Here is a 121,896-nt window from a genome sequence, read left to right on the forward strand (position 1 = left end):
ACACACAAACACACACATCAATCCCAGAAATAAAGTTATTCATCAAATTTCTGTCCTTTGTCCTCTTCTCTTCCAACTCTCTTTGGTCACTAATGTTTTAGAAACGCTCTCATGACAACTACCACATCTTTGCAGTTATCTCTTGATTTAGATCTGCAACCCTACGTCTCTCTGAGACGCTTGAATTTCCAACTGAACATTAGTCATTTCCACGTGGCCATCTCACTGAACCTACCATACTTACTATGTCTAAGATGGAATGCATCATATTCTCACCGATTCTTTCTCAGTTATGATGTTACCAATCTAATCACCCAGACTAGAAAACTCAGAGCTATCTCTCACTCTTCCTCTCACTGAAACTGCATATATAATCTGTAAACATGTCCTGTTGATCCTACCTTCTAAAAATCTCTTACGTTTTTTCTCCTTCTCATTTCATTGGATAAATAATTTCGTGTAGTGATTAAGAGTATGGACACTAGAGCCAAATCAACTTGGTTCAAATCCTGGTTCCCCTACCACTTACTAGTTATGAAACTTCAGGAAAATTATTCAACTTCTCACCTGTAAAAATGGGGATAATAACAACCTACCTTATATGACTTGTTGAGAATTAAATAAGTTAATGCACGTGTAGCAGTTATTAACTGTATGTTCAGCCAACCTATTTCCTCTTCCTAACACCCAGAACTGTATTTCCAGGGTCCCTTGCATGTAAGTAGAGAATGTGAACAGAAGTGTTATGCCACTTTCAACCAAAGGCAGTTAAAAAAAGACATACACTTCCTATGCTCTCTCTTCCCTTTCTGAGGCAACACTGGAAGCAACACACAACGATAGCAGAGCTGGATGATGGTAGGATTCTGATTTGCTGAGTCACTGCCTGGAGGAGAGCTGCCCGCTGAGCCACCCAGCCAGGAGCTTCTGCAGTGGATTTGGTGTGAGAGAGAAGTAAACTATTAAACCTTTTCTTATGTTAAATCATTGAGATTTTCATTTTTTTATTTATTTTTTTCCCCCAAAGCCCCAGTAGATAGTTGTATGTCATAGTTGCACCTCCTTCTAGTTTCTGTATGTGGGACGCGGTATCAGCATGGCTGGAGAAGCGGTGCATCAGTGCACACCCAGGATCCGAACCCGGGCCGCCAGTATTGGAGCGCACGCACTTAACCGCTAAGCCACGGGGCCGGCCCTCGATTTTTTTAAAAAAATAGCTACCGGTATTATTTATCGCAAACATCATATAAATACACTGGAAACAACAGTAAATACTCAATAAATGGGAGAGCTCATTCTCGCTACTGCTATTTTTCAGCTGGAGTCCAAATCATCTTTCACTTATGAGAGGACTACATAAATGTCAACTCTTTCTTGCTTGAGTAGTTCATTTATTTAGGACCTATTTTGCTATAAAAGTCTTTTGTTTTGCCTAGTTATAGGATGATTAGCATCTAGAGACAGCGAAAGAATATTATTTTGTGATTCCCGTAAAGAGGAAAATAGATTCTCCTTCTGCCTCAAAGAAAAGGATAAATGATGCCAGGATTTCTACACCTTCCACAAACTGCAACTTCTTTCCCATTACCTGCATGTTAGCCTCCTGAATGGAGATATCAAGTCGACTTACACTCAGATCCTGGCTCTTCAACACCCTCTCCTTCTTCCTGAGTCTCTCCATGTATGGGATATGCTTTTATGGCCAATTCTTTGGTGAAATAATATGTATTTCCCCTATTTCCATCAGGCCTTTAGTTTATATTTTTTAAGAAAGAATAATTAGCCTTTTTGAACACTTATTACTTATGGAACATATTTTAAGTGCTAATGAATGTGTTTTAGAAAGGTATTAGACAAAAAAAATGTTTGCTGGCAGGTGTCTGGGAACAAATCTAGATTTTTTTCACATTAATCATTGCAACATACAATTCCACTTCCTAAGTCTTTTTGTTACAAACTGTGTGTTAAACCCCCACACTTCATGCCTTCTCATCTATCTGTTTTCTTTCTCCTGATCATTTTGCCATCATATCTTAGCCCCCATTCTAACATTCACTAAATGCTATCTTCTTAATCAAGTTTTTCCTCTGAGAAACAACAGTATTAATAATAATAACCAACATAAATGAGAGTTGCCTGAGCTCTGGCACCTCTGTCAGTCCAGCACACACATTATCTCATTTGACCTTTACAATACCACTATGAGGTGGGCATAATTATCACCCTGTCTTACAGAAGAGAAAAAGGAGGCTTGGAACAGTTATGTACCTTGTCCAGGGTCACACAGCTACTCAGGGCAGAATAGGAGTGAATTATTCTCTGTGAAGAGCACAATCAGGCATGCACTGGCTTTAAATTTGAAGGTAGCACCAGGTCCCACAGCCCGAGAACTTAACCACCAGGCAATGCTGCAAGCACTGTGGTATGTCTCCCTACCTATGCCTAAGTGTTTGATTCTACCTCCATGAAAGCACTACTGTACTCTGCCTGGTACCATAATTACATGCACTCCCTTGTGTTTTGTGAACTCTTTGAAGGCAGTGATGGTCATGCCTAAATATTCATTTGAACTGATAGAAAAGATGCTAGTATCTATAAGATCAGTGACATTCTTCTTTTAAATTTATTGATGTCTCCATTTCAGTGTGTCTTCATTGCCAAGGGAACAAAATTCTGGATTCTCTATATAATCTTGAGAGAAAGATGATTTTTTTGCCCTGTTCTGTTGGTTTTATTCTTGGTGATACAATCCATTGTAGAAATCACTTTTATCCTGGCTACTATATCAAGGGTCATTCTTCCTGGCTTTATCTTATGAGTAGAGATTGTATCTTTTTTTTCTTTTGTAACCACTTATATAGGCTAATTGCATGCTCTCTCAATAAGCCCCGCTGACTGTGCAAGCTTAAGACAGTACGGAAAGCACTCTAATGGAGGGGTGATGAAATGCTCCGCCATCAGCAGGGAGAGCTGCCGCAAGGTTGAGCATATGCCCCATGGTCAACAGTACCAGCATTTATGTTCCTTAAGCCTGTGAGGAAATTAATTTCCAGTCCTTTCTCTTAGAACAACTGGTTACATTTGTCTAGACCTTTTACATTTTTTATCTCCCCTTTGTCTCTAGACCTTTGTGAGGTTGGCTTATTATAATATAACATATATATTGCTGTTATATATGTACATAAGACAACATATGTGTTGTTACATATATATGTGCATATACTTTTCTTCGTCTGCTAACTTGGGCTGCTATAACAAAATACCACAGACTGAGTGGCTTATAAACAACATAAATTTATTGCTCACAGTTCTGGAGGCTGGAGCTCTGAGATCAGGGTGCCAGCACGGTTGGGTGAGGGCCTTCTTCCACATCACAGACTTTTCATTGCGTCTGCACATGGAGGAAGGGAAGAGCTAGCTCTCAGGGTCTCTTTCATAAGGGCACTAATCCAAATCATGGGGGCTCTGCCATCATGCCCTAAGCACCTCCCAAAGGCCCCACCTCCTAATACCATCACCTGGGGGTTGGGATTTCAACATACGAATTTTGAGGGGACACAAACATTCAGACCATAGCAATACAACATATATAATATAAAACATTATATAGGGCCAGCCTGATGGCTTAGCGGTTAAGTGCGTCGCTCCGCTACTGGCGGCCCAGGTTCGGATCCCGGGCGCGCACCGACGCACTGCTTCTCCAGCCATGCTGAGGCCGCGTCCCACATACAGCAACTAGAAGGACGTGCAACTGTGACATACAATTATCTACTGGGGCTTTGGGGAAGAAAAAAAGGAGGAGGATTGGCAATAGATGTTAGCTCAGAGCCGGTCTTCCTCAGCAAAAAAAAGGAGGATTGGCACAGATGTTAGCTCAGGGCTGATCTCCCTCACAAAAAAAACAAACATTATATAAAGCTATTATACAGTGTATAATATAAGCTATCATGTTATGCTTATTGTACAGGTGAAGAAACTGAAGCCCATACAAACTATTACTTGGCAAAACTTACACAGATAATTCAAGGCAAAGCCAGGATTCCAACTCAAGCCAGATTTCGAGTCTAGTGAAGTCTTTCCATTTCATCTTGGCTCCCATTGCTAAGAGCTGTGACCTGAGTGTTTCTAAGCATGTTGAGGTGGCTTCATGACCCGAAGCGGGTTGTACCCTTTACAGAAATACAATTCAGTACTGTTCTATCCCCAACATGGGTCTTAAGAGTTTGTAACACTCAGATGTATGAGTCTGTATTTGTGAATCCCCTTCACACACTAAATAATTTCTCACTGTCAATGTACACTCAGAATTCTCCGGACACCAACATTTCCAATACTCAGCTTCATGAGAAGGGAAATTCATGTGATTTCAAATATTTAGTGACAAACAGAACACAACTGCTCTTTCTATAATCTTGATGCCTGAAATCCCACATTTAGGCATTTCTTTCTCTGTAGCCTGATAATGGCAAATGCCCTCTGACACCTTACAATGGATGAATTTGTAAGCAAGATTCCTGGAAGCAAACATGTAGACGGTGTAGAGAAAGTGTTAGGAAACAAAGCAGGAATACAAGAAGGTTAGCTGTGAGCCAAAAGGAGTTGACTGGGGGCTTTTATAATTTTGTCTCCTGTGGTGCAGTAAATTGTGTTCCCCAAAAAGATATGTTCAAGTCCTAACCCTGGGTACCTGTGAACATGACCTTATTTGGAAATAGGGTCTTGACAAATGTAATTGAGTTAAGATGAGGTCATACTGGATTGGGGTGGGCTCTAAACCAATGACTGGTGTCTTAATATGAGGAAGAAGAGGGAGATTTGGATACAGAGACACAGGAGAGACACAGGAAAGGCCACACCAGGACAGGCAAAAATTGCAGTAATGTGGCTAAAAGCCAAGGAATCCAAGCATTGCAAGGAGCCACCAGATGCTAGGAAGAGGCAAGGAGGGATTCTTGCCTAGAGCCTTCAGAGGGAGCAGGACCCTGCCAACAGCTTCTAGTTTCCAGAACTGTGAGAGAATACATTCCTGCTGTTTTAAGCCACCCAGTTTGTGTTGGGATGTTACAGCAGCCCTAGGAAACTAATACACCTGCTTAACACCCCACCCTCAATTCTAAGTTCATTCTATGGGATACTTTTGAATCTGAAATTTAACTTAATCCTCTTCTAATTAACACTAATTAACACTCGTTGATTTTTGTTCCCAAAATATGTCAGGCTAGCTCTACTCTTCTAAAGATCCCGACTATCCATTCTTTTGGCATGAAGCGTGTGAATGCTCACATCTACCCCATAAAGAAAAAAACCACTTCCCCCACACTTTGTTGTTTCATGGGAGTTTGCACTCTTTATACTCATGTCAGTGGCAAAAATGATTTTATGCAAACCATATATTAATCTACTAAAATATAATATTGGCACAATTTCTAACAATGTTCCATAAATAATAACACAGGGTTTCTAGAAAGTCATTATCTTCAGTCTGTATAAATTCCCTGCATTCCAGCTGTTCAGACAGCCTCTGGGAGCTAAAATGAAATTGCTTAAAGGTACAGTAGACCCCCCTTGAATGCGGGGGATATGTTCCAAGACCCCCAGGGAACGCCTGAAACCACAGATAGTACCGAACCCTATATATACCATGTTTTTTCCTATACATACATACATATGATAAAGTTTAATTTATAAATTAGGCACAGTAATAGATGAACAATAACTAATAATGATAGAACAATTATGAAAACATACTATAATAAGAGTTTTGTGAATGTGGCCTCTCCGTCTCTCAAAACATCTTCTTGTACTGTACTCACCCTTCTTGTGAGGATGTGAGATGATACAATCCTAGGTGATGAGATGAAGTGAGGTGAATGACGTAGGCATTGGGAGGTAGCATTAGGCTACTGCTGACCTTCTGACAAAGGTTAAGAGGAGGATCATGGAGCCATAACCAGTTGATGGGTGGATGCAGAGGATGTCTGTGTTTGACCTGGGGTAACTGACACTGCAGAAAGTGAAACTCTGAACAGGAGAGGACTACTGTAAGTTGCTGGTTGGTCCCGAGGTCCCTGCAGAGACTCATCCCAGACTCAAATAAATGCATCTCTACTCCTCTGCCCAACACTCCACCAAGAAGATTCTTATAACCTTGGGGAGGGAGAGGAGAGGCCAGGCAGTGGGCATGAAAGGACCATGCAGAACTTGCTAGTAGCAATCTAAAGCCACAGCAACACTGCCTAGTGATCCCGTGATTACGGATGTTTTCAAGTTAAATTTACACAGTTGTCACTGAACTCAGCACTGAGACAATGAGTTCTAAAGCACCGATTCCAACTCAAGATTTCTTATTGGGGAGGTAATCTACTCCAAGGGATCCCCAGCCCACGCCTAGCACAGCACCTGGCACGTAGAGAAGCTCAATGCTAGTGGACGGTGGTCACCGGAGACATCTGTCCGTGGGTTCCAGGAGCAGTCTCTCCATTAAAAAGAGAAAATCTCTCTTCTGCCAGATCAGGATTTCTTTATGAGCTGTGAACCAAAACCATTGCTACCACCATCACTATAACTCTATCCACAGTATTATCATAAGGCCTGACAATGCCCTGTAGATGAAAGTTCTGAATAACAGTCATAACCAGGAGATTTAAGATCTCACCAACAACCAGTAGATGTTCAGACCTCACTGGACAGAATTCAGTTACGATAGAGAAATTCCAGTTTAATCTGTGAAGAGATTTGAGCGTAACTGAGACAACTTACATGGACTATACAGATGGGATTTATTTTTATACACAGCATGCTTGGCCCCGTGCCGACCCATCATCCCCTCCAGATGCCTGGGCCCGTCCTTAGGGGCCCTGGACCGCCCGACCCTATCAGCCGCCCCGCCGCCTGCTGCCCGGGACAGCCGGCCCCGCAGGCCTACCAGGGGGCGTCCCGCCGCTCTAGCCCCGTGGCTCCTTCGGGAGCGCGGCGGGGAGCGGGCTCCGCCGGGACCCGGCGGCCGCGCCGCCCCACGCGCGCCCCTCGCCGCGCGCCCCACCAGTGCGGGCTTCCCCCACCCCCGCGGCGACCCCACCTCCCGCCCCCGCGGCGTGCGCGCTTGTCCGTCTGTCTGTCTGCTCTCTCGACGTCAGTGGGAATTTCCAGCCAGGAAGTGAGAGAGTGAGCGAGCGAGAACGAGAGAGAAGTGCACCGGCGGGCCGGGGCAGGAAGAGGAGGTTTCGCCACCCGCGCGGCCGGGCGGCGCGCTGACAGCTTCCCCTGCCCTTCCCGGCGCTCGGGCCTCTCGCCGCCGCCCTCGGCCGCGCCCGCCGCCCGCCCCGGCCCCGGCCCCGGCCCCGCGCAGCCCGGCCTCCCCGCCGCGGCCTCCCGCGCCCGCGCTCCCTCCGCCCGCGCCGCGGACATGGCGCGCCGCTGACTGGCCTGGCCGGCGAGACCGCGCCCCGGCCCGACCCGCCCGGCCCGCACCAGACCCGCTCCGCCCCGGCGGCCGCTGCCTCTGCCCTCCGCAGCGCTCAGGCCCGCGCCCCCGGAGGGAGCCCCCGGCGCAGGGAGGCCGCGCGGACCCGCCACCAGGGTAAGCCACCTCGGGCGAGGGGGGCCTCGCCGGGCCGGGTGCCCGAGGCCCGCCGCCCACCCGCTGCAGCCCCTGCAGCCCCTTTCGGACTTCCTCATTCCGGCGCCACCGCGGGGCCAGCCCGCGGGAGGAGGTTGACAGGAGTGGCGAGGCACATGGGACTGGCGACAGGGAGACAGGCACATCCGGGCCGCGCAGGAGCCGGTCGGCCGCAGGGCCGCGGCTGCCTGGCCGGCCTCTCTCTCCCGTCCCCGCGCCGGGCGGGCCCGGGAACCGGGGCGAACTCTTGCAAACTTGCTTTATCCCCACCCCACCCCTGCTAGGGGCGGCTTGAGGTGGAGGTGCGCTTCGGCGGCGCCGAGGAGCGAGGGGAAGGGGGTGCGTTTGCGTGCAGTGCTGAACCAGATTTCACCGCCGGGCGGTTCACGAAATGAAAGCAGAAGTGCATGGCCGTCCTTTAGGCTGGGAGAGCCCTCCTCGGCCCTCTAGACTGAGGAGGACAGCCTGATGCCCTCGTCCCTTACTCCAAAAAGAATCCCCCCTACACACACACACACACACACACACACACACACACACACACACGACATAATATACTCAACTCACCTACTCTAGGACCCTACATTAGTCTTCAAGAAAACAAGGAGGGTCTGGTGCTGATCCTACAGTGCCTGGCATTTGAGAAAGAAAAGAAATTACCTACTTAGAGCACTTTTTAGACACTCTGATTATGTGAAACACTTGAACAACGGCACCATGTATTGTGCCTGACCTCTAAAGCAAACATAATGATATAAACAAAGCCTGTCCTAAATACAAGCTTTCTGTGGTCTTTAAAAATAAGTACGGAATGGAGATGTTTGCCCTGATTTATTGGTCTAACCTGAAACTTAAATGGGACTTAATGATACGGTATTTGATTGTCAAGATTTAAGGCGTTTTCATGGACTTTGTTGAGTAGGGTTTTTCAGCATTCAGCTTATTAAAGAACTATATTTAGCTTAAAATTTTTGTTATAAAGCCCATAATCTGAGAAAATGCCTTGGTATTACTAAAACATGTAATAGCTCTGGCATACAAATGTTCTTCTACAAACTGTTGCTCTTTGGTAGACACTAAAGCTTGAAATCAAGATGTTCAGTGCTTGTTTTCCTAGCAGAATACTTCAATTGAGTATTCTTGAGTAGTTTAAATTGCATTAGTGTTTGTTAAAACTTTGAAAGGGAATCTTGAGTAAAATAAAGCCCTTAGCTGAACTATGTTGTTTTCCTGATTTTAATATTGTGCTTTCTAGAGATGAATCCTTTTACTGTTTGATGCACTAAAGAAATTATGTAAATAATTTAAAGCAAAGTATTTTTTTGAGCTTACAAACTTGGGAAGACAGGAAATAAAAGATTTGTTTCCTGTAACATTTTATGTTTATCACGTAATTGAATTGCTAAGGTGAGAAGAACATATATAATAGACGGAAAAATGAAATCTACTGAAATTATTCATCCATCTGGTTATACCTGCAACTCCTCAGTGCCCTCTGGGGCTTGTTTAGATAGAATGTTTTCCTGGACCACAGTCTCCTGGACAAACATGAGCCAAAGAAAGACTCATTATGTGGAGATTTCGTGCTGGCACTGAAGGGCTGCTTGCCGTCAGCAGTAAACCCCTTCTAACCTGTTTGAAAGGCTTTTAAAAGGAAATAGTATAATGCAGTTAGGGATCGGTGGTGATTTGAAACTCTATTATCTTTGTTCTGAAATTTCAATTTTGTCTTATGTTCTGCAGTTGGCGTTCACATGGGCTGAATAAATGCCCCTGTTTTTCAGACCCGGTTAGTAAATACTGGAATATACATACAAAAATCGTTGTTCCCCTTTGTAAGCACTGCTTTGATCTTTGCACTTCCTTCTTACTTCTACCTCTTAAACAAGATCGTCTGTGATGACTGAGTTGTAGTTGGTAAAAGCTCAATTAGTCTGAAATGGCAGAATTTTAGTTTTAGTGATCATATTCCTCATATTTCTCTTCTCATGTTCTTTGGAACAAATTGAAGCTAGTTTAAGAAACTAACATTTATGGAGGTTGTTTTTACTACTGCTTTCAGCCTTCCAGATAATTGATGAAGTAAGTTACCACCTTGACTATCAGAGGTTACTCCTTGTGGTAGATAGAAGGTCTGGATAAGGAATTGGCAGCTACAGGGATCTTGGACTATTATTCGATCAGCAGGACCTTGTTTTTTACCTAATTTATGAGAGGTATTCCCCTGTTCAGAAAAGGTGAAAGTTCTGGCTTCTGGGGGGAAGTGGTTACTTCATAACCTTCCATTAGTGTGAACTTGGGAGAAGTAAGAACAGTAGTTGACATTTTAAAACAATAAATTTTAAAAAATATCTGAATTTCCATATGGATTTTTGATAAAGTAGTCAAAATACCATCTTCTTCTTCTTCAGAAGTTATTAGTAGATGTCCTGTTCCGAGCATAGAGATGACTGCAGTGGAAAGTGTATCTGGAAATGCAGAGTAGTTTAATCAATAGAGTAAATATTCAGATTAAGCTCTCCTAGTCTACAGATTGAACAGGAATCACATTAGCAGGAATGGATGTATTAGAATCAATGGCTATGCAAAATTTCTCATTAATTTACCTTTTATTAGGAAGGTTATTTCGTTTGTTTGGTTGATTGGTTTTCTGTTTATAACATGAATCATATAAGAGGACGTGGTTGTTGTATGTTGTAGAAAGAGGAGGAGGATGAGAAGGAAGAGTAGAATTTTAGTGCTGAAGGACACTTGTAAATGTTCTGCTCCTACATCTACATTTATGTCTGATCAGAGTTAATTGACAACTGCTTCTTGGTGACCAGTAAACTTCACTGAAGCAATTTACCCTGTTCTCTGGGGATTAGTTCTCCTTTGCACTCTTGCACCTCCTGTAAATGCTGAACTCACCTATAGTGTTCTTAGAGGTAAGCGGGTAAACCATCGGAAGCATATATACCCTTTGAGTTGACCCTGTCACTCCTTGGGAGACGTTGGGGGTGTTAACAGTCTAGAGGCGTTCAGCCTCAGAGACAAACATTTGGACTTGTGGCATAGTCCTGCAAGTCAGTCTGGCTCCTTGACTGTGGTTTGATTTTTTTTTTTTAATTAAAAAAGATTAATATTTGAAACCAAATAATTTGTAGAATTAATAGAGTAACATTACCAAGGCGCTTATCTTTGTAATACTTCATTAGTGAGTATCCAGTGCCACACTAAGTGGTAGCATTCTTTTCATGATGGTGAAATTGCTTCATACCTTTGGTCTCTGCTGTATTAGAGACGGTGTTCCTGGGTGCAGATTAATCTGCTGTCTTTCATATTTTCAGGTGAGGTTGGTACACCTACCCTTGAAGATCAGCCAATAGTTTAGAAAACAAGCTGTGCAAGCAAATCTTACCGCTTCACTACAAGTAATTTAAAACCTAACAGTCTTACACAAAAGCAATATAAGGTGTGATTTGTTAAAGATTATAGAATCCTCAGGAGTATAGATTATGGATGAAAATATTTATTTAATTTAGAGTATTAATTATAAAAATATCATTGTATTTTAAATTTTAAAAAGAAGTCAATTATTATTCTATTCTTATATTTTCTGTAGTAACTAATATATTTAATTATCAGTAGTACAAATTTCATCTGCTTTAATTTGTTGCCTGTTTTTGAAATTAGAATAATGAAAGGAATGGTTTAATTCCCCATTACAAATTGGCTTATTACTTTTCATTTACATTTCACCATTAGGCCAAAAATGTTATAACCAGCTTTTATTCTGACACATACTTTCCACAGGTATTTTAATTTAAACCATCTGTAGACTCAATTTCTTTAAACTGTGAAAAAAATTCTGACCGATGGAGCTTTAAAGAAGAATGTAAAGACTGTATGTGGCTTATTCTTTAAGAGCCTAATTATAAAAAAAAAAAAAAAAAGAAAACAATATAAAGGAGAGGAAAAGAGCTGAGAGAGTCAAAATCCTATAGTTCCAGCTAAAAAGAAGTCATGTCTAATCCATACTGACAAAGAAATATCTGACACTTCACCATGTGCCTGTGGGTACAGAGTAAGCAATTAATAACTGCTTATTGAATGAAGGAATGATATGTTCTGTTTTGTTTGTTTAAAAAAAGGGCAGCCGTTTTCTGCAAGGAACAAAAATTACACTATTTTGCCTTGCCTTCTGGGAAGAAAGAAGACAAAAACTAGTTCTTGCTTCCTAGATATTATATTCTTTTCTAAAGAGCACTTAAGTTTACTAGAACGAGTAGTTTATTAAAAAGTGCCCAGTACCTTCCAAAGGGGAAGCATTTCATTTTGAAAGAGGAGTTTATGAACTGGAAAAAAGAAAGAAAGAAGGAGAAAGGCTTTTAGTTTCAAGTTTTAGAGGCACTTATCAAGCAAGGTAATAAAATAATTGAAATGATAAAAGGTAAAAAGTGAAGTGTAACTTCTTGGCTACCTAGAATTTCTCCGAGCTCCACTGGAACAGTAATTTCAATATTAGTGTCTCCAGAAAAGGAAACAGTGCCACAAGCACTGCTTTGTGATCCAAAGATTGTTAAAGCCTGTCTACGTTCATCCACAAGAAAGTCAGAACAAAATATGTTATGACATCCCGAATCGAATACTTTTCACCTATAAGAAATCGGGGGGGAAATGTTACTAGCTGGAAAACCTCAGGAGCAAGCAGGCAGTTGGCAAGGTTTACTGTACCTGCCACTTTCTTACTTGAATGATTTTGCAACACTATAAAACCTGGGGCCTTGTCATGGCAGGGTTTTGTTGATTATTTATTTCTCAGTTGTAGCATTTTTGGAAAATTGTCCTAGAAACTCTGAATCTAACCATTTATTCATTGTGGACACAATTTATGAAATGAAATATACCCTCCAGACTAGCAAAGAGCACGATGCCAAGGCTCAGTCCTGGGGTCGTGCCCCCAGGGAGAGTCAGAACCACTGTCCTGAAAACTGCTGGCTTCAGTCCACTCTGCTTTGCTGCCCGCTTAATTCTGGTTCTGACCCTGACCTCTCTTCGAATTGCTTACAGACGTACATTCAAGTTTGAAAAATTAATTTAAAAATTGTTTGCAAATACATATAGGCATAATCATTTTTGTTGTCACCAACAAACTGAGGAAGACACTAAGTGTTAGCTTCTGTAAGCAGTGCGTTGTGCAGCTGTGTTGTTGAAAAGCGCTCTGCAGGCAAAGAGCAGCCGCGTTTGTTAGTGAAATAATCCACGCTGTCTGCCTGCAGCTTCCCCGCGAGAAGACTCAGAGAGTGGTAAGTTTTGCTGTGTTCTGTTGCATAATCAGCTCAGGCTGCTGCTTCTGGGCATGCAGAGAAGCATAAACAGAAACACAAAGCTGTAATGTCATCCTGGTCTTTGCTCTCCTACTCAAAAATGGGTGGACAAGTCAGACATTTCCTTTTGGAAAATAAAGCTATTGGATTTTTCTTAGATTTAAGCCTTTTGATATATGAGGCTCGCTGGCATTTGTAGGCAAGATGTTCTTTTTGTTAACTTCAACTGAAGAAATACAAAACCTGCGTGAAGTTGACACTTCTACAGAAAGAGTTTAATTAACATTTAAAAAATAATTTGATTGCTATAATGAATTTTGTCAAAATAGCAGTTATTTAAAAAAATTGTTACTTTTATTATTCATTATTATTTATCATGTGATTTGAACTAAATATATTATACTACATTTCAATATAAGGGCATAATCAACCCACCTATTTATTGGTTCTGGGCCCAAGCCTGCAATTCATTTAAATAGTGAAAATAAATTACTTAATTGTCTTAGAAAGTATGCCTTCAAAGACAAGAATTTTAGGAATGGAGAGAATGACTGTTTTTTGAATGTCTTAACATGAATTCCTGACTCATGTTTTGTTGATATTTAAAGAACTTCTTTGCCTACCAGTTCTTAACTTAGGTATAGGTTTATTTTCTAGGATTTAACCATGTATTGGTGTTTGATCATTAAGACTTGATTTATAAACTTCAGCGTCTTTTTCTTTTAAATGGAAGCTAGATGTGGTGGTGAGGTCAAAGGAAAAGAATTCCTTATAGTTGACAGCATCTAGTGTCATTCTGTCCATGTGATACAAGCACCTTTATGACTCAGAAGGTTAAAATAAAGACTATAGGGAAGGATGGATGGAGTATGAATGGCTGTTCATATAGAGGAAATTTAAAGTAGAAAGAAAGAAACATGAAGGTACAGAATACATAAAAATTAAATTAAACTTAATGTTTTTTAATTCTATTGGATATTCAGGAAAGTACTTAAGTGAATACACAAAACCATTGTTTTACATAAAATTGAAACTGAATATAAAATCTAGGAAGTAGAAAAGATTATGTTTAAAAATGCACTCACAGGGCTGGCCCCGTGACTTAGCGGTTAAGTGCGCGCGCTCCGCTACTGGTGCCCCGGGTTCAGATCCCGGGCGCACACCAAGGCACCGCTTGTCTGGCCATGCTGAGGCGGCGTCCCACATACAGCAACTAGAAGGACGTGCAACTATGACATACAACTATCTATTGGGGCTTTGGAGAGAAAAAGGGGAAAAAAAGGAGGAGGATGGGCAATAGATGTTAGCTCAGGGCTGGTCTTCCTCAGCAAAAAGAGGAGGATTGGCATGGATGTTAGCTCAGGCCTGATCTTCCTCACAAAAAAAAAATGCACTCACACTGCTAATTTCGAGCCAACCAGGAAGCTCGGGAAAATACTTTTTGTAGGAGATGGATTCAAATGAGCCAAAAATATAGCTAGTCCCATACCATATTCAATTTATTCATTTGTTATGCTGCTAATATATAGTAAGGTGTGTGAGTTAAGTGTTGTGTGTGCGTGTTTTAAACCTGTGAGTCTTGAAACATTTGGTCAATAATCTAGAAAGTGAATCAAAATTCCAGATAAAAGAATAAATTCTATATATCATAGATGAAAAGGGGAGAGTCGTAATGAAAAGAGTGAGAGAGATTGCCTTTGAATAGAACTTTTTTATAGGCATTTCACTGTGGATTATCCTGTTTTTGATTAATTGAAAACAATGGTCATTTCCCCCACATTCTGAAAACACTTCAGAGGTCAGTTGTGATTAATCAAACCTCAGTACAGTTAAAATCAAAAGCATGGTATCTGAACGATTAAATGTACTTCCTTGCTCTTGTGCCATATCACAGGATTCATTTGATATAATGTCTTTATGGTTTCTATCCATTTGTTTACCCAATTTTCATTTTAGACATTTAACTAAATTTAACAAGCACACCTTAGAACATTGTAATATTTCCTGACTATTTTAAAACGTTGCTGTAGCAGTCATTTACCCTGAACTTCTTTTTTATGATGGGCAGGGAAAGTATCCTATTTCTCATAGAAAGTCCCCTGTAATAGCCAAGTAGGAATTAGTCCAGGTTGTTTAGAGAGAGAGTTCAATCCTGTGTTGAAATAGATCAGTGATTTGGGGAGCAGTTGTGCTATATTTACTGAATACCCATTAAACTGAAGGAGTCTAGTCATTCAAAGCAAGCCACAGAAAACAATAATTTTGTTGCTGAGGCACTAAAGTATCTTTGCATAGATGCCAATATCAAATTTATCATCATCCCCACCCACCAGATGGCTCCCCCTAGCACATTAGGGAGTGCAGCTGTTAGCTCACCCTGGTCCATTCAGTAGGCTTCCTACACCAGAAATCTAGGAACCCATTCTTCATGCACACTCACTTATCTCCCCCAGTCAGTCACCAGGTTCTGTCCGTTCAGCCTTCTCCTCATCTCCAGAATCCATGCCTTCCTCATTGAATTTCTAGCTTTCATTTTTGCATTGTCTCCTAATGCTTTATGTCCTGCTTCTGTTCCATCCTTCATCCCAGTATAAATTTAGGTCAGCTTTCTAAAGTGCAAGTCTGATCATGTCACAATCTTTATATTTCTGAAATGAGTCGCCGTTGTCTTCACAAGCTGATTCCTACACACCTCACCTCCCACCCTTGCTCCCCACCCATCCCCTATTTCTCAGATTGTACTCATCAATTTTCAGTTCCTTATCCACTATGTTTTCTTACCTTGAATGCCTCTGCATATGCGCTCCCTGTCTGAGGAGTGCCCTGTCCTTCCTAGCGGTTGTGCTAATTGCCCTGCCTCCGGGCATGTTCAGGCATCACAGTTTCTCTCTCTCTCCTCTATCCATTCTCCCTGACCGCCTCATAAAGACTTAGGTGCCCTCAGTCCATGTTCTCTTGACTTCTTATGCTTTCTAGACAGAAAATATCTTGAGGGCAGGGATTTTATCTTTCTTACTTATTATTTGCACAGCACCCAGTAAGAGTGCTGAAGGAATTACTAAATAGCTAGACCGAATATCAGTAAACTGTGTTATTGATTAAGCTCTGTTTCTGGGCAAATTAACTAACTTCTCTGGGTTTCATTTTCTTTCTATAAAAAAATGAGAGTGTTAGACTAAATGAGCATCTGTCTCTAAAATTATTTGTTTCTTTGATATAATAGTATTATTTGGAAGACTTCAGATTTTCTTACCATATTGAGAAGGTGCAAAGACAGTTCTTGGTTATTAGTGTGATACTGTGCGGAACTATCCAGCTGTGGATTATGAGCTATCATTTATGGTCCCAGACTAGTTTCTTTCTGACATCCAGGTGTTTCTGGAGTTGCATCTTTTCATTGTTACTTAGTCTCTACTATGAACTCACATTCATATTTCTCTGAAGAAATTGAAGGCAAACTTGATACAGAAATTGAATATAAAATTCAATATTTTAATTCTAAATTGGTTCAGGGAATCACTAATTATAACTACATTTGGAGGAGGAAGAAAGGGAGGTGGTAACTGTGAGCTGGATGTTCATCTGTCACAGCAAAAACACAATGTCTAAACTTAAATAAGAAAAAAGATATAAGCATAGTATTTGGAGATGTGAAAAGAACCCCTAGGAAAACAAAAAAGAGAAAGTTAAGAGTGTTACAAAGTCAGTAGCTCTGAAAAGCAGGATTGAAGGTGAGGAGAGGTAGATAGGGGACCTCGGCTTTCTTCTGTAAGCTCTTCTGCCTTTGTATCATAGGATTTCTCTTTTAATCATTAATTCATTTGAATATATGTTGAGTCCGTTCTATGTGCCATGTGCTAGGTACTAGGAATACAATAGTGAACAAGGAAATCCACAATTTCATGGAGCTTAGATCATGTAATGTTTTCAGTTTTAAAAATTTTCTTTTTACATTAGCCTTTTTTAAATTGAAGAAATCACGTAACTGAAAAAGTGCACACATCGTAAGAGTATATCTTTAATGATTTATCTCAAAGTGAACAAACTTAACCTAGGTGGTGGTGTAGATACAGAACATTACCAGCACCCCAAAAGCCCCCTTTCTGCCCCTTCTTAGTCAGGACCCCTACCCTTCACTCTCATTTATAAGGTTTCACTAATGACTTTTGGATTACATGCATGTTGATTCCATACCTCATGTTCATCCACATATGATCGCGAGTTGACTGAATGAATTCGTTACTCCAGGGCGCTAATAATGAGCTTTACACAAGTGAGACCTCTGCTGTGGTTGAAGCCCTAAGGTCAGTTCATTTCAGATTTTCCTCACCAAACGAAATATGTTAGTGAAAATATAAAACAAATTACATTTTCGCATTAATTTGTCTTTTATGAATTTGAGTACATATTTTGTTTATTGCCAAGCAGTCAAGTCCCTGACAAAGAGACATGGGAGAAAGAAGTATTTGCATCATACCTTATCAGACATAGAAGAGAGTATAGTTCACCTCTTTCTGCCTGCTCACTTTATACATTGACATCTGCATATATTGAAGAGTGTATCTATGTGAGTGGTCAGTATAGAAAGGCCTTCATAACTAAATTCGAGAACTGAAAGGTCCCCTGCATAAGGCCTGATTTGGATGCTTGCAAATCATTATTCTTGTGTGTGTACTTGGAAAGTCATTGTTGTGATTATGTCTTCGAGGAAACCCTGTCCTCCCTCCAGGCTGATTGTCACCATATCCATAAAACCAAGTATTGCTGGTTCACATGATGAATTCTTTTCTTTTAAAACATAAAGGGTATATTTTCATTGGTATTTGAGGATTAATAAAAATGAAAATCCAAACTAAAGTCATCATATTCAGATTTAAGAGAACTTGATCAGTTTCTCTATATTTGATCAAAAGAATCTCTAATTCATAATCTATGAGATCTGCTTCCTCCTCAATCTAAAAATACAAATACTCCAAAATGGTACTCAAGACAAAGACCAGACGTGAAATTAAAATTTGCTCATACTCTATTTTTTTAATTAAGATAGTTTTTTTAGAGCATTTTAAGGTTCACAGCAAAATTGAGGGGAAGGTACAGAGATTTCCCATATACTCCCTGCCCCGACACATGCATAGCCTCCTCCATTATCAACATCCCCCATTAGAGTCGTCTGTTTATTACAATAGGTGAACCAACGTGGACAATCATAATCACCCCAAGTTCATAGTTTACATTATGGTTCATTCTTGGTGGTGTGCATTCTATGGATGTGGACAAATGTAAGTGTATAATGATATGTATCTATCATTATGGTGTCATACATTAGTATTTTCATTGCCCTAAAAATCCTCTGTGCACCGCCTATTCATTCTGCCCATCATACTCTATTTTTAGGGAAGAAGAAATCTGTAAAATTAGAAATGTGGAAGTAAAAGTTTCAGAACAGAGTCCAGTAAGTCAAATCCTTTCTGATTCCACCTGAATGAAAGATCTCAAACTTGGAGTACATGTACTGAATTGGTTTTTATGTGGAAGTGGAAGGCAGCAGTATCCCATGAGTGATTTCAGTTAGAACATGTAAGGTTTTATGTAATTTACTATAATTTTTAGAGACTTTCTCTAGCTATACAAATTTATATTCACCAGATTTTGTCCTACTATGGTGTTAAAAAGAAACTTTACTTAGAACTGAATCTGCCATTTGATATATATGACACTTAATTATAATATGATTAAAAAATGTTCAAAACATCGTTTTGATCCTATCAATTTCAGTCATCTGTAATTAAGAAAACTATCGGCAAAGGTTTGTTTCTCGTGGGATGGATACATTGGAATACATTCTAATCACTTCTCTAAGAAAGTCCTTGTCCTCCATGGTTACAGTGGGCATGATATAGCAAGAATTTAGATGCTTCTTTCATACAGGGGAATGAGATTATATTTACTGTGTTTTATTGATTCTAAGAGGCACCTCCCCGCACCCCTCAATTTAACATCTTGCCTTAATTATATGTCCTGGAGGATTTTCTAGATATCTTTCTGTTAATGGTTTCTAATTTAATTTCATTGTGTTTAGATAACATATCCCTATGCTTTCACTTCTTTGAAATTTATTGAGACTTGTTTTATGGTCCAACATATAGTCTGTCCTGGTGAATGTTCCATGTGCATTTGAAAAGAATGTGTGTTCCACAGTCATCGGTGGAGTGTTGTATACATGCACTGAGGTTAATTTGATTGATGGTGTTGTTCCTAAATTTTCCATATTCTTACTGATATTCTGTTGATTTGCTTTTATCAATTACTGAGAGAGGAATGTTAAAAATCTTAACTATAATTATGCGTATTTCTTCCTTTATTTCTGCCACTTTTTACTTCATGTATTTTGAAGCTCTGTTAATATGTGCATACACATTAAGATCATTATTTCTCCATGATGAATTGATCCTTTTATTCTTATGAAATGTTCCTCTTTGTCTGGGGTAATATTTCTTCTCTTGAAGTTTACTGTGTCTGATATTTTAGTATAGCCTGCTTTTTTATATTGAGTATTTCCATGGTATAACTGGCATAACTTTTCATCCTTATACTTTTAAACTCTCTGAGTTTTTAATATTAAAGTGTAGTTCTTATGAAAAGCATATATTGGGTTTTTTTTTTGTGTCCAGTCTGACCATCTCTACTTTTTTATAGGTGATTTTAGTTCATTTCCATTTAATGTAATTATTGATATAGTTGGGTTTAAGCCTACCATCTTGGTAATTGTTATCTATTTGTGCCATCTGTTCTTTATTAATGTTTTCCTCTTTCCTGCCATCTTTTGAATAAATCAAGTGCATTTTTTTAATTCCATTTCATCTCCTTCATTGGCTGTTTTTTAAAGTGGTTACTTTAGGGATTACAATATGCATCCTTGAGTCTACCATGAATTAATGCTATAGCGTTTCTTATGTAAGGTAAGAACTTGACAATGATATACTTCCATTTGTCTTCTTCCTTTCCTCTGGGCTGTTATTGTTATACGTTTTACTTCTGCATATGTTATAAACTCCAAAATATATTGTATTGGGTTTTTTTTTTTAATAACAAACAAGAAAAAAATGTCTTATGCTTATCACATTTTCATCACTATTGGCATTCTTTCATGTAGGTCCAAGTTTCTAGCTCTTATCATTTCCCTTCAACATGAAGAACTGTCTTTATGTCTTTTAGCAGGCCTGCTGATGGCAAATTCTCTCAGCTCTTGTCTATTTGAAAAATGTCAATTTCATCTTTATTTGTAAGGGATACTTTGCTGATATTGTTTCTGATGAGAAGTCGGCCACCATATTTATCAGTGTTCCCCCTTGTCCCTGGATGCTTTATGATTTTTTTTTCCTTGACATTTGTTTTTAACAGTTTGACTATAATATGACTAAGCATGGTTTTATTTGTCTTTATCCAACATGAGATCTTTGAGATTTTTAGATCTATGGGTTGATTTTTTTCCATCAAATTTGGAAAATTATTGACCATTATTTCTTCAAATATTTTTTCTCTCTCTCCTCTATTTCTAGGACTCTAAATTATACATATGTAAGACCGCTTGATATTGTCTCATAGGTCACTGAAGGTGTCTTAATTTCCTTCTATCTTTTTTCTCTGTGCTTCAGTTTGAATAGTTTTTATTGACCATTCTTCGAGTTTATTGATCATTTCTTCTACAATGTTCAATATGCTAAGTCCACCTAGTGAAATTTCATTTCAGTCTAGAATTTTCCATTGGTTTTTTTCTTTTTTAATAGTTTCCATTTCTCAGCTGAGATTGTCTATCTGTTCATTCATTATGTCCATTTTTTCCTTTACATTCTTGAACATGTTGCTATTAGCAGTTATAAAGTCATTGGTTGCCAATTCCATCATTTGTGTCATTTTTTCCTTCTGAGTCGTATTTTTCTACTTCTTTGCATGTTTTGTCATTTTTTATTGTGCTTTGTGGATACTACATTGTGCAGAGTGTGGATTTTTGTCTTCCTTTGAAGTGTTGAGTTTTTTGTAACAGGCAATAAATTTACTGGTGGATCACCTGGTTTTATTAAGAAGGGTTTAGAGTAGCCCTTTTTCTAGGATATCTCCCTTACTCCCATTGTGTGGTCTTTCTGGGGTCACAACTGAATGCTCAGATTATTCAGTGATGTCTCTTCACTCTGGATGATTGGAACTTCAGTGTCTCTCAGAAGTTCCAGGAATTTCTGGAATCTCCATTCAGCTCTTAGATCCCCAGCAGCTCTTTTCTAGTAGGCTTTGCAGAGTCTTGTCCTGCACTAGCACAGCTTGATATTTGGCCAATGACCAGAGGTGACCCCTATGTAGATTTCTGAACCTCTTTCTCTGTGTAAAGCCCTCCTTTCTGATACCTTGCCTAGTGAGATTGCTGCTCTCTGTTTGGGCTCTACCTCTTTGTGTCATGATTTGGAACATGCTCTCAGTCAAAAAGTGAATTTGGAGCTTGCCTCAAGTGTTTCCATTGTCTTGTGGTGTACAGCCCTATTGTGTATCTTATTCAGTGTCTTTAAATTATTGTTTCAAGTATTTTGTATAGTTTTACAGTTGAGTATGGCAAGGGGGCAAGTTCAATAATTGTTACTTTGTCATGACTGAAACCAGAAGTCCACATTTTGACAAATCTGAAATTGCAGTGTTTCTTACCATTAATGCAATATTAATAAAAAAGTACTTAGTGTTTACTAATTTGGCAATACAAAAAAGCAAAGCTCTCATATCTACTTTTTAGGCATTTATATCCACTTAAGAAGATGGTAAATATACAGATCAAGTTAAATTGCAGTAGAACAGCATGTTGTCAAGCATAAAATTGCCAGTACACGTAGGTGTTATAGCCCTTATGTGGACTACATAGCTATAGGTTACAGGGGAAATATAGGGTTTCTTGGCAGAGGTCATATTTGAGTAGAGGCTTGAGGAGTGGGTAGTATTTAAGTAGGAAAGATGGCATTTCAGGATGCAGAGCATGCTGTGAACACATATGCAAGATGGAAACAAGGAAGGCATTTTTGAATGATCAGTCTGCCTATAGTAGAGGGTTTTGGTTAGGAAATTAATGGGTTATGCTTATAATATAATATGACTTAATATAATATAATATGCTGAGTGGTTGAAAACTTTCCACTTTATCTTATAAGTAATGTGGCAATAATGTGAAAGATGCTTAAGGAAGAAGAAACCCCACAGTAAGGGAGAACAGTAGGGAGGCTGTAATTGTCATTCAGAAGTGAGGCAATAAAAGGTTTAACTAGGGTGTAACAGTGGACGTGGAAAGGAGGGGCAGATACAAGAAATAATACAAAGAAAAATCAGCAGAAATCGGTTATTGACTGGATCTGTATGAGATAAGGAGAGGGAAAAAGTGACCGAACTTTTGACCCTGAGTACCTGAGAGAATAATATATTGGCAGAAATTGGGGAGTCGAGAATGGGGCCCATCACCAGAGGAATGATGAATTTGGTTTTAGATACTAGAGAGTTGAAGGGATTAGAAACATTCTTAACTTATGTTACAATGGTATCACTGCTTAAAACTAGTAGCAATTTATTAATATTTACATTTTGAAGGTTTTCACAGTACTAATTTTATTTTTGTTTATACCACAGTGTTTTTGGCTATTATGCTTGTTTCTTTTGTTCAGTTGGAAACTTAATAAGCCAGTAAAGTAAAAATGAGTATGGAGGGGATCTGTGTCGTTACTGAATTACCACGATAACTAACCCATGCCCCACATACCCTCCGTTCCCATGACATCTGTCATGTTGCATTGCTTCTGCCTACTTGTCCTCCTACTTACTAAACTGTTGTATTAATTAGCTTTTGCTGCATAAAAAAATCACCACAAAGCTAATTAAAACTCAGACATTTGTTATTTCTCCTAGTTTGGGGGGCTGTCTAGGTCATCTGGTCTGAGCTGGCACTGCTGATCTCTGAAGTCTTTTGGCTGCTCAGCTGGTGCTATTTGGTCTAGGGGAGCCTCGGCTAGGACTTCCCCTCTCTGCTCCAGTGGCCTCTCATCCTCTGGTGAGCTAGTCCAGGCTTATACACATGGCAACAGTGTTCCAAGAGAACAAGAAAGGTTGTTACAAGTTTTCTTAAAGCCTGCATTTAAAACTCACACTTCTGTCTCCTTCTGTTGGTCAAAGCAAGTTATAGGCCTGCCAAGATTCAAGGGATGAAGAAATAGATTTTTCCTTTTGTTGGATGGAGTTGCAAAGAAGTTTTGGCCATTGCATTCATTCTATCACAACTGTAAGCTCTGTGAGTACAGAGATGGCATCACTCTTGTGTACTTTAGTGTCTTTGGTAACTGACACATAGTAGGCTTAAATATTTTTTTAATGAAGGACTGAATTAATGAAGGGAGGAAAGTATTCAAGGAGCATTTCAATATACCTTAGTTTTAAATAAATACATACTTTTAGCATATCAGTAGTGAGTACGGTGTTTTCTATGGACATGTTTCGGAGAGAATCTCTTTATTCTCCTTCTATCCTTTGAAATGGACCAAAGGAGATATTTAAAACAAAACAAAACAAAACAAAAAGTAACTACCACTTGAGTTAACCTTGTTTGGTGCTTTTACCTTCACATTTGATTGTCTCAGGAAGAACTCACTTGAGTTTTGTGCAATGTCACAGTCCTAGTCTGCTTTTCAGGCTACGCTGTGGGTAGACTAGCTCCAACTTGAACAGTCAGGAGACCTGGAGTAAAGATGCTATATTAAAATAAATAAAGTTGTAAGTCAAGGAGGCAAATCACTTCTACCTCTTAGACAAGTGAGTGAACTGTAGTCAGTGGAGTCCTATTAGCCAGTATTACTCTGTTAACCTGAGCAAATAACTTACTCTCACTAAACCTCAGTTTTTTCATCTGGGACAGTATTTTTCAGGATTATTATGAGAATTAAGTGAAATATGTGAAGCACTATCTATAATTCCTGACTTATGGAAGGTGGTCAGTAAAGTTTTATTCTCTCTCCATGTGAACCAAAGCACTGTCATGATGTGATGCATTCATCAGGGTTCCTCATCCTTGGCATTATTGGCATTTGGGATCGGATATTTCTTTCTTGTGAGGGGCTGTCCTGTGCATTATAGGATGTTTAGCAGCATTTCTAACCTCTATACACTCGATGCAGTAGGGCCACCGTCCAGTTGTGACAGCTAAAAATGTCTCCAGACATTGCCAGATGTCCCTGGCAAAATGCAAACATTTTATTCAGCAGTGATAAGGAGAGGAATAGGGAGGGAATGTGGCAATGTACCCATAAATGTAGGATGGGAAAGAAATTAAAATAGTTGATTCTTCTCAGAATGCCTAAAACTTTTGCCGTCTCTATTACTTTTCCTATAATTCACCTTAAACATTTTGTTTATTATGCTAACAAAATGGCTAACATTTGCTATGTATCAGTCACTGTGCTAATAATAAGCTTTGCATGAATTAATAGTTGAGTGTTGGTTATGTATCTGCCATCCCTATTAGATGGGCATTCCGTTGTGAACAGGGACTTGATCCCATACCAGCTCTAGACACAATGTATTTGTACTTAGTAGGTAGCTATTCTACATGTTAATTGGTCACATTGTACCCAAATGAAACAATAAGAAGCTGAAAAGGGATGAAAGAGAAGAAAAACATGGAAAATGAGTTTATACATATCTAAATGTAGTAGGACACAAATATTGATTCTTTTTCAAAAACTTTCAAAAATCAGCTATTCTGAGAAAAGTAACTAAACCCGCCATTAATCTTTCTTTATCACCAAGCCAATAATATATCATCAGAAAAATGTAAATAAACAGCTCTTTAAAGTTAAATTTTTTCTATTTTATTTATTATGAAGAGGATTCCAGTAGTGCTTAGGAATTTTTTACTCATTCATACTTCATGTTTTATTCACCACATGTCATTAATTGTTAAGTCAGAGTTCAACTTTAAATTCAGGACAGGGTTTGATTTTCTTTTTTTTCCCTATTAAAAAAATATATTTCCAATTACATAATTGAACTATAAAATTAAAACATAGAGATGTACAACTTACGGAGTAAAAGTCTCCATGTTATAGATCTGAATTATTATTTTTAACAGTTGTATAATATATGACTGTATGAATGTAGCATAATTATAGCTAGCAATCTGCTATCAAAGGACATTTAAATTGTTTCCAGTTTTTTGCTGTGGCGAATATCTGTGTACTTATTTTTTTGCACACTTGCTCATATAATTCCTTAGTACAGATTCCTGCAAGTGGAATTGCAAGGTCAAAAGATGCTCTCACTGGCGTGTTTCACATTGTATGTAGTGCACATGTGCACACACCTTACAGCCAGCTTCTTCCAAAACATTCCTGTGTGGAAAGAGACTCCAGCATGTCCTTTCTCTTTATCAGTTTATCATCACCAGAGAAATGGTGAAAACTCACTCTTTTTCTTGTAATTTCATCCTCCCTGCTATCCAAGATAAGGCATTATAATTACACCTGAGTGGTTTCTGTTGTGGCTGAATATAATCTTGAAACTAGAGACACTTTATCTCTCTTATTCCCAACTGCACCCTCTGGATGGCACCTAAAATTCTGTTTTTCAAACTGCGTATTGTGACCCATTAGTGCATCACGAAAGCATTTTAATGGATTTGAAAAGTTTTTTTTTCTTAATGAAATCTAATGGAATAAAAAGAATATGTTTTCTTACAGTGCGCCGTGGTCAAAAAGTGTGACTATATCTGATCCTAGAAAGTTTACCCAGGTACAAGGAGGGGAGTGCCCCCAACTCCATCCCTAATGATCCAACCCTGTGGCCTTGGTCCTACTGCTTTCACTAAGAGCACCTTGTGCTGCCTTTGCTGTCAGTGGTGGTATTGTCACAGATGTGCAGAAAATAAACTATGAGGCATTTCACATAGAACTCGTCACATATCCAGAACTTAGCCAGTTATAATGTTGTGCCTCTTGTGAGAAATACAAACAATTTACTGGAGAAGATATTTTATTTACTGCTAGCTAGCTACATTTTCTATTTCTCTTTCCTCGTGTGAAAATTTCCCTGAACACCTCACCGTTGGAGGGGAGAGATGCAGAGCTAAGGCCCATCTTCTCACCAGTCAACCCAGTGTCTCCCTTTCTGTTTCATGGTCCTTCCTCAAAAGCACAGAACTGTGCGAAGGGAAAGTGAGGGGACAGCTGGGGGAGGAGGGGGGCAGAAGGGGTTTTCCCTGGTCTTTCCTCATCCTCCAGTTCCAGAGGCTTAGTGGGTATTTCAAAATTTTGAAATAAAACCTGCTTTTACAATTAATGCAAATATTACTCAGTGATTCATCCTTTCCAAATAATTCTTGGTTTCTTTTGACAGTTTATTTTTAAATTATGAATTAACATTGATATCACTCTAGGGTTACTGTGACCTCAGCTCTTCACCATGAACTGAACTGTCTCACAAAGGTTGTAGGTGTTCAGATTTTAACCATCACCCAGTGTCTCTTGGGCTGTTGGGCTGTTAAAACGGATCTTTTGTCACACATTCATGCCTAAGTCCCAGGGAGATGTTGGAGGAGGACTGTGTTTGATTGGGTGTTTATGCAGTGCCCACAATTCAGAGATCTGCATTCAGGTTTTAACTACAGTAGTGATCACGACAGTAACCCCGCATCAGTTCCAATGAAGTAGGTTTAGTTGAGTTTTTTAAATTAAGGTGAGGGCTGCTTTATATTAAATCCATCCATTCAAAGGTTAGGAAACTATTCACAGGTTTAAAATACATATATGCACGTATATATTTTTAAATATATAAATTTATGTAGTGTAATACAAGTACTGAACAGGCTCTGTCAGTTTAACAAGTCAACAGTCTCACCTAAAGCCAAAAAAATGGTCTTAATATTTTTCTTGGAAATTTGGGCTCCTGTGGTGTTCTAAGAATAACAGTTTTTTTTGTGTGTGTGTGAGGAAGATCAGCCCTGAGCTAACAGCCATTACAATCTTCCTCTTTTTGCTGAGGAAGACTGGCCCTGGGCTAACATCTGTGCCTATCTTTCTCCACTTTATATGGGACGCCACCACAGCATGGCTGGACAAGCGGTGCATCAGTGCGTGCCCGGGATCCGAACCCGGGCCGCCAGCAGCGGAGCACGTGCACCTAACCACCACACCACGGGGCCGGCCCCTCTAAGAATAAGAATTTTTGACGTGGAATGTTGTAACTGGTTTCAGCACTCTATTTCAATGTAACACAGTATTTTAGTAGTGTTCGTCATATAACTGAACATTATGCTAATGGTTCTTTAATATAGACATGTACCTAAGTATGTATAAAATCCAAGTTTACAAAAAATTATGATTTAGGTGATTTGTTCTTTGAATAAGCATTTATTAGCTAACATTCTGAGCTGCACAAAATTCTCCTCTTTTCAAAGGTCCATCCCATCAGAATCTCTCATTTTATAGATGAGGAAACCGAGGCCACAGTGAATGGGGTTGTGTATCCAAAGTCACACACCCAGCAGTGGCAGAACTCGTGAATGTCTAATGACAATTCCTCTTGACTGTATCAGGTCAATTTTCCCTTTTTTAACTGCTCGTCTTAATCGATTACAGCTGTTTGTAAATCTTCAATCAATAATTTCTTGTTTTAGACAAATGTTTCCTTGCAAATCTGCATGGACTTCTTGTTCTTATAGGACTCAGGGCTGCCCTCTTCCCTTGTGTGGAGGTTGGACACTACTGTGTGTCCCACTAGCATCCTCACCAGGCTTTCTCGCTCTCCCCAGTCCCCCAGGGCTCTGGCAGGAGAGGATTTCATTGGAAGTCAGAGTCCTCTTTGGAGTGTTAGGTGATATCTTCTTTAGGGTAAGAGCCAAGCTACTTTAGCAAAGGGACCCAATAACACACTGGGTTAGAACAAAGAAGTGTCTTTCTTTCTCATGTCACCACCATGTTAGCTGCCATTCATCATCATCTGTGTGGTAGAAGCTGGCTCTTCTGTGTGTCTAGGTTTTATCCAGTGGGAAAGAGAAAAAACAAAGACATGGAGGAAAAAGCATGTCAGCACCTTAAGCCCAGACCTGAAAGTGGCATGTTCCGCTGGCCAGCATTTCATCTAATGGCCATCCCTAACTCCAGGGAAGTGTGGGGTGCACTCCTGCTGAGTGGTCACTGTCCAGTGACAGCTCCATTACTATGGTGGAGGATGACAGCTAAGATTCTCAGTTCCAGGTGCCATCGAGTGAATTGTAGACTTCATGGGGGAAAAAAAAAAAAAGAAAAATTTGCCTCAGAGGCCAGCCCCATGGCATAGTGGTTAAGTTTGGTGTGCTCTGCTTTGGCGGCCCAGATTCACAGGTTCGGTTCCTGAGCACAGACCTACACCACTCATCAGCCGTGCTTTGGTGGCAATCCACATACAAAATAGAGGAAGATTGGCACAGATGTTAGCCCAGGGTGAATCTTCCTCAAGCGGAAAAAAAAAAAAATTGGCCTCAGGAACTAATATCTGATTTCAGCTTTGTTTGGTTTTTTTAATCTTCTAATTTTTCGTGTAATATATGTAAAATTTGATCTGTCAATTTAAACAAAATTAACCTATATTTAAAATAATGATAAGTGTATTTCTTAAGTAAGTAAATCCAAAATGATATGTGATTTTAGATGCTATTTTTATCTGACCATGTGGTTCTTCACTTTTCTCAGGGCCTCTGGGTAGTAGAAGATGGCAAGGGCCTGCAATGTGTTATTATCTGGCTGGGGTTGATTAAATTTGAGACTAGAGCCTGGATAATAAGGGCTCTTCTTTTTGTGTCTTTTGATTGCCCTCTTACTCTCCTAGCATTTCTACACCACGTTGGCAGTGGCAGGGAAGGCCTGCTGCAGTGGAGGCCTGAGCGGCACACTGCAGCGTCCTCCCCTCGTGCTGTGCAAAGACTGACAGCAGAATGACCCCTCTGAGTTTCTCAACTCAAGCAGTGTGTAGAGAGCTTGGAGACAGTTCTAGGAGCATCGCAGAATCATGAAGCGTTGAAAAATAATCTCCACAAAGAGCTAAGACTGTAAATCCTTGAGGTCTAGATGGTGACAAAAAGAAATGGCCTCTAAGAATCCAACTGTGCATAATTTTTGTGCGGAGGATGAAGATGAGTTGTACCAAACTCTAGGACACTGTTGTGAGCTTGACATAAAGGCTTTAGGTTATACCTAAGTGGTAATTCCTTGATTATGCAATCTTTCTGCTGTTAGATTTAGATTCCCAAGAGGAACTACACCATATGTAAGGGCTTTAAAAAAGGGTTATATTTGGTCTTACTGGAATACAACAATTTATTCCTGCACGATGGAATTTTTAAGGTTCATTCCCATCTTACAGTGGATTAACTTTTATTTTTTTGATACACAGCTCCAGAATGGCAGAAGACGATCCATATTTGGGAGGGCATGAACAAGTAAGTATTATAATATAATCTCACTGACAATTTTTCATAAATGTATTCATATTTTAAAATATACAGAGGTAACAAAATATTAAATGTCAGGAAAACTCTAAAATTGATAAAAATTTCTTTTAAATTGTTTTTGCAGTTTCCCTGTCCCTCCATGTAAGGCCAGAGAGGACAAGTCATGTAAAATGAGTAACTTAACCCTGCTGTCTTACACATTGTTGCATTAAAATCACATGTGCTCCAGATCCAGCGATAACTCCTGTGTGAGTTTCCTAGGCCTGCTGTAACAAATCATCACAAACCTGGTAGCTTAAAACAGCAGAAATATATTCCCTCACAGTCTGGAGGCTAGAAGTCGAAAACCAAGGTGATGACAAGGTTAGTTCCTTCTGGAAGTTCTGAGGGAGCTCTGTTCCATGCCTCTCCCCTAGCCTGGTGGCAGCGACAGTCCTTGGCATTCCACAGGGCTTGTGGCTGCGTCACCCCAGTCCGCGCGGCCTTTTTCCCTGTGTCTCTGTATCCGGATCGCCCTCTCTTTTCTCTTATGAAGGCGCTAGGCTGGATTTAGGGACGACTCTTCAGTAGGAGTTCATCTTAACTTGATTCTGTCTCCAAAGACCCTATTTCTGAGGCAAGTCACGTTTACAGGTACTGGGAGTTAGGACTTGAACATATCTTTTTTGGGGGAACACAAAATATTTATTTAAATGATCAGGAGGCAGGTTGGTGTAGTGAAAAGACCTTTGGACTTAGAATTTGAAGATCGTAATGTAAGAGCTGACTGCTACTGATGAGCTCTTAAAACTTGAGGAATCGCTTAGCCGTACCCCGCCATCCTCACTTTTCTCATGTGCAAAATAGGAATGCTAGCCCCACACTCACAGGGGTATTGAAAAGACTTAATGGGCACTGAATGTGCTTTGGGAGCATAAACTGTTCATTATTCTATCAGTGGTATGAAGAGATCCCAGTGTCCTTTTTAACTTTTCTCCTAGTTATTTACTTTGAAAAATTTCAACCCTATAAAAATGTTAACTAATCCAACAAATATTTGTTGATTATTAATATTTTGTTTTTCTCTTTCTCTCTCTCTATATATTTTATATTTGTATTTGTACATATTATATATATATATTAAATGAACCATTTGAAAGCAATTTTCAGACTGTAGGGTAATTCCAATGGCAATATTCAATTTTTAAGGTAACGATTTTTAAGAAGTAATTTAAAATACTGAGATTTATTTATCCATCAGCTATATATTGAGGCATTACTATGTACCAGAACATTGGCTAAGGAGGGTACAAAAATAAGTGATACAGAGAACCTAATTTTAGGAAGCTGCCATTCTAATAGGTGGGGCAGAGACATGAATAGTTTCCCTGTGGTGATAAATGCTGTAGTGGTGGTCTGCACAGAGTGGGACAGAAATGTTGAGAGGGCTCACTCTGTGTTGCCTTGAGGAAGAGCAGGGTTGTGGAGGACTTTCCAAAGGAAGTCTGTGCAAGCTGAGATTTGGAAGATGTACTTTGCCAGGCTAGACAAGGAGAGGGGACGCTAGGTACCAGGACACCCTGGTCCAAGATTTGTAATCATTTCACACTTAATCTTTAGGGCAAAAACCTAAAAAATGGATTTCCCAAATTTACCCATGCTAGAATCGGTCAGAAAGATAAAACCAAGAGTGAAATATTTTTAAGGGATCTAGTATTGCTTCTTTAAATAAAACAGACTTATATAGCATTCATTACTCTCGATAATGTTCTGATTGATTTGGAAAGAATGAGTATGTATTGCTGTTCATATTAAGATGCTTCTTTTGAATCTTATTGTAAAAATGGTGATATAGGATAGATCTAGGAACATTTTCTTTGATTACAGCGTGAAAGACGTTTGGCTACTCATACTATCAAAAACCTGTGTTACCTTTTGCTTTTAATATGCTATCTCTAACAATTAAAGGCAAACTCTAACCAGCATTAGGGTTGTTTCTGCCTGGTTTTAGACCATGCTTTCCTGTCTGTGTACAGGAAATCTTATCAACAAGAGATGGTCCTTTATGCCACACAAGAGTAGAACCTGCTGAAAACATTCATTTCGAAAGCTTTTCTTGCGTGGCATTTTTGTGATCATCAGCAGGGGTGGGGCATGTTCTGATGTTTCCATTTTTGAGGGGAGAGGTCCTTGAACTTTGGTGTTTTTTTCCTTGTCGCAAGCCGAATGGTATACGTTTTATGAAGTGTGCATGTCCTCAGTGAGATGTCCTCAGGGTTTTAGTGTGTTCTGGAATGTGCTTCCTACTCCTGACCTAGTACACAATGCAGGCTGCAGCAGCGCCCAGCTTCCCTCTTCTTTGTCTGTTAGGGTGTGTGTCTGTCTCCTAAAATCTGTGCTTTTCCCCCTAACCAGTCATTTCAGCCACCTTCAGGACCGGAGGAAAGGTTTTTGTCTGCTAGTTCATCTTTTTTGCTCTGAGACTCTCTGCTCTGAGAATACTTTCTGTAAGGTGGGGCCCCTTTTTACAATAACATGTTTTTTTCATTCCTATATTTCCCTTTCAGCAAACAGTGAATAATGTAGCTGAACTTTACTCCTAAGCATTGAAGTGGAGCACATTTATTGTTCCTCAATTGAAAATTTGCATACCTCACAACTGTATGTGGAGTTTTCTTTATTTAAACACTGTGTTTGTTACTCTTGATTTAACTAGGCATACTAGGTTCTTAGGTACTCAAGAACTTCCAATAATATACTAACCAAGAAAAGGAGTAGACTGTAAAACTGGTTACTGTTTTTAAATAGCGCCTCCAACACACTTAATAATGAACATATCGTAAAAAAATGAAATATAATTGGTTTCTGTGTTGTCCACAGACGTTTCAAACAAATGACTTATTTAGCTTGAAACAAATACCAAGCTCAGAAATATGAATTTAAAGTCCTAGATAAAGTAAGTGGAAGGAAAAATTTTCTCTTGGGATTAGCAATTATTAGTAATTTATCAAGATAGAATATAATTCCATCAAAATATATTGCATGCCCACTGTATTAGTTTTCTGTTGGTGCTGTAACAAATTACTACCAATTTGATAGCCTAAAACAGCACAAATTTATTCTCTTGTAATCTGGAGGTCAGAAATCTAAAGTCAAGGTGTTGGCAGGGCTGCTCTCCTTCTGGAAGCTTTCATTACCTTGCCTTTTTGAGCTTCTAGAGGCTACCTACATTCCTTGGCTTGTGACCCCTTCCATCACTCTGACCTCTTGCTTCCATTGTCACATCTCCTACTGTTCACTTTGATCTCCTGCATCACTCTTATCAGGCCCATCTGGGTAATCCAAGATAATCTCCCATCTCTATATTTTTACCTTAAGAACATCTGCAAAATCCCTTTTCTATATGAGATAGTATTCACAGATTCTGGGGATTAGGATGTCAGTGTCTTGTGGGAAACCATTATTCATCCTACCACACCCACTATATTCCAGGTATTTTGCATTGTGTTAGGTAAATAAAGGTAGGAAAAAAAACGTGAGGGAACTCAGTGCTCAGTTATCTGCTCCTTGGTCTGTAAGTTATATTTTCAGTTTCTCTGTAAATCGTTCTAGGGCTGCTGTCTAATTCTTTCAGGCCTTGAAAGTTAGATGGCTAGAGAAGTGGTTTATTTACCATCATAAAAGAAATATAGATTTCTAGGATTATATTCTTATACTTCTATTTCTAAAGAGGACAGGCTTCAGATTATTCATTCAACAATTGTTTATTGAGTATCCACTGTGTGATCAACATACACTGGCCCTGAAGATAGACTGGTAGGCAGGCTGTACCAGGTCCTTGCCTCTGTGGTCATTCTTCTCCATCCCTTTGTCACGTAAACAGCCCGACCCTGTGAAAAGGGCCGTACACATGAGAACTTAGCTGGTCTCATGAAGGTATTTTCAAAATCCTGATTTGAAATATTTTCAGATTTTTGTTTTTGGCTGTAGTTTTTGCTCCTGTAATTAAGTGTTAGGTGTTCCAACTTCAAATTTTTAATACAGTGTTGGAAAAATAATGATTGAAATTTTCTTTTTTACAGATGTTTCATTTGGATTCTTTGAATCATACAATATTTAATCCAGAATTATTTCAACAAGAGATGCCACTACCGACAGGTAAGAAGACGCCTCATCCCTTTGCCCTGTGGTTTTGCTTTCGCTGTTTTTAAATTCAGGGTTTGCTAATAGTCTCTTTTAGAAAGTCAGTGACGTACCTTGAAGGAAAGTGCTGATTTGTGTTTTAAAAACCAATCTTTCAGTATACTTTCTTGAAATATATTTGCACAAAAATGTTTCACCCCAATTACCCACTGTATTACTTACAACTCTTGCTGATGTCTGTTAGGACAGCTCAGAAGGAATGTCTTTCTCAATGTAAGGATTGTCCTTTTCATCCAATCTTAGTATTTTGGGGTTCATTTTAACTCCCGTTTGCTTTGTCCCGGACGAAGGCAGTCCCGACTCCTTAGATCTATTCCAAAAACACTTATTTGAGCACCTGTTGTGTGCCAGCCCGTGTGCAAGGCAGTGTACAGAAATCAGAAGAACCATTTCAGTAGACAGATCATCTTTTTAAAAAAGCTTTTAGGGGCTGGCCCAGTGGTGCGGAGTTCGCCGGTTCGGATCCCGGGCACGTACCGACACACCGCTTGTTAAGCCATGCTGTGGCGGCGTCCCATATAAAGTGGAGGAAGATGGGCACGGATGTTAGCCCAGGGCCAGTCTTCCTCAGCAAAAAAGACGAGGATTGGCATTGGATGTTAGCTCAGGGCTGGTCCTCCTCACAAAAAAAAATAATTAAAAAAAAAGCTTTTAGCTTTACCTTCTGATCAGTTGGATAAAAGTCATGATAATCATCCTTTCTTCTAACATGACTGTATTAATTATCCCCATCCACAAATTGTTTAATCTCATATGAGTGATTAAAAAAATCAACTCAGTCTCTTTTTTTATTGATTGCTTTGTGTGTGAGCTCGGTGTGATGGCTCTTTTTACGTGTTCCTCACACCACGAGACTTCACAGATGTTCAGAAGCAGTGTGAGTAAATGATGGAAGTTGAATGTAAACAGAGAACTTGGTAATCAGTGAAGTGGACATCACCTGTTCTGTGTACCATGGACTTGCTTGTCCTCATTGGGAGACTTTATGCAATTTGTATCATTCTCATTTAAAATTATTGTTGTTACTCTGGCACTTTTCATTTTTTAGATCAGAATATTTTTCTGCATTTTTATCTCTATTATTTCTAGGAGTTCATGGGAGGGAAAAAATAAATCTGCTATAGCTTCACCTTCGCTAGCAGAAGTTGTATTGCTGAGGTCTTTTTCTCTTTTTGCCACACAACCTGGTTTTTAGGCTACCATTATCTGATATCTCGGGAAGTGCTGTCCAATTTGAGCTCTGGGTCAGCTTCCCGTGAACAAGTAAATGTCTTGGTAGCTTCTGCGTTTCCTGTGAACCTTTTATTCTGGGGTTCAAAGTATTTTTCTTAGTATTAGTGCTTTATTGAAAACATAAGAACTTGGTTCTGTTCTCAGGAAGCATACATATACATTTCCATTTAATGCCTTGTAGATGCCAAACAGTATGCTAAGACAGACACTTTCTTCATGTTTTTGTTTCATCAAGTTTACGGAGCTAGAAATAAGATGATCAAAAGAACCATCTCAGTAAATATTCTGTGGTCAGAGCTTCATGTTGTAGAAGTTATTTTGCCATAATATTAGAAGAACTTTTAAAATTATACCTCAAGATCTTATTTTCCAGTTATTACCACATCATTTTTATTGTTATAGTTTTCCCTCTCTGTTGCAGTGGCATAGTCCAATCTTTATAATCCAAGATGCGTGGATGTTTAATTCATATTTTAAAGAGGTAGAGAGGTTATGTAAACCAATAGTAACTCGTAATTTTCATATAGACTTTTGTCTTCTATATTTCTTGAAATCTAAAACCATTAGTAGTTCTGTGACTTGTTGAAAACTCTGTGGGATACGGTGCAGTGTTAGGTCTGTAACATTACGCTGTAATTTAAATTTTTCTACGTAGTGGGATGTCACTTCATGACAAAGTGACCAAAAGAAAATTGGCATTAAAACAAATATGTGCATAGCAAATCTAATTCTCTAGTTGATTTAACTTTTGAGTGTGTTCCTTGAAAAAGAAAAATGGCCCTATCTCACTAATAAAAGTCCCAAACCTTGGAATTTCACATATTTAAAGGAAATTAAATCATACAGCAAAAAAGAAAAAAAAAAAGCAAAACTTCAAGTATTTTTAGAAGAGTTAATAATAGTGAGAGATTTACATTCTATGTGACATAAATGTGCCCCAGCTCCCACGTGTTTTCCATGACATCCCAATGTTGCTTTCTTAGAGGCCTCTCCTCTTAATATGTTCATTTAGCATTCTAGAGGGAATGTTTTTATGAGTAGATTTGTTACATTGTCTTATACACCGTATACTAATAGTGTGAAAATATTTCTATTTCTAATTGGTTTTATTTCATTATAAAAAATTAAATTCTAGCCATTTTTTGGAATTTTTAAATTGCAATTTCTTTTCTAAAAGTAGTTAAAAATGTCCAGGGATGAATCTCATACAGACGAGAGAAGATAATTTACCTAAATTATAGTACATTGGCCAGTCACTACCCATTTTTCCTTTCTTGTGTATGTTTTGCTTCAAATTCAGTCATTTTTCAACTGTCTTCCTTGTAAATTTCTTGAATAATAACAGGAAATAATTATACCTTTGTTTCCTCCAGTCCTCTAGCCTTATCCTCATTCATCATAATTCTGAGAGGATAAAAATAAATTCTCTCTCAAGTTATAGTTTATTTTTAATTTCAGCCTGAAGGCTTAGCTCTTCTTTGTAACTTTATCTAAAATAATAGGGCTTAACCTTCTGGCTAAGGGACAGTGAAGATTGAAATGGACACAGAAGTATTCTCCTAGAATTATTTTAGTACCAAACATCTTAATTTACATTCAAACAAGGGAGAAACGACACCTATGCCTTTATTTATTGGCAGAGTTGTGGTTATTACACTGTGGACAGAAAACCAGCTGGGGAGCTTAGGGACTGTCTCATGTTGAACAAATTTGTATTTATGCTGTCAGAGGTTCTGATTTTCCTTTGAATTTCCAAAGTCAGATGTAGTCAGGGTATATGGATTAAGCTTCTAGTTTTCTTTATGTTTTTATATTAATTAATTGGCATGCACCTATCTTTAATTAAATTATTTTCAGGATTTTATAAAATGCTTGTGCTGTCTTAGAACAGAGTTTATATCAGATCCCAATATTCACAAACTGTTTACAAACATCAAAAGCTATGGGTTAATAAGAAAAGTCCACTGTGTCTGATAGACCAAATTAAATTTGGGAGGGAGGGGGAACAAGCTAGCCAGTTAGGGAATTGAAGGCAGGACTTATGGACTCAAGTAAGGGAAAGGAACCGAAAACTTAGTGTAAGGAAAAGTAGACAGCCTGAGATCAATATCTGTGTATTTCACACATGTAGGCGCTAGCTCAGTCCCTTGTAATTTCACATTAAGCACATTCTCTTTGAGGAATGGAGGTCAGTGTCTAATGATGTGAAGGCGAAAGAAGATGTCATAGTGCCCAGGAAGTGGTTGGTGTTTTTTATTGGTATTTGTGTCATTTTAAAAATGCTTTGTTAAGCCAACCCTGATGGCCTAGCAGTTAAAGTTTGGCATGCTCCACTGCGGCAGCCCGGGTTCGTTTCCTGGGTGCAGAATCACACCACCTGTCTGTCAGTTGCCATGCTGTGGCAGTGGCTCACATAGAAGAACTAGAAGGACTTGCAACTCGAGTGTACAACTATGTACTGGGGCTTTGGGGAGGGAAAAAAACAAGAGAAGAAGAAGACTGGCAACAGATGGTAGCTCAAGGCAAATCTTTCCCAGCAAAATAAATAAATAAAAATGCTCTGTTAGTAGACAAGATTGTGAAGGCTGTTGACATCTTTTTTTTTTTTTTTGTGAGGAAGATCAGCCCTGAGCTAACGTCCATGCTAATCCTCCTCTTTTTGCTGAGGAAGACCAGCTCTGAGCTAACATCTATTGCCAATCCTCCTCCTTTTTTTTCCCCCAAAGCCCCAGTAGATAGTTGTATGTCATAGTTGCACATCCTTCTAGTTGCTGTATGTGGGACTTGGCCTCAGCATGACTGGAGAAGCAGTGCGACGGTGCGCACCCGGGCTTCCAGTAGCGGAGTGCGCGCACTTAACCACTAAGCCATGGGGCCGGCCTGGCTGTTGACATCTTAATCCTTGCCAGACATCATGCCTTTTGTTGGACTGTGCAATGTGCCATCACCATTCAACAAAAGTTTATTTATTGTAGTTCTCTACAAGTGTAAAACTGTTGTTAAAATAAGGATAAATTTAGTATTCAAACAAGGAAGATGAATTATATCCGTGTGGAATTTTAGCTGAAAAATGTAATTGAAACCTCTATTTAAAAACAAGCAACTAGAAGGATGTGCAGCTATGACATACAACTATCTACTGGGGCTTTGGGGGAAAAATAAATAAATAAAATTATAAAATTATAAAAAAATATTAAAAAAACATAATTTCAGTTTTTTACTTGCTTTATATTTTATAACAAATTTGAGAGGTCTCATAGTTTCTGTTTATGGTTTTGTTTTTTAGCAGATGGCCCATACCTTCAAATATTAGAGCAACCCAAACAGGTAAGAAGATTAAAGGGATGGGACTTTGTCTTTAAATGTTAGATCCATAAGTCTAATAATAATATCTCAAGCCCTGAATAGTAGTAATTGAATTTTATGAAAGAAGTAGCTTACCTAGAAGATGGACAACCTGCCAAATTATGTAACAACTTTATTTGTCCATTTTACATTTCTCTTGGTCGTTCTTCAAACTGTCTTGATCCTCAGTGCGTAGTTCTGTAAGACTTCATTTATTATGGATCCTTGGTATCCCACTGTCTCTACCAACTCTGCTTACCAGCCACTGCTGGGAAAGGCATAAGCTATCTCCATTTAGTTGTCATTTCCTGTGGAAGTACACAGACATGCAGTTCGCATACACTGAGTTACGTCCATGCACGTGCAGCACTGCTTAGCCTCCCTCCTTCCTTCAGTCGCCCCAGCCTTTTTTTGTTTTGTCTTTGGAACTTGTACCCTGAGATTCTAAAAGTACCAGTGGGAGGTAGATGAAGTGTTGGAATGGACAGTTGTGTTCTCTTCCCTCTGGTGTTAGCTTTAGACTCAGCCTCTTTGGAGTCAGGAGGGGAGCATTTTATTTTATCAGACCTTCCTCTTATCACTAGATTCTGTAGAGGATGCCTGGGAATTGAAATGGCCTCCTCACCATGCCCTAACTCTGTGGATAAATGTTTATTGGAAATTGGATGGGACGAGTGCTATGAAAGAGGAAGTTAATCCGTAATGTCTGCCTAAACGGAAGTAATGGTGTAGTCCTCCACAGAGTGAGGACAAGATCAGTGAGTCTCTGAATGGACGTGCTTGCCAAAAGGTGTGCGACTGAGCATGTGTATACCTGCTGTCTCGCAGTTATGTTACCCAGTACCTTTCCTAAATGTTTTTAGTAGCTCAGGTGAGTGAGTGTAACACTCTTACATTGTGTAACATTTAACAAATGATAATTAGGTCAAGAACTTAAATAAAGTGGTTATAGTAGTTACTATACTCATGGCGTTATATATGTATTTGGGTTTGGCTAACATTTAAAGGATGTAAATATCATAACTATGACCAAATAGACTATCCTTATAAGGTTGAACCTAGATAAAAGTTTGTGATGTGGGGACAGGAATACCACGAGATTTCAGGGCATTGTTCTGGATGCTTGCAGGTGGCACACCCTGTCTCTGCAGGCTGCCAACATGGCTTTCCTGTGCTTATGTCCAGTTCTGTAGCAGTGACTTCTCACAGGAGGTACCAGTTCTCTCAAAGACCCTCGCATTGGAGGTTTATCCCCTAAAATTCTATGCAGTGGTCTGGCTTCCTGGAAATTTTTCTAGCTTTTAAGATCTGGGTAATCCATGAAACTGAGAAATAAACTCAAATTTATTTGTCTGCATACCAAGCAAAGCATGTTTTTCAAATATCCATTTTCAGAAGCACAGCACTACAATATAAATTTTAAATGCAATTCCTTATTATGGGTCCAACAGTCATAAGGAAAAATTGACATTTATGATTTACCTGAAGGGTTATGTAGTTGCAAAATTCAAAATTTAATTTACTGTGTGTGGATGTGTAAAAGCTCATCTGAGTAAAACAATGTGTTTGTTTACCAAACTGATGTTATTTTGATGTCTGACTCCAGTGAAAGTAAGAAAGTTGTATTTAAGTCAGACTTTCTGACCGGATGGATGCAGCCTTGCCTTTGAGGTTGATGACTCATTTTAAGCAAATGGAGTTACTGAGATGAATGGCTGTGGATTGGCATACCTTTAATCTCAAAAATTTAGAATCAGAAACACATCCACACTATGTATTTGAAGACATCCTATCTTCCTGAAAAAAATAGTAATGAGTTTTCATCCTCAGGTTAAAAATTTCTTTGCATAGAAGTGTAGATACTCTTATGCAACCATGAGTAATATCTATTGTTTTTCAAACTATAGGCAAGCTATTTAGACTTGGCTGTTCACTCATGTTCCATTTGACATCACTTCGCATTAGATATAAAAGTGTACATGGATATATTTCTCTGACTGTTCTAAGGGAGTTTTGTGATTAAAGATAATGAATTACTATATTAAATTTTTTAAAATAAAAGTTAGAAAAACGTTCCTGCCACAATTTTCCCCAGCTCTGACAGAGATGAGTCATAGCATAAACTACTAATCTTTACAATATCCAGTTCTATTGCATATTATTCAGTGCTAATTATCTCATACCGTTTAAAAACTGAAGTTGTATTTAAATTGGTTAGCAGTCAAGTAAGTCTCTGTCTTTATGGTTAGCTAATTCTGGAGGCTAACTGTTGCACGTGCTGTTGCTTTTCATGCTTTTAGAAATTTTATTTATTTATTTGTTTATTATTATTTTTTTTAATGTATGTTCTTTCTTCTTCTTCTTTTTTTTTTTTTTTTTTGTGAGGAAGATCAGCCCTGAGCTAACATCCGTGCTAATCCTCCTCTTTTTGCTGAGGAAGACCGGCTCTGAGCTAACATCTATTGCCAATCCTCCTCCTTTTTTTTCCCCCCAAAGCCCCAGTAGATAGTTATATGTCATAGCTGCACATCCTTCTAGTTGCTGTATGTGGGACGCAGCCTCAGTATGGCCGGAGAAGCGGTGTGTCGGTGCGCGCCTGGGATGCGAGCCCGGGCTGCCAGTAGCGGAGCGCGCGCACTTAACCACTAAGCCATGGGGCTGGCCCTAGAAATTTTATTTAATTCTTAAAAATAAGCCAGCGTCCTTTGTCTACAAAAGGTATGGGGTTGAATTTGTAATTTTATTTTTTAGTTTGAATTTTGAGAGGAGCAAAACAGAAGAGTTGCCCCTGAATGACTGACCTCGCCTCAGAACGCTTCCCCCCTGACACTTAGGTTTGGAGGCTCCTGAGGAGCTGCACGAAGAGTTGTGTTAGGTCCCACGTGGACGAATTGATCAGACACTCTCGACCGTGTGTGGCTTGAGGAACTTTCCTACACTAGAGACTTTATTGCAGGCTTTCCTGCTTCCATGAAATTTGCTGTAGGACTGATCCTGTCTGGAAATCAGAAAGTTCTCAGAATATTGGGACACTTCCAGATGCTTACCAGAGATTTACATTAGTTCAGGGCTCCCGGGCCACTCAGAGACTGTTTTGCAAGACCCTACACAAGGCGTAATGAAATGTACTGCAGTCTAAGGAGGGCGAAAATTTTGCTTTGGTCCATGAGCTCAAAGCTGTTAAAACCTTTGTGGTTGCCGGGCTTCGCTGTTGTTATGAGTGTGCAAGGTAGAAGCCCCACCAGCGAGTCATGGGGTGTGGAGCTCCGGGCAGCCTGGTGATCCAGCATAGTTCATCTGAAGTGAGTCCCACAGTAAAAATAAGGGAAAGGTGAGGATGTTCCTTCAAGTATATTAACAGTTTCTTTTCACCAAAGGGTGACTTTTAAAAAGAAAAAGTCCAGTTAAGTGAGTGTATAATTATAAACTACTAACACTACCACAAATTGATTGGCATCATTATAAAGTTGCATCTTTCAAGAAATACACTGAAAGTTCCCTTAATATGATGATAAGACCCATTCTCATAATTGTTCTTGTTTTATTCTTTGTATACAAATATGCACGATTATAATTATTAGCCTTGTAAATCATAAAATGTTAAACTGGAATAGACCTTAAGATAGTCTAGTCTCATCTTCTCATTTGCATAGATAAAAAAACACGCATCTTAGATGTTTACCAGCCCACAGTAGTTCACATAGCAAAGACTTCCCGCTAACTCTTCATTCATTTACTACATCTGTAAAATTCTTGAGTTAATAATATTTAAAGGGTTTTGGATTCATTCAGTTCAGTTAATATATCAAACCAGAGCTTGATAATATCAGTAATCATAAACTTATCTTCTGAACTGTTGAGAGAAGCTGGCCAGATGCAGAATCTAGCGTAAGGTATATTCTACAACACTGACTCGATGTATTTAACAAGACGTCTCTGTATTCCCTCCTGAACCAACTGTAACCAGCGTAGATAAAGGAGTTCCTTTAACAGTCAAAGAAGCATACCTTTGAGTAATATGGCCAAGTTAGTGCTTGGCAGCAGCAATTTGAGATGAGGAAGCTCTGATTCAGACAAGCTGTAGCAGGTTGCTCTCCACATACGCACAGCAGGAGAGGATATACAGGGTGGGACCTGGCTTTTAAGCCACAGCTCAGTACATAAATATCAGTTAATGTCAATGTTCATAGTAAGATTATGGGAAAAGTGGTTCTCATTTACAGAGCCCTCTTTCACAGTTCCTTGTATTTTTCCTTTCTTATCTAATACACACAAGAATTAAAAATTTGTATATAACTTTGCCCTTATAATTTTTAATGAGTATTTCTCAAGCCTTGGCTCTGTTCACCTTTGCAGAGAGGATTTCGTTTCCGTTATGTCTGTGAAGGTCCATCCCATGGTGGACTCCCCGGTGCGTCCAGTGAAAAGAACAAGAAGTCCTACCCTCAGGTCAAAGTAAGTTGGTGGTGTCCTCTGTGAATTTGGAAGATTTGATTTCCTAGGAGCAAGAGAAAGGAGTACTTTAAATGGATACAGTTTGCCTTTGTTCCTAAGCCGAAGTGTTCACGTGGTAAAAATTATAATTTTTACCTAGAAATTTGTCCTTAGCAATAGAAGTGACAGATTTTAAAACTCTGTTAATATTTCCATTTAGTAGACATTATTTCAACATTAACAAACTTTTACTCTTTCTTGATCATCGTAAAGTTTTTTTTTTTTTTTTTGTGAGGGAGATCAGCCCTGAGCTACATCTGTCGTCAATCCTCCTCTTATTGCTGAGGAAGATTGGCCCTGGGCTAACATCTGTGCCCATCTTCTTCTTTATATGGGACGCTGCTACAGCATGGCTTGACAAGCGGTGTGTTGGTGCGCACCTGGGATCTGAACCCTGGACCGCCGCAGTGGAGTGCGCGCACTTAACCGCTGTGCCACCGGACCAGCCCCGTAAAGTTATTTTAATTGTATACTTTCTGAAACTTTAGTAAGTCTTTGAAAGAAGTGCTTGACATCAGCTCTTTGGAGATTTAGGGAAAATCAAACAGATGACTTGAGTGTATGGATTACATAGCATAACATTTAAGATTGTGACTTCACATCCAGACTGTTGCTAGCTGTGTGCTTTGACTAGGTTATCCAGCACTTCTAAACCTCAGTACTCCCATATGTTAAGGGCAGAAATGTTAAAAGTCTATACTTCATAGAATTCCTTAGAGATGAAATGAGAAAATATATGTAAGCATTCCGCAGCGAGCCTGCACGTACTATAGGCCCTCTGCCTGAGCAAATGTTGCCACATGTGGCTGTCCTTGGAATGCCCTGCCTCATGACATGCCTGTGGTGTGCTTGGTTGAGCCTTTTACACATCTGTTTGTTAATTTAATTGAGAATATCTTTCTCGAGTTAATTTGAGTTATTTATTTTCGTAATATGGCATCATGTTTCATAGACTGATTGATAATAGTTTTGTGGAAGAGCTAGTCGACAATTGCAGTTTCATCATTTATAGAAATTTTTATTTATCCAATAATTCAAGGCTTTGGCAGAAGGTTATCAACTCAGTCCTCACTAAGGTGTGTGTGGCCCTCAGGACATGACGTCCTTTTATTCTAAGTCTTGTTGTTGGTTTGTTTCCGTGAATGGGTGAGGGCAGCAGGACAGACTCCCAGTAAAAGCATGACGTCAAGGAGATTTGTCTTTGGCTTCGCCAGCCTTGCGTGCTGTTTCCTCCTCTTCCTTGTGTCCTCTTCTAGGCCTAGGCTTTTCTAACTTCTTATCCCTGTTCCCAAACAAAAGACAAAATGCTGCGATGTTATTCCTTACTTTCTGAGTGAAACTCACCCGTAGTGTACAGTATCAGTGCTACCAATCATATTTGCATTTTAAGTCTCCTGGCTCTCGTGCAGAATGAGAGGTGTTTTCCTGTGAAAGGTCATTAGGCAGAGAAAATAGGATGCGTTTAGCCCACAGAGGGAGACCAGAGTCTTATGGTCTCAAGTCCTACAGAATCTGGATGAGGAAAGAGGAGCAGCAGTAAAGAGGAGTTAGCACTTATTAAACACCCAAGATCTGTCAAGTACTTTACATACCTTATCTCTTTTAATCCTCATAACAACCCTGGTAGGAAAAAGTATACTACCTGGGAGAAACCTGAGGCTCAGAGGGAGGAGTGGACGTGCCTTTCTCCCAGGCCTGGTAGCTGTTGATCCTACCACAGACTGTTGCTCATTGAGCTCTCATGTGGAATGTATGCTGGGGGCGGGGACACAGGGGACAGGACTTGGGAGGACAGTGATGAAATAGGGCACATGGAAAACAAGGGGGAGAGAGGCTCAGGGGGCAAAGGGTCCTCCGATATTAGGGAGTCAGATCCAGCACTTACCTTTTAAATAGACGTGTCTGTGTGTCGTGTATATAAATATTGTCTGTGTTTATGTGTGTCTGCTTGTGATAAGGATAATTGAAAGATAGATGCTATCAGCATTGACACTGATTATAACTACTGAAGAATTAACATTAAGAGAAAAACTGGGAGTTTTTTCTAGAGTGGCTCTGTCCAAAAAATATAAATTATGGTATTTTCATGCACTGTTTACTTCTATTGCTCCAGTCTTTTGTGGGTAAGGAACAATTCTTGATACTGAAAAATACATGGCATTAACTTTGTTATAAATTTATTACCTGATAACAAACTTTATATATCCATTTTTGCTCAGTCTTCATACATCCTTCTCATGTAGTGGTTGCTGCCTCACATTTACAAAATAATTTAGAAATAAAACAACCTAATGGACATTAGATGTTCTTGTTGGATCATAGTTTCTATATCAAGGAGTTTAATACTTAGTGGGAAATGTAGATATATAAACAACTAATAATAAAGAAAGTCAAAATATAAACGGGTAAGATTGATCATTATTAAACTTCAGCTGCAGCTTCATTATTTCACCCAATCATTTATTTTTTATTCATTAATTCAATATATATTTATTAAGCATTTAATCCAATTGTAAGAATGGGAAGAACAGTTTAGAGAATCTATTATAACCTGTCATTGTTCTCTTAGCCTGTCATCGTTGACTGAGAGTTTAAATGGCTGTGCTGTTCATAACAGTTAAAGGAAGTAATTTTATTTGTCTTAGAAGCTTTTAATCAGAAGGATGGGGAGGAGGGAGAGAAAGAGACAACCATGAGGTATTTTTTCCAGAGCTCTTCTCCCAATATCACTTTTCATAATGGATAGCTGAGGGTGACCTTTCAGTTTACGAAGGGATCTAAGTCCCTTTTCCCTGTAGCACTTAGGCGGAGGAAAGAACTGCTCTCAGTGTCTGTGAGGATCTTTGCAAGTGTACATGTCTTTTCTGCAGTAGTTAACTAGGGGCCCGCTCCACATGAGGCTGTAGGGAAGCAGTGGAACGGATAGAACTAGATCAGGGTTTCTCAAACGGCACTGCTAACATTTGGGACCGGAGAACTCTTTGTTGTGGAGGGCTTCCCAGTGCATTGTAGGATATTCAGCAGCATCCTTGGCTTCTACCCACTAGATGCCAATAGCATCCCTACAGTTGTAACAACCAAAAATGTCTCCAGACATTGCCGGATGTCCCCTGGGGGACAAAATCACCCTGCTTCAGAACCACTGATCTAGATGCAGTGTCAAATCGACCTTAACCGTTCTCCTTTGCATACTTTTCTACTATGAAGCTGTAGCACATAGGTTATATGGAATTGCCTAAGTATGTTACTTTGCAAACATATTGTATGTTTCTTGATTATTAATAGATACTTATTTTCAAGATGATGATCATAGTGACTGTATAATTTCTTCTAGAATCTCTGAGCTAGCATACCTGGCTATTAAGGAGAAACATAGAAAAGAGAAGAAAAAACATATCTTAAAAATTCCATATTCTATGATAACTGCATATCTAAAAGTTAACGTGGGAGTTCTGTTGGCTCTCAGTTATAAACTGTTGCAGAAGAGAAAGTGAAAGTGAAGATGGGTTCAGTCCAGGCTGTGAACTTGCAAAGCAGCTGTTTGTGAGCAGTGGGAGCATCTGTGGAAGGGTCCTCATCCTCTCTTCTGGTGGAGGGAGGTACAAAGGAGAATGCCCTACGCTTATCCCAGAATCATTTCCCGTAGGAACTTCGCAGGGAAGGTATTCACATTTACTGCAAAGAAATGATATTTCCGTGATTTATATATGCTGCCTATTTATGAAAGTACATTTCTTCAGGCTTAACAATAGAATGTTACAGGCTCTGCCTTTTCTTCCCCTCTAGCCTGACTCCCTCTCTCGGCATCCTGCCCCTGTGAGGGCACACCACTCCCTTGAGAGGCCCCTGCAAGGCTGGTGGTTCAGCATGCACTCAGTCACTTGCAGGCAGCAGCAGAGGGTCAGGGCCAACCCGAAAGCTGATGGGACCAGCTGTGGTTTGGGACTGCAGACCCCGAGCTGTACTATAGAGCATGTAAACATAACCTGCTTGGGTTACTCTCTTGCTGATTGTCCAAATATGGTATCAAGTTAAATCATTTTAAAACCGATGCTAGGAGTCTACCCTAATCCTCCTGTCTCTACTGGAATTTTGTCCCGGGCTTAAAACTCTATTTCAGATAAGCTGGGTGTAGGCTGGGGCTAGATACTCTCTCAGCATGTTGAGATTATTTCTAGAACTCAGGCTACTGGACCTTCTGGTGCTCTGCAGGTTTCTTTCACATCAGAGAATCCCGTTTAGCTTTCTAGAGTCTTGCTGTGTGAGTCTTCACATTGTTTTTAAAAAATTGTTTTAATGATAAAATATTTCAAGCATACAGAACGTTTAAAAATTGATAGAACAGACACTATATACCACCACCTAGATTTAGTAAACAGTAACATTTTACCGTATTCCCTTCTGATTTCTTTCTCTCTCGCTCGCTCGCTCTCTCTCTTGATCTTTCTAAAATAAAACATAATTACAGCTAAAGCCCCACCCATCCATCACTTTTTCCTTCTTCTTCATAGGTAAACCACTATTCTGAACTTTGCTTCTCTGATATGCTTTAATATTTTTACTGCAAAAGTATGCTTCCGTAAATACTGGCATTTTCAAAAAGGTTAATTTTTACTGGCTTCAACCGAAATTTTCTTTTATACGTGATGGCTTCTTTTCAGGGCAAATAAGAGTTAAAACTGGGCTCCATTGAAGATTCGTATTCACTTTGGTCCTATTGATTCCTCTTTATCATTTACATAAAATTTATTCATTACTATGTAGAGTATATTCTAACTCTTACAGCAAAACAAATAATATTCAGAGAAAAATCTGGGCAAAGTAAATATGCAGACTAACTCTATGTCTTGCCCTTTCTAAGGAAAAGCTTTCCTGTAGTTATACATTTAATAATCTATTGTATGGTCCTGTAATGTTTCCTGAGTTCTGATTTCATCATGGAGCTCCTAATGGAAGAGGCTGGCAGAAAAGCGCAAGTTCTTCCTTGAGGCCAAGCTTGTCCCTGCCTGTTTTTGACTCAGCAAGGAGTGCCAGGGAAGGCTCATTTCCCTCTTTTTCCCGAAAGTTATGCATGAGATTTTCATTAATCAAACTGCCTTCCTCTACACAGAGGTGGAAAGATGCCAGGAGGAGTGGCCCCATGGGGCTTCAGAAGCCCTCACTGGTTCTCTCCCAGAGTGGCCAGAAGGCAGCCTACAGCTGAGTAACATCCTCCAGCAAGGCCCACTCTATGCCAAACAGAAATCAGCATCAGTGACGTTGATTCTAAAGTACAAATAGCCTACTAGTTGGTATTCTTATTTTCTCTTTAGTTATAAATATCAAATGCAGTGGACTACAGCTGGCAACACAGCTGATGTAAGTGTGACTGTGTTTAGTCACGTGTTTTCCGAGAGCTGGTTCTCGCGCACGGTTTCTTTGCTGAGTGTTCGTGTTGGGCAGAAGGTCTGTGCTGGCATGTTTGGTCACGAGCAGCTGTCTTGTCCTCCCACCACCACCAAGTGATTGTTCTCTTGTCTTCACTCTTGGTGCCTCTCACCTAAAAGTTCTAAAGGTTAAGTTGCTGTCAAGGCCAAATAAAGACCGGCTGATCTGCTGTGGCGTTTCGAGATATCACGTATCCATGCATAATCTCCCTTTCCTTTGTATAGACTTGTCTGATTCGGGGGGTTAGCCATTTTAAGGATCTAGTTGTAATACTAATTTTGAATAATTTAATCAGACTCAATTACTAAAAATAACAGGGAAGAAGATCACCAATAATCAATTAGGCATGCATATAGAACCCAGTTCATAGCATTTATTAAAATTTCATCATCACCCCTAAGCTGTTCCCTGGGTGTATGGTAATAAGGGAAAATAACCATATGCCCTCTGACAGAGCCCTGTATTCCGGGTGCTGAAGAGAAGGGCTTTGTAACCTGGATCCCTTTTGGTGGTTTCAGAGGGATTTTGGACTTCTGAATTTATATGCAGAATTTTATGTGTATGTATATACATTTTTTTTCTGGGGAGATAAGTATAACTTTTTATCAGATTTTCAAAAGGAAGGACTCAAACATGGTTAAGAACCAATACTTTGTAGAGTACATGCCACTTTAGCTTTTGAACAGCAGCTAATTAAAAAACTGGTGTGTGTGTGTGTATACATATATATATATATAGTGTGTGTGTTTAATTTTTCAGTTTTTATTTTTGTACTTTTTAATTTTATATTTACATTTTTGCATTTTTTTATCCATTTTAAGTGAGTTGAAATATTTTAGGTTGCTCAACGCAAAACCCAGGAAAGCCCCCCTTCACTTTGGATGTGGGAGGAAAAGAGGGGAGTCTTAGTATCAACAGCCAAAAAAAAGTGGCCAGGTTTCACTGCTTTCTCTCTCTTGCTCTTCCCTAGAGATCCTGATTAAGCATGAAGTTAACCATTAGTGGTTGAAGCCAAAAGAGATAAAACAATTCATTTAACAGATATTCATTGAGCACTATTAGGCAGACAGACAAAACTCCCCCCTGTGTGTAACCACAGCTAGACTTCTAGATAGTTTTTCTTTCAAGTAGTTCAGAAGTTTTGCATTTGGCCCCTAGAAAAAAATATTACCTTGTAGAATTTTTTTAAAAATAGCCCTCTAAATTCACTCTATGTATTCATAGTCTCCATTATGAACTAGAGGAAACTGCTAGCACAGATTATAGCGGTGAAATTCAGCCCTTGGAAATTATTCAGGCTTCTTGAATTTACAGATTGTCTGAATTTTAAGTTTTGTTTTTGTCTGTCCTGGCTTGGTGACCTTCCTCTGTTGGCCATTCCCATTCTTCTCCCCTCTGCTCTTCCTTAAGTACATGATTGTTCCTGGGACCATTGTTCAATCTGAAGCAAATCTCTGATGGCTTCTTTTAACCCTAGTGGTCTCAGTCTGAAGATTATATAGCGTCTCCCCATTTCATTCAGGAGTTCAAGTCTCATCGAGTCACATACTGGTAATTCTTCTTGATATGGTAAGAATATACAGAAATACTACGGACCTGAATGTGGAACACCTCCTCCTCCACAGACGAGCTGTTTTCCACCTGTCAGCACGTCTGGAGGTGAGGCTGTGAACGACCCTGCAGTCTCAGTCACTCTCCCCCTCCTCCAGGTGGATTCCAGATCAGGATCCTCCAGTCTACGTGGGCCTCTCTGAGGTCTCATGAGGGTGGACTGGAAGGTACCTCCACCTTAAGGTCCCCATCCACCCAACAGAATGATTGTAAGAATGGCCTCCTGTACTTGTGAATGTCGTCTAATTTAACCATCACAACAATCCACTGGGGTAGGCTCTATGATCCTCATTTGATAAATGAGGAAATTGAAGCCTAGAGAAGTTAAGAAGCTTACCCTGGGTCTCACAGCCTTTCAGGGATGGAGCCGGAGATTTCAGTTCAAGTAGTATGATTTAAGAGTCCATACTCTTAACTATCATGGGATACTACTATTACTTATTATAATATTATGGGTCTGTCTCTACTTGTGAGGGTCCTTTAAATCTATGGTTCTCAGTCATGGGTGTGCATCAGAATCACCCAAGAATATTCAAACCACAGAGATGCCTGGGACCCACTCCACACATGCTAAGTCACAATAGATCATTTAGCCAATCTGGGGTTCTGTGATAATTTCTAAGGATTCATGTCATATGATGACAGAATATGACAACAGATGAATGAATAGGTAAAACATGGAGTAACCATGGAATATAATGTTATGCCACTGTTTTAAAAAAATAATCATGAAGACGTGGAAAACTGTTTATGACCTAATGTTAAGAAAAAAGTAGGATTCCAAATTAAAAATATAATTACTGAAATGATTTAGCTCAGTGAATGAGTTAAAATCAAGATTAGAGACAGTAGAAGAAAGAATTCTCAAATTGGCAAGTAGATCTGAAGTAATTTCCTGGAATGTAGCACAGAGAGAAAACTTGGAAGAAGGGTGAGACACAGGGCACAAGAGGAAGAGTGACAGGTGTCTAATTGAAGTCCTAGAAGGAGGGAATAAAGCTGCAGATTTCTGGTTCTGCTTGTAGAGGTTCTAGGTCTGGGGTGAGGGTCCTCAGGTGGCTTGTGGACCACACTTTTAGGTTTTCAAGCATTGGCTCTGAACTCGGTTAGTTCAGGGCTGGGCATGATGTTGATTCCTGCTTTGCCACTTACTAGCAGTGTCACTTCACTTGGCCCAGCCTTAATTCTTCATGTTTCAAGTTGAGATAAATGATACCTGCTTCATAGGATGTATAAATAGTGTTGTTCAGGGCATGGCACATAGTAAGCACTTAAAAATGATAGTTGCTTCTGTTTTTATATACCCAAGTACACTAATTTGGGTATTAAATGGCAACTTTGCTGATTGGTTTATGGAATCATGAAGCTACACAAAAGCTTCACCAGTCCACTAATTTATTTTCAGTACAGCCTCACTAATTAGTATTGCTTCCTCTCTGTTTATATCATGTCCTTCCTTCTCTCTGGGGTTATTAAGGTAGAAGATTGAAAACATATGCTTTGCCAAAAGCTTACTTTTGGATGTAACACATAATTTCTTATGCAAATCTTATAGGTAGCAGGAGGCCAGAAAGGAATTTACTCAATTCTTATTAGGTTCCTTAACGGTATTCTCTTAGGCACTATGCATATACTAATTTGCATGAGTATTATATTAGTCTCCTAATATTATATTAGTCTCCTAATATAATTACCACAAACTGGGTTGTTTAAAGCAACAAAAAGTTATTTTCTCACAGTCCTGGAGGCTAGAAGTCCAAAATCAAGTTGTCAGCTGGGCCCTGCTCCCTCTTGAAGCCTCTGATGGTGGCTGGCAATCCTTGACACTCCTTGGCTTGTAGCTGCATCACTCCAATTTCTGCCTGTCTTCCCAGGCTGTCTTCCCACTGTCTCACTTTGTCTGAATGTCCCTCTTCTTTCTCTAATAAAGACACCAGTCGTTGCTTTTAGGGCCCACGATAATCCAGTACGACCTCATCTTAATTAATTACATCTGCAAGGACCTCATTTCCAAATCAGGTTACATTTTGAGGTTCTGGGTGGACATGAATTTTGGGGGGACACTATTCAACCCATTACAAGTATATTATGGCATTAAGCTTATAAATCAGTGGCCCTGAAAGTATGGGATAATGACCATTTTAGCCCCATGATGCACTCGGAAAGACATTCATGTATCCATGGTGTTCCCTTGTATATCATTATCATATATTCAGAGAGTAGTAGAAAATCTTTCAAGTTGGAGAAGTTTGCCACTATTTTGAATAATTTATTTAAGAAAGTAATTCCTGTGATATTTCCCCTTTGAGTGGATGATGGGCCTTAAATACAGTGGTGTACTATTAAATGTCTAACTCATTCTTTCCCGGAAACAAAACAAAACCCTGAATTGTTGTATTTGTCAATTTCATTGACATAAATACTCCCACCATGGTCAATTTCAAGCTATCAACGTGAAGTCAACTGGTTTGCAAAATTTCTGAAAATTTCACAATCTACTCTTGTGAGCTGGTCAAGCCAATTCCAACATACTGTGAGATTAAGAAGACAGATAAAAGATCACATCCTAGTTATTAACCCAGTGAGCAATAGTCATATCAAGAGAAGATACTAAATTGCTTCATATAAGGTTCTTTAGTCATGTGTTACATAATACCAGGGACTTTGCAGGATCTGAGTAAACCCATTAAGTTGCTTAAGCGGAGGCATCTGTCATATAATAGTGAACTAGAGCTGTGGTTTAGTGAGCAGAATACCATACTTGAAAGCAACAGCTAGATCTTCCTCGAGATGGTGCCACTTAGGTATGGTGTGATCTTCAATAAGTCACCTAATCTCTTCAAACTTTATTTTCCTCGTTTATAGGATGAAAATAAAAATACCTACCTCGTGGGAATAGTATTAGGATTAAGTCAAGTAACTGACATAGCAGCACCTAGTGCAGCCCCTGGCACATCTATAGCATTAACTGTTCATTCAGAACATGTTTATGTTTTTAATTAAAAGTCATGAAAGTGCCCGCAATATGATTGTGAGCTCCATGAGGGCAGGAATTTTTGTTTTGTTTTGTTTACTGCTGTATTTCCAGCACCTGGAATAATATAGTCATGCATTGCTTAATGACGGGGATACATTCTGAGAAATGCGTCATTAGGTGATTTCGTTGTTGTGCAAACATCACAGAGTGTACTTACACAAACCTAGATGGTATAGCCTTCTACACACCTAGGCTACATGGTACGAATCTTATGGGACCACCATGGTATATGCAATCCATTGTTGACCAAAACGTCATTATGTAGCACATGACTGTATACAGTATACAGTAGGTGACCAATAATTATTGGTATAATGAACGAATGGTCAGTGTGCAGGAAATACTAGAATCATCTTCCAAAAAGAAACACTGGTGCTATCATTGATATAGCTAAAGAAGAGGCAGATAACATGATATAATAATAATAGGTTGTTACTGGAAACAGCAACTCTTCAGCCAGTCTTCAAGCCTCCCCTCCAGCTGCTGCTCCAACTTGTTATTCTCATCTCACCAACCTTCTTTCCCGTTTCCTCCACTACCTCACCCAAATAGCTATCAGGTGACCCATGTCCTAGTCCCGGTGAGTTGGGACACTATAACTTAGACCTTAGGCGTGTCACTAAACTTTTTCAGGCCTTTTTCTGCCTCAGTTTCTCTATACATTGGAATCTGTCTGTGGCAAGTGAGAGAAAAACCAACTAAAACTCAGCAAAAATGGAAATTTATTTCTTTAAAAATCTGGAAACTCCAAAGGAAGAGCTAACTAGCCTCAAACTCCACTGGATTCAGAGCTGACACTGTACCATTTGGCTTCTCTCTGTCTCTCAGCTCTGACTTCTGTTGTGTAGGCTCCCATCTTCACCTCCAGAAGGTGGCCCCAGCAGCAGCTCCAGGCTCACTCTATTAGGGCACCAAGTCCTACTGCAGAGAGTCTGCTTTCCTGGAAGCTGAAACTGAAGTTTGAGAGGTCCCAGATTGGAGGTTTTTAGGTCCTCCTTGGTCTACATTGTTTCACGGCCACCCCTGGAGGTAACACTGGGGACAGGGAATGTGAGACAGGGTGACTGTGTTAACAGCCATTCCCAGGCTCCACCTCTGGATCTGGCAGTGAGTTTAGCTGCACCACAAACATGTGAACTGAATGGGCTGGGTGGATCCCCAAGCAAAAATATGAGTACTGGTAAAAATCCAAAGAGGGAGCAAAAATAATGAACATCACCTAATTTCTCCGCCCATGGCAGCCTCAGACTTCTGTACCCGCTTCCTTACTAAGATTGTGTGGTCCTCTGTACTCCTCTGGAGAAGGTTAGTCTGTGTACCATTCCTACTGTTTTACTTTTTAAAAAGTAAGAACTAGTTTTTTATTTATTTAAAAGTATCACATGCATTTAGTAAAAGTTCAAGTAATACAAGACATATATATGGTGAAAAGTAAGTTTCTGTTCTATCCAGGATCCCTCTCCTCCCCAGAGAGAAGCACTGTTATGAATTTCTTGGGTAGGCTTCCAAAAATATTCCATGCGCATAAAGCCTGTGTGTATGTTTATATGTGTAAGCACGTGTATTTATACATCCAAATGCATATAAAGCATAAACTAGAAAGCGTATGCATTGATGTACACACACATATTCTGTTAATCTATAAAAGACTCTGCCCCTTGCTTTTTTTCACTTAGTGAATTTTGTAGGACATTCCTCAGCAGCTTATAGACCTCTAGGGAAGTGATACATCAAAATGATTACTAGCAGACTCTAGTGCACCCTATCCTGGGTTCAAATCCAACTCCGCCCTTTATTAACTGTGTAGCTTGGACAAGTTGGTTAACCTCTCTGTAAAAGGGGGATAAAATAGCACCTACCTCACAGGGTTGTTGGGAAGATTAAAATGAATCAGTATATGTGAAGAGCAGTGCCCGGCCCAAGGAAAGTGCTCTGTGAGGGTCAGGTTTGGGTGTCTGCCTTATTCTTTGTGAGGGTGCATAGCACGCCGTTGCTCATGCACAGCTTCTCGTTGCTGCTTTCCTACACACCATCCCTTGTAGCCTCTGAATCTGTCTACTTTCCTTTCTTCTGTCAAAGACAAGCTCAAAAAACCTACCTTGATAATCCTACTTGATCCTGATTTCTCCCTTACACTGAGGTCTTCATATTTTTAAAATGTTTTTTGTCATTAAGTTGCCTTTTAATCGTCATGAAGTTTTCTTTTTATAAATGTTCTTCATTTCTTATAAATTGTGGGGAGGTTTTATCCTGACTTTATTCCCAGCTCCTTGTCATGTAATTTATTTCCTGCGTTCCTTTTCTGACATGTCTTTCAGTGTAGTAACTCCTTCAGAAAGGTGGCCATGATTTGGCCTTGCTTCCCGCCTGGGTTAAGGCCGGGAGGCCCCTACCTGTCCCTGTGACTCTCCCTTGTGTTGTTTCACAGGCGCTCACCTAGTGCCTGTCTCCGCCTCTAGACTTTGTTTCTTGAGGGCAGACACCATGTCTTATTGTTCGTTATACATTCTCCTGCTGGTTGATGTACAACAAATATTTGCTGAATTAAACTGCATATTTTTTCATTCTTTGGGCACTCAGGTGTTGCTCACTAATTAGAAATAGAAATAACAAGAAAAGTGTTAACTTGTTTAACTAGTTAACAAGTGTGTAACCAGTTAAAACTTGACCAAGAACAGTTTCTCTTTCTCCCTTTCTTGCCTCTTATGGCATAAAGTAGCATGTATGTGATGCTGCTCATGTGATGACTCCAGAATTCTCTTCTCCAGCCTGGCTGCTGGGTGGACGTTATCATTTGAATGTCTGGTAGACTCAGCATGTACAAACTGCGTTTTCCGTCCTCCCAATCGCTCTGCTCCTCCTCATCTCTTTCCCTTCTCAGAAAATGGCCGCTCTGCTCTTCCGGTGGCGCACACCAAAACCTCGGGGTTACGCTGAGCTGCTCTCTTTCTCTCGCACCCACACCTAATCCATCAGGCGCTCCTGTCGGCTGCGCCTCAACACTCATCCAGGATCGTATCACTCATCACCACCGCCACTGCTGCCACCCTGGGACAGCCACCCACCTCAGCGTCTTTTTCCCAATGGTTTTAGCATCTATGGATGATTCTTCCCTGAATCAATTACTGTTAGTAATTGATGATTATAAATTTGTGATTTTCTGTTTATGTCATTCCATTTACTTTTTGTTAGTTGGAATTCTTCTGTTAAGAGAGAAGAGCTTTCTCTTTTTCACATTCCTTTAAAAACATTTTTTAGTATCAGTGTGTACTCATGGATTATTTTGTTATTCAGTGTATTATAAGCCATTCCTGTCATGATTTATTTTGATGCTTACATTGTCCCAATCTTGGCCAGTGGGAGTTTTTCACGCTAACTCTATGTCCTTTTGACACATCCCCACTTGATTTTGAACACTTCCTCATTTCTGAAATAACACAAGGCTCTAGGCTCACCCTATACCTGCCCTGCCCCAGGCCTGAAATTATCCATCTCCAAGAAGCCCTGGTTCCTTTTATTGGAGAAATTTCTTCTAGGCTCTTTCATTAGAGCTATAAAATTGATTTTTAAAAGAATCTTGAATTCATACTGATACCTCTAATTGTAGTCCAACACCCAGGCTTCTTCCTTTCCTTCCCCCGTTCTATATGTGTGTTGCCTTTCTCCAGTAATGAAAACCCTAGTTGCCAGTGGTATCAGTATGCTTACTCATTTTGTTCAGCCCTCTAGTACGTACAGAATAGCTTCAGAATTGCTGTACCCGTATCAGTACTAGCTACAATTTGCCTAATACAGTTCAAAATTCTTTGCAGTTCTTTTGACCTTCAGATATACATATTTAAGAGAGGGTATTTAGTCAGAGTAATGTGTTCACAAGTTTCTTGGACTAAATTTTTTTCCTTCTATGTAGTTAAGGTACCATTGGGATATATAGTTAAGTCAAATTTTTTGTTTGTATTAAGTTTTAGGGATTTCCCATCCTTATTGATTTAATTTTGTTTTTTGAATATCAGTATTTATCAATCTCATAAGCTTTCATTTACATGAGATTAACTAGACTCTTTAGAAGTCATTATGAAGTCAAGTTGTTTTATTACTTTTTAAAATAGGAATATAGACACAAAAGGCATCAGTCAGAGCCTTGATTTAAAGTGTATTCTGGATTGTTAGTTCAGAAACCTGAACCCATCTAAACCTAGAACATTTCGTTCTTGGCCTTCCCCTCCCTCACATCACGTAGCACATGTTTATCCAGTGCACATACATGCCGGCACAGTGCTGAGCTCTGTGGCCACACACATGAAGGTGGTCATCCCTGTCCCCGGGTTACATGGAACGGCCAGGAAACAGATACATACAGGCTGATAATACGGGCGGTACCTAGGATTCGCTAGAGGAATGCCTCTTGAAAGGATGCTCTGCAGTGGGTGTGTGTGTGGGGGCGGGGTGGAGAGGACCAGGGGAAGTGCACCATTACTTGAGATCACCTCCTGGCTAGATAGTCCCAACCCCCTCTATTTGTGACAGAATGCTCATGGCATTTGATAAGTGTGTTTTCAAACCAGGGACTGGAGAGCTGGATATCCATCCCAGATACCTTAGTAAGAACAAATCACACCAAACACACCTCACTGTCTTCTTTGACAGAGTTTCAGGAATGGTGAGATGGTGAGATGCTAGAGAGCTCTGGTTTGTTACTTCAGGGTTAACAGTATTTCTCCTGCTGGTGACATCAACCTGGAGGGATATTTCCAGCCCCAGGGATCTTTCCCTAGCCACTTCAGTATATTTATCAGTGTCTTCAATGGAGGCCTTATCAAATTGACAGTGACATGAAGTGGTAGATAACAAATAATTTGAGTTCAAATTAATTTTGAAAAGCTTGGGCAAAGGGCTAAATTCTTAAGCAATGTTGTTTAAAAGAGATGAATGCATCCAGAAAACAAATTACCACAATTTGATGGGAGAAAGAAGAATGGAAAGAGATCTATAAGTTTTAGTTAATAATGGACTCAACATGAGCCAACAATGTGATGTGACTGCCAAGTAAGTAATTACACGTTAGGCTGCGTTAATAGAAGTATGGTGTATGAGACCAAGGAGGTGGTGGTCTTACTCCCAGTCTGTGTTGAAAGGCCGCACCAGGAATACTGTGTACACTACTGGGCACCATGTTTGTAGAGAAATAGAAACCAGCTTGAGTGTGTTCAGAGCAGAATGATGACAGAACTCAAACCGTCCTCAAAAGGAGAGTAGTCATTGAGACTGAGAATACTTATAGCCTGGAGAATTTGGTTGTCTTCAAATATTTGAATGGCTGTCATGGGAAAGAAGGATGAGATGTGTCCTGTCTGTCACAAGAGGGTGAAATAAGGGGCAACAAGTGAGAGCCCAGGAGAGAGCTGAGAGTCAGAGCTGCCTGAGGGTGGAAAGTACAGCCTCGGGGTGGAGTTCATTGTCACTGGACTGGTTCAGAATAAACTGGAAGACTGCAGGGCAGGGAAGCTAACTTGTGTTAAGATTCTTTACAATCAGTAAAATTCCTTTTTTTAATGCCTTTAAAAAGATTTTTACTTAATTAATAAATTGTAACTTCATAGTAAAGGAAAATCAAGCTTTGGTTATAGGGCAGCTAAGATTTTCTGGCAATTCTCTAAAAATAATAAAAATTAATAGCTTACGGGACATTTCATCCAGGCATCAGAGTGTATGATTTATTTCATATACTTTGTGTTTTAGTCTGATTATCCAGGCTGCACAATGACAAGGTGCCCCCTGCAGGTGTCCTGCGGGTCTGAGGCCTGCCATCTCTCCAAGTTCCACTGGCGTTACCCTGGAGCTGGTGAGAATTGGGTGTCTCTCCCTTCCTCCTTCAGCTCACATCGTGGTGCAGATGGTGCAGTAGGTTGGTTCACCTCAGTCTGACATTCAGATTGCATTTTCTCTTTTGCCCTGTCAGTGTCTGGGATGTAAATTAACCGATAAAGTGGCAACAAGAAATCAGACAAAGAAAATTTCCCAATTCTACTCACTTGTAACTCTCCTAATTTAGTAGGGGTTTTCCACAGGAAATCACAGAAGAATGGTTGAAATGTTTTGTTGTATGTACTTTCTTTCTGAAGAAAGGAGCAGTTAATTGTCTTCTTCCCAGACTGGTCGAAATTCTTGTACAGGCAGCTGTATTTACTATAGTACAAATTAAATTCTACGTAAAATGATGTCTCTTAAGTACTTTCAGTTATTAAGAGCCAAATTATTTAATTACGTCTCTAACCAGTGGATTTCAGTGAAGGTGGTAGGATAGGCTTTCTAAGCAAGAAAAATATATCATGGGGATAACTGTATGCCTTTAAGAAAAAAGAAATCAGTGATATTTAATCCCAAGTAAATTTGAGTACTACAGAGACAGAAGATATTCTTAATTATCTCAAATTAAGTTTGGGTCAAAAACAATGTGTCGAGAGACTTTAAAACTATTTAAAAAGAGTGTTAAAAGCATGTTAATAATTTGTATTTTCAAAGAATAAATAAACCAGACACCTGAAACTTTTATTTTGGACTTAGTTCAATCATACCTCACATGTGGGCTAATCCGTCTAATTAGTTTTATGTGGTTTGTAAGGATTAAAAAAAAAGGTTTGTAGATTAAAATTTCTCATTCTGTCTTTGTTTTGCTTGTCTGTTCCCCCCCCCACTGGTGTATTCGAAGCATTTCTGACATATTTCCCAAAAAGACAGTTCTTTATTATTAGGACTTAACTACCCAGGGCAGGGCCCTCCTTGGATTTACTGGAAATAAATGCTTTGAGTACTCAATTTTAGTTTTAATGACAAAAGTTGAAATCTTTGCCTAATATAAAGATTTTTCTTTGTCTCTAAATTTTGATTTTCCATGCTGTCAGAGGCCCCATTGCAACAGGTAATTTAAGTGTTGATTGTATGTTTTCTCAGTTTGTAATTGTGGTGAAATGTATTTAAAATGTTCACAATTTTAAAATTAAGTTTACCTGTTAGGTTCCTTCCAACTCAGAAATTCTATGATTTTAAACTTTTTTTTTCCGTTTGAAAATGTGATCTTTGGGTGTTGTCCTGTGTGTCCTATACATATGACTAGAAATCATAGAATTTTAGAGCTGGAAGACATACTAGACATTGTGATTCTCCAAATGAAGAATCCGGAAGCCCAAAGAGGTTGGATGACTAACACAAGATTATAGCAGCCGCTGGTGCCTGGAGCTCTGGCCATTTAGTGGAGCACTGAAAACTAACCCTGATGTTTTCATCGGGAAATTTGCAGACTTCAGGAGAACATCCTTCCACAAAATTCAGAATTTTGAGGCATTTGTATTAAGCACAGTTTATGCAACGTCTATGAACTGTGCTATCATCCCTGTTGTTTTCTCCAAACCTGGAATCATACTTGAAAGTAAATTACAACTTTGGATAGGTTAAGGTTTCCTGATTTCACGCTCCTGAGATGTTTTCCAGGACTTAAAAGTGTAAACTGATGCTATGAAGTTAGGACTGTTTCAGGCGGGAGGGTGGCCGGGTGTCTCTGGGATGCTGGGGGGAAAGCCCTCGTCATGCCTCTGCCCTGCAGAGTTTAGCTGGATTGTGGCTGTGAGATCACCTGTCCAGATGACATAGGGCCTGTGGCCAAGGCAGCACTTCTCCCCCTCCCAGTCTCACTTCTGTTTTACCTGGAACCAACCCTTGGTGATGGTTTTCCACCCATCCTACCACCGCAGCCAAGCCCCAGCACAGTTGGGAAATTGTATGTCAGGGTTCAGTTCTACCTCAGAATTGAATTTATAAAAATAAAGATGTTTTAGCGTCTCTACAGGTAGTCTGTCTGTAAATGAGTTATTTTTCTCAGTGGAAAAGCCTAAGGGAGTACAAGCGCTTCAAAAAATAATCCTGTTAGAAATAAAAAGAGCGCCGCTGTTCAGTGTTCCTAACTGTGATGTCAATCCAAGGAGTTAGTAGAAATTTACAAGTTAATTGGCTTCATGTCATTTGCTAGGACTTTTCAGAAACTCCTCAGGGTAATCCCTCATGGTTAGATTAGTGAGAGGAACCCAGTCACATGACAATAACCCTTCAACAGACCTTAAGGCAAGATGGCCTGGTGCGCCCCGCTGTCAGCATCCTTTTCCCAATGCTGCCCAGAGGTGTGAACCACTTTGGTGCTCCCTCCTTCCTCAGTGTAGCCTCGAGCCAGTGATTTATTCAGTCATTAGTTCTTTTAACAAATATTGATGAAATAGGTATTGGTTCTGTGCCAGGGGTTAGGGAAATATTGTGTATATAATAGTAAATAATAATATTTTATTCACCACTGTCTAACCAGCACTGGTAGCTGCCATGTAGGAATTGCTGAATAAAGTGTTTTTTAGATTCAAAAATGAGGGCCGGCCCCGTGGCTTAGCGGTTAAGTGCGCGTGCTCTGCCCGGGTTCGACCCTGGGCGCGCACCGACACACCGCTTCTCCGGCCATGCTGAGGCCGCGTCCCACATACAGCAACTAGAAGGATGTGCAGCTATGACCTACAACTATCTGCTGGGGCTTTGGGGGGGAAATAAATAAATTAATTAATTAATTTAAAAAAATAAAATAAATTCAAAAATGAATGACCGAATGGCTCTCAGGCAAAGATCAACTCCTAAGAGCCAGTTAGGTGGTGTGGTCACAGAAGACTTCGAGGCAGAGATTGCATTTGGGGCTGGATCTTGAGGGAACGGTAGAAATTTGAAAGCATAGATCTAACTAGAGAAAACAGCACAAGCAGAAAAATCAGCAGCGTAGGCTAAAAAATGAACTCTGAGGTTGAATGGGAGCAGGGACTAATTGTGCTGGAGTGAAGAGTATATGCAGGGGAAGGGTGGGCCATGGCCATAGAGGTGCAATGGGGCCAGATCAGGCAAAGCTTGAGAATGTAGACTGGATTTTGTACAAAATGAGTAGATTATATAGTTTTAATGTAGGAATGATATGCTGTAATCAGCATTGTGCTTTAGGAAGATCAGTCTGCTAAGGCATATTGGGAGGGAAGGAGGAGCACCAGCTAGAAGAATGCAGTGATTCTTCCCAAGTTAAACTCAGAGTTCAGGCTGAGATAGATCAACTAAGGAGAGAAGAGAAAAGGGACCAATGCCGGAGCTTTGGGGGTACCACCTGGCCAGAATTTGGCAGCTGATTAAATGTAGAAGACGATAGAGGAATCCAAGATGGTAGGAGGATTTTGGTGCAATTGCTAGAAGGTGGTGGTTCCATTTAACAAGAGGTAGAGAGGTTTCAGAAGGAAGGCGATTAGCTCAGTCGTGGGCAAGTTGAATTATAAACATGTTAACGACAGGAAGATGCCCTGCAAGCAGCTGGAAATGTAACAGATGCTTAAAAGGAAGGTAAGCACATGGGATTTAAATTGAGGAGTCATTTGCATGGAGTAGATAATTAAAGCCAGAAGACTGGATAAGAGTGTCAAGACAGCGATCCTGGTAGAGATTAGAAATGGACCAAGGACCAATCTCTGGAGAAACTTCTCTTTGGGGAGAAAGAAGTGTCGTAGCAGAAGCGTCCAGTGCAGTGGGAGGGGAGAGTCTCGAGGAGGGAATGGTAACGCATCCAGGCTTCAGTGAGGGTAAGTGGGATGAAGAATAAGAAATGGCTAGTGGCTTTGGAAACATGGAGTCAATCATGACCTTTAAGCACTTTTTCTTCCTTTGAGGGATAGGGGAATTAGTTAATTTGCAAAGGGCTACAGGTTTAGTAGGTGTTTCAGCATTGGTGATTAGAGCTTTTCTTGCATACTTGGTAAGGAAAAAGAGAATGGCACTCAAAGCAGGTGTGGGCTCCGTTTAAGAACCTTTCTCATTGGATTATAGAGAAGATGAAATGAAAGAATGGTTCTGTGTTTCTCTGTTTCTTGGTGTGGTGCCTGGCCCGCAGGTTTCGATAAATACTAACCTTTACAGTTGTCATCATAATTATCAGGAAAGGGATTTTTTGGAATAAGGGAGATGAGTGTACAGTTTTGTGAACTAAGGGGAAGGGTCCTTTGGAGAGGGAGGAGGAGGGCAATTCAAGGTCTGGAAGAAGTGTAGCATTATGGGCAAAAACAGAGTGGTTAGCGCTGGAAAAGGGAACAGACTCACATTTCTCTGAATTAGGGGAGGATATGTGAAGTAACAGGGATGTTTTGAGCCTGGGTGACAGTAAGGAGAAGAAAGGTGACGAGACTCGCATGCAGTTTTTTCTGCCTTAAAGTCAGAGGAAATCTCCACTGCAGATATCTGCTTAAGGCTTGAAGAGACGAAGAGGAATCGCTGTCATTTCTCTTACACCTGCTGTGTATCAAGTACTAGACAGTTTATCTCCTTTAATCCTTGTGAAAATTCAGAGATGATGTATTTGTATTCACATTTTACAGATGAGAAAACAGGTCAGAAAGGCTACGTAATTTGCCCAGGACACACAGCAAGTAATGGAGGAGCCGGGATACAGAGTCAGGCTCTCTGACTCCAGAACCTTGCTCTCTATTGAAGGGAGCCCAGGAGTTTGAGATCTTGGAGAGGCAGCCCTGCGCTGCGTCATGATAAGGTCTTGTGGGTGGTTACTCCTGTCAGTCACCAGAGTGAACATCAAAGAAGGGCCCTCTCATTTGAGGACGAAGAGATTGTGAAACTGAGGGGGGTGGGGGACAGAAATGTGAATTCTGGATCCTTGAGGCCAATAATGAGGCAAGAAACAGACAGTGTTTGAGGCAGGTGCAGAGACTCTCCAGCCTAGCGGAGAGTGCCTTGTGGCAGCAGCGGTGCGGGTGGGAAGAGGGAGTACAAGGGGTGTCTGGACTTGAAGAGGAGAACTGCCACCTTGATTTTCCGAGGGAGATGCTTCTCTTTACTTGCCCACAGCCGCGGGGATTCCTGCCCCTCAGCGGTTCGATTCCTCTTACCACACTGCAGGTCCACGGCCCCACCCAGACACTGTCTACCAGCTTAGGTGAATGTTCTGCTTGGTGTATAATCATCACATTCTCATTTAAATAGCCTATAGAATGGCTACGCTAGGATATAGCCATTTATTTTGTTGAAAAGACAAAATAACAAAAGAAGGAATGTAGTTACCTAATTTCTACCCCCTACCTAACACAACTCTTTATATTTTAATAAATTGCCTTCCATAGATAACATTTTAATCATGTCTTAATTATTTAATCATGCATTCACTAAATAATTAATTACTGAATGCCCACAATATGATAAACATTATTGCAGCAGGAAAGAAGTCAGTGTCCCCACTCGTATAGAGCCTCCATTCTAGTGGGAAAGATAGGCAATCCTCCAAATAAGTACAATGTGTAGTATAGTAAATAGTAATTAGCACAGGGAGAAACATAGAGCAGGGAAAAGGAGCAAGGAGTGCAGGGGTGGAGCAGTCAACTTTAGATAAGGGGAGGGCCATTGAAAGCCTCCCTGAGAGAATGGCATGTCTGCAGAGCCTGCAGGAAGGGAAGAGAACATGCGGATATCCAGGGAAGGAGGTTTCCAGGCAGAGGACACGGGAGGTGCAGAGGCTGTCGGCTGGGAGTGAGCTGGCAAGGTAAGAACACCCAGGAGGCTGAGGTGGCTGCGGGGAGTTGTAAGAAACAAGGTCAAGGAGGAAACAGAGGTCAGATCACCCAGGCCTCATGTGCTGTTGTGAAGACTTTGGCTTTTCAGATGGAAAGGCTTTGGAGGGTTTGGAGTTTTCTTTTTTTTTTTAACTTCTTGTCATGGAAGATTTTAATAATATATACACAGAGTAATATGATGAGTCCCCGTGTACGAATCATTCAGCTTCAACAGCTTTCTCTTTGGGAGGACTTTGAGCAGAGGAGTGACGAGACTTGCCGTGACCTGACTTGAACAGGATGGCTCAGAGAACAGGCCGTGAGGATGTGGGGCAGGCGCAGGAAACATAGTTGGGAGCAAAAACTCGGGAGACAGATCGTGGTGGCTGAAACCAGAGAGTAGCAGTGGAGGTGGTGAGCAGTGGTCAGATTCAGGATGACTTTTGAAGGTCTGACACCATATCTCAAAAAGAATTGGAGAATGCGCATAGTGCAGTGAGGAGGGTAAGAGATGTAGAAAAGAAATGGTGCCAGAGCACCACTACTCTAAACTTTATTTTCTATTTAAGAATAAACCCAAGTTCCAAAAAAACTGGCTTATAAATGAACATTGGTAACACAGTTCATCCATAAATTACAAATTGTCTACTCCACCCGTGGTCTTTTGCAACCATGGATAATTGGGCCATGCAAAGGTAAGGATTTATTTGTAATTTTTTCATGAGGTAATGCAGCTGTTGAGGTACAAGTCCCCAGCAGTTCTTGGGGTTAGCAATGGTATGTGACTTGATTTTCTGAAAGAAGCATGATTTATAAGCAGCTAAGTTTGATGTAATGAAACTGAAAATTAAAATAAAACAACAAAAAAGAGAGTCTCGGTCGAAGTATGACAGAAAACTCAAGACTTTCAAACCAGAGTTACATGTAGACAGCGGTTTTATCCCTCTTCTCGGTGTCGTTGATGAGACCCTCCTAGCCTGGCCTATTGTATTCGGTGGCGCCGTTTACCCTTCTAGTCCCTACCTAACATCTGAGCTATATGTGCTGTTGATCAAACAAGTAGGACACTAAACAAAGTGAAAGAATGTGAATCAACGCAAATCCAGGCTCTGGAAAAACAGCCATGTCATCGACAGTACATGGGTCAAAGAGGATATTTTCACGTCATCCCACCTTACCAAGAACACCACACTTACATTCAGAAGACTCAGGATGAACTCCAAGGTCCCCTGTGTCGTGGCTGTCTGACCTTGGGTTATGTCACTTGTTAATCTGTCTGGACTTTGTTTTCTTACCTGCAAAATGGGGTGATGGTGCCAACCCTGTCTACCTCACAGGATCATTGGGAAGCTCAGGGGGAAAACAGGACCTTTATAAATAAGAGAGAATGAAAGAAACTGGTGCTTCCGTGGTACCTGCCATATGCCAGGCACTGTGTAGTCCTCACAACCACCCTCTGAAGTCTCATTATTGGCCCATTTTGTAGATGTGGAGTGTGAGGCTCAGAGAGGTTATCTAACAATTATAAGGCCACAGAGCTAGAAGAAGAAAGAGCTGAGATGTGATCCCAGACTGGGTCAACTTGAAATCACCTGCCTTAAAAGAGAGAAGAACTAACTTTACCAGCATCTTCCCACTCTATGCCAGAGACTGTGTAAGACATGGTTCTGTGCTATCTCATTTAGTAAAGGTTGTTCTGTACTTCCTGGGTGCTCAACAAATAATAAATAATAAAGAACAATAAGATCTGACTTTTTTATCACTGAGAAAACAATGTTCTTCTTCTTCTTCTGCATAACGCTCCCCGTCTCCCCTTCCTCCTCCTCCCCTCTTCCTTCTCTTCTTCATTTTATAATCTGACTTGTAACCTAACAGAGAAGAATCAGTGCATAATTAATGATGTCTGTGGCATGATGTTTTTATGAAGGGGCCTTCTGAGAGGACAAGGGCACTACTGCCACCTCACTGCCATCTCTGAGACCCCCGTACTCACAACACATACCAACAAAACCAAACAGACAGGTTTTTCAGGAATAACTGTCATGTATCAACACTGTGCTGGGCAAAGGAAAGCTATAAAACTGGGCAGACTGGACATATACAAAAGAAAAAGTGATGGCGCCCAAGTCGTAGCTGATGTCACGGAAAATGTAAATGGACTTTGGAGGTGGACAGACCCAAGTTTAAAGGGCTGCCCTGTCATCCCAGTTACAGGAACGATGGCAGTTCACTTCGTCTCCATGTGGCTCAGTTCCGCCAGCTGTGGGATGAGCACCGCTACTGAGCCCACAAGGCTGATGGGAAGATTGGCAGAGTTAACATGTTCTCTTCCCTTCCATAAACACAGTAAGTTAGGAAGTATAGATGCATGTGCTCTGGCAATCCAACAAGTAAGAGAGGTAGGGCGATAACCCTTTTAGTTGACAATTGGTTTCACCGCCTTGTTGCAATAAGTTGCCTGTGGTTTCCCTGCCCCACTCCAGTCACATTCACCAAAAAAGAGACAGTAGTGGAGCTTTGTGGGCTAACGTGGTGAGAAGAGTGTCATGGGAGATTTAGATTCAGGTCTTACCCTTGAAAAATGGGTGGTTCTAGACCAGGAAGAGAAGGAAGGGACACCCCAGGGTGGCAGGAACCATTTGAGGAAAACCTGAGAAATGGGAATGAGTCTGACTGAGAGATCATGACTAGAACTCCCACCAGAGCCTGGTCCATTCGATTCTGCTCCCAGGAATGCTATTCTTACCCCTTGTCTCCTTCCCACCCCTTCCCTTGCTACCTCCTACTCTTCTTTCGGAGCTCAGGCCGCATTTCTCCCTCAGGAAGCTTGCTCTGACTCCTGACCAGGAATTGTCCCTTGTAAGCGCTCAGCAGTTATGCATTTACATTTGTTTGTGAGATTCTTTGATTAGTCTCAGAATCGCTCTTTAAATCCCATAATGACAGGGGTTGTGTCTGTTTTGCGCTCACTGTGAATCCCTTCGCTCCCTGACGTCTTGCTGTGCTTGGAACATAGAAGGGGCCTAAAAAATAATCGTGGAATAAATGGATACATTTTGGTTGTCAGTGAGGTAATAGCCTGGACAGCGGAGAGAGTTTATATTTGAGATTGCTAATCCCATGAGGTGCCAAGCACTGTATTAACTCATTTAATCCTTAAAAACAATACTATGAATTCAAGTGTGTTATTACTTTTGTTTTAAAGATGGAGAAGCTGATGTCCAGAGATGTTAACCATCTTTCCCTGTTGGTTCAGCTAATAAGTGGCAACAGAGGGATTTGAGGCCAGCAGCCTGGCTTCAGAGCTCTTGGATGTAGCCACGTTGCTCTGCTGCTTTAGCAGCAGATACACAAGTAAAGTCAGGACAGATTTTTGTTTGAAAATTGTGGATTTTTTTCCTCCTTCTCTTCTTCTTCAATTATCATCATCATCATCATCATCATCACTTCATGAGAAAAACTGAGCAAAAAAGAGCTACCTCTTGTGTCACGTCTTACATTCTTGTTGACTACATTCTGCCAAAGTGATTTGGTCATTTTTACTCAGCAAGTAAACTGGACATTTCAAATTCTGATTCCCAGAAAATTCTAGACTACTTCCCTTAATCAGTTTTTCCTTTAAAGAACCAGTATGCACTTTGCCAGAGCATGGCAGAGTTGTTTTAAATAAAAGGAGGTGATTTGCCTAAGTGTGGTATTATCTGAGACCCTTGGTTTCTGTTTCTTATTCAAAAAGCAGATCCAGCCTGCGGGCATCAGTAGGTATTGAGTCATAAAGCTCCTGGAAGAAAGGCTTAATTTCATCAAAGAAGCCAAGAAATCCTGAGCACCCCCAAGAATGATAGCTGTTACTATAAAAACATAATTATTACCAGAAAATTAACAAAGCCCAATAAAATATGGCACTCTGGCAAAAAGACTTACCCTAGGAATGAAGTGGCCTGAATTGGTCATTTATTTCAGCCACCTGCGTTTAGACAGGATTTTTAAAAAATCTTCTCAGGGTAGTTGTATTATTTAAAGATCTCTAGGTAGAGGGCTGGCCCCGTGGCTTAGCGGTTAAGTGCGCGCGCTCTGCTGCTGGCGGCCCGGGTTCGGATCCCCGGCGCGCACCGACGCACCGCTTCTCCGCCATGCTGAGGCCGCGTCCCACGTACAGCAACTAGAAGGATGTGCAGCTATGACATACAACTATCTACTGGGCCTTTGGGGGGAAAAATAAATAAAAAATTATTAAAAAAAAAAGATCTCTAGGTAGAGAAGTACATTACAGTAATAAATAAGATAATAGTTCACACTTGTGTGCTCTATTTTCTGGGCAGTGTTCTAAAGACTTTACAATGCATTAATGTCTTTAATCCTTCCGACAAACCTATGAGGTCCTATTATTATTTCCATTTTACAGATGAGGAACTGAACACTGCCCAAGGTCACACAGCTAGTAAATGGTGGAACTGTCTTCAAACCCAGCTAGTCTGCCCCTCATATACATGCTCTTAACAGTGTCGCTTGTAACTGATTTCCTTAATTGTCACCTTTGTCTCCTTGGCTCTAATTGAAAGCTTACCTTGTGTTGAAGCCATTAATGTTTATTAAGAGCCTCCTGTATTCAGACTCTTTCAAAAATAACCAAACTTTCCGGCAGATATGGTTGCTTCCTATAAACTTAATTTTCAAGGGAACCACTGTACAAGGAAGTAAAAGGAAAGCTGAGTAAACATAATCAAGTTCTCCATAGAACAAATGAATTTCTGAATTAGTTGCACATATCTCTCAGTCATCATGGCATTTTATGAAGTACACCCTCCCCTAAGTTAGAATTCCATTGTCTTCATTTGCCGTATAACCTGAAAATAGTATTTTTTTTTTCTGTCCCCACACTTCAGCTTTCTTCTTTCAGTCAGTATTTTGGAAAGTCCACAAAACCCAGGGCCCTCCCTGTCGTTGCCCTGTGGTCTATGTAAAAACCAGATGATGCCATGCTGACTTGAACTGTTTCAAATGGATCAAACAGCACATTAGTCACTGGCAAATTTTTCAGGTTCTTACCTCAGAGACTCCCCGGTTCCTCATTCTCACCACCCTTCGACCATGAAGTAATAGCAAGAGAAAGATGTGAGTGCTCTTTGAGGATACCGCCCACCTCTGTCCTTCAGTGCCAGTGACTGATTCCTTCATAGTGGTGACGTTGAAGAGTCCAGTATCCAAAGCAATTGGGCTTTAATCGCCGGATTCCTTTTGGGGTCCTGGTGAAGCAGAAAGCCCACCTGATTTCACCCAAGGGAAGCATTTCATCACGCCTTCCACTGGTGCATTCCTGTGCCCAGTGCACTTACAAGTGAAATGGCGTGGTCTGTTTAGCACTCTTCCACTGTCCGTGTACTGCTGAAGAAGTCCTGTAAGTGTGTCGTCATAACAAAGACTGAGTTCAGACGTCCACACCAACGCACAGAACTGGCATCAGCGATCCCGGGAGTGTGGGGGCAACCCCAACTTTGGAGCAAACCCAGAACTTTTCATTCCCTGTCCTGTCCTGAAGGGCAGAGGCTTTACGCCTGTTATAAAAAGGGAAAGCACTAAGTTCGTAATTAGTTTTATGTCCAGAGGGCTTTTTTAAGTGCTACACCTGTTTAAGAATTTATTTATTTGTGCTTTGAGATGGTCGAAACCTAATTTAATCCTAAGCGTTCTTTGTGATTAGTTCGCTCTGCAGGGACTGGAGGCCACTCCTGTAGGTAGCCCCACTCCTTGGGAAGGGGTGTTGGAAAGCTGGGAAGCAAACTTGTGCAGCAGCTCTGAGCCAAGGTTCAGGCAGGGAGGCCCTGAGGTTTCTGGTGGTGCCACACTGTTGATTAGAGGGGAGTCTGTCCTTTGCTCAGGGGACAAACTTCTCTCCCTCAGGACCCTCTGGGGAATGATCCCAGCTCTGATCAACTTCCCTCAACTCTTGCAATGAGAGATTGGATTGGGAAAAAATCCAGACTGAAAAAATCCTGACAAAACCCTGCCTCAATGGAATATGAATCCATTTAATGATTTATAGTAGAAGTCAACTGGTTGAAAGGGATTCCGTTTCCAAGAATCCCTTGTTGGCAAGAGTAGGTTCTTCCTTAGGTTTGTATCAGGAAGACTTCCATCAAGGATTCATGGCTAGATGGGATTCCTGTCTACTTTCTTTTCCTTCTGAGCTAAGGGCTGCTTGTGCAGGTTAAAGTATTTCTAATGATTCTGGATGCACTTCCTCAAAAAGAGATGGTGTAAGCTAAGGAGATAGGATGGCCATCTCTTCCCAGTGTTAGTCCTAAAAGTCCTGTGTCCCAAGAAACCCCCTTAGTCCCAGGCAGACCAGGATGTCTGGTAACCTTTTGAGGGGAGGTAGTGCATTTCCAACAGTCAGGCTGAATTTATCACAGGGTTCTGATTTATAGGAGTCAGGAAGGTAAAAATAAGGCCATTGGTCTTTTCTGCTGGTATGATTTTAGTGTTGGGGCTTTCTCAAGGAAGGAATCTGTGATCTACTCTAGGGGGCTGGAGGATCAACTAGAGGAGAAAGGGTGTCTAAGCTATCTGTGCTTAAAATGTCGTTATCTCCATGCTGTTTCCTCTTTATTGCTGTTGTCATCGTTTTAAAGGCATAACAATAAAAAAGATAAATTACCTTAAATGGAAAAATCTGATTTTACAAAACAAAAGCTAAACAGGTGTCAAATCTAAGGATCTGCACTTAGGGAGTGCACATATTTCACCTGAAGAAACTTACTATGACCTGGGCATATGTAACTCAGTTATCAAAGCTCATAGCAGAGTGCTGCCAAAGGCTGAAGGATCCTAGCAGATCACTGCAGCCCAAGTCTGTGGGCTCAGCTGTCCATGGCCGACCTTCAGGGCCAGGTCCCTGGCAAGACACTCTCTCCTGCCCACTCTCAAGGCAGAGACTTAGGATGCACTGTTTCTGCTCACCTCTCTCCTTCCCTTAATTTCCATAATCCATCAATCTCAATTCCCTTCTCTCAGATCTTTTACCCAGCTTTTATGACTGAAAATTGTGATGAGGGTGCAGATGAAAATGTGTTCTTGAAGGGGATGCTTCATGGCTACACAGCATCCTCCGAGATGTGCTGTTCCAACTTTAACAATGCATATTGTATTATATAAGTGATCTTCTTCCTGCAGTATATCCTTCACACACAAAATGACCACCATTAGCATTTTATTTCCATCTCATCATTTGTTCATCACATATTTTTGAGAACAGAGCTGTGGTCATATGTGTACAGGTATTCCTAATTTTGTATCATACTTTTTATACTTACTGCCTTGTCATAAGCATTTTTCTGTGTTGCAGTATGATCAGATGTACTAACTTTTGAAATGTGCTTCTTAATAGATCTGCAACTATGTGGGACCTGCAAAGGTTATTGTTCAGTTGGTCACGAATGGAAAAAACATCCACTTGCATGCACACAGCCTGGTGGGAAAACACTGTGAGGATGGAATCTGCACTGTAACTGCTGGACCCAAGGACATGGTGGTCGGGTAAGTGAGGGTATGCGATGCCATGGAAGGTAGGAGCATGTAGAACATGGCACCCGAGGACTTTGGCTGAACAGGTCCTTTTCCTTGGGGGCCTTTCCAAGACCCTCGAAAGGGCCTAAAAATGAAAATCTGAGCTCTTGCTTGGACTCCGAGAGGTAAGGTGGCCACATGTCTGGATTTCCCTGAGACAAGTCTGGATTTCCCTGAGACAGCCCAGTTAGCACCTGTGGTCCTGGCCTAATTATTTACAGCACCCCCTTTCACTCACAGAAATGACCCAGTTTGGATGATTTATGTGATCACTTGACCTATGAGTGCCACTTTTAGCAATATCTTCCTTCTGGAAATAAAGATAAGGACAAATTAGAAGAAATCAACTGTATAGCAGAAGTCAACACTTTATGGACAATTTTATGCTCTTGATGATTTCTTTAATGAACTGTTGACTCTGGATTTACAGTGTGAACATCCTGAGCATGAAGTGGGTAGGTAAATGTTGCTCCAGTTCTGTGCTGCTTAGAAAGAGTGCACAGATAAGAAGCCACGTCATGCAGATTTGTTTGGCGTTCACTAGACTTGAAATGTAAATACAAAGTGGCATGTTCATTTAAAGCTTGGTCACATAGACAAAACAAGCAGTTTTAAATGAAATATTATAAAAATAAATTCAGTCCAAAAGAAGTAAGAAATTTTTAATTAATTTTGTTTAATTTTTAAGAGTACCTTTCAGGGTTTCCTAATACTGGTTTAAATACTTCATGATAAAATCCCAGTTAATGTCGACTCTTGACTCAAAAGAAAGGAATTGTTTAAATCAACTGTAATTAAGCTGGTGGTAGTGTTACCGGCTTTGAATTCCAATCAAGTTTCAAGTTGGTTGTTATTGGGGAGGCTGAGCTTTCATGTTCTTAGGTATTTCTTTGTTTGACTGTGGAAATATTCAAGTGTGAAAAACCTAGAGAGAGAGCTTTCTTTTAAGTCACTAAAATCTGATTCTTTTGATGTTATGAAAAAAAAGAGACTGTATATTGGAGGAAGAAGCTTAAATTGATTTGAAAAATTCACCCGTGCTTTATATGAACTTGTTTCAACATCCTCTTGCGAGGCTGGCCTGCTTCCTGTTGTTCGTGGCAGTCGGTTCATCTGGGTTTTGGAATACCCGTCCTGTCCCTGACTGCCTGTGAGGGCCCTGAAATGCGGGGCGTGGCCCGAGCTTCAGACCAACTGCTCACTTGGTGACTCCACAGATGCACTCCCCCGGCTGCTGTCAGTGTGGAGTGTTTCTTCTCTTCGGCCCTGTTTAGTCTGTGTGATAATCATATCCTTTAGAGGAAATTATAGATGAAGCTCCCTACTAATAATATTTGTTATTATAAAACTTCCAGCATGTTGTCTGTAATTTGATGTTTCTGTGGTTTGACTAGTAGTCTTTCCAGATTTTTGAAGGAATTAATGGTTATTTAATTTGGGACCTACAGCAGGAAGAGAAGTAAATTCCGTTTCCAAGGAAAGTGAGGCAATCCATTCCTTTCTTGTAGGCTGGAGTGTGGGGTTCAGTAGCTGGAAGAACTTCATTCACTCACTCATTCACTCATTCATTCATTCATTCAGCAAACACTTTGAACCTCTAAGCTCCTCAGTTTGATTCTCAACATGTCTGCTCATAGCACTGTGGGATTTTCTAACCCTATACAATTTCACTGAGAAATTTAATCAAGAGGATGCCACTTGAGAGTTATAAGAGACTCGGTAGACTTTCCTGTTCAGAGTGTTCTATGAAACATTGGTACTCCCTTTGTAATTTGATTTTTAACTGAGAAATTTTTGCTTACAGTGTTTTCCAAAAGACAGTATTTCCTTCATGATTCATTTGTCTCTCTTATTTTTTTTTAAAGTTTCCAATGTCAGAAGCTGTTGCGTTTTAGTAGAAAGGATATCACGCAAGTAAACTGGAAACCAGCATTCTATTTCCAGTTCTGTCACCCCCAGTAGTAGGACTGAGGGCAATTTGCATAACTTCTTGGGGACTTTAGTTTTTTCCCTAGTAAAATCTGAGTGTTGGGCTACAGAATTTATCTCCAGGCCCTCTACATCTCCACAATTCTAGACTGAACTAACATTAGCTAATATTAGGAAATCACATGAGCAGACTTGGCATGTATGTGTTTATGGTATGTCGTCAATTCTTATTATTTAATTCTAACTTGTAGGTAAGAAAGGCACATAGAGAAATTTAGGAAGATAGCCAGAGTTATTCCTTAGACTTGTCAATACTAGAAATGGAACCAAGATCACTTGTTTTCAATAATACATCTTAGGCTGAGTATATAGATTCACAAGCAGAGCACCAATCCAACACATCAAAAAAGATATATAAAAATTGACACTGAAAAGATAAATAGCCTTTAAACTATCAAAACCAAAAGAATTACCTTTCTTTGGAGTTCTCAATAAAATTCAGTTTCTTTTTTCAGAGATATTTTGTTATCTATATGAAAATATTCATGTTTTAGATAGCAAAGTAATGATTGTAGGTTTGATTGCTTTAACTTAGGAGATTTGCCTTTATTTTTTTTTAGTTAGCTTTAATTTTGTCTTTTTATTTCTTATTCACTTATTTAGTTAGCCTTCAGTGCCTGTACTCATAAAAATAATCTTAGGTTGGTATTTTATTTTCAACCCTGAATATCAACAATTTGTTTCCACACCATTCTAGTTCTCAGAAATCTTTAGTCAGTGGAAACTCTCTGCTCCTTGACTTCGCTTTCAACCCCATTCCTCGCCTGTCATCCCCACACCTCTGCTTCTTCCTGCAGCCCTGATTTAGAGAGAGGTGAAGTCTTTCTTTTTTTTTCTTAAGCTAATATTTACAGCATACACAAGTTGGTAAGCACTGGAAGTAGATATATAAATGCAGAAATACAAAAGAGAAACAAGGCCTCCCTCAAAGAACTAGTGCAGATCATATAAAATTGCTGTCTTTGTAAGTCCAGAAACAATTGATTCTTAGAAATTTCATATGGTTCAAATGGACAAAGTATGGACTGAGATTAGAAGTATCCCACTTCCAAATTAGGGTGTGTATTGTGAGTCAGGGGCTGCTGTTAAACCTCGTGCCAGCTGTGAAGTCAGTGTGTGAGTCCTGAGAGGAGGAAAGGCCAGAGGGAGGGGCCCCTTCAGGATCCCAGCCCAGTGACATGGGAATTCGAACCTGCCCAGAGGGCAGCAGGGTTTCCAGATGGTGATGATGGAAACATCTGGCACAGGGCAGAGCGCTTCAAATCTGGCTGCTTGTTGAATTCACCGTTGGTCACTTTATAAGAATACTGATGCCAGGCCCTACTCCCAGAGTTGTTTTTTTTAGTAGGAAAGTGATTTATTTATTTATTTTCACTCAAGTTCAGTTTCTTTCTAGGCAGAGTCCCTGATATAATCATGCAGTTTTCAGTGGGGAGAAAGTTTAGTTCTTTTTTTTTTTTTTTATAACTTATTTAAACTAAATAAAAAGGAAAAACAGTTCACCCATTTCTGCCACCCCTCGCCCCCCACCTCTGGCAACCACCAATCTGTTCTCTGTATCTATGAGCATAGTTTTTTGTTTCTGGGTTTTTTTTTGAGATTCCACATATAAGAGAGATCATACAGTATTTGTCTTTCTCTGACTTATTTCACTTAGCGTAATACCCTTGAAGTCCATCATGTTGTGACAAATGGCAAGATTTCATTCTTTTTCATGGCTGAGTAATATTCCATTGTATATCTATACCACAATGTCTTTATCCATTCATCCGTCAATGAATACTTAGGTTGCTTCTATATCTTGGCTGTTTTAAATAGTGCTGCAGTGAACATAGGTGTGCTGCATATATCTTTTTGAATTAGTTTTTGTTTTCTTTGGATAAATACCCAGAAGTGGAATTGCCAGATCATGTGGTAGTTTTAATTTTAATTTTTTGAGGAACCTCCATACTGTTTTCCATAGTGGCCACAACAGTTGACATTTCCAATTCTGATCTCATGGGTCTGGCATAGTGTAGGGCAATGGTTCTCAAACTTTAGGGTGCATCAGAATCACCTGGAAGATTTGATAAAACACAGACTGCTAAGCCCCACCCTAGGAGTTTCTGATTCACTAGGTTTGGGATATGGCCCAAGAATTTGCATTTCAATAAGTTCTCAGGTAATGCTTATAGTGCTAGTCTAGAGACTACACTTTGAAAACCACTGATGTGGAAGAAAATGGCATTTTGAGTAGGAGACAGGATTGTAGTCTCAGTCCTATTGTTAGCTGTGATAACCTTTCTTTTTTTATTTTTGTCAGGTTTTACTAAAGTATAATCTAAATACTGTAATATTCACTCTTTAAGTGTCCAGTTCTCAGAATTTTGACAGATACTTGTATAAGCACCACAATCAAAGTATATGGTAGTTGTGTCACCCCCAAATCCCTGCATGTCACTCTGAAGGCAGCTCCTCCGCCCACTCCATGCCCTGGCCCTGGTCTGTTTTCTGTCCCTATGGTATTGCCTTTTCCAGAATGACATACAATGGAATCATACAGTGTGTAGCCTTTTTGAGTGTGGCTTCTTTTCACTTAGCATGATGCATTTGAGATTCCTGCAGGTTGTGTGTGTCAGTAGTTATTCCTTTTAATTACTAGGCAGTATTGCATTGTATCGATGTATCACAGTTTGTTTATCCATCCACCTGTTGAAGAATATTTGGTTTGTTTCCAGTTTTTGACAATAAAGCCACTTTTTGTGTGAATTTGAGTTTTCATTTCTCTCGGGCTTTGGTAAATATTGAGAGTGAAATTGTGGGTATGTATGTTAAGAGTACGTTTATCATGATAAGAAACTGCCAAATTGTTTTCAAAGTGGCTGTAACATTTTGCATTCTCATGTATTAACATTTATGATCCTCAATTTTTTCTGTTACATGTGCTAATAATAATATCTGCTCTAATTTTCTTTTATATTTTACTATAGAAATTTTCAAACATACATAAAAGTAGAGAGAAGAGCGTAATGAGCCCCCATTGTACCTGTCGCTCAGCTTCAACAGTTAACTATTACACGGCCAGTCTTGGTTTAAATACACTCCTATCTAGATATCTTTCAGTTATTGATACCTGCTTTAGTTCCATTGTGGTAAGAGAATATTTGGTATGGTTTGAATCCTTTTAAATTTATTGAGACTTGCTTTATGGATCAGAATATGGTCTGTCTTGATAAATATTCCTTGTGCACTTAAGAAGAATGATTAGCCTGATCAAGTTGAATGAATGTCTGTAAATGTCAGTTAGGTCCAGTTGTTTGATAGTGCTGTTCAAGTCCTCTGTATCCATACTGATTTTCTCTCTACATGTCCTATCCATTATTGAGAGAGGGGTGTTGAAATCTCTGACTACATTTATAGGTACATCTGTTTCTCCTTACAGTTCTGTAACATTTTGCTTCTTGTATTGTGAAGCTCTTTTATTAGATATGTCAACATTTACAATTCCTATGTCCTCCTAATGACTTGACCCCTTTATCATTAGAAAGTGACCCTCTTCTATCCCTAGTAATATTCTTTGCTCCAAAATCTGCCTTGACTGGTACTAATATAGCCACTTCAGCTTTCTTTTGATTAATGTTAGCTTGGAACATTTTTTTCCCATCCTCTTAGTTTTAACCTATTCATGTCTTTATATTCAAAGTAAATATGCACTGCATATAGTTGTAGTACTTTTTATTCCATCTTACACTCTCTGCCTTTAATTGGGTGTTTAATTTTTTAGCAGTTGTTTTACGATTTATACCATACATCTTTAACTTATCCTAGCCTACCTTTAAGTGACATTATGCGTCTTTGTGTATAGTATATGATCAGTATACTTTCATTTCCCCTTTCTCATCTTTTGTGCTATTGTGTCATATATTTTACATCTACATATGTTACAAATCCCCCAATATATTGTTTTATATTTTTGCTTTAAACAGCCGATTATCTTTTAAGGAAATTTTAAATAAGGAAAAAAGTATTTATATTTACCCCGTAGTTACCATTTGCAGTTCCCTTCATTCAGTTTCATACATCAAGATTTCTGTCTGGTGTCATTTTCTTCTGCCTGGAGCCCTTCCTTTAATTTTTCTTGTACTACTGGTCTGCTGCTTGCTGATAAATTCTTTCAGTTGTTGAGCATTTTTAAACTATTTCATCTTTGTTTTTCAAAGATATTTTTGAAGAGTATAGAATTCTAGGTTGACAGTGGTTTTTTCCACATCCTTAAAATATGCTGCTCTAGAGTCTCCTGGCTTGCCTCGTTTCCAGTGGAGTCTCCTGTCATTCTTCTCTTTGTTCCTCTCCACATAGTGTGTCGTTTTTTTCTCTATCAGCTTTTCAGTTTTTCTCTTCATTACAGGTTTTAAACAGTTTGATTATAACAGTCTTTAGTGTGATTTTCTTCATGTTTCTTGTGCTTCGGGGTTCATTGAGATTCTTGGATCTCTGGATTTATAGTTTTTATTAAATTTTAAAACTTTTCAGCCATTATTTTGTGTGTGTGTGTGTGAGGAAGATTAGCCCTGAGCTAATATGCATTGCCAGTCCTCCTCTTTTTGCTGAGGAAGACTGGCCCTGGGCTAACATCCACGCCCATCTTGCTCCACTTTATATGGGACGCCGCCACAGCATGGCTTGATAAGCAGTGGGTCAGTGTGCGCCCAGGATCCGAACCCCCAGCCGCCACAGCAGAGTGCACACACTTAAACGCTACGTCGCCATTATTTTTAATATTTTTTCCAACCACTTTTCTTTTTCTCCTTCTTCTGGAACACCAATTACATGTCTGTTTAGCCATTTGAAATTGTCCCACAGCTCATTGATTATCTGTTCTTTTTTTAATTTTTTCGTCCTTTTTCTTTGTTTCATTTTGGATTGTTCTATTACTGTGTCCTCAGGTTCACTAATCTCTTTATCTGTAATGTCAGATATGTTCTTAATCCCATATAGTGTATTTTTCTTCTCAGACATTGAAGTTTTCATCTCTATAAGTTTGTTTGGGGTCTTTGTTATATCTTCCATTGTCTCTTCTTAATGTACTAATGCTTTCTACCTTTTTGACCATGTGGAATATAATAGCTATTCAATGTAGTTGTCTACATTGTCTGTATTCTGTCTCATTTCTGGGTCTGTTTATACTGATTTATTTTTATTCTTATTATGAGTTGTATTTTCCTGCTTCTGTGCATGCCTGGTAATTTTTGATTAAATGACAGACACTTTGAATTTTGGATTATTGCATGTTGCTTTTTTTTTTTTTTCGTATGCCTTTAAACATTTTTGAGCATTGGGATGAAGTTAAATTTGGGGACAGTTTGATCCCTTCTAGACTTACTTTTAAGCTTTGTTAGGGAGACCAGAGCAGCCTTTAGTGTAGGGTCAATTTGGCACCATGACTAAGGCAGTACCTTTCTGAGTATTAAACCTGATGATCCGTGTATTACAAGATTTCTTGAGCTAGTCCAGCCCTGGATGTGCCCCAGGAATTGTTTTGCCTGCTCCTTTCTGGTGGTTCTTTTCCCAGCCTTGGGTCATTTGCTCACAGACACGCTCTGATAGGACTCAGCTGAGGATGCGAGGCGGAGCCCTGTGCATCTCGGAGTGTCTCTCTGTGTGTGGTTCTTTCCTCTCTGGTGCTTGGCTTTTGAATTCTAGCCTCCTTGGCCTCTTCTGTCTTCTGAACTCGGGGAAATCACCAGGCCCTGTTTGGGGCCCCCTCCAATGCTGCACTCTGGACACTCAAGGCATTAAGGCAGCATATTTGTAGGATTCACCTTATTTGTTTCCCTTTTCTTTTCTTTTTTTTTTTTTATAATTTTATTTATTTATTTATTTTTCCCCCAAAGCCTCAGTAGATAGTTATATGTCATAGTTGCACATCCTTCTAGTTGCTGTATGTGGGACGCAGCCTCAGCATGGCCAGAGAAGCGGTGCGTTGGTGCGCACCCGGGATCCGAACCTGGGCTGCCAGCATCAGAGTGCGAGCACTTAACCGCTAAGCCGCAGGGCCGGCCCTGTTTCCCTTTTCTTAAGGATCACTGTCCTGGGCTATCTGTTGTCCAGTGTCTGAAAACCATTTTTTCCTGTGCTTTTTGTTGTTTAAGGTGAGAGGTTCAATCAGTCTCCATTAATCCATCATTACCCGAAGCAGAAGACTTGACTTCCATGTTGTTTCATTTATTACCAGAGTAAATTCATTATCCACATAATAAATTATAAGGATGATGCCTTTTTCACAGTGACTGAATTAAATAATGTTCATGAAATGCGTTTTTGGATGGTAATGTGTGAAGTGCTACACAGATGTTTGTCATTGTCGTTGCCTAGAAGATAACCTCGTTTTCCCGTAGTTGTGGATGTTCTATATAGGAGTAAGGCCTAAAAGGCCAAAAGATGAGGGTGTTGTTTCTGAAAAACTGCCTGTGCCTCCATGCATGTCAGTATGTCACGTTGCATATTTTTCTGTGCTGTATTAATCCATGGATTCATTTATTCAACAGACATTCATTAGACACCCATGTGTCGAGCACTGTTCTGGGCACTGGAGATCTCTGCTCTCAAGGAGTGCACATTCTGTTGGTGTGCTTTATTCTCTGTGTGTGTCTCAGCTGCCCCCCCTTCTCCTGCCACTGTCTGGACACGTCTCTCATTCTGTCTCTGGGCTTCTGTACAAGCGCTCGTCTCATTCTGCCCTCACCTCTTAAATTTTCTTTCCCTAGTTTAGCTTGTCTTCCCACATTATCTTATTCTTTGTTTCATTCAATCCAGTTGTCGTAAGATTTCTATCTTTGCTCTACTAATATTTTTTTCTTTCTGAGTAAAAACCAGAGGAAAAGAAAAGTCCTTACAAAAGCTTTCAGGACTTTAGAGACCTGTGCCCCCACTTACTCATTGAACTCCTCACTTCCTGCTGCCTCCTGTTCCTTTCCCTCCAGCCCCATTGGCCTCCTTGCCCTTGTTGTCCTTGGAAGACGCCAGGCATGGTCCTACCGCAGGGCCTTTGCACCTGTTCCTCCTCTGCCTTCCATGCTCTTCTTCCAAATAGCCACAGTCCCCTCACTTTCTCCAGGTCTTTCTGCTCTGGTGTCATCTTCTCGATGAGGCCCTTTCTGGCCTCTCCCTATTTTAAAGTGCTGTGCCTTCCACTGCTACCTTTCCTAGTCTCCATTCCAACTTTATTTTTCTTGGTAACACATATTACTTCTAAATCATGCTGTCCCATTCCCTCATTCGTTTGTGTCTTCTCTGTTGTTGCACGGGCATGTACACTGTAGAGGTGGGGACTCCTTTACTGCCAACCAGAGCACCGAGGACACTGCCTAGCACAAATAAGGAGTTGAGTAAATATCTGTTGAATGAAGGGGTCTCCTTGGTAAAAAGTGCTTTTTTGTTTGTTTGTTGTATTACATTTATTGAATATACTTCTTTGTTTCATGTACTTTATTTTAAAATGAATGGCTGGAGCATTTTATATATTTTCTTAAAAATCCCTCTCATTGCTTCAGTTAGCTTGTTAGCATATTTTGTTCTGTAGGTATTTGGCCGTTGTAGGATAAAAGGTGCTCCACCCCGATTACAGGTTCCCTTCAGGCCCGAGTACATGTAGAATTGGGTGACACTCTGCTGCTAATAAATAGTTCCAACCTTATAAATAACCCAGGAGGAGATGGGATTCCTGGTAGATCCATCCGGAAGCCCAAGGATGATCCAAAAGTGAAAAAAAAAAAATCCTTCCAAATATAGTTTGGAAAAAAAAAAATCCTTCCTCCTATTCTTAAAAAAAAGATTAAAAAGTTAGTAATATTTTTGGAGTTAAAAATTCTTTTTATGCAGCTCTCCTAGAAGATACTTTAAAATGAGTTTATGTATATATGTATACATATATACCTTACTCTCTCAATCTTAATTTGAAAGTCTAATAAGCTCTGAAAAACAAAAGATTTTTCTCAGTTTGCTGCAGACTCATTTGGTGGCAAAACCCAATCTGACCTGATGTGCAGCTGTTTATAGTCTTTATTATTCCATTTGGTGAGTCTACTTTATATGTTTCACAGCAGAAATAGTCATGTGTTTGATTGGGGTGGCCTACAGCTATTGAGGCCTTGTGTATTTTATTTAAACTCACTTACCTGAAACCAGACTCTGGAGTCATTCACTGCCTAACTTTGGTTTTGTTGTTGTTACTGTTATTTTTCTCCAGCTTTGCAAACCTGGGTATACTTCATGTGACAAAGAAAAAAGTATTTGAAACACTGGAAGCCCGAATGACCGAGGCCTGTGTAAGGGGCTATAATCCAGGACTTTTGGTGCATCCTGATCTTGCCTACTTGCAGGCGGAAGGTGGAGGAGACCGGCAGCTCACAGGTGAGTCTTTCTCTTCCAGCTTCGATCCTCTGAGAGCTCAGGCTCGCTCTCCTTTTCTCGTGTGTAGACCATGTGCTCATCTGTATGCCCTGGGTTTCTTCTTCTCCTGTCTGTACCCCAAGCTGCTCCAACCCTTTCCCTGCTCGGAAAACTCGGATAGCCTCCTGCTACCTCTAGAATAAAATCTATACCTCCGGGGCCTGGCATACAAAGCTCTCACAGTCTGGCCCCAGTCACATTGCCAGCCTCATCTCCAGTCCCACCATGCACCCACCTCTCCCCATCACTGCCCCCTGAACACTGACGCATATTCTCACCTTTGTATGTGTGTTCTGCCTAAAACACCCTACCCTTCCCTTTATCAACCTGTCAAAACCAATTCATAATTCAAGACCTAGTTCAAAGACCACCTCCCCTGTTATATGCGCCCCCAGCTCACCTTATTATAAGGAATCTTTCTTTGGGCTCTTCAGGCACATTATAAACTATTCTCTTTATCATATAAATGCTATGACTTTTATGTTTTCCTGCCTTTATTCATATTTCTTCTTTCAACCCCAGTGCTTGTCCCACCATATGTGCCATTTCTGCTTTTATATGTTGTCCTTTAGTCTGGCGATCCTGTCATCATCTCATACTCAGGTGATCTAAAACCAGTCATCATTTTTCCACTAAACATGTTTCGTCTTCTGACATCCAGACTGAGAGCCTTCACGTCATCTTGGACTCCTCATCAGCTTGTGGTGCAGCTGTTGTGTGCTCTCTGGCGCCCCACCCCTCATTCCATTGTCAGTGTTCTGTCTCTGTCCCTCCCCACTTCTAGTCCACTTTACAGCCTATGGCCAGATGGATCTTACTAAAGCCTGTGTCTCACCACACTCAGTGCCTCCCTGTTGCCTACAAAATGCAAATTCTGTAAGCTGGCATTTTAGGCCTCCCAAGAACTGTCCCTAGTCTGCATTTTCCACTCTGTTTCCCACTACACCCCTTCATGTCGCACTGAACTAGTCCACAGGCACACCATGATTGCTCACGGCCCCGCCTGGGCACACTCTTTCTGTTCTTGCTGTTCCCTCCTCCTGGAATGCCCTTGTTCACTTATGTCTTCATAAGTTCGAGTTCTACCATCCCTTCAAGATTTAGAGCAAATGTCTCTTCTGCTTCAAAGCCTCTGGATTCTTCCCTCCTTTGAAATTCCATATCACTTCATCTACAGTCCTTTTATAGTGCTTATCTCTTGAATTGTCACTTTGTATAAGTTAAGTACGACTATATCCATCAGCACGAAAGCTCCGTCAGGAGGGAAGGAAGGAGCCAGGTGCAACTGAGTCATTCAGTTCCTTCAGCAGTGCTCTGAGTGCCTGCTGTGTGCCAGGCACTGTGCCAGGTGCTGTTGGTGAGCACAGTCCCTGTGCTCAGAGCTTTTGGATACTTGCACATTGCTCAATACAACCGATGCACAGGCAGCTGCTCGCGTTCCATTCCAGCACATCCTTTGTCCTTTCACTCTTCTTGTAGGGAGAAAAATGAGACCTCCTGGGAAGATAGGAGAGAGGCAATTTGATACATGGAGGACAGTTTCTACTGTCATCCAGAGAAAATGCACGTGTTCTCTTGATGCCTTTAATTTTGGGTTACATAAGTGACCATTTTTAAACTTTTACTAGCAATATGAAGAATTTCAAAAGAAACAAATAGATTTTTATTTTAAGTTTATGTTCTTTATTTGGGCTTTATAAAAGCATCTTATCTAAAATGTTCACACTTGACTCTTTCCCTGGGCATTGATGCACTGGGCTGTCTCTGGGCCTAGATCGGGAAAAGGAGATCATCCGCCAGGCAGCTCTTCAGCAGACCAAGGAGATGGACCTCAGCGTGGTGCGGCTCATGTTTACGGCATTTCTTCCAGACAGCACGGGCAGCTTCACGCGGCGCCTGGAGCCCGTGGTGTCAGATGCCATCTATGACAGCAGTGAGTGCTTGATGTCTGTCAGGAGGCCCTGGGGGCGCTGTCGGGAGTAGGCTTCCCCTGCACTGGCAGTTTCTTACTGGCTCCCAGTCCCGGGCAAGGAACTTCATTCCTGCAGCCTCACGTTTTCACCTACAAAGTGGGAATACTAAAATCTAGCTTAAAAAGTTGATGTCTTGGGCTGGCCTGGTGGCTCAGCAGTTAAGTGCGCGCACTCCGCTTCAGCGGCCCAGGATTCGCAGGCTCAGATCCCAGACGTGCACCGACACATTGCTTGTCAAGCCATGCTGTGGCGACGTCCCATATAAAGTAGAGGAAGATGGGCACGGATATTAGCCCAGGGACAATCTTCCTCGGCAAAAAGAGGAGGATTGGCAACAGATGTTAGCTCAGAGCTCATCTTCCTCACAAACAAAAAAATTAATTAATTTAAAAAGTTAATGTCTCGGGGCTGGCCCGGTGGCGGTGCGGTTAAGTTCACGTGCTCCACTTCGGGGGCCTGGGGTTCGCTAGTTCAGATCCTGGCCGCGGACCTACGCACCGCTCATCAAGCCATGCTGAGGTGGCGTCCCACATAGAGCAACTAGAAGGATGTACAACTATGACATAGAACTATCTACTGGGGCTTTGGGGAGAAAAGGAAAAAAGGAGGAAGATTGTCAACAGATGTTAGCTCAGGGCCAATCTTGCTCAAAAAAAAAAAAAAAGTTGATGTCCCGATTAAAAATGAAGTGATGAGGGGCTCAGTAAACGTAGTTCTCCTTCCTCAGATGTGCGTTTTAGTCTTTTACTTATAATGCCAAATCTCTTCTTATTTTTGAATTCCTTACTATGAGGATATATTGTTGGTGCTCTTAAATGGGGAAAATGTCTCAATTTTTTTTCATTGAGGCTCTAAAGAGAAGTTAATAAAAGACAACTGTTGTTATTATCCATCTTCATTCTCGCATGTTATAGCTTTATCCAGATAGGAACTTTATCAAGATAGGAATGAACAGTATAGATAGTATGTGGTTTCAAAATTCTATTTCAGTCTATAGTTCCTAGAATTTTTTAAGAGAGTTTTATGGTGGTCTTCAGCATTTATCATGCAGATTTCTTGTTTGGTATGCAAGGGATTTATTAAACATGTTCCCAAAAAGCTGCAAGAACAGTGTTTAGGCTCATTGGAAGTTTATAGAGTATGCTCTAAATAGAAAGCTCCATGCTCCAAGTACAGCAACTAACTGATTTCTTTAATTTAAACAAGTTTGAAGGGAAGTGAAAGACTTATAAAATGATGTAGATTCATATACCAAAGATCACCTTAAAATGCAGCTGTTGGAACGAAAAAAAAAAAAAAAGGAAGCTTCATACTATTACCACATGAAACTTTTGCCCCCTAACCACACAGAATTCTAATTTAGTTTGGGGAAAAGAAATACATCTCCATTTTTCTTTTCTACAGAATAAAAATTAATAAATAGTTTAAGAAAATTTTGCTTTTCCTAAATTTCTCGGACCCCTGTAGATGGTACATCAGCATCATGGAAATAAGTTTGGGGTTCAAGTCTTGACCTAATTGAAATTCCACATGTATGTTGGCTTGGCACTTCCTGAAACATCAGAAACACTTTCTCTTTCTATATTAGTCTCTCTCACTGTGCCAGTGGGAGAAACAAACACTGCCCCTTGTGGCCCCATCTCCTTTGGTGATGAGGAATGACCCAGGCCCAAGAAGTACTCTGAGGACTTCAGAAGGCATTTTTGTTTTGTTTCTATCCTTGTTAAAGCAATATGAGTGAAAGCATCTACTGACACTTCCTCATGGTTGATGTGTGCTAAGGTCAGGGTCCCTCCTAGGAGACTGGATTGTGGAGCTAGGGATAAACCATGATGTTTGTTGTTTTTCTCCTGTGGACAGAAGCCCCCAACGCCTCCAACTTGAAGATTGTAAGAATGGACAGGACAGCTGGATGCGTAACTGGAGGGGAAGAGATCTATCTTCTCTGTGACAAGGTTCAAAAAGGTAAATGTATGCTCTGATCTCAAGATGTGAAATATACTTCTGAGTGTGTTTGTGAGTCACTTTTTGGCAGTGGACCAGTAATATCCCTCTTCTGCCATAGAACTCCTTTAAAATATTTACATATTTACCTCTTCCAAATTGAAGTTGTCTCTGTTATTTTTTTTTAACCCAACAGGTTCATTTTAAAATTTTCAACAGAAGTAAAGAGAAATAAGAAAATAGTGATAATTGTAATCAGTGACATTTCAGTGTTTTTATGTTTTAAACTTTGGTATATGAACTTAGTTAAAGTAAAATAAATGAGTGATAGCCCATGCTTGACACACATGCACACATACACTAAATAATGTTTTACATAGTGCAAAATGGTTTCTTTTGTTAATCTTACAATGCTTTGTTGCAACACTGAGAGAGCTTCTGTGTGTACTTTCACATGATATTCTGATGTCAGTTAAGAAAAAGAAAGATTAAGGACTATAAGGAAATGCTCAGAGCATGTTTCTCTCATAATTTTCACTTTCAGAAAAGGTTCTTGCATTTATCTCTCATTAGGTATAGTACAAGATTCATAAATTAGCAAAAGCTGGGGGGGATTGTGTTATTTTCTCAAACTTCACTCATTTTTTAAATAAAATAACAGAAAGTATATTATAATAAAGATCTACTCACTACAAAGTGATGAACATTTTCAAAGTAAGCAGATGCATAACTGGAAATATAGCCCCTAAATAAAAGAAATATGGCTTTAAAAAAAATTTCTCATTTGAGGCTAAATGTTCTGAGGTTAAAAGACAGAAAAAATGGAATCAGATTTTAAAGGTATATCTTTATCCAAAAAAAGTTTACACTTTCTCTGCATGTCCTGGTATCAGCCTTCTTTTCACCCATTCTATTCAAGTGCTAAACATTTCCAGATTCCTGGGTGTGCATATTATGAGTAGACACAATCTGAGTCCCTTTATTTGTAAATGTGATTCTTTTGTGTGTGTGTGTATGTGTGTGTGTGTGTGTGTGTGTGTGTGAGGAAGATCAGCCCTGAGCTAACATCCATGCTAATCCTCCTCTTTTTTTTTGCTGAGGAAGACCGGCTCTGAGCTAACATCTATTGCCAATCCTCCTCCTTTTATCCCCCAAAGCCCCAGTAGATAGTTGTATGTCATAGCTGCACATCCTTCTAGTTGCTGTATGTGGGACGCGGCCTCAGCACGGCCAGAGAAGCGCTGCGTCGGTGCGCGCCCGGGATCCGAACCCGGGCGCCAGTAGCGGAGCACGCGCACTTATCCGCTAAGCCACGGGGCCGGCCTGTAAATGTGATTCTTAATCGTCATCCTTACATTGGAGTAGCTTGTTAAGAGGAGCCTTGTCAGTGATTGAAAGGACCTGAAGAACTAGGGCCAAGGTCCTACCTGGAGGCAAAGGAACAGACCAGAGGTAATGAGGTATCTTATCCAACCCTGATATTTCTAAAATTCTACTTAAATGTAAATATAAACTGAGTTTTTGTAAATCGGTAGTGCAGTCCTTCCTAGGAAGTAGGAAGTGAAGCCAGGGAGATGCCAACCTGAGTTACATTGTCATATTTCTGCAGAATTAGAATCCATGACTCAAGTGTGAATTTACGCATTCTAATTTAATCTGAAGGGACTTGACCAACATAATGTTTTTAACAGTTTCTCAATTTGGATTAATAAGTATTATAGGGAGGCAGTATAGTAGAATGTTTAAGAGCCTAGAGTCTAAAACTACACCGTCTGTGTTCAAATGCTAGCTTCTCTATTTACTAGCTGTTCAACCTTGGATAAGCCATTTAACCTCTCTGGACTCCAGTTTCTCTTCTGCAAAATGAAAATATTAATAATACACCTGCATCACAGATATATATATATATATATATATATATATATATATATATATATAAACGCACATACACACACACATATAAATCACTTAGAACAGTGTCTGCCATATAGTAAACTTTATACAAGTTAAGTATTATTATGTAAATCTATATTGAGTTGACTCACCTTTGAAACTCTGATATTTCTCACTGTCCATACTTCTCAGGAATGAATTGGTTTAGGGATGGAGAAGTGGGAAGATGAAAGACTGATTAAAAGACTCAAATTGGGTCTGGCCTGGTGGTGCGGTGGTTAATTTTGGCACTGTCTGTTTCAGCAGTCTGGGGTTCGTGGGTTCGGATCCCAGGCGCTGACCTACACCACTCATCAAGCCATGCTGTGCTGTGACCCACGTACAAAATAGAGAAAGATTGGCACAGATGTTAGCTCAGGGCCAATCTTCCTCACCAAAAAAAAGACTCAGATTGAATAGGTAAAACTAGTATTCTGTCATTGTCAGTGAAACTTGAGGCCCATTACTGTGGTAACTAATAAAAATTCAGTAATTGTGAAAATTTTTAATGAGTCAAAAGTCTATTAATTACTTTCAAAAAAGTTGGAGTTCACAGTAGGTAAGATTTTGAATGAGCTTTGTTTCCAATGTGTTTATGAATATAATGACACCATGTGAAATTACACACCTAAACGTGACGTTCACAGATGACATCCAGATCCGATTTTATGAGGAGGAAGAGAATGGTGGAGTCTGGGAAGGATTTGGAGACTTTTCCCCCACAGACGTTCATAGACAAGTAAGTGGATGATGATGATGATGATTTTACATTCTCTGCCTTGCTAAAATTCAGTACTTAGTTTCCATATATGAAAAAGGAAAAATCATAAATATTTATTTAACATTATAAAAGAGTACTATTTTTAAGACTCTTGCAGGTCTTCCAGAAAAGTTACTATCATAGAATTATGAGCAAGCCTCTATTAGACCGTTCACTCTGAGATCTTGCAAGACATTTCATTTGAGTGTCTGATCACCTAGCCATAAGGCAGTGGTCCTCGGGTCCTTTGGTGGAAATGTTTTAAGTATATGTATTAGTCTGTTCAGGCTGCCATAACAAAATACCATAGACTGGGTGGATTAAACAACAGAAACTTATTTTCTCACAGTTCTGGAGGCTAGAAGTCCCAGATCAAGTCTGACAGGGTCGGTTCCTGGTGAGAGCTCTCTTCCTAGCTTGTAGACAGCCAGCCACCTTCTTGCTGTGTCCTCACATGGCAGAGAGAGAGTGAGCTCTCTGGTGTCTCTTTTGATAGGAACATTAATAGGACTATCTGATCATGGTCCTACCCTTAGGATTTCATTTAACCCCAGTAATTTCTGTAAAGGCTCTCTCTCCAAATACAGCCAACCTAGGGGGGTTAGGGCTTCAACATATGGATTTTGGGTGGACACAATCAGCCCACAACAGTGTTCTACCAGGGTAATTATGGTGAGACCTGTTAAAAGGGTATTCTAATGAAAAGTGTTGAAAGAGGGAGTCTTCGGGTTAAGGCTGGTGTCTTCATGATAAATCAAGATTTCCCAGTGACAGCTGAATATATAACTAAGAGATGAAAATACTGAATCCCCATCTTAATGATTACTCTGAGTGATTGAGAAATACTATTTTCACAAAAAAATTGGAAACAATCCAAATGTCCATCAATAAGTGGCCAGTTAAATGATGGCTTATCTATGTGATGGAATATTATGCAGTTATTAAAAAGAATGAGTACTGTATGAACTAATATGGAAAGATCTCACAGATACAACCTTAAAATTCTTTAAAAGATAGATATAAAACAAAGTATATATAAAAAAGATTCTATGTTCATGTTTGCATATGGATAAAGAAACTTTAGAAGAATAGAAAAGAAATGAATGACGTCTCCGTGTTTACCTCTGGGGGGCAGGCACACAGTAGAAATTGCCTGGATTGGGGACAGGAGTGACCAGAAGAATTTTCAATGTGCCATTGTATACTTTTATATTTTACAAAGTCTTGATCCCTATGAATATATTACATAGTCAAAAAATCAAACTAAAAAATGTAAAAATGCCTCACTATTCTGGCACTATCAGAACTTAATGAGGAAGCTGTCTCAGAGGTGTTGCCGAATGTGCTGTGTAGGCCTGGAGTCTTGGCCATCCTCTCCTCAAATTGCACTGACCCTGGGTGACGTCTCCCTCACAGAGTTTAGTTTCCTCTCCTCGTTGGCTGGGCTGCAGGCTGACAGTAGTACCGCTTTCCTCATCTGTCTCTTTCCACATCCAGTCTTCCTGATGTTGCTGTAAATAATCTTGGAGGCTTTTAAGGCTGATTTGGAAGAGGAGAAGGAGGCGTATAGAATGTATTTTATTCTTATGATTATTTACAACAGGAAGACATTTGAAATACTGGACAAATGAAATAATAAAGATTTGCAATACATTGGCATAGTCCTGTATTTCAATTTCACAGTAGCAGTTTGATAAAAATGTATGGGTATAGAATTTTGAGTTTATAACTTTCTCTAGGGTGCTATATTTTTTAGTACACTGTGTCTAAACATTGGACATAAAGAGTGTATTTAATGAGTAGCATTGCTGGAAAAAAAAATGTAGCCTACCCAACATTTGGATCTTTGTATCCTACAGTTTGCCATCGTCTTCAAGACTCCAAAGTATAAAGATGTCAACATTACAAAACCAGCCTCTGTGTTCGTCCAACTTCGGAGGAAATCTGACTTGGAAACTAGCGAACCAAAACCTTTTCTCTACTACCCTGAAATCAAAGGTAACACACTTGTTTAAATTCTTGTGCTTGTTCCAATAAGAGGGCAAGCTGATTAGAAAAGATCAGTTAGTCACCTCCTTTGAACAGCTTCCTAGTAACTGGCCCCTGGGTCCATGGTACTTATTTTTAGAAAAGAGAGAGTAATATACCATTTTGGGGTCATGCAGTTCAATCCAGCCATTTAAAATAATGTTGTTTCCACCAAGCTTCTATGAGATTTAGACATTTGAGAATTTGTCTTTGAATCTGAGACTCTATCTTTTATTGGTAACTCAGCGTTCAGGCAGTTGAGATAAAGGGATAAGGCTTGCTGTGTAGAAGAGTCAGCTGCTCCACAACTGCCCTCCGGCAGTAGAGCAGAAGACTCAGCCACTGTGCAGTGCAGAACTGTAAAAATGAATGAAGGACCGTTCTTTTCCTCACAGAGGCACACCGAGAAGGGGAGATGATAGTCTCCTTAGATGGTTATAATGCAAATTTATGAATTTGGTAAGTTCCAAAAGTAGAGCATTCATAAACACCTATGAGAATGCTGAGGAGCAAGAACTCTTGACTCTACAGAAGCTACAAGAAGAAGGCTTCTTCCAGGTCCTTAAAATTGGGGATATATTTCAGTAGGTGGGTGTGAAACAGAGAAGGAAAGGGTTTCCTAGGCTTAGGGAACCTCAGTAGCTGAAACAATTAGTGTCTATTCAGAGAGAAGTGAGCGTTATGAGCACTGAGATGGACTAGTGAAGGCCCCAGGCAGGTGAGGAAGGCAGGGCCGGGCTGTACAGTGCTGTGATGGGCAGCTAAGGAATTCTGCATTGATTCTGGACAAGGGAGTGACCAGGCCTGTTTGGATTTGGAATGATGGCTCCAACTTCTTTATACAGTCACTGAGGAGACTATCTAGGCAGCAGACGAGTCAGAAGAGAAATGCAAGATCCAAGAGAAAGGGTGAGGTTAGGAAAGCTATTAGTGCAAGGAATGAAAGGGGAAGGTGGGTTCAAGAGGCAGTGCAGCGATGGCATCAGGAAGACCCAGATGCTGGTTGACAGGGGGGTGAAGGAGAAATTCAGGAGTCACGGCTGGTTCTGGGAATCCCTGCCTAGGAAGGTTGTAATACGGTTGTGTTGGTGAAAGAGTCAAGGGAGCAAAGGTAGATTTGGGTGGGCAAAAGGGGAGCTCAGTTTAAAACATGTTGCCTTTTAGGTTCCTGTGGTAGATTCCTAACAGACCCGTCAAAAGGCAGGACTGGAACTCCTGAGAGGGCAGGGTGGGGAATTCAGTGTCGAGAATCCTCTCCGAATGAGTGTAACAGGCCCCCAAACTGGATAATTGTTCAAAGGTATTTCTTAACCTGGAGAACACTGACCCCCAAGGGGTACATGGATAGAAATGTACTTTAATATGATTAGGTTTTTTTGCAATCCTGTTTTGTATTTTACATTTTGAAAGCTATGATTCTAAGAAGAGATGCATAGACTTCACCAGACTGCAAAAGGGGCCATGGTACAAACAACATTAGAAACCCCTGGGTCAGCGGGCAGTGAGACTGGAGAGGGAGGGAGGTGAGTACAATGACGGTCACAGGCACCCAGGTCCTGGCCGAGGCTAGAAACCACAGAGGTGCCACAGCCACGACCCACAAGGGGCTGAGTCCTATGACGGCAACTTGTGAGGGGTGATCTTGGAAGAGGGCTTTCTTTTCCTAGAATTCGTGCTGTGGCAGGAGCAATTAGAAGATGGTTCCGTGAGTGCTTGTTTCTTTTCTGAGGTTGCGACCTCTCCACTGATGGTCAGATTCGTAGTGCATTCTGTTACTGGTGGTTTGAAAACCTTGTCAGCAGAGGGGCCTTTTGGTTTCTCCACGTGAAATTTCACACAAATCCCGGTATATGGGCCAGATAGAGTCTGGTTGTGGTGGAGGAGAGCCCTGCCCACTGGACCTCCCCAGAAGCTCTCTCACCTCTCTCTTCACTCCCCCACCGCAGAGCTGCCGAGGTCTTCTGAATGCTTCAGTCTGCATAAAATTTGAAAATCCCTGTTGGATTCTTTAAAAGTAGATGCAAAAGGGAAACATGGCAAAAGTTTTTGGACTTTCTGAGGAAAAAATATAGATTTCATCTCTTAAAATATATCTTCAGGGACTGGCCCTGTGGCGTAGCAGTTAAGTGCACGCGCTCCGCTGCTGGTGGCCCGGGTTCGGATCCCGGGCGTGCACCGATGCACCCCTTGCCAGGCCATGCTGTGGCGGCGTCCCACATAAAGTGGAGCAAGGTGGGCACAGGTGTTAGCCCAGGGCCAGTCTTCCTCAGCAAAAAGAGGAGGATTGGCATGGATGTTAGCTCAGGGCTGATCTTGCTCACCAAAAAAAAAAATATATATATATATGTGTCTTGATAATAGTGTCAATTTTTCTAACACAGAGAATCATATAAAAGAAGGAAACCCAGATTACCTACACATGTATGAGCCTAGAAACATTAAGAGCTGAGCTTGGTTTCTAGGCTGCCCATGTACCTTTCCTAGTGGTATCTGCACATCAAAAGAGTATGACACAGCAAGGGCGTGTCCAGACTGTTACTTTCATTGCTACCCTGTCATAGTAGGAGCTGTCTAATCTGGAGTTAGAGATGGGCTCTCCTGAAAGTTCAAAACCCCATCTGTATGCTTCAACCACTTAACTTTCCAGGCTATCATTGACTAAAAGCTCCATGCAATACAAACAATGTAGGAAGAACCATCTGGAAAAATAAGACTTAGCAGTTGAGCTGTATAGAGAGAATGGCCAACATGTATTGTGATTGAGTCATTGCGAGATTAGAACTGTTTTACTACTGATAACAGGGCCAGCCAAGTGGCGTAGCAGTTAAGTTTGCACGCTCCACTTTGGCAGCCTGGGGTTTGCTGGTTCGGATCCTGAGCGCAGACCTACTGACCACTCATCAAGCCATGCTGAGGCAGTGTCCCACATAGAGCAACTAGAAGGTTGCTATCAATGATGACATACAGCTATCTACTGGGGCTTTGGGGAGAAATAAGGAAAAAAGGAGGAAGATTGGCAACAGATGTTAGCTCAGGGCCAATCTTCCTCAAAAAAATGAAAATAAGTAAATAAAAATAAAAGTGTCTACCAGTCCTAAAAAAAAAAAAAAGATAACAAATTACCTTAGTCTATAAAACCTTCTGGATTATATAATCCCAAAATGAAATAATCACAAGGAGAAATAATCACATCAGACATGTGACTGGTCATGACTCTTAACATAAGAATAAGTATATGAAAATAAGTCCAAACTATACAACCCAGAGGATCATTGTATACATTTCTCAGTAGTCATTGAACACACCTTCCACTGGCCCCAGCTCCTGCAGTCACTCCCTATCTTGTTGCCTAATTTTATATTCTTCATTGTTTTATAAATATGTAAAATTGTCTTATCTAGTAATTTATGTGTCTGTTGTCTTTTTTCTACCTCCAGTTGGAAGAATATTCTTTAGGTCTTTCATGTTCATTGCTGGATCTCCAGCATCTAGAATAGAATATGTCACATGGTAGATGCTTATTAGATATCAGAGAGCTGACTTGTTGATTGACCAACCAAGTTGCCATCCTTATCCAAAAGGCTAGTAATTTGGTGGGTGCCATCAAGTAGGACGTTAGACAAAGAAAGACATATTCCTCTTGTTGTACAGAATCATCCAGGCCTGACCTCTGTATCCTCTGTGGCCATTGACATTATACCTCATAAAAACCTCGCGGAGAGATGATTGGGTCCAGGGAAGACAATTAAAATATTCACCAGAGGGATGATTGACAAGGGAAGAAGACAGTTTGAGAAACCACTATACAAAAGCAAAGAAAGACAATAATGCCTTTTCAGTTTGAAAAGATGGAAATTAGGAAGAAACAGAATCATAATCTTTGAATTATGAAAAGTATGGTCAGGAAATATACATGCACCGTTACTGGCAAATTAGAACCTGAAAAGTGAGAATGAGGGACTTTTGAGGCACATGCACAGCTAAGGTGGTAGAGGCCAAAAGTTTATCTACATTTGTGAACTAAACCATTATCTTAAATCATCGATTATTAAAGGAAGCAAAGATATCTTGGAGTCTTTCTCAAAGAATGATGGCCTGATATAATGGAAAGCTCACTAGACCTCAGCTCTGATCTTCACTCTGCCCTGGCCTCAGACAAGTTTCTCAGTCATCACAGCCTCACTTTCCTCTTCTGTAAAAGGAGGGCTTGTAGTGAGTGGCCGTTCAGGTCCTTCTAGAATAGGTTCATGTTTCATGGTACCTCCCGTGGTGCCACTGCCAAACGCAGACCACAAGGAGAAATGAACCCAGTGTGAAAATCTCCATGATCAATTCCATGGAAATTTAGACTGCAAGGTCTTTTATTAAAAAACTTGTCATGTGGAATTTTCTCTATCAGTTTTTTGTCATTGAAATCTTAATGGCTGTAGGATAGTTGATGTTTTTTAAATTGAGTCTTAAAAATTCCCATTTTACAGTGAAATATAACCAGTGAATATCTCTGTTTTGTATGTCAAAAGGAGTGTATAGCAAATGCCAAATGATCTCTTTGCTAGAAAGTGTGTCAATAGGTAGCATTTATTTCTGAAGATAAATCAGTTGTCTGCTTCCCTCCTGTGTTTCATATTTCTGATGAACTAATATTCCATGTGAGATCAACAGTCTATAGGGTGAGTAATAAGTATGACTATTAGTTAGTTATGGTACAGCTGATGAGGGAGAAATTTTATAAATCTGCCCAAGACCTTTGATAAGGAAATTGTTAAGATTTCTCCACTTTGAGGTCACTCTTTTCTAGTGGAAACACATTTTCTTCAAAGTTGACCCATGTTGGCTTTTTTCTTCCTAACAAGTCTGGACATGATCAGTTTTTTAATGATTATTTTTTCAGTGTGCTTTGCTACCCTACTTTCCCCTGCTTCATCTTTCAGCTGCACTCAGATGATCACGAGATAATCAGTAAACAGCAGCGTTCTCTCCAGCCCTGGGATAACTAAAAGAACCACAGAATTAGAAATCAGTGAAGATCTTTCTGAACATAAACAGTGACCAAAACTGACATTGAAGAATCAGAAATAGGACAGTTGTTAAGTATTGGGCTGCTGATTGAAAAAGAGAATACCACATTGACTATTTATTTAATTTAAACAAAAATCTTCCTTCACCCCTTCAGCCCAGAAGAGAGAAAGGAGAAAAAAATATATGGTAGGAAAATCAGAGAAGAGAAAGAAAGGGAAACAGAAGGAAGAAATAAGAACGCAGTAATAGACCACAAAGGCAGTGAGAGAATGCAGGGCTGGTGGGAAGCACAGATCTTGAGAAGCAAGAGAGAAACACAGCATCCCGGTGAGGAATGAGGGAAGAAAGTCTAAATGGCAGCTAGACCCGGACACGCAGAGGTCTCAGGGCATCACTGTATTTTAGTCAAGGGGTGGGCCTAGACCTCTAGCCTCCCATATCTCTCAGTCACCAGCAGCTGCAGAGCCCTTCTCTCTAGGGTCCACCCATTTTTGTGATCATGCTGACTGCTGAGGAACAGCCTCCACCACCTTATGTGTGTACTGTCTCTGCCTCTCACTTTGACTCTTTATTTTGTCCTACACACCAGTGACAGATGAATCTTCCTAATATACCATCCTGTGCGCATCATTCCGCAGTTCAGAAACGTTCAGTGGCTCTCCTGCCTGTAGGTTAAATCCCTTAGGTTCATAATCCAGTGCTCCACAGTGTGGCCCGAACCAGCCCCATTTCTCAAGAATTCCTCATACTAAACTTTCTCTTCAGCTGAACTGATCCGCTGCTGTTTTCATAAGCACATGGTACACATTCTTTCCTTCATTGCTTTCCCTTCCCAGAACATCTTCCCTGTGCCCTCTCCTGATATAAAGTTGATCCTGAGAAGCCTTTCCAGAATTTTCCAGCCCAAATGGACTTCCTAGAAGTCCTTCCTTGAACTTCTGGAATACTGGTTTGCACCATGAATTTAACATGTACTGTGTAGCACTATAGTGTCTTTCCCCCAACCTTGAAATTATACTGGAGGGTCTTAATAGCACAGACATGATGCCATACTTCTCTTCATGCCCAACACTGAGCGCATAGTAAATACATGATAAATATGTTAGCTACTTGGTCCTAGTTGTTTTGTATGACCAAGTGAAAATGCCCAATGTTTTTCTTATCTTCAGTATCTTCATCTTTGACGGGCAGCCTAGACCCTCACTAGTTTGATTGACATTGGGAACTTAAGAAACTGTTGTAGAGAGGATTTGGGTGTGGACTGTTCTGTGGTCTCTCTGAAGCTGGTTCTTGGTCTTGGTATCCATTGGAATAAATATGATGCTTCTTGAAATTTGGCATCTCTTCCTCCTTGGGTGCTTTCTATTTCCCTTTAAGATGTTTAAAAATACCATCAGAATCAATATTCTTTCTGTGGCTAGTAGTGGAACTGAATCAATCTTTTCTCCTCTGGTTTCTCTTCCTTTAAATACAGATAAAGAGGAAGTGCAGAGGAAACGGCAGAAGCTCATGCCTAACTTCTCGGATAGTTTCGGCGGCGGCAGTGGTGCCGGAGCTGGAGGTGGCGGCATGTTTGGCAGTGGCGGTGGAGGAGGGGGTGCTGGAAGCACAGGTCCAGGTACGAATCAAGTCTGTTCTTTCTAAAGCTTTTTCACATCGGAGTGGGTATAAGTTTCTTTTCCTAGACTTCCCACCTTGTCTCTGGGTTGAGTGGCTGTGACATTATTGAGTATAATATATTAAATTAATTAAAATTTCCAGCAGTATAGTTTTTTTCAAAGAAATGCATGTTCATTTTACAAGATGTAGATAATACCAAAAACTGTAACAAAAAAAAGTCACCCAAGGCCAGTTATACAAAGAATACTTCTATTAACATTTTGGTATATTTTCTCTTTTTTTTTCTTTTTTGGCATAGTTCTCTTGGTATTCTTTGGAAACACTGAAAAGTTTTCATATTGTATGTACTACATTGTAGAAAATTTGAAAATACATGAAAGCCTGCCATTGAAGGTTAACTACTTCTTATTTTTCTGTGCATACTTTATAGTGTATTTTTATGCATTTCCCGAGTACAGCTGTGGTCCTCATTATGGACAGTATTTTAATCCATTCACTTCTGTTAGCTATTTATTATCCTCACATCATGATTGCATCTATAGAGTCATATATGCTGCTTTTCCCTAATGAATTAACATAAGCATTTCCTCATGGTAGTATAAACTTTATGTGAGCATAATTTTTTTAAGCATCATTTTAATGACTTGTAATATTTCATCAAGTGAACAAACCATAGTATAATTTACTTGTTTTTATATAAAATGCTGTACTGAACTCCTCTATCCACATTGCTTTTCTTTTATTCTAGGTTATTTTTGTAAATTATATTCTTTGAAGTAAAATTACTTTGTCAGAGAGTATGGCATCTAATACCTGCTGCTTCCCCAAAGAGTTTTTCCCGTTTATGCTTCCACCAAACATGCGTGAGAATGGACAGTGGTGACCATGTTTCTGTTGAGGAGTCAGTATATTTTTCTGTATTTTGTTTGGTTCGGTTTTTCCCTCCAGAGGTTATTGCACTATCTTGTGTGTCAGCAAGTCCGAGTGTGGGTGGTGAGCACTCAGCGTCGCCTCTCCCCTCCGCGCGGGAGTGGGAGACTTTCTCCAGCATGATCTTCTCCGTGCTGTCCCAAGCCTGGGCGCTGCGTGAGTTGCCAAAATGCAAACTTGGCCAGAGTGCGATTCTGTTGTCCCAGGACTCCCACGACATGTCGCACTAGCTCTCAGCAGAAGCCCCGGGTTGGGCACACTGCCCTCCCCCACCAAAGCCTGTGCTCCCCTGAGAGAAGGTTACTGAGGTTTGCCGAGTCCTCCTGGAAACAGCTGTCCTGAGAGTTCGTGCGTTTGACTTACCGTTGCAGGGTACGGCTTTCCCCACTACGGATTTCCTACATATGGCGGAATTACCTTCCACCCTGGAACCACTAAATCTAATGCTGGTATGAAGCATGGTAAGACGTTTGTTTTTTGGGTTTTTTTAATCCTGAGGAAGGAACAAAAAAATTAATTAATGCCAAAAGGTTTTTTTTATCATTACTTATCACAACATTATCATCTTGAAAAAAATTGATGAATGCAAATAAATTAAGAAGAGACTTTTCCAAAAAATTATTGTCTCCTATGGAGAGTATAAATTCTATTCCTGATGTCATGTTTATATTTATATATTTACTTTCTAAGTGGCGTGAATGGGGAAGAAAAGAATATTTAAAAGGGATATAGAGATACCTGACCATTCAAACATGAAAAAGTCACCAAACTTACCTATTCTCTCTTTTTTTCTCAAATACTACACTTTTGACGACATTTTGAGATTTAGGAATGGCCTTTTCCCATCGAGTGCACCCCACAGTGACTTGTCACCCATGTGTGCCTGTGTTCACACACGTCCGTTCTCATGTGCCCATCGAGGAAATCACAACAGCGTCTTCGCTTGGACTGCATGCCTGCTTATGCCAGGTGCTTCCGCGGGCGTGAACTGTAATCCTCATAATTGCTCTGTGAGGAGCATATTAGTATCTCCATCTTACAGACAGAGGACACTGAGGCTCCAAGAGGGTCCTTCACTCGCTGGAGGCACCTGTCTGTTAGAGACAGAACCGCTATTTGAAGCCCGTCTGCCCATAAAGCTCGGTGCTTTCATAGTGCCTATCAGAGAACGTAGTAAAAGAGCAGGCTCGGAAATGGCGCACTAGATAGCTCCCACACTAGAGAATGGGAGTTGAGCTCACGTCTCTACCACTTGCTTGGTTAATTAGCATTAGGAAAAAATAAGTGCTGTGCTTTCAATAACTTTAAAAATTCCACTTCCCTGCAATTCACAGAAGAGCTTTACTTCATTTTTCTCTTTTACAAATAAGCAGAATGAGATGTAAGTTTTTAGAAGTATAAAAATAAATGTTTTTTAAGATCTTAAAAGTTATCACAAGAAAAAAAGTTTTTGTAGCTATGTATGGTGACGAAGTTAACTAGACTTACTGTGGTGATCATTTTGCAATATATATAAATATCAAATCATTATATTGTACACCTGAAATTAATATTATGTATGTGTCAATTGTATCTCAATTAAAAAAATGTTTTCTAGAAGTGAGAGTTTAAAATAACTCCAAAACATATTACTTATTGAATGACCATTTTAAAAGGAATTTTAAATTATTGTTTTTCTTTTCTCTTTGCAGTAAACTTGCCTCCTACCTTTATCTCAACTTCATTGAAAAAGTGAATTATAACTTAACTAATAGATTTTACTGAGAAAAGGCTGATGTTTTTTCTTTTATCTTGGGAACCATAGATGCCCCATGTAAAAATGACCCTGGAAGTTGTGACGAGAGTGATGACAGAGAGGCTGTAAATGTCTTTGGGAAAGTAACCGAAACCACAGCACAAGATAAGGAGTCCAGGGATGAGGATGATGAGGTTACTCTGACGCACGCAGCAGGAGTAAAGAAAGAGAATTCCAAGTTTCAGGGTAAGTGAGCACACAGATTATTGCATTGTATTGGTTGGTGAGGAGATGGTCAGTTCTAGGTGTAGAAGCTATTTCCGGAAGAAAGTTTATTTTCCGTTGATCTGAAGATGCTACATCAATATCTAGTTCAATGTGCTCTTCAGCGTCCATCTGCCTTTGGGAAAGCATGTGTCAGCTCATCTTATTCACCCTGGGGTTTACATTTTCCCATGTCATCTTTGAATATAAAGTATGGAAATTCACATATGCATTCTCCAGTCATCATCATGCAGCTTTAGGTGATCGTAAGAGATAATCTAACTCATTTCTACCACAGATAATCGAGAACAGTTTCCATAACATGAACGGTCTCCCTCTCTAGACTGTAGCTTGACTGTCATACTGAAGTGGAACTTTGCCTGAAAATAAGAGCTTTTGCTTTCATCCTGATATCCTCTTTGAGGAATTAGGATTAGGAGGGACAGTGCTCTTTCGTGTGTATTTTGTACTGGTACTCATTAGTGTATGTGTCATGGGTCTAGGTCATCCTAGATTGTACTTGGAAGACTTTTTCTGTAAAGGGAAAGTTAGTAAATATTTAGACTTGGTGGCCACATATGGTATCTATCGCATATTCTTTCTTTTTTACACCCCTTTAAAAATGTACAAACCATGCTTAGCCAGGGGGCCATATAAATACAGACCACGCAAAGGATTTGGCCCGTGGGTGGCAATTTGACTTGCCCTAACCTTCAGGAAGCAAACTTTACAAAAATACCAATAGTTCATGGAGAGTCTGTCTCTCTGTGGCAGAGACTGTTTTTTGACACTTTGCCTAGCAAGAGAGTTGTTCAAGACTCCAATAAAGGATTATTTCACCAAAAGATTGATTATTTGTAATTGTGACAAAATCCAATCAGTATTATTTGGAGACTGATTGTTCCCCTTAAAATAACAGACATTTGGGAACTCCTTTCCCCCTAATAAACTGTAGACAGCTTTGCCAGATCAGCCTCTATATTTGTCAGTGAGCCAATGTCCAATTGTGGTTTTTCTAGTGAACACAATCCAGAAGCACTGAAAGGAGCATTTTCAACTAAAACGATATGTGTCGAGGTATCAGAACACTGATGCTGATGGTTTTGGCCTCAAGCATGCCATACCTGTAGAACAAGTATAGGAAACTCAACTGTGATGTGGTCATTGCCTTGCAGATAACCTCTTTCTAGAGAAGGCTATGCAGCTTGCCAAGAGGCATGCCAATGCCCTTTTTGACTACGCGGTGACAGGAGACGTGAAGATGCTGCTGGCTGTCCAGCGCCATCTTACTGCAGTGCAGGATGAGAATGGGGACAGGTAAGTCAGGACTTTTGCAAACAAGTGTCGTTTTAGGGTAGGGAAGAGAGAGAAGCATTGTATGCGTGCTGGCTAGAGATAAGAAGAATTGATCGAAGTTATTGGGTCCTGTAACTGGAACACTCTCTCAAGGAAAATAGCATGTCAGTAAGGTTGAGTGGCATAATTTGCTTCTCCTGATCTGTGGGTCTCACCTTTTGGAATCTAGTATAGCCAGAATACTCATCTAAGAGTACAGCACTCTGGACAGGAAAACGCATGTGTGTGTGGAGGAGTGGTGCTTTTTGAAAAGCCTTGTTTTATTTATTGGAATAAAATTTGAAATAATATTTAATAAAGATTTGTTTATTGGAATAATAATATTTGCTTTATTTATTGGAATAGTATAAAAATGAAATTTGGTCCTACCAAATCCCCAAAGCACTTGTTATCCCAACTGCATGTTTGTAATGATGGGCTACTCAAGAAAAAGCCCAGTACAGACGGCACAACTACAGCAACCAAATGACTAAGAGGCAGCTGTCATTCCTTCCCAGGTACTGGTTCCTCCTCTGCTGCTTCTGGTAACAGTCACCCATCTGTGAGTGGATCCGACTCTGTGACTGCTCCACCCCACGTTGTGTGGGAGGCTAACATTCCAGACACCACGCCTCCCATTCCTGCTGTTACTGAGCTTATATTTGCAAAGCCACTTGGCTTCTTTCTAAAACAGTTCTCTTAGTCCTTTCATTGAGACTTCTCAAATGATCTCAAAAGCCTGTAAAAATAACAAAAGATAGGAGCCCTCAGATTCAAGTCAAGTGCCTTACCTAAAACCTTCCTAAAATAATGTCAGTAGTGAGAAATCCTTTTCTGTGGAAGAGCTCTTGAGCGCTGTGTTTAAAACCTCAGTTTAAAACCTGAACCAAATGCTTTAGGAAAGTGCCAACCTCAGGGTTTCAAACAGAGACCTTTGTTCTCATTCCTTGCAGCGTAACCAAGGATGTGGTATAACCACTGGCCTTGTTATACAGTATGAGAGGAACCAGTACAACCTTCTTTGTGTAATGTCATGAACAGCAGAATGTTTTTTACAGGATTAAATAATCCAATTAGCATTCAATAGCATATAACACACAAGAGAAAGCAGTTAGACAGGACAGCAGCATTTCAAGTGACGTTTTTAGGGACCTGCCTAATTGACACATCTAAGAGGAGCACATACGAGTTAGAAAGAGACAGCTGGTGTTTGAAGGGAGCATTGTAGAAAGGGATACAAGGCTCGTGCATTCAAGTGGGTGCATTGAGGGGAAGGCACAGACAGGTCTGAAACACCCTGGCCATGTGTGGAGGGGCCGAGGAGGTGGCCTTCCCTGCCCACGCAGGAAATGAATACTTACAGCCCCTCCTGAGACCCCGAGCACGCTCCTGCAGGCAGCCTCGGAGCTTGCCACACCTAGAGGCCAGAGAGGTGCGACTTGGGAAGACCAAAGAGGAATCCTCGTAAGGATGTAGACAAGGGATAGCTTTTGGCCTTCACAGCTCAGGCCTCTTGTTTTCATTGAGCTTGTCATATTCAGCTAATGGTCTGAATCCTGTGGCCATTAGTCATCACAGAAAATACAATAAAAAAATAAAATAAAAAATTCTGGTATTGGGGAAATTCCCATGAGGGTGTGAGGACTTATGGGGGAGGGAGACTGTACTTCTGCTATGAAATGCTGAGCTGCACATGGAAATTTTTAGGCAGTTTTTGAAGTATGACCTTTTTCTTGGTATTTGTGCATCATGTGTGTGTCAGACGTCCTCTTCCTTCTCAGGAGTCCTCTTCCAGCCTCACATCTCAAGAGACGATAGTGAAACCTGAAATCATTCATTTAAAAATACCTCTCAAGTCATGAAATCACAATTTAGTGTTTTAGGCCCTCCTGTGCCCATGTTAATCCCAAGTAAAATATACTTGTTATTGCTAAGAAAGTGGCCTGAATAAAATGACACCTAATATCTTTAAATTAGAGAAAACCCAGCCTCTGCCTCAAATCCCAGATGTACTGACACCGTGTGATACTTTGTGCTCTGCGTCGTAATCTATCCCTACTTTGGAGTATTCATCCTCTTAGATGTTCATCCACAACTCGACAGAGTAGTGCACGTACACCCCTGAAGTAGGATGGTTTAAGGGATTAAGAGATGGCTTTGGAGCAAGACAGAGCTGGGCTTAAAGCCCAGTGTCACCACTCACTAGCTATGTGACCTGGGTTGAGTTGTGTTACACCTGTAAGTCTCAGTTTCATCATCTGAAAAATGAGGATAATATTCCCTACCTCATAGAATTGTTGTTTTGATAAATAAGATAATATACGTTAAGTGCTTAGTATAGTCTGGTAAGTAGAAGCTCTAAATCAATAGGAGCCACTTTTATTGTTGTGTTGTTGAGTCATTTCAAATTAATTTTTGTAGTAAGTTTTTTTAACAATTAAAAAAATTTTATTCCCTAGGAGTGATGCTTGGCATCCACCAATATTTTCAGCCTCATTAGTGTAACCCCCTAGGTTTGTTCTGTCATCCTTATTTTAGTGCCTAAACTGTGTGCCAGGGCTGTGGGGCTGCAGCCTCCAAGCAGATCACAGGCCAGAGAGGGATAACGAGGTATCAAAAACTGCAGGTGCCCAGCCAAGCAGTGAACTTGAGGGGAGACAACTTGCACTGCCAAGGGAGTTGGGAAAGTCTTCTCCAAGGATGTAAGGTTTGAAGTGAAATATGAAGGATGGAGAGGCATTGTCCAGGCAGAGAAGAGGAGCAAAACCACTCCAGGCAGAGGGAATATTTGTGGAGGAGAAGTGACATTGTTTCTTCAAAAGTTTGCCTCGAGAGTCTTCTCCCAGTAGTTAAAAGCCTGACTCGATTCTCCCCTCTGGGATCTAGAAAGATCTTCAAAAGCTACCACACTGTATTTTGGAGGAGGGTAGCAGGACTAGGTGAGGTAACTACATTTTTTCTGAACAGATCCTAGTTCAGGCATTTTACATACGTCATCTGTATGTCAGGGAAAAGTTAGAGGAGAAAATGCCCCAAAACCATAGCACAGAGGCAGAGATGGGATTTGAACTTAGGTCTCTCTGCCTCAAAGCCCAGGCACCTTTACACCTCAAGGGGTCAAACCTCTATGTCCCCAGAGACCAGGCAGGCACGATAAATGAATGTAGCAGCCTTGGGTAGCCAGTAGAGCATCACCCACCTCAGAGTCAAGACATTTTATAGATGCACAACATTTGGGGGCCAAAGAAAGCTAGGTATGAGAGCCAGATTCAGTCTGCAAGTGTAATCGTATCTTGGGAATCTTTTTTTCATTAACATTTTAGTTGATTATTACTGCCATGTTTTCGTTCCAGTGTCTTACACTTAGCAATCATCCACCTTCATGCTCAACTTGTGAGGGACCTGCTAGAAGTCACATCTGGTTTGGTTTCTGATGACATTATCAACATGAGAAATGATCTCTACCAGGTAAGCAGAAATATTAAGGAGACGACTACAGAAAAATCCATTGTTTGTATGTGTGTGTGTGTTGTGTTATTTCTAACAATGTTAATAGTAGCGAAAATACAACAGAACATCTTTGTAGATAATATCCTAAAAGTTCATTACTTGGGAATGTTCTTTTATGAATTAGAATCCCTGATCTGTGGGTATAATAGCAATCACCCCACAGTGAAATTCAGCATCCTGCTGGGGGAAGGCAAACTTTAAACTTAAGAAATCTGTCAAAGAGTCGATCCATTTTAGAGGGAGAACCTAGTGTAAATACATCACATCTGTCAAGAAAAATAAAATTGAAAAAAATTAAGTTTGAAAAGCCAATAATTTACGAGAATTTTGAAGTCTGCTGAAACACATTTTGACAACATCTAGATTAAACGTATATCAAACAAAGGGTGCTGAAATCAGAATCCAAAAAGGTAAAAAGGTTGCTTGAGGAGGAAAAAGGTCTTTCAAAAACAGAAAGACGGCTCAAAGTGAGGAAGACAGGGAACACCAAAGAGTTTTGCCCAGATCAGGTTTAAATAGAAATTAGGTGGGCTCAAAAGCAACCTGAGGAACTCTGTTACAGAAGTCTTCAGATATTGCAGCGAGAGAAGTTAGCTAGAGACTCCGTGAGGCTGCCCGATGGGCACATGCAGATTTCAGGTGAGGAAAGGAGATTGAAACTGCTTGGGCAGAACCAGAGCCTGGATGCTGGGTGTTGGGAGCCAGGAGACCTGGGCCAGCCTCTCTGGCTAAGGGCCACACTGGCAGGAGGCAACTAGGATCCTGCTGTCCAGGGACGCTCCCTCCCCCTGTCCTGGGCACTTTCCCCTCCTGCTGCCTGTCTAGGCCCCACCAGTCTTCTATACCAGTCTCCTATCTTGCCTCCTTCTCAGCTTTTCTGTTTTCTCTCAAACCAAAGTGACTTCCCAGTCCTCCTTGGCCTAAATGTATGCTTGGATGCCCGATTCAAGCATCTCTCTCATTCTAAAAATGTGGACAACAGTCACATATAATTATTTACACCGTAAAGGTGACTGCTTCAGTTTTCAATTTTTAAAGCAGGTGATGTGAATCATTTTTATTTCCTCAAAGCAAAAGTACTAAAATGTTTACATATAGCTCTCAATAGATTTTTATCTGTGGATAGTTGTTTCCTAATAAGGGGAAAATAACCATTTCTCATTGGATGTTGGGTTTTAGGCTTCTTCTCTGGCCATAGTGCTTAAGATCTAAGGAAAAATGAAGTCAAGGATTCTTCACTGATTCATAAATAAAATAACTAGTATGAGGTCTGATTTTAGGTACACATTTAAAGGATATCTTCTTCAAATTTTCATGCCGTTTTGTGGGTGGCTGGTGTTTGGAAAGTCATTTGAGTCTCTCGGGCTTTCACCATCACAAGCAGACAAATAAAACCAGGAGTGGAGGTCATCGCATCTCGGTCCTCCTTTTAAAGACTGCTCAACTTCGTGGCCTGTAGGTCAAACTCAAGCAATTACTTGTTTTTCTATTTATAAATAGGACCTGCAAAGGACACCACAGGATGGGATTAATAGTTGTGATTTATTATGTGTTGAACTCCCGCTGTATCATTTGGTTACACGTATTGAGACTCTCCAGTGTGCTAGAGAGAAAGCCCTGAAACCACCACCTTTGACACTTGTGTGCCTTCTCATTTGGGGACTCTCAGGAGAATACAGGTCCATTTTTTCCCCTCCTTTCCACTCCTCTCCTTAATGGGCAAGGATTCTGGTTCCCCTGGTATGCCTTCAAGGCCTCCAGAACACACCCAGTAGGAACTCTGATTTGAGAACTAGAAAAGGCTAGGATTTGGACTCTAATTTTTCTGTTGTAAAGGTTCTCTGTTAACTATTCTTGATGGGAAATTACACAGTTCTCTAAGTAATTTGGATTATTTGGCAATTGTCTTAAACATTCTCCCAAAATATCTTTCACTAATCTTAGTACATTTCTGTGGCCATCTGTCATGATCAAATCTCTCTCCCCACCCACCCTCTAGAGACACACTCAAAATAATCCCAGTGCATAGAGTTCGAATTTTTCTGAAAATAATTTGGAAATGTATTCCCTTTAAACCCCGTTTTCCTCTCTGTTCCCCTCCCCTCAACACAGACCACCACTCTAGTGTGTTTGATATGGATTGTTTCATTTGCATATGTTCCTATAAAACACTAGTGGGGTTTTTCGTGCATGTATTTTTTCTTTTATGTTTTTAATTATTATAAATATATATGCATAGTTTTTAAAATGGTTCCTGAAGATATACATTGGAGAATCTAAGTTGCCCTCCCTGGCAGCATACACATGTTCCCAGCCCCACTCCCAGATATAACTATTGTGTTTGCAAGTGCTTTCCCAGGTATTGGCTATGTAAACATATATACTTAAAATAGATAGGTATTTTAGTATACTCTCACACACAATCCACCTTATATTATACATACTGCTCTTGCTCTGCATTAACCTTTTTCTTTAATTTTTAATTTGATATAATTATAGATTCATAGGTAGTTGCAAAAAAATGTACCAGGAAGTCTTATGTACCCTCCACTCAGTTTCCCCCAATGGTAACATCTTGTGTAACTATAGTACAGTATCAAAACCAGGACGTTGACATTGGTACCATCCACAGATCTTATCCGGGCCTCACCAGTTGTAATGCAGTCATTTGTGTGTGTCTGTATAGTTCTCCACACATGTATTTTAAAATGCTTAAGTGGCTTTGTGCTACATCACTGTATTTCTGCCTTTACTGTTTATAGGATTTATCTGCGCACCTGTGTATACAGCTAGTTCACTGTTTCTGCTCCTGCAGAGAATCCTGTAGTGCACATGTCCACCTGTAAAGTGCCTGTTCCCCAGCATTGGACACTTAACCAGCTTCTTGCTTCCACCTCTATAGACAATACTGCAGTGAATATCCTCACCCATGTCCCTTTGTGGATTTGTGTCACTCAGATATATATGCTGGGGCATTTGTATTTGCATTTGTATACTTGGCTCTGTAGAATGTCTGTGTAAGTCCACATGCCAACAGGCATAGCATAAGGATTCCTGGATCCCCACATTGTGTAATTGTTTAAGATATAATCATGGGTTTAAAATCTAAGCCTGGGCGGGACCTGTGGCTTGGCGGTTAAGTGCGCGCGCTCCGCTGCTGGCGGCCCGGGTTCGGATCCCAGGCGCACACCGACACACCGCTTCTCCGGCCATGCTGAGGCCGCGTCCCACATACAGCAACTAGAAGGATGTGCAGCTATGACATACAACTATCTACTGGGGCTTTGGGGGAGAAAAATAAATAAATAAATAAAATTAAAAAAAAAATAAAATCTAAGCCTGAAATATCACAGAAAACCTTCAGTGGGACCATGGGAGAAAACTTTAAAAAAAAAAAAAAAAACCTCTCTTACTCATGGTAAGAGAAGTTGTATGATGTGAAAAAAATTATATTAAAACTACAGATAATTCCTATCTCTGAATGGTATAATGTCTTATCATTTCAGATCTTCTTTTTTGCAATCTCATTCTCTTTCCCTTTCCCATCTCCCCAAATAGCATTTCTGATTGATAAACAAAGCTTTTATCTACTTACTTATTTGTTTTATTTTTTGAGAGGAAGGCTCTTGGCTACAATATCTAAAGTTTTGAGGGCATCATTCCATTTCAAGCCAGGGTATAGTCCTAAAAGATGAAAAAAATAAGAGGGAGAATACAAACTAGGCTAAAAATCCTGTCTGGTTTCTGCTATATTAAATAATCCCTGTCATTGAGACTTAACAGCCTGAGCATCTTTCATCCAGTTGTCAGGTACTGTGGTCGCCCTGCACCAGCCAGGATGTTGGTGGCCCCCTGCTGTCGATGCTCCAGCCAGTAACTGCTTACAGAGAGGGAAAGTTTAGGCAGATTGTCACTAGACAGGCTGGATTTCACACTGATTTGTATAAAATATATTGCTGTTCTCTGTCCGTGACCTCAGATCTTTGAAAGATGCTTTCGTGATTGTGTTTGTCTTACTCATTTTGAAAACACACAGTTTTCAAAACAACTCATTTGCATTCGCCGAGGTACTACTTGAGGGCAGGGTTATCAGATGGACTATTTACATACCTATTGGGTGTCAGCAGCTCAGCTCCTTGTTCATCCGAGCCCTCTCAGTGAGACGTTTAGAATTCTTTGACACCTTTTGTAAAATGGGGCTGGGCAAGTTCTATCAGTTGGTCTCATGGAACAATATTTTTTAATTTAGCAAATTTATTTTCCACGTCAGCATAGAATGACAGCACCTTTGTTAATTGGTTTCTGTTGAGTAGTTCATTTAAACTTCTTCAGTAAAACCATTGCCTTGATTTGATTTGGTAACATACAGAATTATCAGCTGAAGATAGAGTCCTAGTAGAAATTCAAGAAAACTAAATTTACTAATAGATGAGTTAACATATCAACAATCAGTGGGCTGCAATGAGAAACAAGAAAGCTATTAAGAATTGTAAATATAAAAATAATCTTAATAATTGAATGGCTAGATGTTAGTCCAGCATTCAGTATGGAACAGGAAGTAACTCATTTGCAAAGGTGAGGAGTTAATCTGGGAGTGGGAAATGGCCCCTCAGTATGAGTTCACCTAGTGCAGTGGCAGCTAATAAGCCACTGGGTTACAAGTGTTGGCCGCTGACCAGTGTATCTCCTGCCCCTTCTGCACCCCCCAGACACCGTTGCACTTGGCGGTGATCACCAAGCAGGAGGCTGTGGTGGAGGACTTGCTGAGGGCCGGCGCTGACCTAAGCCTCCTGGACCGCTGGGGTAACTCGGTTTTGCACCTAGCTGCCAAAGAGGGACATGACAAAATTCTCAATATTTTACTCAAGCACAAAAAGGCAGCACTACTTATCGACCACCCCAATGGGGAAGGTAAGAGACATCGTGGGATAACCTTCTCTGTCTGCTTTCTAAACAATTCATAAGTGTTTGATAAATGTGTGTTATTTGATTTGCACTCAGAAGTGCTTTCCTTACTCACCTGGAGTTCATCATCTGTCCTGGAAATTTCTGTTGCTCGCCGTAGCTAATTCCTTTCAAGATGATTTGGAATAGTTAGTAGGAGGAAAAAGCAGAGGCCAGACAAACACTGGTCGTGAAGTGTAGAAAGCATCCTTTATTCAGAGAATGTTTATTTGCTCTCCGTGTCTCCTGAGAATGGAAGAGGAGTCTGTGGCGTTACCTGCAAAGCAGTAAGTAGACTTATAGCGCCTGTAAAGACGATCCGGAGTCGAGACTCGGACTAGACGTGCTGAAACCGACAGCGTGCCCTCCCCCTGCTCCAGTTGTGCCGTTTCCTTCAACTGCACGGAGGGCCGCCTCGTGAGCACCCTTCCTCCCGCACCCTGCCTGTGACTGTGTCTGTGCTTGGGCTGCAGGTCTGAATGCCATCCACGTAGCCATGATGAGCAACAGCATGCCGTGTCTGCTGCTGCTGCTGGCCGCCGGGGCGGACGTCAACGCCCAGGAGCGGAAGTCGGGGCGCACGGCGCTGCACCTGGCTGCAGAGCACGACAACATCTCCCTGGCCGGCTGCCTGCTCCTGGAGGTGAAGGGCACGCTGATTTGCCTTTGCATTAAATTCCCAAGGAGGATTTAGGAAAAACTTCTCAAAGAATGATGTCAGGAGCAGCTTTTCTCCTTACATTCAGCTCTGTTTATTTAATATCTCCGCAAAGCTTTCGGAGTAGCCGCTCTGGGCGTTCCTGTCACCGTGTGCCCCGAGTCTCTACCTGGGCAGTTCTTCAGTGGCAGAGCCTGACCCAGATAGCACCTGGGCTAGCAGGATGACCTGAGGGGCTGTGCAGACAGGGGAGGTGGGAACAGAGGGTGGGAGAACCTTCCACTAACCCTCGTCTATGTGGGCTGGGTTTTAGGGTGAAGCCCACGTAGACAGCACCACCTACGATGGAACTACACCCCTGCACATCGCGGCGGGGAGAGGGTCGACCAGGCTGGCAGCTCTTCTCAAAGCAGCAGGTAAGGCACCCTGGCGTTAGCGCTGGAAAATGTCATCAGGAACCAAACCCAACTCCAGCAGAGCAGCTGAGTCACCCTCACCACACCGCAAACCTGCTGCTGGAAGGCAGGATAAATAAGAGGTCTCAGGCCCTCTCGCTCTAACTGCCGTAGGACTAGTAATCTTGGGCTTCATCCTGATAGGTGTGTTAGTTTTTACTCTCTAATTCACCTGTTTGTTTGGAGTTTTGATTGTTTAAGTCAACTGCCATGACAAGAGGTCTTCTTAAAGTTGAGTTTAATTTCTTAACAGAAGTCTGAGCAGTACCAGCTTCAGATCATACCAGAAGTCCCCAGAAGAAAAAATTTATTGATATAAAAAATAATTTAAATTATTAAAAAATAATTTGCAAGAAAGGTCTCTTAGAAGTTGAAATAATAGGAAAAAACCAATGGTCATGTATTGGTACTGTCATGTACGAGGCACAAAATTGCGAGTGTTCATTGGCCTTTCTACGTCCTAGGCACTGTGCTAGGCACTTCACACGCGCTGTCTCACTCAGTCCACAATAGCCCTTTGAGATAAGTACCATTGTTATTATTCCCATCTTAGAGTGAGGAAACAGACTGGAGGGACTTCTGGGTACCAGTGCCGGGGTCCCCAGAAGTGGCACAGCTGTGATTACACCTCGTCCATCTGAACTTCCAGACTTCATTCTCTCTACTATTTCTCTCCTCTGCTTTGCTCAAGGATTTGCAGGTGTTATTCCATTTAATCCTCTAGTCCTGTGAAGTATGGAAAATTATTCCTGCTCATCCTTGAGTATCTGTTGCCTTGTATATTCAGAACCTCAAAAAATGTTTAATGAAATTAGTATCTCAAGTCTTCTCTGACATGTCTGATTCACTTTAGAGGTTATTAAAATTTTTTTAGAAGGTAAATCCTTCATAAATTAAGAAAACAGAGCGAGTTAAATACCTTCTTAAAAAATTGAAACCCTGGTAGCGCAGCAATTAAGTACGCGTGTTCCGCTTTGGCGGCCTGGAGTTCGCGGGTTCGGGTCCCAGGCACGCACCGCTCGTCAAGCCATGCTGTGGCAGTGTACCATATAAAGTAGAGGAAGATGGGCACAGATATTAGCCCAGGGCTAATCTTCCTCACAAAAAAAAAAAAAAAAGAGAGAGAGAGAGAGAAACAATTGAGTCCAGGAAGATGTAGGAACCTTTTTTTTGGCGCCACTACATTTTTCTGGCAAGTAAAATCATATCCCCAAACCATATCCTCCCAAAAATATCTCTTTTCTTTTCTCCTTTGTCAAGTTGAACTTTCTCTTGAACAAGAGCAGTGTATGTATGAATAGTTTGGGAAGTCACTGGTTATAATTAAGAAATGCCTTCAGACAAGAAGCTATAACCTTTTCAAAAATGCTTTATCTTGAATTCTCAGTATCCTATGAAAGGAGTAGCGAGTAACAGATTCTCCACTATATAAATGGAGAAACTCAGATGAAGAACCTGGTCCAGAGCTCAGAGTCATGAAGAAGATCACTTAAGGAACAGACGTAGATCAGCCTCTCCATCCTCGGTCCTGTCAATTGTTCCTCTTAATTTCCCCATTGTTGTCATGGTCAGGTGACACCTGATATCGACCCTGTAGATCAGGCTGGGTCTGGGAGAATGGACTCAGAAATGACATCAAGAGCCTTCTGTGACTCTCATTTGGCATCTCCTGTTAGTGAAGTTGGCACAAATCAAATGTTCTCCTAGCAAGATAAAAACAAGTCCTTCCCAAAAGTGTGTGCTGAACTGACTGCTCTTCACAAGGCATCAGGCTCAACACTCTCATCAAGACAGTCTCTGAGCCTGTGAGAAGTAACTCTAGCTCTCAGCCTTGAGTTACTTTTGGTGTTTTTTTGCTGCAGGTTAAGGAACAGACTAGATTTTCCAAGATTGGCCCTAAATTTTTCAATAACTATACATCCAAGCAGAAGGTGTCTTCAGTGTTTTTTGTTCAGGGATCAGGGCCGGTGGTGCTGTGCTCAAGGAGTAAAACTGAGCACGTTGTTGCTGGACGGCAGGCGTCTTTACTCTTTCGAGCAAGTGGGCGGAGAGGCTGAGAAATGGGCAGTGGTGGGCATGAACTTGGACATATAGGACCTTAATCCTGAGGGTACACCGCAGTCCCTGTGAACTGGTCTCGTCAGTCTTCAAAGGAAAGATGCATCATTCAGTTGAAAACTATCCTGTAGAGTTAAGTGTGAGTGTCAGAGTATTCCAAGTCTTTTGTTTTTGAAAGTGTCTTTGGCTATATATGGTATCATCAGACAGCTTTACAGTCAAAATAAATTAGAATTTAAAAGAAGTACTCTGAATATTTCAGAAGAAACATGTTTTATGTATTAAAATGTATCCAACTGATTGCCTCTAGTAGCTACTGTACTTTGCCTTTCAAAATCTGACCCCTGCAGGCAGTTGGAAGTTAACAAGATCTGGGTTTACCTAATGCCCCTAATGCCGTGTAACTTGACTTCTCAGGAGCAGACCCCCTGGTGGAGAACTTTGAACCTCTCTATGACCTGGATGACTCTTGGGAAGAGGATGGAGAGGATGAAGGAGTCGTGCCTGGAACCACACCTCTAGATATGGCCACCAACTGGCAGGTCAGTGTGGCTCCAGCCTGTTTGGTGGTGGCTCCCAAGAGAGCTAGCGGTTCAGGAATGTAAGAACAGATGGTCTTCCTGAGTCTTTATTCCCCAAAGCACATACCTTTTATTTTTTAAAAAGTCGACTTGTCAAGAGCCACATTTATCTTGAAAAGCCTATCCATGAAAGATCTAGGTCAGCGGAGTTCTGAGTGTGAAAGTGTATGCCTGATCAGATCAGAGTTAAGTTGTGAGAGAGGGTCAGACAGGAGAGAACACAGAATTCACCTAAGTGTGCCCCCTTCTGCACTCACACCAGAATCATTCCCATCCCAGTTTCTGAGGCTAGGATAAATGTTATGGTTTGCTTAGAACTTTGGTATGTGATTTCTGAACATAAAAAGAAAGTGGGGATTCTTCTGAGGATTTCAATAAATAGAAGCGGAGTAAATAGACTTAAAGCTTTCCTCAAAACTCCAGTGGCCTGAGATCTGAAGGTGAAAGGCAGTTATCACGTCTTTCTGGCCCAGGGAGAAGAGCCAGAGGCAGGAGGTGGGCAGGATACGGGTCTCCGACTTTCTTAGGGGCCAGCACTGCTCCACATCCAGAAATGGCTCGTCTGCCTCCCCGCAGCCATGTGGGTTGTGTTGAGTGACCCTAACAGAGACACCACAGGGTTCTCCTTCTGCGTTGAGCCCCTGGCTTCCCAGAAGCCTCATCACAGAATGCAGAAGGAGAACCACTGCAGGGAGCCCATGTTGTCCTCACCTGCGTCAGCCAGCACGAGGTGACTGCAGGTAACACAGGAATGCCTCCATAGCTGTGGAATTGTTTTTTCTTTTGATCTAAGACCTCTCTGGCCTCTCAGTTAAAATGTAGGTAGTGCTAGAAGGCTAACACCAAACCTCGTGAGCATTTATACACCTCAGTTTGAGCAAATTTATAAAATTCATTCTCATAAGACTTTTCCTAGGAGGAGGTGCAGCGAGGGAGCAGAGCTTCACAGGTCTGAGTCAGCTCAGCCCGCACCCTGGCTCTCAGGGAGGCCTCACTTACCAACGACTCTGACCAACACGTGGCTGATTTGGCAGTCCAGACTGCCTCTGTTCCTCAGAAGGACCATGGCCCTGGCTTTCTGTGAGGTTGGGTTGGGTCCACCACCCACCTCAGACAGCCCCTGTAGAGCACAGCCTCCCCGCCCCAGAGTCCTCTGGGTTCTTGTTCCCCCCGAGGGCATTGGTGTTGCCTCCTGGGCGATGGCACTGCCTCCTTCCCATTCCTCCATCTTTAGGGTACTAGACCCTCCTAAGGAGGACATGCTGAGTTCTTTATTACAAAGAAACAGATTCCACTCGTGGTCCCTTTAATGTGTAATGTCTCCCCATGTTTTTCTTCCCAACAGGTATTTGACATATTAAATGGGAAACCATATGAGCCCGAGTTGACATCAGATGGTTTACTGGCACAGGGTGAGTTGTGGTAGAGAGGTTCTCTTAACCAGTGTCATCTCCACGCTATGGATTAAAGAGAGTGAGGGAGAACCAGCATTACCCAGGGTGCACTGTGATTCTGAAGTGGCTTATTCAGAATCAGAAGATCCTGGGGGTGTGTAAAGGAGAATATCCAGCTGTGCTCTACTAGAATCAGCTGGCCTTCTGCTCACGTCAAGTAGAGGAGCTTGATGGCCTCCATGGGCACGGGGGTCCAGCAGTGTGGTGATCAGTCCCTCCAGGGTGCCTCTGGTCAGGTAGGACAGCCATGTTTCTTCTTCATTTCCTTCAGGAGACATGAAACAGCTGAATGAAGATGCCAAGTTGCAGCTCTACAAGTTGCTAGAAATCCCTGATCCAGACAAAAACTGGGCTACTCTGGCACAGAAATTAGGTCTAGGGATACTAAATAATGCCTTCCGGCTGAGTCCTGCTCCTTCTAAGACTCTCATGGACAACTACGAGGTAACACACCCCCTGACGTGGTTAACTGTGTCTCGGACTCTGTTGGCAGCACTGACGGGCACAGTCCCTTCCCTCTCCCTTAACTCTGAGGGGAGAATCAGTCATTACCCTGTCCTGGGAGGTAGCCCAGCCCAGCCCACCTTCCCAAGAAGGCTGTTCTCAGACACCACGAGATTTTCCCTGTTTTCAAAGACCTTGAGAAGGGTGGTCACAGAACTTGGATCCCCTGAACAGACACAAGAGACTGTGGTCAGCATGTGTATCTTCCTGTCCACCGAGTACGTGCTGTGACCATGTGTCCAGACATGGAATCAGCTTTCTGGGAGGTGGCTCCAGGCGGAGGCATTACCTGGTGAGGCTTTAGTTTCTAAAACTAAAAGGTAGAACAACATGGGGTGAAATGATTTTCTATTGAAAATTTCATTGTTACCTCTTGTTTCTCAGTGGTTTTCAGAGCTTCGGCTTAAACAGAGGCACTGCATAGACTTCACTCCAGGAAGAGATTCACTGCGTCAGCACTGCTCCCTCCCTCCTCCCTCACTATGCCTTCTTCCTCATGCTTTCTTGAGAGATCTTTGAGCTGGAACAGGAAACCTGATTCAGACAGTGCATTTTCTGAGCCCCCCTTCACTCTGCCCTTTCCAGGACCACTGGCTCTGGCAGTGAGAAGGCCGCACGGCAGAGGGGGGTGTGGCGGCGTGTTTACAGCCTGCCTGGCTATTCCTTGCACGGGTTTGAATGCAAGCACATACTCTTTCTTCCTTTCTTTCTCACAGGTCTCTGGGGGGACAGTAAAAGAGCTGGTGGAGGCCCTGAGACAGATGGGCTACACTGAAGCCATCGAGGTGATCCAGACAGCCTTCTGCAGCTCAGGAACTGCAGCCCCCAGCCCAGGGAAGACCACCTGTCAGGTCCCCTCGCTGCCTCTCTCGCCTGCCTCCACAAGGCAGCAAATAGGTAAAGAACAAAAGACGGAGACAGCAGTTGAGATATTCTCCTGCTCCCAGGCTGGTGTCTTCAGTCTCTTGGGATGTGGCACATCCTCCCCACCATCATCTCCTGAATCTCCTGAATCTGCTGTGCTGTGTCTCTCTCCCCCCTGGGCCCACAGAATCTACCTTCTGCTCCTCCTGACACCACCTTCGGGTGAGGGGCTGTCCCCAGCAACAGTCACATTGACACGAGTTACTTAGATTCACAATAAATACGAAAAACAACACGATGTGGTGGTGAAGATAAATATGATTTCTCTCACTTCTTAAATTTAAAAGAGAGAGAGAAGTGTGCAGACCAGGGTTTAAGGAACCCCACACTGTGGACGGATGCTGAGATTTTTCCGTCACTTCCTCAGCCTCCTCCTCGCGGGGTCTTCTCCTTCTCCTCCAGCCTCCTCCCCGTGCTCCTTCCACTGACCTTGTCTCCCACGGCTGTTGGAACCTTCTGTCATCCCACCTGAAACACGTGACACAGCAGACTCTCAGCACAGCCCAGTAATCCTATATTTCCCTTTAAATTTGCTCTCCCACTCTCTAAACAACCATTTCGCTCTCTCTTTCTAAACCCACAACACCTCTTCCCTCTCCTTGCTCATCCAGTGTCCTCGCCTCCCACTCCATTGAGAGCATAGAAACAGCTAGAACTCTCTCCTCTTGAGCCCACCTGCACGCGTGCCTGCCTTGTGGGCCTTCCCTCTGGGTTGCGTGGATTAAGGGTCTCTGCCCCAGATGGAGGGCACCTCTCACCCCCAGCCCACCCCCTCCCCTTGTCCAGGTAACTGCTCCCCCACTTCTTGCCTCTCTCTCCTGCGTGAGCAGTTTCTCCCTTCTGACTGGATCACCTAGCAAGCATGCTGTCATTTCCCTCATCTTTTCAAAATAAAACAAACAAATAGAAAAAAACACTCTCTTAATCCCACAGCCCCTGTAGCAACAGCCCAATTTCTCTGTTCCCCAGCCCAGCAAAGCTTTCAAAAGAATTTTTTGTAGTTGTTCTTCCCACCTCTTCACCTTGTCTCCTCTGCTTGACCACCCCCCACAGTCAGCTCCATCCCCACCACGCCACCAGGCCTGCTTTCTGGCACAATGACCAGTATCTGGTCACATCTTGTCGCCATCCTTCTCAGCTGCTTGACTGCTCCGTCCTGCTTCAAACAGTCCCCCTTGGCTTTTCCACAGCACCCTCACCTCCCTGCCTCCTCCACACTCACCTTTTGAAGTCGCAGCCCTCCAAAGCCCCGTCCCAGGCCCTCCCTCCCTGTCCTTACGAGGGACTCTTGATCCCCATCTGAACTCGGTGTTGGGCACATTCATCAGAAGCACTGTTGTCCTCCAGGAGGGTAACACAGAAATCCAAGACTTGCCCACGAAGACCTCCTGGTCCTAACCACCACGCATCCAGCCCGTTGAGTTTACCCTTGTGCAAAAACTACCCCTGTCCAGTCCACCCTCACTGCTTGCCTCGATTCCTACAGCAGCTCCCTGTTTCCACTTTGTCCGCCTCCCTTCAGTCATTCTCTGCACAACAGGTAGTATGATTCTTTTTAAACGTTAGTGAGATTCTGTTACTCCTGGTGGATACCCGTCAGTTCATTCATCCATTCCACAGATCTTTATTGAGCACATACTGTGTGCCTCGCACTCTTTGAGGCTTTGAAGGGAAGGCAGTGAACAATAAAGGCAATGTCCCTACTTTATCCATTCTCACTTCAAACATCGCTTTCACATGCCCTTCCTCCGCCCCACCACCCTGCAGCTCCCAGGTGTTCCTTCTGCTCCCCCAGCTCACTAGTCGAATCCAACCTCAGGGCCTTTGAACCTACTCTTCCGCTTCCCTGCAAAGATCCTCCCCTGTTGGCCCCTTCTGGCCGTTCAGTTTCAGCACCAATGTCACCTTGGGGAGTAGGGACAGGTGTTGTACACACTTTAGAAAGGAGTACCATATCCACAGAAAAACAACCCAGACCTCCTGCCTCAACCTGTGCTCCTTCCACTCACATAAACAAAGAAAGAGGTGAATACTTATGTCTCAAAAAGCATTAAGCCCTTGATTAGTAGTTATTTTTAAAATACCTCAAAGTTCCTGGTACATAATAGATACTCAGTAAATACTGGGTGATTGAATCAATCAGTCAATAACAGAGTCACCGTGTCACTGCCATTCAAGTCTTAATATCCTAATGCTGGAAGATGGCATTTTGATTAGCATATATTAGACAGAAGTGACTCTCCATATAGCAAATAATTCACATTGTTCAAATCTCTGAAGACACTTCTCAACAAGGAGAATTCCACCTACTTGTCCAATATAGACTCATTTTCATCAAAATACCTTATTTTTCTGCTACCGAAATGTCTTTGAGGCGGCGTATAGTGTTTACTAGCATATGAGGCCCAGAGAGAGAGCTCATTTTTAGTTCTTAGGCCAGCAGTTTCCCCAGCTGTAAAATAGGTAATACAGTGGTTCGAAAAACACACCTGATTTCTAAGGAAAAAAAGGTGCACTTTGAGTCAAGAGAATTCAGATAGGATTCTGATAAACATGAGACTAGATTGCAAGAAAGAGATGTGAAAACATTTGGCTAATTTTGGTGTCATCCCAGGTTCCCCATTACTGCCCCTCACCCCGCTGGAGACTTGTGGAGGCTGCTGGGCAAAAGTAGCCCGCACACCTTCCAGATCAAACTGTGAGCCAGCTGGATGGGAGGGTGTGCGAGAGCAAGGGCTGCCTTGTGCCCAGTGGGTCCGTGCTTTCTCCCGCAGACGAGCTCCGGGAGGACAGCGTCTGTGACAGCGGCGTGGAGACCTCCTTCCGCAGACTCAGCTTCACAGAGTCTCTGGCCAGCGGCAGCTCACTGCTGACTCTTAACAAAGTGCCCCACGATTACGGGCAGGAAGGACCTATAGAAGGCAAAATTTAGCCCACTGGCGATTTCCAACACCATGTAAACCAAAGCTCTGAAATTCCACCACAGTGTCCAAAAGAAGGAAGGTCGAGTGCATCCCGAGGTGCTCCAAGGAAAGCTGCCCACCTGGACCGTTCTGGACTCCACTCGAGGCTTTAGAAAGCCGGCTTCCTTCCCTGGTTCTTAGACGCGCTTTAGCCGGGGTCACGCACGATAGCATCTCGCAGTCCCGGCCCCGGCTGGGGGGAGGCCTCACTGGGGTGAGGTGGCTTCTTGAACTTTACCAGCTGCTTTCTGTTGTCATTGCTGCTGTCCCTCTGCTGCACTCCCACTGTCATTACAAGGTGTCCCAGCCCCACCCGGGGTTCTTTCTGGCCGTCCACAGCACGGTTGTGCATTCAGATTAAGGATTAAAGAAAGGGATATTTTAAAATGAGAAGACTCACTTGGTGTATAATAAAAAAGGCCTACTCCTTTTTCTGCTGTGGTTATCTCTGATTTGAAAAAAGAATATGTACATGTCAGTATTTAAACATGGTTACAATCAGTGCTGAAAATGGTATTTTCCCTTTTTCTGCATTTTGCTATTGTAAATATGTTTTTTAGATCAAATACTTTAAAGGAAAAAATGTTGGATTTATAAATGCTATTTTTTATTTTACTTTTATAATAAAAGGAAAAGCAAATTGATGACCTCATCTTGTTTGATCTGTGCAAATACTTTTCTAAGATGATTCCTCGTTATCACGGGATCATTCCACAGCCTGGTTATCACATTCACATTGCCCTTTAGAGTCAATTTTTTGATCCAGAAATGGACAAAAAAAATTATCAAAAGAAAGAAAAGTATTTTAACCTGAGATGGAAGCTTTGGGCTTGTGAGATCCGTGCTTGGCTCATTTCATTTAGGCTGTATCGCCTCATTTTCCTCCATCTCACGCAAAACTGTTCCTCCCCAACCCTCAGTGTATTCTCAGTGCCTCCAGGATACAGAAAGTACTGACATGTTAGCATACCAGAGGATCTGGGACAAGAAGCCTTCCTGCATGAAGCTTTGCTGAACTGCTGTTTACTCAGAGTTGGAAATGAGGGAGAGGAGAACAAAAAGTGTTTGAATGAGGTGCTGTGGTGGACACGGATGTGCAACCAAGATCCCTTTTTAACAAAGGACTTGTCAGCCCCGCTGCTGGGAGGCACTTGTCAACCTGCCTCTAGCTGTCAGTTCCTTCGGGGACTGGCTCGGCTGCTGAGAGGCACCTCACCCAGGTCACACCCACTTCCACGATGGCCCCACACAACACTGATGTGGCGCGTGAAAACTTGTGCAAGTCGGGACAACGCTGAAGGGCTGTTGGCACTCCAGAGCTCCCTCAAGGTTGGCTGAGGTGGTGTCTGGGTCTGCGTTGCAGCTTGACTCTTCCCCCTGCCTTGGTACTGCATCGGGCCCCTCCCTTCCAAATGCTGTTGATCCCAGGGCACTCCCAAATAAACATCCTGCACGTGAGTCTCCATCTCAGAGCCGGCTCCCCAGAACCCAGCCTGCACAGGAGCTGGGAATGAATGCTGACCAACTTTGCAGAACATGTGAAGTCATTTAATCTTGAAAATAACCCAAAGAGGTATGTAGACTTATCCCGAATTTATAGAGAAGGAACTTGAGGCTTCAAGAGTTCAAGCAGGCAATGGCTCAGCTGCTGCTGAGTTCACACCCAGGTCTGTCTCAGCCCAGAGCTCGTGGGTTGGAGAATTATCTCGGGAGGGTAAGAAAGTAGATTAAAATAATTGAGTCCAGAAATATATAGGAATTTAGTATATAATCAAGTAAAACTTTAATCACTTGGAAAAACATCAGTCTGAACTCCTACCTCCCTCCTTTCACCAAAATAATTTCCAAATGTATCAAAACTTAAACCATAAAAATACTAGAAATGCTAAAAATCATGAATAAATAACCTTGAAATGGAGAAGCCCTTTCTAAGCAAGACTTTATTCTCTGGTGTAAA

General features: G+C 41.0%; 1 protein-coding gene across 2 annotated transcripts; it reads left to right on the forward strand.

Moving 5' to 3' along the window:
* Positions 1–7,076: 7,076 nt before the first annotated feature.
* NFKB1 (nuclear factor kappa B subunit 1) lies at positions 7,077–120,585 on the forward strand. Of its 2 annotated transcripts, none has more exons than XM_058547584.1 (24): positions 7,077–7,579; positions 29,365–29,410; positions 33,484–33,559; positions 38,124–38,164; positions 42,539–42,637; positions 71,751–71,899; positions 82,146–82,309; positions 84,123–84,281; positions 86,182–86,286; positions 88,845–88,936; positions 90,817–90,955; positions 97,479–97,622; positions 98,926–99,015; positions 100,359–100,535; positions 101,729–101,870; positions 105,242–105,356; positions 110,108–110,309; positions 110,816–110,985; positions 111,314–111,416; positions 113,931–114,055; positions 115,440–115,506; positions 115,820–115,992; positions 116,769–116,949; positions 119,751–120,585. In XM_058547584.1, exons 2-24 carry the CDS (start codon positions 29,372–29,374, stop codon positions 119,906–119,908), a joined length of 2,910 nt encoding a protein of 969 aa, XP_058403567.1. In that variant the 5' UTR covers positions 7,077–7,579; positions 29,365–29,371; the 3' UTR covers positions 119,909–120,585. The 2 variants fall into 2 exon arrangements, with proteins under 2 accessions (XP_058403567.1, XP_058403568.1); XM_058547585.1 differs by having other exon boundaries at positions 38,127–38,164.
* Positions 120,586–121,896: the final 1,311 nt, after the last annotated feature.

The sequence above is a fragment of the Diceros bicornis genome, chromosome 8 (assembly GCF_020826845.1).
Source record: "Diceros bicornis minor isolate mBicDic1 chromosome 8, mDicBic1.mat.cur, whole genome shotgun sequence".
In the NCBI taxonomy this organism is placed as follows: Eukaryota; Metazoa; Chordata; class Mammalia; order Perissodactyla; family Rhinocerotidae; genus Diceros; species Diceros bicornis.

Coding starts and splice junctions, on each gene's coding strand:
- NFKB1 (XM_058547584.1), top strand. CDS start 29,372: ATGGCAGAAGACGATCCATATTTGGGAGGGCATGAACAA. Junction 29,411..33,483: donor ATTTGGGAGGGCATGAACAA/GTAAGTATTATA, acceptor TCTTTTTTACAG/ATGTTTCATTTGGATTCTTT. Junction 71,900..82,145: donor CCCAAGGACATGGTGGTCGG/GTAAGTGAGGGT, acceptor ATTTTTCTCCAG/CTTTGCAAACCTGGGTATAC.